We start from the raw sequence: 144,179 nt of genomic DNA on the forward strand, positions 1-144,179 counted from the left end.
GACTGTTATTCTTTAGACTGCAGATAAATTAACACATACGGCTATTATTTGCTGTCTCTGTTGATGTCTGACTCATTAAACATTTAATTAGATCATTTCCTAAAAATAAAATATGAATTAAAAATTCAATATAATGTAGTTTACAGCCTAGCATGAATTATTATGATTCGCATCCTAAAAATATATATTTTTAAGACCAATTTCCTTCGGTAATCTTTACTCTTAACGCTTTAATTAATAAAAACCATAATCATCAAAATAAACCTTATTACTCGTAGACTGTTTCACTATATATTTTGTCAAATTCTTTATACGCTGTAGAAGAGATCATTAATAAAGCTAAACAAAATGATGTTTTAAACGGGATTACCTGGTACTGGTAGTTGCGTACCTGGGCCAATTAATTATTTATAATGGGTTAAATCAAGTGGAAACGGCGTTGTTAGAAGGAAAAATCATGGCTTCGTAAGTTTTGGGAGTGGACAGGTAATCCGTACAAAAAAACAAAGAGTTGATCTTGAACAGGACAAGACGCACTTCACGAGACTGACGGCAAACCATCAGTAATAGAGAGGCACCAAAAGAGGAAGAAGAATAACAAGGAGTTACTTGTATTAGTTTTCCTATATTTGTACTTAATTTTTCGTATAGTTTATTATTGAACTTACTACTTAATGTTTCAAAACTGCTTGTTTTGAGGCCACTGGCGATTTCCGAACCAATTCGAGAGTACCAATTCTTAAAATGCCGGCAACGCATTTGCGACTCTTCTACCAGTGTGAGTGTCCATGAGTGTTTGCTTCCTGTTCTAAACACAAAAACTTTGCAAAGGATTGTTATTCAACAAAAATTCATAATGCTTTTAAAGATGGATTTTATGATTAAAATTTTTGAAAGGATTTCATGATAGTTTTATAATATCAAATTCAAAATAAATAATGATGTGTTTGTTTAATTCGATAAAGGTTTAAATATTTGTTATAATTTAATATGTTTGTTCGTTACTTAAAGACGTCATTAAATTTTGTTTGATTCTATCATGTGTTACCTATGTGTATCGTTGGACTGAAAACAGTGATAGATAAAAAGTCTGCAGTCATTTCATTTGTGTAATCGTAGTTAATTAAGTTTATTTGAATTTTTCGCAGACATTGTTTATTTTGTTACAGCATTTCCTGCTTTCTTTAATACGGTTAGCAAATTGGTGTAAGTTTTAGACAAACTGGAGAAACTCGAGACAACCTTCTTGATTAGGTACTGTTTGAAAAGATAAATCCTTGAAATCCTATCACATGACTTCCTTTGTTGGCGAATCCTAGAGGCTTATAAATTATTTTCTTTATGTTTAAGTTATTTAATATCTTACGCTCTTATTGCGCTCACCTTCATTAATTTTTTTTTAAATGGTTGCTCGGCTCGAAAGCGATCGGGCCGCCCGTTGCTCTTTATAATGTAATTATTATATTTTTACTGATTTTTGCAAATACGTGTTAAATAAATATATAAATTATTTCATAAAATATCTAAATTCAGTCATATTTGGTGTTAAATGTATTTGATATAAATTCACTCGCAGTTGTTGTTTTCCGAAACGATTTTTACCAACACAGTAATTTTTTATTCGAATTTAGAAATAAATAATTCTTATTTGTTTTTATACTAAATACGTTTTTGCATTGAATCTATATATATAAAAATGAAACCCGTTTTCCGTTGTCACGACATAACATGAAAACGGCTTGACCGATTTGGCCAATTCTTTTTTTATAATATTCTTTGAAGTACGAGAATGGTTCTTACGGAGAGAAATATTAAAAAAAATTAGTGAAAAAGTCTAAAAACAACACTTTTCTATCTAATAATACTTAAAAGTCAATTTGAACTTTAATACCATATCTTAAAGTTCAAGTGTTAATGGAGGGGTTCCGGGAAGGTAAATTTTTATTTTTTGACATAATGTATTTGTTGTATTATCAACTTTCTTTTTTTTTATCTTACTAGCTAGACCGGTGTCCCGAATAGCAGAATAAGTATTTAAAAAAAATAAAGAATCGACTGTTAGGCGGTACGATGTTCGCCAGGCCAGCTAGTAATAAATAAAAGACAAATATAGCGTTTGAAATACGAATTATCCATTATTATTTAAATTATTATAAATGTTTTGAACATGAAACAACGTTACTCATAAAACGATCAGGTTCAAACTTACCTATTCAACATATTAACTATGTAGTTTTAATGGTTAAAATAGAATATCATATCTTGTTTTGCGGTTAGTAGTTATTTTTTTATGGCACTGCCTGTACATGCACGAAGAAACTGAGTCATTAGATATTATCTTTGATAAGAGATGACATGATGTCATTATATACATGTACACCCCATCACGAACAAAAAGTGTGTCAGTTTTCCTACTGGATATATCTTTATCTCGATAAAGGTTTCGAAATTAAGAAAAATTATGTATGGTAAACCTTTACATAGCCGGTAGGCAAACTGGTGTATATGTTAACGTAAAATTGTAAAAACCGTTAGATTGTAATCTATCGGTTATCGGTTATCGGTATTCGGTAGATTGTACTACACTAACTTAGTTATCATTCAAACTTCTTTGGTCAATTACAGATTAATTTTACTTCCCAACAATTTCATATAACTACCGAATAATAATACGTTAAATTGCAAGCAGTATGTTGAGTTGACAATCTTTCGACAGTTTACAATCTCGCGACATAGATTACAATCTAACGGTTTTTACAATTTTACGGTGTTACAGTTACGAGAACTGGTAACCTGGCACAAAATCAAAGCGTGTAATGTCCTAATAAAAAAAACGTGTGTGTACTTATGTACATTGTACACGCCTTAGAAGTTATACTTCTTTGGCGTAACAAGATAAAAATCTTTTCAATCTTTCAAAGACTAAAATGTTGACTATAGCTAACTTTAGGGTATCATTTTTATTTGACGGTGAGCGCGCGCATCGTAAAAATTTACTCTCATCATTTTTCGCTAACGCTCCAAAAGAAGTATAACTTCAAAAGTAATTTGAATGTATGATACCCCTACAATGAAAAGAAAATATTACATATCTCATATTTTAGAAGCCAAATAAGCGATCAGTCTTATATGCCTTCAAATCGCAAATTCCCAATACCCATACTCGCCAGGAATCGAACCGCGCGCAGGTCTGATTAAACGAGGAGTTACTTAGCCAGACGACCTAAATTAATATAAAATAAAAAGATTAACAAATACGAAAAATATTTAAACAACTGTATTAAAATGAATTACCAATTATGAACGGATGTGTGAATCATTTTTGTGCATAAAGCATATAATTATAATTTTAAAATGGCAGCAATAAAAAATAATACGCTTTAAAATTATATTAAGTTGACGTGATTCTTTAATCTATGAATATGAAGAATGCGTCATCAGTTATGTTAGGTTCGGTAAAAGATTTATTTTTATTAAAGTAAAATACTTGAGTAAGTACTTTGATACCCGGAGTCGTGACTTAAAAATCACGACATTAACACCACCACTAACACATTCGACGCTACCTTAATCTTTAATCGTGATTTTATCGCGAGGAAACCACCAACAGCCAAATGTCGATGGCGTGAAAGATAATCAAACACATACGTCAAAATCAAAGACACTGGTTTCTTAAAATAATTCTGATAAATATTTCACATGTTCGGATAAGATTAACGAGTTAAAATATGTTCTGTGCGACACACAGACACATTTGTCTAGTATGTTGACTTTTTGAAGAAAAAATTTTAGAGGTGTCAAGGGACACCCGGATGGAACAAAATTCCTTTCGATTAATTTATATGTTAATTGGTATCATAACACTATGATAGATTTTCTCGACACCAATCTTACGACGAAAAAAAAAAGCCAACATCACGAGGTGTTCCCAGGCGGTCACCCATCCAAGTACTGACCTCGCCCGATGTTGCTTAACTTCGGTGATCGGACGAGAACCGGTGTATTACAATAGCAAATAGCAAAAAAGTGTCGTGACAACTTTTCGTAAGAATTTAATCCGTCTAGCCCCCTTTCACAACGCGCGATATAAGGAACTTCGTTCCAATACAATGTATCTATTAGACAATACAATAAGATTAGGGTTTTATTTGTCTCCTAACCCACTTGAATCACTCATTGAATTCTCATTTCAACTCTTTGGTTTTCGTAGAAAAAATATTTTATTTAATGCATTTTATTCACTAACCTAAAGCAAAGTGAATATGTTTACGATCTCTTATCTTAATAGGTGAAGGCCCAAATTCGTTAAGCTGTAAAAATATTGGCTTCTTTTTAAATTATATTAGATGTAATTAGTGTTTGGCGTCAATATTTGATTAAAGAGTCAAAGATTTGTAAAATTAGGTCTTGTTTATGAGTAAAATAAAGATTTTAACGCATTGCGTGGGCCTGAATTTCGTGGAGACAGTTTAGTTAAACACAAAAAGGCATGTCGAGTTGATTCTTCTATATTTGTCGAGTTTATAATTAAACAATTATTCTTTAATATATATATCTACTTAGAATTAATTCTACTATCTTTGAGTGTGTTGGAATTGCAATGGTGACCTCATTTTATTTAGTGAATTGCTATTTGCTTAATTCACTTTTACTAACAACATAAAATTAAATAAAACCTCTTCGGACTATCAGACTTTAAAATGAGTTTATCGGTTTTCAACAGGATCAACAATTTTATTATGCTTTAAAATTTTCCCATCATTGTCATTTTCAGAATAATGATCAACCCGTAACCAGTTTTACTGTATAGAATATTCTAATAGAGAATAGCGTATTTAATATTAATTTATTTTAATAATAAAACTAACCTTTTTTACGTTTATCCTTAATTATAAATGTTTTGTCAATATCACTTCACAGCTGTTTAAAATATTTTATAAAATGCGAATACACGATAAAAAACTTTAGCCTACTAAATACTCATTTGTAATATCAAATTTCAATAGATAATTATTTCTTGATTGTTACGCATTATTATGAGTTAATGTTATTACGATTTGGTTACAAAATTTGTTTGAATGATATATGATGTAAGTAATTGTATTTTAATCAAATTAGAAAAAATATAGAATTGGTCTAATCATTTTCAGTTTAAATATTAAAAGTGTGTTTCTTTTTAGATGTATGTAATGGTGAGTATCTTTTACATTAAGTGTATTCTCAGCAGTCGTACATTACCGATAAAAAATAAACTGTAAAAAACTCAAGGGATCATGAATATCTATTTGCCTACGTAATAATTACTTCTGGTACGCTAGCCATCTCCTTCAATGTCTTACATGTTACCATCAACGTCCGTCAATCCCGGCAATATCCGCAAAGCTTTATCATTCTCGGACATCTATAAATCGAGCGGGCATGATAGCATCCCCTAATTATGCTGCGTACTTGTGCACCTAAGTTGGCTTCGGTCTTAACGCACCTGTACTCGCTCGGCATTGTCCCTAAAGGCCGATTTACATTATCTTAGTGTTTAGGACAGTGCTTTAGGATAGTACTTTAGTTGAAACATGTAAACGCTACTTGCTTTAGTACGGTTCTACTTGACTTTCAAGTTGAATCAAAATAGAATCGCTTTTTATTTTTGTTTCAAGTGATACCCCTCCCGCGCCCGCGCGCACCCCCCGAGATCTTCCCTCGTTGTGTGTAAACACGTAATTTAGTCAAATCTTTAAGGTGATATCAGACGGTTCACTCGAATGATTGTTCACTCGAGTGAATGCTTCATTTTTTTTTCATTCTATGTTCACACGGCTTAGACGAAATGATACAGAAATGAACATTCATTGTTCTTTCCTTTAAATATGTCATCGAATGAAGTCGTACGTCTTGGAATTAGTTTAATTTGTGATCATTTAATCAAAGAGTTGACAAAAAAGAAGCAAAGAAAACGTCGACGGTGGTGGGTGCGACCATGGATTGAAAGAAGAAATTTATTAGGAGCTTCCAATACATTGTTGAGAGAACTAGCCGTTGAAGATCCTGATTCATATTGTAATCATCTTCGAATGGATGAAAGTAAATTTGAAGAACTTCTACTTCTTGTTGCTCCGTTAATAACGAAAGAAAACACTTTAATGAGAGATAGCATACCTACCCGGATAAAACTTCAAATTGTACTGATACCTGGCTACAGGTGATAGTTTTGGAAGTTTAGAGTTTTTGTACAGAGTTTTTCAAGAAGTATTTGAAGCCATTTGGACAGCCCTTGGAAAGGTTATTAAGGTCAGTTATATCTATTTAATAAAATATTAAGTTATTTTCTTGAAACATTTTAATTTAGACAATCAACATTTACACAATACTTTCTATAGCTTGTGAGAGTATCTTTTCTTGCTCTTGGGTGGATGTTTGGACAACTACTCCGGTGTTGTATTTTGGTATAGAGGCGACTGGTTGATAGTAAATGGGGATGGAGTGCTGGAGTCCGAGTAAATTACTTCAGGAAATGATTGTGACATCTGTGTTAACCGTTCCTTAGTCATCACAGATTGAAGTTTTTCCTGACATATCACAGCCCTGTTCAAGGGCATTTTCTTGAGTTGTACTGCCAAACTTTTGCAAAACAAATCAAACTCATCTTCAGTTTGGACTTTGGCTTGCTCGCTTATAGTTTTTAATTCTTTAATTGCTCTATCAATCGGTATATCAATCTTCCTTTTCTTGTTTGTTGGCTTTCGAGAATATGAAGGAGTCGTCAGTTCACTACTTCCATTCCTACTAACCTCAGAATTTGGCGTCTTCTGTTCCTCACTGCCAGCTTGAGTCTGCTCAGATTCAGTAGAGTCTTCATTTTGAGTCTGTGGTGCATCCTGTAATTAAAATATTGACACTTTTATTATTACAGGTTCCTGGAAGTCAACATGAATGGAATATCATAATGGAAGACTACTATAGATTATGGAACTTTGCAAACTGTTGTGGTGCAATGGATGGAAAATTGGTGAATATAAGATGCCCAGAAAGTTCAGGCTCTGAATATTTCGACTACAAAAAGAATTTTAGTATTCATCTATTTGCAGTAGTAGATGCGAATTATAATTTTATTTATATAGATGTTGGGACAAACGGAAGGGCAAATGATGCATCCGTCTTTAATAAATCAACACTGAATGAAGCTTTGTTGTCGAATCTTCTAAATTTCCCAAAGGAAGGCGTAATCGTCGCAGATGGTGCCTTTCCTTTGCGGACGGATGTTTTGGAACCATATAATACTAGAGGAGAGTTTGGCGATAAACAAAAAGTATTTAACTATCGGCTGTCAAGAGCTCGACGAGTGGTCGAAAACTCTTTTGGAACATTAGTATCAAAATTTCGAATCTATGAAAAGGCGATTCCATTGTCAGTGCAAAAAGTTGAACAACTTGTTAAAACGACGTGTGCATTACATAATTGGCTCAAACCACAGTGGACTACGTGCAACAACGATCACTGGAAACTGAGGATTGGGTCACAGGGTCCATTGTACCTGGAGAATGGTGAGAAATACCATCTTTAGCATTAAGCGATTTACCACAAACCAATGCAAGAAATCATAGTGAAAATGCCCGCCGCGTGCGTGACGTGTATGCAGAAAAGTTTGTCACTTCATGCACTGTACCTAGGCAATGGAACATGATAAGAAGAATATGATGTAATAATACTGAATAAACCTATACAATTCATATACGTTGTTTTTGTTTCAGTATAAGTATTAAGTAGGTACCTACCTAGCTTCTGTTCACGTAGTGGTCGCTTATCGAACAGATAGACAGAGTTACTAGGATATGGATTAATATTATGGATATGGATTAGTATGGATTGATAAAAGATTCTACTTACGAGACTTGATGTACTCTGCCGTGGGACGCATACACTGCTTAAAAATTCTGCATGTTTAAACCAGTACAGGGTCGGTACATAGACATCGTCAGAAGAGCAACCGCTTTTAGTAGACTGCTTTATTTTGGTTAATTCTGTTGTATACCGGGTCCTTATCGTTTTTATTTTACGTTTAATATCTTCTTCAGTAATTTCTAAGTTTAAATCACTGATTAGAGATTTTATAGAGTTTGCCCGCATTGTTCGGTCTTTGTATTCAACAATTTTGTGGTTCCAAAGGCATTGATAATTTTTAAAGTTCTCCAAAAAAAGTAATGTATTTTGATCGTTCCACTTGAACACCATTTTGCCGCATGAAAACAATATAATAACACACAGAAAAAAAAAGTTATAACTTCGTCGACAACGTGATGTCCGTCGGCTACAGGACTCGAAACAAAATGGCCGAATCCGAATGAACGTTCTCTCAGTGTTCAGACCGTTCATTTCTTGTTCATTCGGAGTGGGAATGAAAGATACTGGATGCCAATATCCAACACTGTTGGATCGGTTCACTAATGAATTCATTCGGCACTCGTGTTTCATTTTTTGTTCTGACATTTCATTTCGAGTGAAATGTAGGGGAGACCGGGTACAAAAGTAACGGCGGGTCGAAAGTAACAAATGATCTCTAGATTCATCCAATGGGCGAAAACAGCTTCGCCGCCGTCAGGCGATAGCTTAGAGCGCCCCCCTCACTTGTAGTTGGTCGCCGCGTACTCCACGCACTGTTAGGTTGTGTGAGAGGATACTACGTGTTTTTACAAACCAAAACTAAGTTTTTCGAAATTTTGTTATTTAATGTTTACATAGTCGTAAAAGGATGGTAGTAATCTGAATGTTTGCATATCTATTTATGATTAGATTGATTGTACATTGTTTAAATTTGTTTTTGTTTAGCACGTTCCGTTTTTAAGTTATATTTCATGTTTCAACAAAAATGAGGAAGGGTACAAAAGTAACATAGTCCTATGGGTACACAAGTAACAAACAAACCTAGCAAGATTGTTGCTCAAAAAGGAACTAAACAAGTAGGTGCAGTAACCTCAGAACGTGGAAGTAGTAGTAAGTAGTGAGTAACTGTTGCTGTTGCGATTAATGCTCAAGGAGGACACATACTTCCTTTTTCGTATTCCCATTGAAACAATTCCAAGACCACATGATTCTTGAGGGTCCTGTTGGTTGTGCCGGAGCTGGCAATGCTAGTGGATGGATGCAGAATGCAGAACTTTTACTTTTTAAAAAAATAATTGTTGATTAAACATATAATATTGTATTAATTACCAACCTCTTCGTCTTGTTACTTTCGACCTGCCTACGTGGTCGAAAGTAACAACTGATGATTTTTTTTAACTCTCTGTTATTCATATAAAACACACCATAGTAAAATAAATCGAGCTGCTAGTGTAAAGAACATAAACTGAATTTATATATGGTTATATTAATTTAATGACAATATTAAAACCTAGCCACAAATCATGTGTGAAGTACAAAGTGTTACTTTTGTACCCGGTCTCCCCTACCGATTGAAAGGTGAAAATGAACAAAAAATGAACCGTCTGATATCACCTTTAGGAGAGTGCATAAGTGCCGTGAAACGCGTGCGTGTTTTTTGATTTTTAAAGATGGCTAAATGGTCGGAAGATACAACTATCAAATTTGTGTCTGAATATGTTGTTCACGAATGTTTGTGGAACGTTAAAAACAATTTATACAAAAACAAACAGGCTAGGCATTCGGCATACACTGCCTCAAAAGAAGCTATTTTGTTTATTATTTATATTTAGTTTATTTATTTCGAATAAAATCTCGTCTTCTATTTGTTCCATAACTACAGTAAGTATTTTGCGTAGAATAGAGCGCATTTGCCGACGTCGTTGCGCGTTCATTGTGGCGCTGTAATGATACTCTACTGGAAGAAATGTAAACGTTCACTCGCAACGCACTAGAGCACTAAAGAACTTGCCTTTCAACTTGTACTAAAATACTCTCCTAAACACTAAGATAATGTAAATCAGCCTTAAGTGCTGGAATACCGCTTCTATACATCCGACCCCTAAAAAAGGCGATCGCTCTGATCCGTCCAACTATCGCCCAATAACTATAACCTGTGTTCTCCAAAAAAATAGAAACCATTATTAACGGCCAGCTCCTGAGGTATCTAGAGAGCCACTTCCAGGCTGATTAGCAATTATCAGTACGGCTTTAGTAGCTCAGCTGTTGACCTTCTTGTACCTTACATATAGGTCGGCAGAGGTAATTGAGTCCAAGGTGGAGGCACTGGCGGTATGTTTAGACATAGCGAAAGCCTTCGATCGGGTGTGGCACAGAGCATTGCTCTCGAAGCTTCCAGCATATGGGCTCTCCGAGAAATTATGCAACTGGATATCCAGCCTTCTTGCTGATCGGAGCATGTTTCGCGCTTAAACTCGTGAACGCTGGGGTCTCACAAGGTTGTGTCCTATACTCGACTCTGTTTATTCTGCATACCAATGATAGCTTAGCAACATTCATAGGACGACAGCAATGGTGATACTCTTTACACTGGCCGAACAGGTATTTATCGGGCAGTTGTCGATCACTACCGGATCAAAGTTGTGTCTCGGACTGGGGTAGACTAACTCTCGTAATATTTAACCCCAAGAAGACACAAGTTTGCGCGTTTTGCGCTAAAAAAACACCCTTTGACGCTACACCTCTCTTCGAAACCACTCTCCTTAAAACCTCAGCTAGCATCGGAATACTATTCGTTGTCATATCGAATTACGCTCAGTTTCGCAGTCATTTGGAAGAGAAGGCTAAATTAGCTTCTAAGAAGCTTTATGTGCTCGTTCGAGTACTGTTCTCACCTCTGGGCGGGAGCTCCCCAGTAGCAGCTCCTTCCGCTTGACCGTATTCAAGTAATTACCTGCAGCTAAAGGCCGATTTACATTATCTTAGTGTTTAAGAGAGTGCTTTAGTACAACTTGAAAGGCAAGTTCTTTAGCGTAGCGTTTACTAAACCAAGTAGCGTTTACATGTTTCAACTAAAGTACTATCCTAAAGCACTCTCCTAAACACTAAGATAATGTAAATCGGCCTTAAGTTTCATCATCGAACGTAAGGCAGATTACCATCCGTATCACCTCGACGTCCGTCGTTCCACAACTGAGCGTTTCTTAAGGCAGTTTTTGCCGCGCACCAGTTCCACTATTTGGAACCAGCTGCTCACTGAAGTATTTCCGAAGCAATTCAACTTCGAGGGTCCTTCAAGAAAAGAGCGTACCAATTCTTAAAAGGCCAGCAACGCGCTTACGAGCCTTCTGGCAATGTAAGCAACGCACGGTGGGCAATCGTACCTACTTTACTAGGCTTACTGGTTTGAATAGTAAAAAGATAAAATGAAAGTCAAACTCGATAATAATATTTATTACAAAATGTAACACTTAATCATATAAACATTGGATTTACAAGAGTATATTTCAATATTATTATGTATTAAACAATATCATCTACATCTAAAGTTTGCCACAAATTAAAACATTTTGTATGGAAGTACAATTATTTCAATTTCTTGAAAAAAAAAAAATACGTTATTTTTGTTGCCTTGTCACTTAGGTATACAAATTGTTCAAATCAATATAGAATTTTTACTAAATATTAAAGATTGTCCTATAGTTTGGAATAAACTTAGAACACTTTTGATTTAGAGGGCGGGGCTCCGATTCTATCAGACTTGCGTTGACAAAAAACGTCTAAGTATGATAAAGGTTTTTGTTTGAAATCACCTGGGGCAGATCATTTCTGTATCATTATAACCACGCAGGAATTCCAGTTGCAATAGTTTGTAACCCCTGATTTTGCGTACCACTATATAAACATAATTAACTTGAAGTCAACGTCTTCTCAAATATAACACTGCCTATATATAGTTGTTGTTAAACATACTTTAAGTGGAGTTTGCGGACAAAGAACTAAACTTTTTTGAACGTTTTTACGTCATTTTCTGTATAAATATACAATAGATTTACAATAAAAGTGTACAAAATTACATATTATAAACCCATTTCTGACAAATTCAAAGAATTACGTTAAAAATCTTTGGAGGTAGGATTTTCTCATAAGTTGAGTAAATTAAAAAAAAAATAACAGGACATAGACCGGAAATTTTGTAGTTATATAATAATATGTCCTGCTCTGCGCCGATACTCTGTAACTTCCAAAAGTGATAGCGATATTTTTGTATAGAATTTCGTCGTAGTTCTCTTAATATCCGTAGCGCTGTCTCAACAAAAAACACATATTGAAGCCGGAGAGAATTCACTATTCAGAGTTACAGAGTACAAGCACTGATTGTAGAATTTATTAAATTATTATCTAACTACTTCCTGTGGTATATCGTTTTATACCTTGAATATTTAACTTTTCAATTAACATTCTACTATATTGTTAATTAACAGTATAAATGTATGAAATTTTCTGCTATCTCATACAGACGCGTTTTATGCAGTGATCAAATCACGGACACGACATAAAAAATGCACCGTTTTTACTATAATATTTTGTCTCTTACTGTCAAATTGTGATTACGCTGTGATGAAAAGAGACAGGTGAGTATTTAATTAAACTGCAATTAGACTGAGGGGTTAGTTAACTTTTTTCTAATATTTTTTACGGTCACTTAACTACCACTGTATATTATTTTCCTTGAAATATAGTTGTTCTACATTTTGATTCACATACTAAACGATAATAAAATACATTTCTCTTACATTAGTTTTAATCTTAATCACCTTATACATCTGTTGCTCTTAAATAAACTCTATATTGTACAATATAAATTATTGATAACCTACCTATATATATGACACGGGTATATCGCTTTGGGAACATGGCATCAAAGTTTTAATATCACGATAATTTGCATTAGGTAAACTAACAAATCAGAGCTGACCGCGCTTTACCTATAGAAAACACATTTGCTTGTGAAAGAGTATACATTATCTTTGCATTTTGTTCATTTAATAGCTTACTACAAATAGTTATGAAGTTATAATATTCAATCATATTAGTCGTACACTATAGTATACATAAACATAAAGAGTTTTTGGAAGACATATTTTTAATTAAATTTTAAAGTAATTGTAAGAATTTAAACGTTATTAGCTAGGATATAAGGAAACGAAATAAAATTCAAGTTTTTGTATAGGAGTTGAAAATAAAAGTTATAAATGGAATGGAATGGTGGGATTAAAATGCAATTAATTATTCTTTGCATGAACTGTCTTGTTACCATGGTTACGTTGCTATTTCAAAATAAAAAGTTGGTTACCATGGTTACGTTGCTATTTCAAAATAAAAAGTTGGTTACCATGGTTACGTTGCTATTTCAAAATAAAAAGATGGTTACCATGGTTACGATGCTATTTTCATATAAAATGATCGTTCGGGGCCGTACAAGTATTACGTAAGCACTATAGGGGGGGAGGGGGGTCTTTATTATTTACTCTTTTACACATATTACCCACATATTGTTTACGCTTGAAAACGAAATGCATTTTCTAGGATTCCTACAAAAAATTAATTCGTTTATGTGTTATTATTTTTGAGAGCTTAGCATAATTTTGCTGACAAGAGGAAGGGAGGGGGGGAGGGCGTTTAAATTGCAGTAAATCTGCTTACGTAATACTTGAACAGCCCCTTACCATGGTTACGACGCCATTTCCATATAAAAGTTGGTAACCATGGTTACCAAATGATATATGAATAAATAAAAATATATGGATCACCCCATGATATGATATGAATATGATGCTATTTTCATATAAAAGGATGGTGGGTTACCATGGTAACAAACCTCGTTACTTTAGTCCACGTTTAAACCCTTTAAAGATCATATATTAACTGGACCGGAACTACAGATTATGCATTAGTTTGATTCCGTTTCTTTGGCGGCGGCGTCGGCGCTTTTTCATTGGTCGGTGGTAACTCTCTTCTCTTTGATTGGTACAAATATGAGTTGCGCGGTGACAGCACTAAATCGTAATTATACCTGGTGGGTAGGGGGTTCGTCTCCTGGTTATTGTTCTCTGTGTCTAGGTCTAGGCTTCTGTGTGACTGCTTGACTGGTAGCGGCGGCGGTTCCTCTTCGTCTTGGTTCGAGTCTGTAGTGCCTGTGGGGTATATTTTTAGATTTATTAACATGTGGGTACATTAAGATGATTATTTTAATTGCCTTCGTCGCGCAAATGGATTCAATTCCAAGCAATAATTAATGCTGTAGGTAGAGTATTTGCTCATTTACTTGCCAGTAATGAGCATATCCGAAAATATTTTACCCCACACCCCTTTAGGAGATTTAGGGGCGTAACCATAAGATTTTAATTGCACAACCAATTCATGCACATCCCAAAGACCTTGTATAAAGTTAAAAATTCCAAACCGGTGGGTTATTTAAACGCGTGCGTTAGAACATATACCTTTATGCAAGCCAAAACTATACTACTATAAAAAGCATTGCAAATTATAACAACTGTAACACATGCAAGCAAAAACCTTAAATAACTTATACAGAATCACACATCAAACATTTAGTTGTTAAAAGTCAAAATAATTCCAAGACCAGGCGACGTGCACAAAACACATATCGAAACATTTGCCGTCCTTGATTATCTCATTTTCCTTAGCTATTTATTTATTTCCTGCAGCTTACATAAATTATATATGTCACCGTAAAATTGTAAAAACCGTTAGATTGTAATCTATCTCGCGAGATTGTAAACTGTCGAAAGATTGTGAACCTCAACGAACTGCTTACAAATTAACGTATTATTATTCGGTAGTTATATGAAATTGTTGGGAAGTAAAATTAATCTGTAATTGACCAAAGAAGTTTGAATGATAACTAAGTTAGTGTAGTACAATCTACTGAGTAATAATACGTTAAATTGTAAGCAGTACGCTGAGGTTCACAATCTTTCGACAGTTTATAATCTCGCGAGATAGATTACAATCTAACGGTGTTTACAATTTTACGTTAACATATATTACAAAAATCAATTATACAAACGATAAAGCCAAATATGGAATACATAATATGATTAAACATTTACGAAAGGAAAAAAATAAATAAAAATGAATAAATACATTGTAATATCTAATTTGGCTCTGTTGTGTGATGGTGTGAAAGTGGTGTACGTGAGGATGTGATGGGTGTGCTCATGATGCAGGTGCTTTAGCGCTATGGATATCCTTAATACTCCTTTTAAGCGTGAGGAACGTGAAACAAAGCACGATTACGAGTCTAAGTAGGAAGTAGTAAATAATAAATTAAATAGAAAATTCAGTTACAAAAAAATATTTATAATCCTATAATTATTAAAAATTATAAACGCTCTAACTTAATTCAATCTAGATGAGTGAAAAATAGTGATGCAACGAATACAAATATGAATATTCGTATTCGCCGAATATATATTTCCCGAAGCTGAAAAAATTCCAATAAAGCGTTCTACTCTCGCCGCAAAGAGATTTTTAACCGGTATAAATGTACAGAGACAAGAAATCACCTAATTCCTGAACAAAATGCTGTGCTTTTTGAACAAAAATTTTGTCAGTAGTTTTAATTAATAAATATCGTAGTAAAAAAGATGTGTATTATTTATTTCCCTATTTGGTTTGATATTTGTATTCGTTAAAATAATATTCATTGCATCACTAGTGAAAATCCTATGAGTATTTTCATAAATTCTAGACCTAAAAATAAAAATAAATAAATCAGTGGCGCTACAACCTCTTTAGGTCTTGGCCTTAGATTTGAATCTGTTTCATGATCATTTTTAAATCTAATAGGCAAGTAGGTGATCAGCCTCCAGTGCCTGACACACGCCGTCGACTTTTTGGGTCTAAGACATGTCGGTTTCCTCATGATGTTTCCTTCACCATTCGAGCAAATGTTAAATGCGCACATAGAAAGAAAGTCCATTGGTGCACAGCCGGGGATCGAACCTACGACCTCAGGTATGATCACGCTGAAGCCACTAGGCCAACACTGCTCTAGACCTAGCTACCATTAAATACAAGCACCAAAGCCACCACTGTTTTTTTGCAATATCTGTACCTTAAGTTAATTAATATTAAAACAAAAAGTGTTTAACATTTGAATCGGTGATTTCTAAAACCCCACATGTGACACAGACCTAACTTTTCAGGAGACAATAAAAACTTATTATTAATTTATGTGGTGGTTATTTAGTAATTTTTTCAGTTTATATGTAAAATATATAACCTAACAAAGTATATGAAGGTACATTTCGTCTTTTAAAATATTCCAATAATGTATGAATACTAGATAAACTTGCGTCACATGTGGGGTTTTCGCAAAAACTAAGGTTTTGGTAAATAAAATAATAAATTTCTAGGAAATTATGCAACTGAAACAATAAAACACTACATGAACAATATGTCTATATATGAATTTTATCAAGGACGGCAATAGACCCATGCATAATTATCCGGTGCACGTGTACCTAACGAATCCCTGTTAGATGGTGGCTCTGAGGAAGTGACGTATGAAGCTCGCTGCGATAACCGCCGCTCGACGTCCGCCCGAAGAGGCCTTTCCGTCACCAACTAATATCAAACATAGTATGTACTTTTTGTACGGCTGTGAATTTGACTAAGACCTGGGACCATTCCTCTTCATAGTGTTTCTTTAATTGCAACATTTATGTATTTATGTCTAAAACTAGCTGACCTGGCAAACGTCGTTTTGCCATGTATATCATTTATTAAAAAAAATAGGGGTTGACCGTAGAAGGGTGAAAATTAGGGGTTGTATGTATTTTTTAATGATATATCATAAACAAAAAGGTTTTATCTAAAAATTAAAAATATAATAATTTAGGGGTGGACTACTATTATAATTTAGGGGGATGAAAAATAGATGCTGTCGGATTCTCAGACATACCCAATGTGCACACAAAATTTCATGAGAATCGGTCAAGACGTTTTGAAGGAGTTTAACTACAAACACCGCGACACGAGAATTTTATGCATTAGATTTACCACCGTGAATTTAGCAGCATAGTGTTCTAGTGGAAATCTTAATTCAAGAATTATATTACCAATAGAATTGATAATTTAAGTTTGTTTTGGACTAAGTTCAGAAGTCGAAAACAGTTTTGGTCTCTTTGGGTTTTTTTGTACATAGATTATAGTATATCTGTAAGCAAGCTAAGTATCTTACATAAAGCTTTTATAAAAGCATATTTAAAGCTTAAAAGCTGGATTTGTATACGTAGAATTGGAAATAACAATAAATTTCTCTCATATAGTCTGGCTTTAGCAACTGAAAAAGTATATCTCTTTTTCAGTATATAAACAGAATAAAAAATATTTCTGATATTATCAAAGTCTACGCCGGTACTCTGTAACTTCCATAACCATACCGACTTTAATGAGCTCTTATACTCACTTTTGATTCAGTTTTTCTACAGCTGATTGAGATTGCGTGGTATGTAAATTAAAGTGGAGGTTACAGAGTACCACTGCTGATTGCTGTGATATCGATTTAATTCAAGAATACTTACGTCCTGTCGCAGCTCTCGCAGTGGAGAAACTGCTGAATCGACAATATTCGGTGAGCTGACACTATTCAAGTTATTGTTGAAGGCACTTGCAATTGCTGATGTTATGGCACTATTGATAGAGTTGTTCACACCATTCGTTGTAGCAGAGGTGTACCACTGACTACCACTTGATTGAATGCTAACTTCACTCTGAAAGAATCCATACTTTGAATTTTAAACAATTGTGTAAGGAATAGTTTCATACAGCCTCCCCTCGACCAAACTAGAATAGTCTTACACGTGAAACCGTTACTTTAAAACAGCCCTGCGATTCTGTAACTCACTTTTCGAACTCACACAGCGGTTTTCGCATCGGCGGTCGCTCTGAAATCAGTCGTCAAGCAGTCATTTTATGATTTGGCATTCTAATAAACAATAAACTTCAAGCTCCCACCTTTTCAGAATGCCAAATCATAAAATGACTGCTTCACGACTGATTTGAGACCACTGCTGCGAAAACCGCTGTGCGAGTTCGAAAAGTGAGTTACAGAATCGCAGGGCTGATTATAACAAGTAACAGAAAAAAATATTTAAGAACTCTACTCTCTTTGAAGCAATGGCCTTATCTATTACGATGAGATATTAGTTAATATTTGCTTCATTTTTATTTGGCGATATATATAGCGTTCAAGTATTATATCACGCAATTTTTGGAGATTATTGACACCCCCCCCCCCCCCCCCCGTTTCTTACCTTTACACCTAAAAGTTACCATTATGTGGTGTAATAATATTAACAATAACGCGTAATTCAATCCCCGTATAGTAACGTTTTACAAAAGGACCCCCCCCCAAATTCGTTACGTAATACTTGAACGCTCCCTAAATGAATACTTTGAAAACATACCTTTCTACTTCTTTTTTTGTGCCTTGGTGTGAGTGTACCACTGCTACTTATTCTGTGAAATAAAGTGTACATTAAGTTTATTCTTAAAAACATAAGCACAGTTTTTGTTTGTTGGAACGAAGTTCCTTATCGCGCGTTGTGAAAGGGGGCTAGACGGAAAAAATTCTTACGAAAAGTTGTCACGACACTTTTGGGCTATTTGCTATTGTAATACACCGGTTCTCGTCCGATCACCGAAGTTAAGCAACGTCGGGCGAGGTCAGTACTTGGATGGGCGACCGCCTGGGAACACCTCGTGATGTTGGCTTTTTTTTTCGTCGTAAGATTGGTGTCGAGAAAATCTATCATACTGTTATGATACCAATTAACATATAAATTAATCGAAAGGAATTTCGTTCCATCCGGGTGTCCGTTGACACCTCTAGTTTTTTTTTATTTAGCCTTTATTCGAGTACTACACTACGTCCATGTCAATATGTTTCTAGTGCGCGTCCTCTCTTATTTCTTCCCACATTTACACTGTATGTGTTTAAAAAAATCTTGAATTAAATATCAACTAAAAATCCACCTTATTACATTTATTTCATTTTCTTAAATTTGGGGGAAAACCACGTTGCCATCGTTAAGTCGTGTTCGTATAATACGTACATCTTGGTTTCATTGGATTCACCCTTGACATCATATGATAATAAATAAGACAAAAAGAAATAATTTTAAAACTATTCTAATGATTATATTGGAAAAATGCACGTACCTTGTCCTATTAAAAGCGGAAATGAATTTTGACTTAGAAGTTGACCTGCAAATAAATTTATAAATCAGAGAGTATAAGATTCGAATCTTTATACATATAAATCTTCTGTTTGTAAGCTCCACCTAAACGACTGGACCGATTTTGATGAAGTTTTTTGTATTCAAGTGAATTCGATTTACAATGAGATGATTTTTATTGTTCAACATGTGTACAGGACATCTGACGGGTCCGTTAGTTTTAACTTTTAAATATATATTTATTTAATATGTTGATTATATTATTTTATTGTATACATTTTCTACTTCGGCTACTTTAACAATATGGGTACATACTATATGTATTAGCTTAGATTACGTAATAGTTATATAATGTCATAAAACTTACTCATTTCCGGTCGATATATCGGACATCCGGTTAGTCGCGAGGCTTCGTGAATCAATATCGCTGCTGTCTCTAAGATTTGCCCGCAACTGAACTTCTGATGACGCCTCGCTTAGAGTATCAAATTCACTTATCTGAAATCAAGCCAATTAAAATTATGTTTGGGTAATAAAGAATATTATTTTCATAAAATTAACTAGTAATAATCCTTGGCACGAATACGTTAAATCTATTTGAAGATTAAATATAGTAAAAATATATAATATAAAAATAAATATATATAAGATAAATCGTATACGTAAAAATACGTACCCGTCTACCGAAGTTCTGTTCAACCTTCTGTTGTATCTCGTGGAAACGTTTCACCAATAATGCGTGCATTTTCTTGTCCGGATCCCGAGAGGCGTGAACTTCTAAACCTGTAATTAAATATAAATAATTATAACCTCGTACATTAATAATAATAATAATATTTAAAACTATGACGGTATTATAGGTTCAACTCACTAAGGTAAATAATTTGTTTGAAATGCAATTATTTACATGAAAATATACTTTTACTTTTTATATTAATAAATAATACGGTGAAAAATTCGAGATATAAGGACAAAAAATATGCTATTAGTTCGAAATGTATAGATCTCATACTACAAGGGTTTATTTATTTGGGACGCGATGAGATTTGGGGCAGATACATTCCTACGCCTGTTACCTTTTTTGCAACCTATACACCGCCAACAAACCAATACCACTAGAATAAATAAAATATAAGAGAGACAATAGAAGAAATATGACTGCCATATGGGTTTAATACTTCGATTGAGGTTTCATAACATTCTTACCAAACTTCAGTAAAGGCACTTGATCAGCAATCAAATCTTTGAGCTGCTGCAGTAGGCCGCTATGTTCAGGATGCCGTGCCTCGTAGCTGGCCGTGAAGAATGCCAACTCGTAGTTAACTAGCCCTCCTTGTACTTGTGGGTCTAGGATACCTGAAATTAATTCAAGGGATAAAATCCATTAAAAACAGATATAAAATTATTGCGTACCGTACGTAAAGATTGTCGTATGTGTACGTAGCGATGTTTTCGGAGATTAAAATATTTCCTAATTAACAAAAATTCTGAAATCTTTTTTTTTTCCTTTATGGCACGGTTTGTGCTTATAATTCGCACTTGTAATTTGCCATCCTCGACCTAGAACGTATTGCTACGTTCAAAACCTTCACAGTCTCCTTTCTTAGGTAGCATACTCACTGCTTGCCTTAGAAATTCGACCGTGCCTTCCATGTACGGTCTAAGCACTCGCCCGGTACCGCACAACCCTCCCAAGGCCAAGAACAAATTTAAATTAAATAAAAACTTGACCTCGAACCGGGAATCGAACCCGATACCCCTCACCTAGCTGCCACTTAATAAGACCGCTAGGCTATGAGACCCTTTTTTCTGAAATCTTAAAAATATACTGTCAGAAAATATCGTATTTTATTCTACCTAAGGTTTGTGTTTAATAGGAAAAAAATGGCGTCCGGATTTAATTTAAAATCCAGTTTTGGGAGTAATAAGATTGATTTAAATAATTCATCAGACTTGTAGAGCCGTAAACTCACCTTGCAACCTCATAGTCAGCGGGTGTAATATCGCATTCGTGTTCTTAGTTTCCAGAATGACCCGTTTGAGTTGTCTGTTCGTATTTGACATAGTTTCCACCGCCACTTCCAAAGGAGACACCAAGTATGTACGAGAAGCTATTACAGGGAACCAACGAAGTATACCTGAAGGCAAAAAAGAATACTTGTGAAACAATAATCTAAATACACATGAAATAGACAATAAAGGCAGGAAAATTAGTGTTGGCACTGTAAGCGAGAAATATATTTAATAATAATAGCCTTCTTTATTTCAGATTATATACATATGTAGTTTTAGTTAGTTAGTAACAATTCAATCTTAGTTGTTATGTTAGTATTGGTTGTAAACATAACAAATTAAAAAATTCAATGGGGCATGGACGGCATACCAACGCTTAAAGATATGCGTGTTCTTTGTCAATCATTCATTAAGAATGCTTTAAATGAGTGTGCATTTAAAGCATTCTTAATGAAATTATAGGATTTAAAGCGGCAACACTGGTACTGGTGCAAGTCGATCTATATTATCTATATTTGGCCGTCTTTTACATTTGTATAGACATACCTTTACTTCTTTTTATCTCGAATGGCATAATATAAATATGTACTACAAAATATTATAATAAAAGCTTAATGTTATTTCATCATATTTTCTAAAGCCTTTATCAGAACAGTTTTTCGAAAAATTATGTTACATATAAAATACTAAATAAAGACATAATTCCAGTAAATGACTCTTGCGCAGAAAACCAATACTCACCAGGTAATTTATCACTAATCTCAACTTCCGTCCTTTCAATCCACCTCGAAGCGAACTCCTTTGCACCAGAAACATCTTTACCCGATATTAAATCTCCGTCGTCTGAAATATTTAAAAAATCCTATTCAGTCTTAGTGAATCTAACTATATTTTACGTAGGGGATAACAATAGAATGGCTCACAAAAATTTTCGTCGACTTAGTGCCTTAGTGCCTATACCCCTAAAACATCGATTACTTTGGAGATGCAAGATGTGATCACACGCATTCAAGTATTACGTAAAGAATTTTGGGGGTCCTTTTCTAAAACGTTACGATACGGGGCGGGGATGGGATTGAATTACGCGTTATTGTTAATATTATTTTCGACTTTCCAGTACTTTACACGACATAATGGTAAGTTTAGGTATAAAGAGTCACTAGGTGGTCACGAAACGTTTTACAATACTTGGGTACAGTACTGTAGTTGGATACAGAATTACGGCGCGTTACATTGGGGGGGTCAATAATCTCCAAAATTTGCGTGACGTAATACTTGAGCCCTCCCTAAGCACAGAAGCTATCAAGTGTAGACTACTAGTTATCATGATTTATCACTTTTAAAAGATAAGTAGTAGCAGTAAGCTTTCGAGGTTCGAGAAAAGTTTTTGGAGTTTATGTTCTAATAGTTTTTAACTTTTTTTTTTTTGTTAAAAACTACTCCTATACAAATGAGGTAAGGAAATGGTATTTTAAAAATCAGTCCTATATTAGGAAACGTAAAAGTTTTAAGAATACTAAAAATCTAAAATGCTTACCATTTTTATATACAGGCCTAGAAAAAATAAACTTATTAACATTATTGTGTTCATAATACTGAAGTATTCTCTCGTCTATTGGTTTGTTCACGAGATGCGCCCATTTCTCCGAGATCACTGGTGTAACCGCGTTTATTTGTAAATCTGATATATTTATAAGGAAATACAAGATCATTCAATTATCACTGTACATTAAGCAATATTAAAATTATTCCGAGTAAAAAATTACATCTCGGAACAAAATTTTTTTTTAAAGACCACGAAGGTCTCATTTTTCGTGCAAACGGTCAGGAGGCTCACCTAATTTTAAGTGATACCACCACCCATGGCCACTCTCAATGCCAGTGCGCGAGTGCGTTGCCGGCCTTTTAAGAATTGGTACGCTCTTTTCTTGAAGGACCCTAAATCGAATTGGTTCGGAAATACTTCAGTGGACAGCTGGTTCCACAAAGTGGTGGTGCGCGGCAAAAACTATCTTGAAAAGCGCTCAGTTGTGGAACGGCGGACGTCGAGGTGATACGGGTGGAATTTCGTATTCTACCTCGACGTCCGAGGATGAAACTCAGCTGATGATAACAGTATTGCATGGTTCAGTTAATAAGGTCTATAGGTGTTTCTTTTTCATTGTTCCACTTTAGGGTTGCCTAAAGGAAACGTAAAGTATAAATAAATAAACGTCAAAAATAATTAATTCAAGACAAAGTAATTTTTTGCATCAGAAAAAGGATACATTGTCCATCAGACTCTGTGATATCTTCTCCGGGTTCATCCAGTTTTAGTAGAACCTCAGCTTCAGGCCACTCATCTAGCATTCGCTCTTTGAAGTTGTGAAGCATATCGCACTCGTTACCGCGGTATACGAAACCCTAATACAATCAATATAAAAGATTATTAGATCTAGGATTATTATCCTGTAACTAGGTACCCCACAAATTAAAATTGAATACAAGTGTAAACTCATTGCATCTGTTATTGCTATCAATGGCGCTACAACAATTTTTAGGTCTGGGCCTCAGATTTCTATATCTGTTTCATGATCATTTGGCAATGTAATAGGCAAGTAGGTGATAAGCCGACTGTGCCCGACACACGCCGTCAAATTTTTGGGTCTAAGGCAAGCCGGTTTCCTCACGATGTTTTCCTTCACCGTTCGAGCGAATTTAAATGCCCGCATAGACAGAAAGTCCATTGGTGAACAGCCGGGGATCGAACCTACGACCTCAGGGGTGAGAATCGCACGCTGAAGCTAGGCCAACACTGCTCATTTCTAATATTTATTTAATTAAATTCTAAAATCTTCTTATATATATATATCGTGTCTAATACTTATTATGTGTGTTATAATTACATGTGAAAAAACGTCAAAAAAGTACTAGCTACGGAACAACTTATCATCAATGACCAAATCGACACCTTGAATATTTTTTTAACAATATGTACGGACAAATGATGCACATAATATGTTCTTATTATAATATTTAGGCTATGTTCACATGTAACGCGCGATCAAATTTGAAGAGAGTTCAGATGACGAGTGCTAATGCGCGTTGCGAGAGTACTCGTCAGTCTAGTTCGGTAGAACGTAGAAAATGGACGTGGAAGAGGCTATTATTTTGTGGTTATATTATAAAGAAAAATATAGAAAAAGAAAACGTACACATTGGGTTCATCCAATTTTGAAAAATAGACCCAGTTTGTTATAAATATAAATACGAAAATTAACAAAATTACATGCGATCGCGATGAAAGCGCGCGCTCAACTGAACAGCATACGGACATTACATTAATATCAAAGCGCGCGTCAACGCGCGATCACCTGTGTCTAGATACTTTTTCTCTGAGCGCCGCGTTGACGCGCGCTCATGTGAACAGTTGTATGAAAATACCACAATGTCTAGTCGCGCGATTTAAAAACGCGCGTCAAGTTTTTGCCATCTGAACAAAGCCTGAAGATATATTATGGAAAAATGACTCACCTTTGGTGTTAGCAAATGCGGTGGGAATCCTTTACCCAAATACCGCACCCGGAAGTACGAGTTGGGTAACCTCGTTTGATGTAAAGTGGCTCTGTATAGAGAAGCCAATAGTTCGTGTAAATCGGCCAATGCGGTATAATCTAGTGCATTTTGCTCATGCACTAGCACTAGTTCTTTGATAACTTCCACTGCTGCCTCCCACTGCCTACCCGACTCCAGTAGACGGGCCATTTCTTCGTATAGAAATATCTATAAAAAATTGAATGTTTTTTGAAGTTATACTTCTTTAGGCGCGTTATGAAAAATTTATGATAGTGAAATTTTACGATGCGCGCGCACCGTGACACAAAATTATCAGTATGAAGTTGCCCACTAACGAATTCTTTTTAAACCAGCCGGGCGCAGAGCGTGCGCGAGCGAGATGGGAATAAGACAATCTACAAGTAAAAAGAAATAGAATATGCGTGAAGTTAGCAGCTATGTAAAGAATTTTGAATGACCATAATGACCTTTGTAAAAGGTACTACACCTTTTAAACAAATAAAGGAGTTTTAATTATTTTTTCAAAGAAATTTAGCAATGTTTTTTCTCAAAGACCTATTGTTACTTAGTTAAAAGGTTATGAAACCTACCTAGTTATTAAATTACAAATTATAATATATATATTTACAAATATACTTTCATTCACCTTCAATTCGCCTTTTCGTTAATACAAAGTAATACAAACTGAGTGTGAAGAACCTCATACAAACTAAGTTAATTTTACTATTAAACTAACCTTGAGATCCAAATGCGTAAGATGCGAGTCAGGCGAGGCTGGATGTCTCAACCGCGGCGGCAATGCAGTATGACTCCACTCAAGTAGTTTTGCGTGTAGCTGCAAAGTGAGACCAGCTTCTGCCCAATGCTGGGAGGAACGATGCATGGCTGCTAACCGGTGGACATATCTGAAATGTACAAAATTTTTGCAACAATTTAAAAAGCCGTTTATTTGAAACTAACACAACAATACTTTGTAAGGAATTATATGATCCTGTTTTTTATTTACAAAAGCCTACCAATACTCGACGCATTGGATACATAAAGGAAAAAATATAAGTTTTATTGTGACAAGCACTTATAGCACAACACGAAGGGTAAGAAAACGATTCATAAATCGAAATCAATTTTCTATTGGTTCACAAAGGAAAATTGATTTCAAAGTGTGAGTGTGAGCAACTATGATCATAATCAACTTTGAATAACATGTCGAAGTATAGAGGCGGTTAACCCTATTGGTTAACGAGATAAAGAACACCTAGGTGATGTAGGACAATAAGAGTCAAGTATGTCACTATAAAACGAAATTCTTTTTTAAATTTAAAACACTATTAAATACATTTCTAAGCTATAATAGACTACACTGTAGACTTTTTAGTTGATTCTATGTAATTAATATCTTGATACTTAAAACTCGATCAGCTAAAGCTGAACTTGTTTTTTTTTTATAGTATACTTATCACTTATGTGACGTGTTACGTACAATAACAATCTCAATACCAGAGGACTCGCAAGTACGTTGCCAGTATTTTACGAATTGGTACGCTCTTTTCTTGAAGAACCATAAGTCACATTGGTTCGGAAATACATTGAGAGGCTGCTGGTTTCACATAGAGGTGGTGCGCGGCTAAATATGCCTTACAAATATCTATATGTCGGCGGTAGTTGATAGTTGGTACAAATGAGACAGCGCTATCGAGCGCTATCCACACGTGCACACGATCCTGCTCGCGCGCCTGTGCGTGCACGTGTGCTCGCATCTGGATCTGACGTCATTGCCCCACTACATCTCAGGTGTATAAAAACCCGCCTCGCCGCGCGCTGCAGCCCCCACCAAGAGATATAATCTCGACCCCGTACCGCCCTGGGAAGGGGGCATAGCCCCGAACGGGCTTAAACACACCCCTCTAGAGGGAGTGTGTAGTAATAGCTGAACGGAAAATCGGCGCGCATTGTTTCTGAATGCGTCGAGGTGCATGGACCGCAGTCTTAACCGACTGTCATCTCTTTCCCTCACTGCTATTGCGTTATATTGATTGAATTAATAATTGTATTTCATGGTTCACTTCTGATTTCTGGACCTATTCCTACATATATAATAAACGCTTGAACGACGGACGTCGAAGTATTTGGGAAGAAATTCATATTTTGCTTCGACGCTGAAGAAACACAGTTGCAGGTTTTAATCAGAACACTCTCAACATAATTTTTGATTTATATAAATACCTGATATACATATGCGGTCTTTCAATCTGTTCGTAGAACCGCAACACACTGGTGATCAAGTACATTCTATGGGACGTAGGAGCTGCCCTGTACTGTAACAGGGCATCCAGTTGCCGGGCGGCTGCGGCAACTAAAGTCGAGCCACAGTTGCGCAACTCTGTGCTTTGGTTGCACATAGCGCCACATAGGGATACGAAACGTGCACGCCATCCTGCATCGCCACGCCCTGCTTCGGCTAACACGTCTAACTTGTCGATTAACTCATTTTCGAATGTACGGAGGTTACCTTCACCTGTAAGAACGGTTATATACAATAAAAGTCTATTAATTAACTATTTTTAGCTAATCAAAAGTCTAATAATATTTTTTTCATAGCTCACTATATTTTCTAAAAAGACAAAACAATCAAAAACTTATATCGCTACTAGCTGACCCGGCAAACGTTTGTTTTGCCATATATATTATGTCTATTAATCATTTTTTTAGTTCAATAAAAATTGCTATCTACAATAATAAAAAATAGGGGTTGATCGTAGAGGGGTTAAAAGTATTTTTGTAAACAAAAAAAGGAGTCGAACCCCTTATTACTTAGGGAGTTAAAGATAGATAGTAGCCGATTCTCAGACCTACTGAATATGCATATAAAATTTGATAAAATCGGTCAAGCCGTTTCGGAGGAGTATGGTAACTAACATTGTGACACGAGAATTTTATAAGATAAGGACATACCGCTACCAAAAGTTCTCTTTCGGTAACATTTGTAAGAAAAATTAAGAGACTGGAAAAGTCAAGAAAAGTGTGAAAATGTTGATGTTGATGTTTTGATGTTACAAACCTAAGGAGGAGGTTATCAATTAGACTTTTTTGTAGTATAATTGAAGGTTGATGATTTTAATCAATATATATTGATTTTTGGCACTGGTTTCCAAAAAAAATTAAATTTTCAATCTCACCATAAATCTCCTGTGTCCGTCTAAAGTCAGTCTGCATCATGTCGAAAAAGAGCGGTATTATGGTGTTGCGTACTTCTTCATCGTTGAGGAAACTCACTTCAAGGAAGGGGCCTACTAGCTGAGGGATGAAATATCGCTTGTGGTCACCTGAAAGTGTTCATTCGATTAATTAGTCTGCAATTAGTCCTTGGATACGTCAAAAGATTGAATGTCTAAAATCACACGTTTTTTAAACTATACTGAAAGAGAATCATACTAATCCAAAAGTTTGCTTTCTAAAACCAAAACGACAGCCCGAAACACACTTTGCATATATTAATATAGTATTGTCTTTTAATATAACTTTTACACATTTAAAGAAAACAATTTTTTACCGGATTGAAGTTATGTATTAATATAAACTTATAATTAAAAATCTAAATCTAAAAATAAAAAATCGTTTAGTCGATATTAACTCCGGGGAAATAAATAAAGATAATACAACTTTTTCTACAGCTGTGATACTTTTTGACATTCAACACCTTTTGTCTTCAGTCACCGTGACCACCACTATAAAGCACGCGAAATGTTAAATAATTATAAGTGTATATTAATACATAACATCAATCCGGTAAAAAAGTGTTTTCTTTAAATATATTAGATAATTTATTTTTGTCACTAAATATCTATTCTGCTGCTAAGACTCAATTTTTTTTCTAATAAAAATACTAACTCATTGTGACGTTACTTAAGTCATACAAAAAGCCATACGAAACGTACCCAAGCTATACCACATTTCCGCGGCCAACGTCGCTGCAGACCTACGTATGTCGCCATACAACATCACCACCCGGTGTTTTCTCGTAGCTGGAACGCTCTCTAACTGCAGTGGCGAGGATGAGGCCACAAGACCCACAGTACTGAACCATTCAGCTAAGGTTGAATGGACTGCACTAACACTGTCAGTATCTGTCTCGTCCAGTGTGGAAAGGCTGTCTCTCAGCATTCTAGAGAGAAGCCTGAAATTGACATACGACATATTATAAATTGATGATTGATGACTAAGTTTTTTAATTGGATAGGGGTTGGTGGTCACGTAGGCCATAAACACTGCCGCAGTTATGACGCAATGGACACCAATGTTAGTGGGTTATTTTTAACACAGGAGTATTAAAAGTTTTGAGGTCTACCAAGAAAGACCTCCACTAGAAGTCGATTCCACAGCTCACCAATTTGCAAAAGGAAATACCTAGAGAAGCGGACTATGGAAGTAGAGAGTAGAAGTATTTTTATTTGGGGGAAAGAGATATAAACAAGTACAAATGTAATGGAAGTTTTACTCAAACTAACTATCTTTATTCATATATAGGTACAGTACTCCAAAATTAATAATGCGCATACAGATCTTCGCCAGATCGCCGTGTCCGCCCGATTGTTTTCAATTGTGTACACATGATATTGACTCTGATTTCTTTCGTACAAGGTGCAAAATGTAAGTGCATTGTTTAGGGCCCCTTACGATTCAATGATTCGGAATACGATCACTGGCGAAGATCTGTATGCGCATTATTAATTTTGGAGTACTGTAAACAACTGAACAATGAACGTAAAAAAAAAGTTAAATTAATTGTAAATTTACATTTACTACCAGTTCGCACGTCAAGGTCGTAGAGCGGGCAAGAAGAACTGGCAAGAAACTTTCCGCCACTCTTTTTAATCGCTAAGTTTTGAGTCATACAAATTGTTGGAACTAGAGCAAATCAATCCCAAGGATTAGGATCATTTAAGTGTTCGTCAAATTTATAAAAAGCTTTATTGATATTATTTTACGTACGTTTTACGTACTTTATTGAGATTAATTTACGTTTAACAAGGGCTTTGAATTGATTTAGTGATAATTCTCTAATTTCGCTTGAGAGTTTGTTGTAAAAACGATTACAATTTCCATATATAGTGGTTTATCTTCTGTAGCCTGGTTGGTCGTACACTCAAATTAGTTCTATTTTGCGTATAATACTGGTGAAAGTCACCATTAGTTTTTGACTATAATGTTGATGTAGATTAAGATTTGAATTATCCAAAATATAAACATACATTTGAACTTGCGTTTAAGATACAGGCTAGGCCTAGTTTAATCGCTAGTGCACATAGAATTATTTTATGTACGAGGTTGACCAAAATTAATAGTGAAAACACAACGATTCGTTGCATATTGTATGTTTATAACCTTTAGAATGTAAGTACAAAATGTTTTTTCGTCAAATAAAGTGTTTTTTTTTTTTTTTTTGGTTATGTAAATAATCATTTTGTAAATGTTAATAATAGTGTAATAATAATAAAATTACCTCAAAGCATGCATCATAATATAATGTTGTAGATGCAGCATATCGGCCCAATACGATCTGAACACCGGCCTTTGGAGAAGTGACGTCATCATCGCCAGTGCATCATGAGCTAAGGAATCAGATCGGCCTGTACCTTCTGCCTCTACTGTCTTCATTACAGTTGTGTATTGTTCCTCAGACATTTGTCGCACCATATCCAGCAGTACGCAAATCAGTTTACGCTGAAATATAAAAATTAACATATTTTCAATTTCAAAAGTGGTAATGTATGAAAAACTAAATGACAGTTCTTGTTGATTGGAAGGTAATGCTTAGGCAAGGCCCCTCGGCTTGATTTTTAAAAACATCGTTTAACAACCTTAAAGTAAGGAGTTTATTAATGAAATAACATTTTTATAATTTAATAATTTTCGAAGCATTAAACATTATTTTTTTAAATATCTGAACATGAGTTTTTATTTTTTGCAGTAACAACTTACAACCAGCTATATGTTTCCGTGTAAACAGTAGAATTAAGTAAAGTAAAATAGTTTTTTTTCATTATTACAGAGTCAAATGATTGATTCTTTAATATTTATTTTGAATTATTTAAGAATGAATTATATCGATGAACTCTATTTCAATAGTGTCTGGAACGAAACATGGACTAGTTAACTATAAGACAACAATACAAACTATTTACGTAACTCAGTCATGTATCGTGTACCCTCAGATTATAACAGATGCTACCAGCAAATATATATATTTAATGTAACAAAAAAATACTTAAAAATTATATAAAAAACTCTGGTATCTTTTATTAATGATGGCTTTGTCATTCTTCCTTTTTATTAAATATTTATAATAATGGTCAATGCACCTTACAATTTATTATAAATATACATATGTTTTAAAAAAAAATTCAACTGTGCTTTATGTGTATAATGTAATTGTTTGGACATTGTTTAATGAGTAGCTGTAGGAATACTGATGAGCAAATAAATAAAATAAGAGTAAGACTCGAACTATCCAATACTTTCTTGACATACCATTAGCACTTAGTCTCGACACTGAATCTTACCTTCTCTAGTACTTTAAATAGGTTTTTTTTAAATAAGTAAAGCTCCTCACCAGTAAAGGATCATCATTAGCGATGGTCTCATCTCTTCCTCTCTCCCTCATCATTGTGACGGCTATCTTTAATACTGTAGGAAGCAAGGCTCTGGCTAGGACACCTCTGTCAGCCTCTACAGGTCCCACATCATCCCTTGCTAGCAGTGTGACCACTTCTCCTAATGTGTCTACGCAAAGCTCCACCTAAACAGTCTTAATAACTTAGCAACACTGACTAAAGAGGACTATTATTAAGAAAATTGTGCATAAATTATACACATTTATCTTCAGGTTGGTTTTTTTCAAAAAAATATATACGAGGTTACCAAGAGGACAATGTAGGTACCTACATGACAAACATTGTTTGTGATAAGCATTTTTTATTCACGTACCGTAGCTTAGATATGCTTATTCTATGACAACCATATTTTACATTAATATTTTAGGGTTTTCTATCAAAAATTACCTGTGAATAAATATATAAATAGTGATAAATTCAAAATAGAAAAAAACATTTTTAAATTATACTATAACTAACTAACCTGCCTTCCAAATGTGTATATGGCGCTGCATAATCAAACAAAATTAATTAAGTGATATGAAATCTCGAAAAACCCACTATAGTAATAGGAAATGTATTTCTAGTAAGGGACCAATACTACGAAATATATACAAATACATTATCTCATATATATTCCTTTTTAACTGGGAAGTTTAGTAAATGAAATAAAGATTATTTGTAAGCAAAATATCAGTTTTAAATATAATGCGTACACACGTACGCAGACCAAATAAACGTATACGTACAAACTGTTGTTGCTGGCTGTTATCGACGAGTCGTGTGGTGTCGGCGCCGAGCAGCCGCGCCGCCTTGTTCACGGATCGTGACTTAATGGCTGCCTCGCGCTCCCACTGCACACCAGCCACTAACGCTCACCGACGACACACTACACCGACACTGATCATATTGGACTTGAACGCGGATTGTTAAACCGATCTAATACTTTCTGATACTACAATAATTGTTTTGTATTTGTTAACGTAAAATTGTAAACACCGTTAGATTGTAATCTATCTCGCGAGATTATAAACTGTCGAAAGATCGTGAAGCTCAGCGTACTGCTGACAATTTAACGTATTATTATTCGGTAGATTGTACTACACTAACTTAGTTATCATTCAAACTTCTTTGATCAATTACAGATTAATTTTACTTCCCAACAATTTCATATAACTACCGAATAATAATACCTTAAATTGTAAGCAGTTCGTTGAGGTTCACAATCTTTCGACAGTTTACAATCTCGCGAGATATATTACAATCTAACGGTGTTTACAATTTTACGGTGACATATTCATTACTAAGGATAGAAATTTACGTATATGATCAGTGTCCGTTCTTTGTTAGATATTCAGGTAACCACATATTAAAATACTTTTGTATAGTTATGAATTTATGCTTAAAAATTATCGAGCATTAAACATATGTGATAACCTAAACTGTGTCACATCGGATGTTCGTTACAAGCATACACCAATAAAATGAATAACCACAATGAATTAACATCATATTTTCAAGAGACAGGAAACGTAACCAAAATGATTTTTACTTTTTCCAACTACATATATCCGTAACTATTGAGCCTATAGGGAGCGTTCAAGTATTACGTCAAGAACTTAGGGGGAGGGGCGTCCCTTTTGTAAAACGTTACGATGCGGGGCGGGGATGACGCATTATTTTTAATATTAATTCCAACTTTCCAGTACTTTACACCACATAATGGTAACTTTTAGGTATAAAGAGTCACTAGGTGATCACGAAACGTTTAACTATACTTGGGTACAGAAAAACGTTACGGCGCGTCACATGGGGGGGGGGGTCAATAATCTCCAAAAATTGCGTTACGTAATACTTGAACGTTCCCTGAGGCATTCATTAGTGATAATATATCTTCGCATTGATACTCGAAGAAAGGACATTCAAAATGAGACTTGACTCCTAGATAACTTCAATTCAGAGTCAGTCACTTGAGGAACGTCAAAGTGGTAGTTTTAATTTTATTTGTTAATTCATTTTGGCCAAACATGAGCGTTACGCAGGAAACGCCAATAATTACGAATCTCCTGCGTTCATGCGTCACATCTTGAGTTTGCACACAATTCAGCAAGCGACATCAAAAGCTCGCTTGTTATTTTATTATGAAAAAAAAAAACAAAAACTTGTTAACCGTTAAAACATCTTTAGTTCGAAACTTAAATAAAATAAATAACAAAATAGAAATTCATGTATATAACGTGGTGTAAGTAATGTGTGGTGTAGAATGGTGTTGAAATGATTCATGTAAAGTGGAATATGGATTGGACGATACATATAGTTAGTAGTGAAAACACACGCACACAACACAACGTAGTACTGATTACAATATTGTATATTCTACAATAAAATATTTGGTATCAATGTACTAAAACCCAGTCACAGATCAATTTGCAAAGCAAAATTTTCCGTGTTTGACCGTGAAATATAAGAAAGGATTTTTAGTTTGAGTAATCAATTGGCAATTAAAAAAACAAGTAAATCAAGACTTTATAATACCATGTCAATTTTTATATTCGCATTGCAGTAATAGTAGTATTTAGTGTGTAAACAAAAAGTGCGCGCGTACAAAGTACACAATTACACATTTCAGAAGTGAAACGTCTTTGGCAAACTAATTTTTAAGTCTTGTTCATATTTATACAAATCTAAAACTTTAGATATCCGAGACTTAGAGGGAGGGAAAAAGGAAGATATGTTAGGAATTTAATTGTCATTAAAATATTAAAAGTGTCGAAAATTAATACAAATTATAAATTTAATTTATTTCATCGATAATAAAAACGCGTGGTATTTTAATTTACAATTCGTCATTTGAGATTTCAATAAATTATTTTGCATAAAATATAAAATACTAGATAATATTTCATAAATTCTCTTTAGGAAATTTTAAAAATAGAATTTCTATAAGGTAATTCGCCCCTCTCACTCTCCAATATTATTAGCGTTTCATCCATAAAAAAATTACCCTCATGCGCCTAAAAAAGTTTCACTTCAAAAATTTGTTTTAATATTGCAATCAGTATTATCTCACACACGTGATGTAACATGCCCACACACATATAGTGAACACAGTGACAGTTATTATTAAAAATAATGATAAGTTAATACATATAATACATTTTCTTATAAACTAAATTATAGGTCTTCGAGTCGTGTCGATGGAGGTTATGATTTGTGTGCATACCTCACGATGCGGGTGCGACAAGAAAGGTGTGGTCTTGCGTATGCAAGATTACGTTTAACCTAATACGCCAAAACCACATATTTTAAGACTAATTAGAAATATGTTAACACCTTTTAATAGAAGACATTTCAGAATTTTAGAAACTGCTCTATCTCTTTACAGAATGTGACCTTGTTAAGTAATTTAATCCGCGACAAAAGGTATGTTTCGGAATTCGTTTGAATCTTGAAACGTACGTTACGTATATTATATAAGCGAATGTTAGGCGCTAATAAATCTATAAAATGCATTAAGCAGCTGGTTACGTTACAGCTATTTGTAAGATTCAGATAAAGAGACAGAGATCAAAAGATACTCTACTCAAGATGCCCTCTTAAATTTACGTTTAATAAACTTTTAAAATATGAGGCTTTGTCTGAAGCCGTAAGTTAGTAAACAATACATGCTACACACCATGTAAACTAACCTTTTGTCTTCCAAATATAAATGACCAACGGAAATAGATAAAGCTTAGAATTGTACCTTTTTTGTTGGTACATACGATTATTAATATTTCAGGTTAAATCTATATTGAACGGTAAAAGCATTATAGACATTGAAATACAGTGAATCATGCGGCATGCATAGCGTGCGCTTACCTCGTGTACAGCGAAGGACAAATACTGCCAGCCGACTCTCGATCTTATTGCGTAGACATTATGACGAGTATTGCATAAAATCAACATTTGTCAAAGGCTTAGTAGGTTTACTTGTTTTTTATTTGCGAAAACTTAGATTAAAAAAAGAAGAAACTAAAAATCCGGATCGAAGGACCATTTAGAAAGTTGTTTAATTGATAACAGTTCTCGTCGTAATGTCATCGTCACCTGCATCCAGTGCCAAGTGCATACATACCATCACAACGTGGTGTTTAAACATGGACGAACACAACCATTCGCTGTCTATAACTAAATGCGATCTTATTACGAAGGACGTACGTAAATAAAAAAATATACTTCGTAAACAGATCGTAACTAACAACTATTCTCGACATAAATAACCTTAGGTGTATTGAAATACACCTTGAAATTTTCATGTGACTATTTGTGGAGCCCTCGTCTCGCGTTCAGCGAAAGACAATCAAATTTTTAATATTAACAAATTCGATGCAATAGGTCACATGAAAATAACGTAACTACTTTAAAAACCACATGAATTTTATGTACTTGTGTTTTACTTGTTAAAAATAAATGTGTGTCACGGAATATGTACCCACATTAATTATGACTCCCAACTTCCCAAGCAAAATTACCTTTTTTATACAATATTAAAATAAGCAATGATTTCGAAGGACCAAATTAATTTATTACTGAAATAATTAATTGTGAGTTTAGATTTCAGTCTTGTGAAAATGTATGAAACTGTGTTATCTCGTAAAGTTGTATGAGATAAAAAATATTTTGTTGTACTACAATATATTTTGTCTAAAGTGTATATTTAAAAATATAATTGGTATTGTATCGCGTTTGGGTCGGTCCCTAGTGAACTTAAACCGTGAATAAATATCTCAACATTTAACAAAATAATTGTAATTTTTGACACTGAGAAGTTCACGCCCTTAAAATAATCGACCGTTGGATGGACTTTATTCAAATGTTAAAAAAAAATTACTTGATACGTATTTATTTGTTCACGATTTTTTTGTATATTTAATAATTTAAAACATACCTCAGCTGGTGCTCGTAAAAGAGATCGCAACGTTTGGGCCAAATGAGGAAGTAGTTTGGCTCGTGATCCCGCATTAGTGCCTAGAGGTCCTTTGATTAGTTCTAATAAGGCGTGAAGTCGCTGGTTGGATAATCGACCGAGTGGTAAAGCTTCTAGTGCCCAGACTGTATATTCACTGAAAATTAAACATATTATTAAAAACATTAAAACTTGTAACTTCTTTATCTTCTAATTTATAAAATTCTCGTGTCGCGGTGTTGGTGGTTAAACTCCTCCGAAACGGCTCGACCGATTCTCATGAAATTTTGTGTGCATATTGGGTACGTCTGAGAATCGGACAACATCTATTTTTCATCCCCCTAAATGTTAAGGGTAGTCCACCCCTAAATATTTTTTTTTATTTTTTTCTGTTTTTATTTTTTTATGATACAGAATTAAAAAATACATACAACCACTAACTTTCACCCCTCTACGATCAACCCCTATTTTTTTATTATAAATGATATACATGGCAAAACGAAATACCGTATTTTATACCTGAGCTGTGTGTCCGGATATATCTTGATCATATGCGGTATGGCGTGCGGAAGGTACTTCAAAGCGGACCCTTGACATGTCAACGCGTGATCGCCACAACGCATTAACCACACTAACGCTTGTAGGAGACTCTGTAATATTTATTATTAATTAACAACACATTTTCGATACAGCATTCTCCTTTTAATGAAACTGTCCTCCCATAACACTACAATGGATGTTTTTCTGAATTCGTTTTTCGTAAAGAAAAAGCTCCACAAAAAAATCCTTGGTGATTTTTGATTATTAGGTCGTCAATGAAGAACTTTATAGCATCATTGACGACGCCGACATCGTCCAATTTATAAAATGCAACAGGCTCAATTGGTTGGGACATGTGCATCGAATGGCGGACGACAGAACGCAACGTATTTACTGATATCACAACCGGTGGCAAGAGAAAATCCGGAAGACCGAGGTTGCGTTGGTGGGATGGAGTTGGCGTGGACTTTGAAACTAGGTTAGGTAACTGGGTTCGAAGTTGGACACAAGAAGCACTAAATAGATTGCGATGGCAAAATATACTTGTGGTGGCTAAGGGTCACAAGCCCAAGCTTATGATGATTATTATACCTGTCGAGTTCGATACCTTTCACTGTGAAAATAAATATTCTTTGTTATATATAAAGGTAAAGTACAGTATAAACTCTTTATAACGTCCATCGTTATAATGGAAAACTCTATAATGTAAAAATTAAATGTATTTGTATTAACCCAATATCCATTACATTACATTAATTCTTCCCTCCCTATAAGGAACAAAAACGCTCGGACCCTTGAAATTCGTTATAAAGAGTTTACACTGTATTTGCAAACTATCGTCTATCTCTTACAGACATTCATAAAAATATGAAATAGAGCACCATTAAAATAAACATATATACCTCAAGTTGTGGACAGTAGGGGTCATTGTCCCTACTTGAACTATTTGTGGCTCGCGATCCCATAGCAGCTCGCAACTGACGAGAACGTACGAGTACGCGTACGAGACTCTCCAAACACTTCATACATTGTAAAAGTCGCTTCGACGCCACTTCCCCGTTTTCCGCTGATCGTATCGCCCAGACCATTATGGAAATTAATTTCCTGGGAAAAATGATTTTCATTTATATATAGTTCTTATAAGCAATAGATGCAAATATATACTTTTAAAAGAGACATTCACTTTAAAAAAAGGCTTTAGGGTAATGAGAATATTTATTTTTAAATGATCAGTCTTGTTATAATGTAAGAGATCTCTGCAATATAAAGATTACAGCTGAATTAACAGATTCCATTAAATACTTGTTAATTTGATATTTTCTTTCTCTTTCTTTTATAATGACATATTTATATAATATTTAATTTATTACTAAATGTATTTTTTATAAAATGTATCATTATTTTTAGTAACCAAATAACATGTACTTTTACTACGCAATATTTTTAATTTTTAATATTACTTTAAATAAAAAGTTATTTATAAATATTTGAAACTTTAATATACACTTACTCATAAGCCAGGGCGTCGCAAAAACTCTCTTCAATATAAACGTGTAGGACGGGCTGGAAGTGCTGGTACTTGTGGTCAGCTACTAGGGAGATCACAACCAACAAACAGTCAAGGACAAGCACTGCGTAACTTTGCTCTGAGAACGAACTGCTTTCTTCTTCCACCTAAAATAATAAATTAACAGCATATAAGGGGGCCTCATAGCCTAGCAGTCTTATTAGGTGGCAGCTAGGTGAGGGGTACCGGGTTCGATTCCCGGTTCGAGGGCAAGTTTTAATTTAATTTAAAATTTGTTCTCGGCCTTTGGGCGGTACCGGGCGAGTGCCTTAACCGTACACGGAGGACACGGTCGAAGTTCTAAGGCAAGCACGAATTATAAAAAATCTTATACTTGACGCTGGCTAATGCACAAACCGTGCCAGAGCCATAAAAAAAACAGCATATACAATCCGTGCAGTAGTAAAAATCTGGATGTACGAAATGCGTATAATAATACTTGATTACTCCTTTTAAACACACCACATTATCATTAATATTACGCAAAGTGAAAAAATTTAATTCGGCTCTGAGGTGGTATTAGTTAACCAACAAGAACAAATACTGTTCTTGTGCATTTTTTACTCGTACTTAGCAAAAATATTTATTTCTTAAAAAATTAAATAAAATCTTAATTACGCTTGTAAGAAAATAATTGTCTACCGGGCTTACCATGCACTAAAAAGTTTCGTTTCAGAGTTAATTTTTGGAGTTATACTTCTTTAGGCGCGGTATGAAAAATTGATGAGAGTGGAATTTTACGATGCGCTCGCACCGTTACACAAAATTAATAGAATGAAGTTGCCCACGAAAGATGCTACGGCATTGGACATAATTTAAAAACAACATTCGAATAATAATAGAATTTATGTTACACTTAATGTAAGAGAATAATAGTAAATATTTATCTATTTAATTTTTCAAATGTAAACTCAACATTATTGACTATAATGACTCCTTTTCCAGTCTTTGATTATTTAATTTTAATTAATTATTTGCATGCAATCAAAAACTATTTTTAATAACGCCAAAGAATTATAACTTCTTACGTGCGTACATAAGTACACGCACTCTTTTTTTTAACACTTAATAAATTAAGGAACAAAACAATAACCAAAATACATTATTCTAAAATTATTGACTACACATACCTGAGTTAGTATAGAGAAGAGAGCATCCAAAATGTCCTGAAGAAATTTAACTAATTCATCATTTGGTACTCGCAGTAGCTTCGTAAGTGCTGTACGTAATGTGCCTTCTGCGTGATGGGTACTCCATTTAAGCACGCCAAGGATTTCCTCTAAAATGTGTTCATAAAATCATTGTATCATAACCATAATTCAGCCATTACTAAAAAAGATTAATATTTTTTTCTTTTCAGTTTTGATATCCTTTCATGTGTTATAATAGCCCAAAGTTCACATTTTAGATAACGAAACTTAGTCGAAATATACTAAGGCATATTTTTTAACATTCGTAACATCCGATTCAAATAGCTCCCACGAATATAAAAACTGTTAGGGATATTATACGTTTGGACCATACAATGGTACAATACGTACGTTGCGCATAATATTTTGTTTAAAGTTTACTATTGCTTAATATATCATATATTATCGTAGAATTCTGACATTTCATAAGTGTTGCTACTAAAAAAGTTCTCCACCGAAAAAGGCACTGCTAAAATGCTACGTATTGTTGATTTACCTACAAAAAGGTAAATCTAAATATTAATTTAACTACTCAAGTGACCTAATACAAAAATACCAAATATTTCAATATCACGAACAATATATTAATTAACTTTAATTACTTTATTTTATTCTTTAGCTCGAATCACTGGCTACTAATTCCAGGTTTAGTTAACTTTTTTAATAAAATAAAATAAGTTATCTTAACTTGTGCGTTTTTTACTGTTTGTGATGAAAAGGGACGTAATTGTCATTCACCGTTACACCACTTTTAATGTGGAGCACCGCACTTATGGCTACATTCACTAACAAATAAAATGTTGTATAGACTTAGACGTTCAAACTCGTATTGAAATTGAAAAATGTGCCCGGCCAAAAAGGTTTGCCATCTCTGACATGTCAAAAAATGATAGCTGTCAGAATTCTAAATCAGAGTATAAGGTATTTAACTTTGATGTCTGAAGGGCTAAGCAGTACAAATTTTAAATTTCTTATAGCCATCTTGTTTATGTCTAAAGAATACAAACATTCCCGTCCCGAAGGACCAAAAACGTTTTATGAAGAACAAAACTCCAAAATATACATACCTCTCTGAGTGAGCTTGGTCGAGCATAATTTAGTGGCCACAGTTAATGTATCCCTATGAACCAGTGATAATGGACCCCTAGTCAGTCCTCGGTCAGAGCCAGCGGGGAGCTCATCACGTCTGGACGGCAAACCAAGACAGGCAGCCGCTGCTTCTGTTTCCACATCACTTGTTTGTGATCGCTTATGGTCGATCTGTAATAATAAGTTTTTAAGTATAAACAATCATATTCAATTATAACATACAAAAAACAGTATATTAAAAAATCTTTGTTTTAAACAAAATTTAATAACCATAAAATAAATAAAATTAAAATGATAGGGGGCCAAACGATTTATCGCAACCAATGGACACCTATTTTGTGGGTCGGGCTTTTTTGGGTGCCGGCCTTTGACGGAGGAATTCTCTCTTTATCAAGCAATTGGAGGAATCCGTATTCAACGATGAGCGATTCGAATCGTCGACGACCAGTAAAGTGACTGGCCCTTGGCGTTGCGTAGAGATGTGGAGTCTCTCTGTATCTTCTACCGGATTTACCATGGGAAGTTTTCAGAGGAGTTGTTCGGTCTAATACATGCAGCTGAGTTTCATTATTGAAAGTCAAGGCAGAATACAAAATACCATCCGTATCACCTCGACGGCCGAAGTTCCACAACTGAGCGTTTTCTAAGGCAGTTTTTGCCGTGCACCACCACTATGTGGAAACAGCTGCCCACTGAAGTATTTCCGAACCAATTCGACTTAGGGTCCTTCAAGAAAAGAGCGTACCATTTCTAAACGGGCCGGCAACGCACTTGCGAGCCTTCTGGCAATGTGAGTTTCCATGTATCACTATACATCAGATGAGCCTCCTGCCTGTTTGCCTTTTATTACAAAAACTAGCGACCCGCCCCGGCTTCGCACGGATGCAATGCTGATACTAAATTCAAAGTGCTATAGAGTATAGGGAGAACCGCGGCCTCCGACGCGCTGCGTCCCGCAATTATTAAATTTGTAATATCATCGAAAATATTCATTCAAATCATATGCTGTAAAGGGCCATATAAATCCATATTAAATCAACAATTTATTTAAGGTATTTAATTGGATAAGGATTTATGCTGTATTGGTTAAAATCGCTTCGAAAATTAGCCATTATTTGTCGTAAAAAGTAAATGACAAAAAAAAGTTATTGTGGGTTATCCATAAGAGATAGACATAAACCATCACGGACTTTTCTGTAGACCTTTTCAATGTGTACAATACTTAGTACATTATTTTGATAAAACTCGAAGGGTTCACTTGCAATTGGCCTGCGTTTGCAATTTAAGCGGAAAAAATGTAATTATTTACGACATCACATTAGAAACCTCAAAAATAACAGTACTTCTCCACTATTTAATGGGTGTTATAATACATATAAACCTTCCTCTTAAATTACTCTATCTATTTAAAAAAACCGCATCAAAATCCGTTGCGTAGTTTCAAAGATTTAAGCATACAAAGGGACATAGGGACAGAGAAAGCGACTTTGTTTTATACTATGTAGTGAAGAAGTATCTCCCAGGGAAAACCTCCACCGAGAATCGATTCCACAGTTCGCTAGTCAGTTATCTCTATCTATTGCCTCTTAACCAACTGAACTTAAATATCAATATTTTGGATACTTTCGAACAAATAACATTTAGAGATGAATTTGAGTTTTTTTTTAATACAATAATTAAGTTAATTGCAGATCGCTTTATGACACAAGATAAAGTAAATTAATTCGCCTCGTTTGAATCTGAAAAACTAATATTTATTTAAATAATATACCTTATAAACAGCAAGATGGTGTTGAGTATCTGATGTGGTAGTGCCCTCCTTCTGCATAAGTCGTAAATAGGCTAACGCGAAATGTCTTTCACTGCGATCTTTGGCCTCATTTGAACTTCGATGCCGACACAGGAACACTATGTGAGCCTCCTTGAACTCCTCAATATTAAGGCACACCTAAGAAAATAGTAAATTGTAAAATCATTTATAATAATAATAATAATAAATCGTTTATTTGCCAAGATAGTGGTACAAAATCCGCACAATCAGCCAACATATAAATAGGCATGCAAATGTCATATTATAATTTTTTTACAATGTCATATAATAAGAAAATTAACATAATGTCATAATAAGAAGTTAAGTCATTTATAATTTTTAAGTTCTTGAATTACAAAGACTTATGTATGGATATTTCCTCATTAGTCATATAATAACAATACAATATTATGGTTAGAAAATGATTAAAAAAATATATAATGTCTGTTAAGAAAGTTCAATTTTAATAAATATATAATCAACAATTTTACCGAATTCGCTTTTAATAAGAACCAATACTGAACGATTAAATAAAATTCTGTCATATCTGAATAAAAGTGTCACAATGTTAGTTACCATACTCCTCCGAAACGGCTTGACCGATTTTTATCAAATTTTATATGCATATTCAGTAGGTCTGAGAATCGGCTACTATCTATCTTTCAACCCCCTAAGTGATAAGGGGTGTCCAGTGTCCACCCCAATTTTTTTTTTATTCTTTAGATTTTTTTTTTGTTTTTATTTTTTTATGATACAGCAGCATACAAAAATACATAAAACCACTAATTTTCACCCCTCTACGATCAACCCCTATTATTTATTATTGTAGATGGCTATTTTTATTGAACTAAAAAATATTTCCTAGAAATAATATACATGGCAAAACAACGTTTGCCGGGTCAGCTAGTCATCTATAAAATTTTACTGACCAGTTTTTTTTATGAAATATACACATATCTTCACTTTTTATGAGACGTTTTTAAAGTACTTCTATAAGCTATCACCGCATGTAATTTAAATATACCACAGATTTTTGGATGCATAGATAATATACCTTAAATACTTCTTGCCACCGGGGTCTGTCTTCGTGGTAATAAACAATAGAAGTAAACTCGTTGACTAGCGCCACACCAGCGCCGATTGATATGACACCCTAAAAACAATTTAAGGCTCTTAAAATTATAACTCTATAACATATTACAAACTCCAAAGACTTTTATTCCTAGGTTTTAGTTACAGCATTATTAATGGGACAAGGTTATTACTCTATACGTCTTTTATAATCTCTCTGTATTAAATTATAATTTAGAACCTATATTCATCCATCCTTTTTTTTTTCGTGGGGAAATGCGATACGCATAACCTCTCCCGGCACGTTCGACCTGGTGGGGAAGGGTTATGTGGGACTCTCTGTTGTGCATACCCACTAAAACCGAACGGCGCCACCAGCAATCGCACGGTAACAGCGTAGCCTTGTCCGCATCCAGCCACGCGATCAGCCGTGAATATTACGGTCCTCTACGGCCACGAATGATGTGGAATGAACCTTGGCACAGCAAGGGCCTTTTACATCGGCCAATGTTTTTTTTTTTTTTAAAGACAATTCACACCAATTGACCTAGTCCCATGCTAAGCAGGTGAAGCTTGTGTTATGGGTACTAGGCAACGGATATACATACATATTATAGATAGATATACATATAAATACATATTTAAACACCCAAGACCTAAGAACAACACCAAATGCTCATCACATCGATGTTCGCCTCAGCCGGGGATCGAACCCGGGACCCATGGATTCGCAGTCAGGGGTACTAAGCACTAGACCAATGAGTCGTCAATTCACCCTGTTTTATAAAGCTAAAGGAGGCCGGGTACAATGCTATCTCAACCAATTAAAGATCACCATAAAACTGTCAACTATTTACAAACGGGTGCTTAGCTACTTTGGCAATGTTGCCAAGAGATAATCTCGACAAACTGGTGAAGAATAACATGAATAATGAGAAGGACGGACGGAGCTATCAAAAATTAATACAATTAAAAAGAAAGTGATAAATTAGAGGCATGTCACGGTATTGGAATTAATATAATGTATCTTGTTTTTTTTTTTTTGGAAAAATTTGAGAGATAGTAAAAGTCCCTAGACACAATGGCAGGGGAGTAGAGTATTATCAATAAAAAAAAAACAAAAAACATGTCATGGTTCACTTCTAACATATAACCATTCATTTTGCTAGTTCACACCGTATACACACCGGAATAATCTGTCCATTTTTATCCACAACTCTTGCAACCAGCTCTATATTTCTCTCAGAAGACTTCCCCCCGCCCCGGGAAAAGGAACCACCGCATAAAGTCACGTAGAGGTCATTCCTGGCGTCCCCCGGAAGAATCACCTCAGGAAAACCCATTTTACGAGCAAAAGCGCTGTTTCCGACCACTATATGTGGGTTTTCTTGGCGTATCTGAAAATTTATACGTTAATTTCGAGGTCCAAAGATACATAGAATTTTTTTTTCATGACTTTTTTTTATATAACAAAAAATACATACACTACTAAAGCAATACAATATTTTGTTTTATGTAACAGTAGGAAAATGGGCAGGAGGCTCATCTGATGTTAAGTGATACCGCCGCCCATGGATCACATTGCCAGAGGGCTCGCGAGTGAGTCGCCGGCCTGAACTTGAGCTTTATGTCACCTACACTACTTTATCTAAAGCAATGGTAGTACCATTAACGTAAACATAGCATTTGAACCCTAAGTCTACAGAAAAAATATTAAGTGAGCAATAGTTCTGCAATACTGTTTAGTTCTGCAATACTGTTTAGTTCTGCAATACTGTTTAGTTCTGCAATACTGTCTAGTTCTGCAATACCGTTTAGTTCTGCAATACTGTTTAGTTCTGCAATACTGTTTAGTTCTGCAATACTGTTTAGTTCTACAATACTGTTTAGTTCTGCAATACTGTTTAGTTCTGCAATACTGTTTAGTTCTGCAATACTGTTTAGTTTGAAAACCCTAACTTTTGGCATACCAAGGGCGCTGGAAAGTTATTTTAAAACAATTTAATAATTTTTCAAATTACAGAATTTTCTGAGTATATTTAAATAAGTCTTTCAAATTTAGTATGAGAGGCAAATACAATACATACTTGTTTTAAATCCCCCTCAAATATCTGAAGGTAAACCCATAACCCTTGCGCATGCTTCTGTTCTTTGTAATCTCTATTCGATATGACTTTCTTGAGAAGAGAGTCCATGTTGTCTTTCTCACACCTGGAAGAATTTTGATATAGAAACATACACAGCTAGTGATTGGGAATCTTTTAGAATGGGTAAAAAAATCGACGCTTAAAAAAGTCCAAGAAACAACTTAAAAAAATATCACAAAAATTATCATCATTATTATCATTTATAAAAATACTAGCTGACCTGGCAAACGTTGATTTGCCATGTATATTATTTTTAGGACAATTTTTTTAGTTCAATAAAAATAGTTATCTACAATAATAAAAAATAGGGGTTATATGGATTTTTGTATGCTGTGTCATAAAAAAATAAAAACAAAAAAAATCTAAATAATGAAAACATTTTTTTTGGGGTGGAACCCCTTATCACATAGGAGGTTGAAAGATAGATAGTAGCCGATTCTCAGACCTACTGAATATTCAGTATCGTATATAAAGTTTGATAAAAATCGGTCAAGCCGTTTCGGAGGAGTATGGTAACTAACATTGTGACACGAGAATTTTATATATAAGATTAATTAAATCTATAACTAAAATAAATATAGACATACGGATAAAATGGCAGCTGTATTTCCTTATCCACTTGTTGATGGGCCAAGTACATCGTGACGTCAGCGAGAGCAACGCCAAACGGACGACGCATGGTGCCAACACTAGTCAACGGTGCACCTGTGATTGTGCTGCGTCTGGGCACACACGAGATTCGATCGAAACTGAGATAAATAGATAGACATAGATATATAGAAAAGATAGAAGAAGAGATAGAAGTAGATATAGAAAATTATAAAGATAGAAAAAGGTAAGAAAATTAGGAATAGATAGTAGGATATCCAATATTTCAGAGGTATATATACAATTTCAAAAAAAATTTAAAAGAGATGAAATTATTTTTTTAATATGTTTTATTAACATATTGCCCCAACATTAAACATAGAAGAATAACTTTAGCGGTATGAAGAACAAAATTATTATAATAACAATTATTAAGTAATTTAATTACTTTAAGCTTTGAATCTAAGTTTTAACACAGTTTGCAGATCATATATCTTTATATATATATAATGAAAATGGTCTTCGTTTGAGGCTCAATCACGCCTAAACCACTGATCGTATCGACATGAAACTACCACCATTCGATGCGAAATTTTTCCTAGATGGTTTATGGCTATTATTTATTAATTTCCATTTATTTCTGTTTTACTTTTATGAAAATTTATCCATACGGACTTCACCGCGGAAACATTCGGGGAGGCTTCCTAGAACCTCTAAACGTCAACATCTGTTAAAAACTCGATTTTCGAAATATTTCAATTTTCTTAGCGGGAAGTTAAAAAGAAGAATAATAAAAATATGAAAAAAAATAAAATAATGAAACATAAAATTTATTTTAATTCGTCCAGCAAAGCGGGCGCGAAACGGCTAGTCATACATATAGTTAATTAAATTTGGGTAATTATATTTACCTGTGATCGACATTCTGTGCCTCCATAGATCCTATTCTCACAACGTGACAGACGAGGAAAATCTTCTCTTTCTTTATATCACTTCCAAGTTCCTGAAAATAGCTAAATACATATATACATATACAAAAATACTATACAATAGTTATAATACAGAGTACAATATAATACTGGAAACTTGAAAAAAAACTTAAATAAACGTAAATGTTATTTGACCACTCTTTTATACATTGTTGAAATGTATTTATTTACTTATCGTCGTTGCAAGAAATACAGCACAATCAAAATAGTTAAAAAAAAGGAGGGCAAATGGCGGCCTAATCGCTTTCGAGTGATCTCTTAAAGGCAACCACTGTGAGGAAGGAAAACAATTAAATTAAATAAGGTGGGTGCAAGAAGTGCAAAAATCGCATGCAACGAAACAAAAAAGTTAAAACATATGTAGACAACGAAAAGGAACTTTAAAAAAAAGAAAAGGACACATGAATCACGATAATTTCAGTAGTTAGTATAAGAGATACGGATACGATATGGACAGGATATGCTTGTATAGTAGATATTTAAAGAAATATATGTAGTAAAATAAATTATTTTCTAAATATATATCTGTAATATTTAGTGATCAGAGCAGTGTTGGCCTAGTGGCTTCAGCGTGCGACTCTCATAGCTGAGGTCGTAGGTTCGATCTGTGCACCAATGGACTTTCTTTCTATGTGCGCATTTAACATTAGCTCGAACGGTGATGGAAAACATCGTGAGGAAACCGACATATCTTAGACCCAAAAAGTCGTCGGCGTGTGTCAGGCACTGGAGGCTGATCACCTACTTGCCTATTAGATTTAAAAATGATCATGAAACAGATTCAAATCTGAGGCCAAGACCTTAAGAGGTTGTTGCCAATGATTTATTACACTCTTTATATTAGCTTCACCTTTATGTATGTATGTATGTATGCGTGTATGTATGTATGCATGTGTGTATGTATGTATGTAACCGACTCCTTAGGTCTCGATTTTGACTCACTTTTAACGGACATATTTAATTCAAACTTTGCGCACCTGTCAAAGATCGATGACAATGCAATCAATAATCCAAAAAAAAATGAAAAAAATATAAAAAATTTAACTAAAAAATAAATAATAGTTTAAAAAAACTAGAACACACGCTTTTAAAGCACAACAAACTAAAAAGTGAAAAATAATTCTTAATTTAGGCTGAAAATGGTAATGAACAAAAAATACTGGTATTATTGTGAAAAAGCGTGGGACGCTCTGTGTCATATTTTTCGTCGCAACCGATAGACGAAAAATAGCAGAGCAGATATTATTTATTTTAATATTTGGTGATCAATCTCAGTTAATATGCTTTAAATTACATATTTAATTCTGGGAACTTTAGCTAACAGGGAGCAGCATACCTCTCTTCTAAACAGAAGAGTTCTTATTTGCTTTTCAGTAATAAAAATATGATTATAAGCATGTACAAATATAATTTAAATATAATATTATTAGTAAACACAAAAGATTAGAACGTGTAGGTTCTTTACACTTTTAAAATTTACTGAGGGTAGGTTAGTAACACGTCCGTTCCGCACGAAGTCTCGGAATAAAAGCGAGTCAACGCCGGTATTGCTTCGCGTTATATAGGTTTCTGCTACAAGATGGCGTTAGTCCGCTAACAATATTGTACTCACGGTAAACACGAGAGGTTGTGCGGTAAACAAATCAACGACGAGATTTTGTGGAGGCCACCTTAATAGAACACTCTCAGTCAATTTCGCGCCACTTGAGTCGTGTAACGCGAGCGAAAGTTCCGCTACGTCACTCATACGGCAGACGAAGTTTTTTACGTTCACCACTATTGAGTACGTACGCGCGATCGGGTTTTGGCTCGTTGGACGACTCGAAGGGGTCGTTTCCTGAAAAATAATTTATATATTCCTTGAGTTACTGTCAAAAAGGGTGCGTGTACTTATGTACGCGCGTAAGAAGTTATACTTTTTTGGCATTATTAAAAATAGTTTTTGATTGCATGCAAATAATTAATTACAATTAAATAATCAAAGACTGGAAAAGGAGTCATTATAGTCAATAAAGTTCAGTTTACATTTGAAAAATTAAATAAATAGATTTTTATTATTATTCTTTTACATTAAGTGTAACATAAATTCTATTATTATTCGAATGTTGTTTTGACGTGATAACGTCTTTAAAATCGTTTTAGTCGGGTGACATGTTCAGAAAGTTGTGTCACACCTAGGGCATCGAGCCCGGGTTTACCCGGACCGAAAAAACCCGGGTTTTCCCGGTTCTGAGGATTACAAAAAAACCCGGGTTTAATTTTCAAAACTCGGGTTTTTCGGGTTTTTTTTAATACTTTTGTTATTGCTATTTATTAAGTTTAAGCCACTTCGAATGCAATAATAAGTAAATGGAATAAAAAGACGCTTTGATAAATTATTATTTATTACGTAAAAAGTAGCTTCGTTGCTACGTTCCTACCAATAAAACAAGCCTTGCAAGTTAAATTCGCGTTCCGCGCGTCCATCTCAAGACATGGATAGAGTGAAGTGTGAAGCAGTGAAGAGGGGAGGGTGTAGCGAAGCTCGTCGCGCGTTGTGCGGGGTGTTGCCGGTGATGATTTTTTTTTATTAAAAGCTTTAATTGATTTAAAAACAGGTATTGTATTTACTGATGACGACTGGAGAAATAAAGATGAGATCCAAAAAATATTGGATGTTATTAAAACTGTCGTCGAGGCGCTATGTCGACGCGATGCAACATTACTTAGAGCTGATGTTTCCCTAAAATTTGCATTGAAGAAAATGGATGAAATGAAGACACTACTAAGTAAAAAATTGCAACTGCATTGAGCAAACGACACGCAAAAAAAAACTAGCTCAAGCTGCAATACTACAGTACTTGATAAATCCGGGTAAATATTTTGAGAACATTCAAAATGAAGATAAAACTGTTTTTGTCGGCCTACAGGTAATGGAATGCTAAACGAAATTGTTAATCTGATTAAACGCACAACCAAAAAACAAAATATACGTCTTGAAAATTTGCTTGCAGACCAAGACCTGCGAGAAAAGACTTTGACAAATGAAGAGGAACTGAACAGACCGTTAAGTCAAGCTGTTGCTACTGATAATAATGCTCCTGAAACTGGATCAGCTTGTCCATCAGACGATTTGCTTACTACTGTGAGGGTAGAAATAGCACTCTTCGAAAATGGCGGTACGCGACAGCGAGAGCGTTCCTCTCTTTTTTTCTAAAGTGGTCAGATGGTCAGAGGTTATGTCTCAACTAAGTATGTTGTTTAAATAATGTGTCAAATGCATAACTACTTTTTACTTAGTATTTTAGTTAATAATATAAAGACCTAATTATTAAGCAAACGACTGCAATTTAAAAAAGACTAGATTACTTACTAAGTTTTAAGATATTCTGGAGAAAAAATAAATCTTTATCACTTTTTTAAACATTAAAACTGTTTTTGTAATTTGTAAAGTACTGTTTCATTTATTTAAATTCTTCCTCATCCTTTATATTTTGTATTCATAGTAGGAAATCGATATATAAACGCAGATTAGTGCATTAAAAAAAAAATCTATAAAAAGACCGAAATGCTCGAAAAAACCGGTCTACCCGGGTTTTGATTACTCTTCGACCCGAAAACCCGGGTTTTCAAAATTGGACCGAGTTTCGATGCCCTAGTCACACCAAAACCTCACGAGCGCGATCGCAGGTATAACGAGAGAGAGACGGACCGATCTCCCGTCTCATCTCGAGCGCTGCCAGTCATTCCGTGAATGTATGAAGAAAAATGTATATCATAGTCGAATAAGTAAACTTGTCATTTTACACCCGAAATTTATCATCAAAAGTGTGAATAAAACGATAGATGTAATTTAAAATTTGAAAAAATTATTATCTTCATCAATTCCTTACTTCCCAAAAACTTATATCACCAATAAGACGTTATCACGTAAACATCTCGATCGTAAACCTACTTTACAAACAACCAATATTTTTAAATTATGTCCAATGCCGTAGCATCTTCCGTGGGCAACTTCATTATGTTAATTTTGTGTCACGGTGCGCGCGCATCTTATAATTTCACCTTCATAAATTTTTCACAACGCGCCTAAGTATAACTTCAATAAACCTATAACTTTTGTTCTAAAATACACCTTAACACACAGTTATAAAGTCTCCATTACCAGAACTCAGGTCAGAGTGTCATAAAGTTTTATTGATGCATTTTTTTGTACTGTCAATCATTATAGTGCATTTTAGTAGGAACTTAAAGCTGTAATCTTGTCTTGATCGCTGTCAACAATGACAAAACTTCATAAAGAAAAAATGGTTTGACGAAGATTTAAATATATAAAGATAGATATATAAAGTTAAGTATATATAACCTTCTTAAAGTTAAAATGCCGTTAATGAGGCATGGTTTGTATTACAATTATGAGCACAATCAACAACAAGACCTTCAATTATAGTCAATCTTCTACTACTAAAAATCTATTCCCTTACCATGTTTTTATCAATCCGCGAATTTGCTTCGTCATGTAAAGCGTTCAATCTGAAGGTAGAAGTTGTCAGAGGGTCAACTAACTGACCACTTATTGTTCTTACAGCTAACTCCATGCCCAATATTCTGAAATATATTAGATCCATTATACTACCGGGGTGTCAATATTTTACTGTGCATCACTTTTTAATAGATTAATTTGATTGATTGGGATTGAGTCAATTATACAGATTTTAATACTTTGAATTTTTTGGCACATTGTTTGTCAATAATCGTGTACTAAATATTTTAAAGAAATTTAAATAATGTACACGCAAGGTTAAAAATATATTTTTTATTATATTTTTTTTTATTACTAGTAATTTATTACCTGTTTCCCTTATCGGTTGTAAACACAGCAGTCCTGGCGACTCGTCTTAGCTGATCCTGTGGTAAGGCTCCGGAGGCCGCCTGACCCCTCAATTCCAATAAAGCCCGCATACTCACTTCCATGAATTTAAAACGGCCATCATTTTTCTGAAATATTATATGAGAAGATAATATCAATATTCCACTGTTGTGGTTCGATATCGAATGAATCTATCAGTATATAGACCGATAAATTGTCAAAAATTAAAGCGCTCTTTGAATAAGTACATTGTTTCAACGGACATTTAAACCTATTTTAAAAGGCTCCAAAAATGTTTTTTTTTTAATGAGTGATTAGTATTTTTTTTTTTTTAATAAAATAAAAAATAAATCAGTGGCGCTACAACCTCTTTAGGTCTTGGCCTCAGGTTTCTGAATCTGTTTCATGATCATTTTTAAATCTAATAGGCAAGTAGGTGATCAGCCTCCAGTGCCTGACACACGCCGTCGACTTTTGGGTCTTAGACATGTCGGTTTCCTCACGATGTTTTCCTTCACCGTTCGAGCAAATGTTAAATGCGCACATAGAAAGAAAGTCCATTAGTGCACAGCCGGGGATCGAACCTACGACCTCAGGTATGAGAGTCGCACGCTGAAGCCACTAGGCCAACACTGCTCTGTGTTGCTCAAAAATGTTTTACTTATGATTTACATATGTTATTACTTACTGTATATAGATCCTTCCAATGCTGCAGCCATTCTCTTAAAGTGACCGCAATATCGTGTACCACACCACCACCACCCGCCGAAGCCACGACTGTCTCGCCACATCTGAAAATATAACGGTAATTAAACTATTTCATCCAGTGATGCTTAAATCTGTATTCATCATTTTAATTGGCTTTTCATAAGCATACAAAACTTAACAATGAAAATCTATGAGTCTTTTTCTTTACTAAGCCGCTATTGATTTACACGTGTTAAAACAGCATCGATAGTAAAAAGATTCTTCGACAGCTTTAATAATTAGATTTACATTCAATACGGGGCAAAATGTTGCTTCCCGAGATTTGTTACACACTATCAAATAGTGTTATAATACAGTAGATGAAATTTAATTTTAATCGCTACCCAGTTTTTCTTTTATAGGGGCCAGGCACCAATGTCAACTTTCCCGCTTGAAAAGTTCATCTGTTTCTTCATAATTACTATTTTAGATAGTAATACAAAACACGTACCTAACGAATTTTATAGTAATATCTTGGATGTCGCTGTTAATTACTATACTTTACCAGTAATGTATACCTCACATACATAAATAATACGCTATAACCGTTTAGGTCTGGACCTCAAACTTCTGTATCTGTTTCGTGCCTGACACACGTCTTCGACTTTTTTGGGTCTAAGGCATACCGGTTTCCTAACGATGTTTTTCTTCGCACAAGCGAGTGTTAAATGCGCACATAGAAAGTCCTTTGGTGCACAGCTGCGGATCGAACCTACGACCTTAAGGATAAAAGTCACACGCTGTAGCCACTAGGCAGACACTGCTCTATACAAGTATATCAGAAATACAATTGTCACAGGATTCATCACATTACAATACAATCAATTAAAATCCCATAATTTCAATTACGCAGGTCTGGGTCATGATTCATTATCGTAGGTTCATTGACCCCATTATCTGAATTCATTTGACCGGGCGGAATAACATTCTTTGTGAACTTTGGCCTAAATTTCATTGGCATACTTAAGGACAATTTGATGCTGGCGAGCGTTATAAAGTTTTTGATTGTACATGCATAATGAGCTAATGCGGTAGCATATTACCAAAAGTTCAATATTGGACGCTGCTAAAAAAATATGCGCCCTCGTGGCTACAGTACAAGCTAAACTAGAATTTATCATGTATTTAAACAGAAATACCTCTTAGATATAATATCAAACTTTGCCTGCGTAAGTTTAAAGTGATAATTAAAGTTAAATTGTATAGATAAGTTATTTATGGATGGTTGTTATTATGATTGATGTATTTGAATTTTTATCATAAAGTTAGTGGAAATTTCTCTCTTTACCAGATTTTTTTAAATTCGTTATAGTATCACTTCCGAAACCTTAAGGAAAAAGGTTTACAATTAACATTTCCTTTATTTAAATAATTTGAAATATCCCCCTTCTAACTAATTCTTTCTAGTTTAAGACAAGGCCAATTAATTGCAATTCCATTGGTCTCAATAAATGTGGGTTAGTTTTTATCTCAGTGTCGAGAGCAGTTCGACCTTTATCGGTTAAATATTATGTTCAAAGATCACTCTGGTGATATTGATTGCTTCTAAGTCTTGAAGAAATTTAAATAAAACTAATTTAATACTTTCCCCAAATCTATAAAAATAAAAAGAATCGCTAAATATGTTGATAAGCTCAAAACTCGAAGACGGCTGAACCAATAAGAATTTTCTTATATTCCTTGGATTCAGAGGAGTTTTTTATTGACAGAAAAATTGGGAAAAAATATAAAAACAAAGTTTTATATAGTACTTAGGTTTTTTTTCGGTAAAGTGAAATGTTCCATAATATGTTGCTATGAAGCTACTAAAAACGGTCAGTCGGCGAATCAGACTTTCGATCTAATACATTCATGTTTTAATGAAGTTTTATTTAAATTTAAAAAGAGAACAAAACAAAAGACAATCAGAAAATCTATTTTCAAAGAAAAAACTGGCTGGAATTTGCATAGAAATTTGCGTATTGTGTTCCAATAAGTACGCAAGTATAAAACTATATTATGTATTTTTACCCTCATTTCAGTCTACCTACTATAATACCCCAGAATAATATTCATTCTATATAGAATACCTGTCAACATGGCACTCTCGTATCACTACATAGTTTCTAGGGAAGACGCCTCTCCCCTCCCGTCGAAGACTTTGTCCCCAGTACCAGTCCTTAGTCTCTCCCTCGAGGTGTACCAGCTCACCCACTTCGAGCTGAAGGTGGTTTGGTGATGTGGCGTTGAAGTTGTATAGGGCTGAAAACAAATGTATTAAGATAATGAAAAAATCCATACAATATAGAATAATGATGAAATGTTACAATAGTCGAACAAGTTTGAGGGCGTTGTAGTTAGTAACTTATTATAGATTTTATTTATTTATAAAAACACAATCCTGTCCTAACTGGTGACCCTAACAAGTAATGAATGCACAACCAATGAAAAAAATTACACACGAAACAAAAAACAAACAAGAAATTCATAAGGAAAAACAAAATTGCATAATAAAAAATACAAAAAAATTAACTAACTACTATAGGCACTAACAAATAAGAGAACTTTTGTCAGGTCAACGGACAGTTAAAAAGGTCCGTTAACCCATGTAATTCGTACACTGAAATACACATATAAGTGATATGAAGATGGAAAAAGAGGCTTTCAACAGTTGTTTACACTTTTCCTTCCTTTCATATAAAAGCTGGGTGTTATTTAGTGTGAAATCTCTAAAGTTTATTATATTATTATTATTATTAAGCCTTTATTGCTGACACCCAGTACAGTATAATAACAATTATTTAAGTTACATAAAAAAAACACTTACTAATACATAAATAAAACTTAAACTAATACGTCACTTGACCCGTTTTAGGTAGTCACCGTGTCCTGTGACACATAGGCCTCTTCCAGCTGTTTCCATTATTTTCTGATATTAGCTCTTCTTGTCCAAGTTGTGCCTACTATTATCTTAGTTTATTATATAGTAAACATATATTCAAAACTTGTCTCTACTACCGTTTACGTAGAAACAAAAGCTCATCTTACAATCCTAATACAGGTAATGCATATTTTTTACAAATAAATTCAGCATTACTATAATGTTGACTTGATTAATTTACGTCATTTGAAACCTCTATATATTATAACTTATTTTTAGGTATATATATTTGGTAAAGTAGTGGAGCTGTCAATCAAACGTCATTACCATACTGCAAATTTACGCTGTGGGACTATTTGCATTAAATATTATATCCTTTCGGTAGCCAACTGTTTATTATTTGGCCTCATGATAAAAATTTTCTTTTTTGTCGACCTACGTTCGTACGTATACTATCCAAATATGCTAAAAATAACGGGTTACATTTGCAAAATAAAAAAAATCGCAATACATCACACCAAATAATAGGCCACTCGCTTACAAATCTTTCAAATAAAAAATAAAAACAAAAAAGAATCTTTTATAATATATACATTTTTTAAGTCATTAAGAGCCCTTTAAAGATTGTATCTCAGCCCTTTGACATCAAGAACACTCGCTCGGCTATTATTTAACCAACATATGGTACTTATGTTACCAAAACAAAAGAATTCCGTTTATTTTTCGTCTCATTATACGCATAAGCGAGAATAATCTAAATATGTATATCAGTTTTCTTTAATATCTTTAAAGCAAATATATTTTAAGTTTTCTTTTGGCCGTAAGAATGTCCCCATAAACTTGCATAGATGTTATCTATATATATAAAAATGAAACCCGTTTTCCGTTGTCACGACATCACATGAAAACGGCTCGACCGATTTGTCTGATTTTTTTTTGTTGTGTTTGTAATTGTCAGGAGAAGGTTCTTATAAAAGAAAAAAAGAATAAAATGGCGCGGAAAATTAGAAAATTGAAGAATACTTAACCACCATACAATTCGAACTTTTTGGTGTAACCATATGGCGTTTGACATAACACAACATTGACAGAATGCGTGCTGCAAATATCGTCAGAGGATGTAAGAAAAATGAATATCGTTCAAAATAAATGCTTCGATCGGAGTTATTATATTGATAATATAATAATATGCGAGCCAGAAAAACAAACAAAGAATAGTTGTATAACATAAAGCATTAGAATAATAAATACTTTGTTTCTGAAATATTTTTTAATTCATTATAGGTACCAATTTGAAATCAATATTCATAGTTAAGACAGGACAACCTCTGTCGGGTCCGCTAGTACATTATACATATATATATAGACTATAGAGGTATAGAATACGATGAAATACAGAATTCGATTAACTTGGGTCTAAATCCTTAGTTTGTTGTTTCGTTTATGCTTCCCGCAAGAATCACAGATCTTTTTGTACAGCATACAAAATGTAATCAAGAAGGAAATGCTACTTACAGAAGTCTTTATAAAGAAAGCCGCTTTCCTAATTCAGTATAACAATAACGAAGAGTACCCAAAAGAGCCTGAAGGGTTTCTAGTATGGCCTCAAAGCTAGCGAGTTAGAAAAGAATAATATGTAGTACTGAGATCGTAGTGGTGAGTTTTGTTTCGTATTTTTGTGGACATTTCCACGTTCTTCTTCTTCTTCTATCTAATATATAAAATTCTCGCACTCCTCCGAAACGGCTTAATCGATTCTTATGAAATTTTTATGCATATTCAGAAAGTCTGAGAATCGGCTGCCATAGCTATCTTTCAAACCCCTAAATGTTAAGTGGTCTACCCCTAAATTTTAATTTTTTAAATAAAATTTTATGATACAGAATTTAAAAATACATACAACCCTTAACTTTCACCTCTCTACGATCAACCCTATTTTTTATTTGTTAATTAAAATCTTATGATTTGAACTCTAGTAGTTATATAAAGATTTAATAAGACACAAAAATAAGTTTTTTCGTAGTAAATTTTAATTATAATATCTCTAGAGTCAAGATCGCATCTAGAGATTCCAAAAACATATTGGACATGTGGAAGTACATACTCTCGACACAGAGGTCCACATTCTAATTCGTATCAACTATCAAGTCACAATCTCGTCTTGATTACTGTAAAATATGTCAAACTTCATACAGAAAATATAGTTAACCCTTTAATATATAATTTTTGATTTACATTCTACAGTACAGGCTTAAATCTTACCCCTATAAGACATAAACTATCAGTTTTCCCGCCAAAACTGCGACCACACCCATTATATTGTTCCGAATTACAATAACGGTGATTGTGTAGCCTACAGAAGCCTCTTGGGAGTGGACATTAATAATAATCGTTAATATTGTTAACCGTAACGATATTATGTAGGAAACCACGTAACAAGTAATATTTTAGGAGAATGAAACGTCATACATATATTCATGACAATAAAGAAATCCCAATTTTATACCGAGCTAAAACATTAAATATTAATTTTACAACTCTTTGTTTGTTTGTTTTACTACACTTCTATTTAATTTAATTGTCAACTAACAGGAGTTACTTATAACTTAAACTCTTATTACAAAAACAAAGCGTATTTAGTTTAAATTTGCGTTTTTTTTATTCTGCCTATACTTATATTCCTTGCTTTTATGTGATTTTCCTTGCTTGTATGTAATTTTTATTTTCTAATATTATTTATGTGTGTGTGTAAAATTTGTGACGACATTCTTGAGCGATTTTCTTGTATTTTTTAAGTAAAGTACACTTTAAAAGCTAACACAACATACATTATAAACTACACTTAGATACAAAATATGAAATATAATATGTATATAATTTACTCATATGAATTAAATAATCATACAACTTTTCCTACGAACCTTGCTACTTGTTACTAATTCGATTTATGAAAATAAACGCCAACAATACACGAGAAGCCATGAGAAAATTCATTCACAATTCTTCATAACAAAAAGAGCAAAATCATATCCGTTCAAGAGCGCTTAAATATAAAAAACCACATCATGTCCAAGTTATTACATAGCGTCAACGCCAAGTTATTAATAACTTTCATTGCATGTGAATTGTCTTACATAGACTAAGAGCTAGACAAACGACGTTTACTTTTGAAGAATCTTTCAAAGGTTGACGATCATCATGGCTACTACTACTAATTTTTGATGCCGCGCTTCTGACCAATGACTTTGTGTTTTGACCAAAGCATTGCATTTAACTAAAACCAGCGGCGCGGTCTCCTTCTACCTGCCAATTTGCCTTGCTTATTCAGTTGAAGGAGCTCGACAGCTAACGACAGTTACAAGGACTGACAGCTTTTGGTCATACAGTTTTAAAAATAATATATAATAGTAAACAAAGAACAGAGGAGTTTTACAAAGTAGAGCGCTGGTATTTTGTAACGGAAGGGGGGGGGGGAAGCCACTGCCACCAATGTAGTCTAAACTTATGGTTCGACTCGCATATGGCACGACGCCATATAGTCATACCGTTGAGGTCCCAAAAGTAAACAAAAGCTATCGCAACTACCTCTTGGTCGTGTTGGTACTACCCGAGGTGGTTTTAGTGGGTTATCCCCCGGTTATCTGAGTATCGGTCGAGTCTCACATACTTCGTCGCTTTTAAAGCGGGGACGGCGTAAACGCATATCCATCTTGGTTTAAAAAAAATTACTTTGTAACTTCCAATAGCGATATCTCAACATTTAATCAATAACCGTAGAGTTGATGTCACCATTAGATGATGAGGTATACAAACCTAATATTAAAATCGGGAGTTATAGTAACGGAAATAAAAAATTTAATATGATAACTCAATTATAATCAATCCAGAATATAATCTTTGTCAGTAAGTTCCTTTGGCTATTACGTATTACATTCATAAAAAACATCTATATTTACTTACTTCAACTTGGTTATATATATAAACATTATCACTGAAGTAAAATATGGAACTAAAAATCGCTTAAGAATATTCAGAATTATTTAAGCAAAACTATTCTGGTGTCATAAAAAAATATTTACCCAAAAATAAAAATTAGCAGCTCTTACGCAATTTTAAATAATAAGCACAATGGGGCGGAATGCGTGAATCACGTTGACACTATGAGGCGCGCACCAAAAGCGATGTTATGCGCGCGCGGAATTACGAACAAACAAGACCTTAGTTTGTAAGTGGGACGAGTATTAAACATTAATTCATAATACCTAGAGTATACATCATTTAGGGTTTAGAGCGACAAACAAAAATGAAATGAAGTAGTAAATTTTAGTCACAACCATATTTCTGTCCTGAATAACGTTTTTATTTATTTATTCAAATTCAACTTATCAAAATAATGTAAAATTCTATGCATTTTAATTTAGCTAAGATTACTTTATAAGGGAGCGTTCAAGAGCGCAATTTTTGGAGATTATCGACCCCCCCTCCCCCATGTAACTCGCCGTAACGTTTTTCAGTACCCAAGTACAGTACTGTACCCAAGTATAGTAAAATATTTCGTGACCACCTAGTGACTCTACAATAGTGTAGTGAAATTAACAATGACTGAAGTCACTCACTCAAAAAAAGATTACAGACTTCTTTTTGAAATAAAAATTTGTGAATAATGGTTATATGTAATAATAATTGTTAATACATAATAAGAATATAGAAATAATAAGTAACAAATTTTGATCAAATTCTTATTTCCTTCAGTCGCCCCTCCCCCTCGTGCTTATTCAAACACTTGTTATTTTGAACTCTTGATAATTTGAAATTTATCTCTGGTCCCTTGAGTTTCAAATTATCGAGAGTCGACTGTACACGTAATATCAAAGGCGTTCCTGCAAATCGCCTGTAATAAGGGGAAATCGTTTCGTAGCAGGTGTCACCAATGACTTTTAGTTGTGAACACGCTCGAATTATTAATATTCTACTTATTATAACTTTTGTACTCGAAAAACTTGGATTGGTGCTATCAAAGCATGATTGCCAATTTATTATTGTACTTGACATATAAATAACATCAGTAATCATACAATATGTAATAAAAGTGAGAGAGTACGAAGTCTCGGACTCTAGTTTTATTATTATTTTAAAAATTCCTTGGGGCTCACATTGAGAGTGTTCATGGGCGGCAGTATCCTTTAACATCAGCCTTGCGATTCTGTAACTCACTTTTCGAACTCTCACTGCGGTTTTCGCATTCTGATAAGGAGGGAGCTTAAAGTTTACTGTTTATCAGAATGCCAAATCGTAAAATTACTGCTTCACGACTGATTTGAGCGCGACCGCCGCTGCGAAAACCGCAGTGAGAGTTCGAAAACTGAGTTACAGAATCGCAAGGCTGATGTTAAAGGATACTACAACAGGTAATGTTACCCGTTTGCCCCCTGTTCTATGAAAAAAAAAGTGTGTGTACTTACGTACACGTGTTAGAAGTTAAGCTTCTTATAACAAGATACAAAAATGTTATCTATCGCCTTATTCTACGTTTGTAGAAAAGACGACACTAACAATAGAAAAAATTTAGTCTCATAATTTTTCCCTAATGCGCCAAAAGAAGTATAACTTCAAAAAAACTAAAATTGACTATAGCTAACTTCAAGGTGTCGGTTTTTTGTGACGGTGTGCGCGCATCGTAAAAATTTACTCTCATAATTTTTCCCTTACGCGCCAAAAGAATTATAGCTTCAATAAATACAATACTCATACAAAGTCTTCCACAATTATCATACTTATAATTTCCATATATTATATACACCAGTTAAAATTTTATTATAATTAATATCTCCATATAAGTATGAGTATAAATAGTTTTCATAAAAGCAGTAACTACGTATCACTGGTGTAATATAATATTGAGATAGACTACCGTACGTGCCTAGATAACGTTAATTACATAGATTAATGTAATTTAACGCCATCTAGATGTCCTAAATTGAATTGATTAGTTTACATTGATGATTAGATGTTATTATGGGCCGATGAATGTTTAACTAAGCAATTAGGGCGCGAGTTTCTGAACCTTCGACACATGTTGATATCCTATTTAAAACGAGACATTATTCTATTTATAACTTCAAATGCTTTACACAGAATGTTTATAATTGATGAGGAATTTCTTTATTATTAGATTTTTTTTCTTAATTGAAAGCTAAAATGCCAATACTATATAACGGGCCGATAGACAAATCATTCATTATTCTTTTTTATTATAGTTATAAGGTAATAAGTTAATGTTTTTTTTAATAAGTATCAACCTACAAGCGAGAAAGGTCGCCTGCAGTAAAATTGCGTGTTATCTTTTGACATTTGTGCAATAAATTGAATAAAAAGTACATATTCTATATCTGATACGAGAAGCTTAACTTTTGTGCAATCCTCGATAAATATAGTCAACTTGAACCCGAACTAAATGTATGTAATTCTGTATACATCGTGATCAAGCGGTATTGTCCGTCCCACAAATCACAAGCCAAGTGACGTACTTGAGTTTTGACAGAACATAATTGAACTTCCTCAGGTGGGGCGGGACAACCTTCAACTCAATTGATTTGTTCGCATACAGTTTTATCCAGAGATTTTCTCAGCGAATCGAGTCCCTAATTTCGTTACTTATTTCTGAAAAATTCCACACCACTTAAGAGTATGGATATGGTAGTACACAGTCGTATTCTAATTCATGAAATAATTCTTCTCTTCTAATTCTTCACTGCACTATGTTTCGTTAATGAAACATTACCTAATCAAGCATTAAATTAGTAGCTACGCTTATAAACAGCTGATGGGACATGTGAAGAGTTCATGGCTTTGAGGTGAGTAATCCTAGGTTTGAGTCCTTGGATCGCTCGATGATAATAACATACATATGTATATGAGTTCCGCCTTACGCCATTCAAATTATTTCAATATTTTTAATTATGAATTCGATTTTATGTTAATTAACCTTCAAACTTTTAAAATGTCTTTTTTGTTGATTAAGATATTACGTACTTAGGACGTTCCCTAACTCTTTAAATTTAACTGCAACTTAAAATTCTCTAACCAAAATGAACTAGCACCTCTTGATGTAAAAGTGCTGCCAAATACCTTTTGGACTTGACCCATATCAAATTGAATCTAGTTATACCACTAGAATTTAACTTTAAGTAATTTAAGCTGAGTACTTATTATCGTATAAATTTTGACTTAGTTACTTTTAAAGACTAGCTGATGTCGCCATGACTTCATTGGCATGGGAACGGAAAACATGTTAATTGCAATCAAATTGCAAACTTATTATTACAGAATAGTAATGTAGCGTTACTGTTCAGTTACTCCAGAGAAGGAAGCAAGTTTCAATTAAACAAAATGTAACTATTAGATAGATTACAGTTTCCACCAATTTTTAACGAACTCTAACAGAGAAAGGTTTTAACAAAAATACCAATTGAAATGAAATCTCGTTGCGAAAATTCTCGACATTCCTTTATAAGTATCAAGGCACCTATCATAATACATATATACATCTTTTTTGCTGAGTTTAAACACCATACATCCGCCTAGGTTTGTAATAGATCTAAGAATACTCTAACATGCCGACATTCTAAATCGACTGATCCCTTTATCATCGTATCCTGTCTTATCAGCTTATCTCTTTGATTGGACCCCTGTATAAACTTTGGAGTATCTTGAAAGGGAAGGTTTATTTAACAAGACTCGAAAGTTTTAACGGTATATAGACAACTTTAGGATGGCTACATTTATCATTTTTCGTAATTGTATAGTTTATATGGAGAGAACTTGAAAATCCAGTCTAAATTTAAGTTTATTTAACTAATTTCACGTATTTAATGTGATTATTTCGTTAGTTCCATTTTAGATGGATGTAATGTTTCTTGATGTATGTTGTTATTGTAAAAAAATTGTAAATTAATATAATTAATACATAGTACAAAAAATATAATACAAAAGTACAAAACAAAGTCGCTTTCTCTTGCAAACGCAGGCTGAACCCTACGAGATTTATCAAAATAATTTACTAAGTATTGTACAAATTTAAAATGAAAACAGAAAACTCCGAGATGGTATAGGTATGTCTATCTCTTATGGGTATCCCACAAAAACATTTTTTCAGAAAAAAATTTCTTTGAAAACGTTCACAGCTTTTCTGTAGTGTATTTAGTATCAGCATTGCACCCGAGCGAAGCAGGGGCGGGTCGCCAGTATATTATAATTATGAAATAAAAATGTTCACTTAAAAAATTAATTAAGTCGAATTTGAAATTGTATAAAAAAATATTATTTACAAGATAATTAAACTATATCGGTACAAAAATTTATTCCAAATAGAATAGTAGCTATTAGCATAAAAGGAGACAATGTGAGTCTCATATAACACTATTGTGTACAAACAAGGAAGTGTAACAGGAAATAATATTGTTTGGCTTACATCCTTTAATATCACATACAATTTGATTATTATATTAATTGCAAGTAATTAATATGGGATTTCCCTTTACAATGTCTATTAATATACTACTTATGTGACGTTGATTTGTGATTGTCTGGTAAGATTATAGTGAGCAGGCATGCTTGAAAAATATATTTAATAAAAACTTAATCCGTTAGCCTTCACCTAACAACTAAGTAGTAAATCTATGATATAAATGAGCAAATTCGGATTCATATAAGTAAATACTAGTTTTGTTATTAAACTTTACAAAGTAACCTCAACTGTTACAACAGTATGCCAAGAATAAGTAAATTTAAATTTTTATTAACTGTTTATAGAAAATATGAAAATTGACTCTGAGTTAGTATGGTAACAAAATATAAATCAATTACGGTCTTGTGATGTAAAAACCATTTGTCTTAGTTAATTTTGGTATTAGCATAATAAGGAAAGTATTATTGTGTAATATATGCAAACGCATGTTGCATTCAGATTCAATAAGCACTAACCAGTCTCTGTTTATGTAACAAATGACCTGTGAAATTGCAACACTGGCTATAATTATTGACAGCCATAATTGGGGTGTGATTCCACATTATTTCATATTATCTTTATAATGATATTATTAGTAATATAGACTGCTATATATTTTTATATTATTTGTCTATTTTTAAGTTTCAGTAAAGTACAGCAGTAATTTAGTTAGATGGTACTGCAGGTTTCACATTTGGCGAGTTTAAATGCAGGCAGTTTTGTCCATGGTGGTGTTGTCTTTTTCTATATTAAATTGGCCAGACAAGGCCGTCCTGCTTTTATTATATTAAGGCAAAACTGTATGAATGCTTTATTCACAGCTTATTTATGGTCACCATGTAACATTTTCAAGACAGAAAAGTTTTACTACATCACATATTTACTATATTTTACACTAGGATTTATTTTACAAAACTTACTAATTGTGAAAAGTTTTTGATAACAAACAAAAGAAAAAACAGAGTGAAACATGATAGTAAAAAAATAAGATTAACAATATCATTAAGTGAGATGTTGTAATATACTAATATTATGATAAGGAAGATAAAAAAATGGTAAATTTCTCATTAGAACGTCATCAAACAAAATAGATTTAGAAAATCATTAAACTAAAGTTTACCAAGTTTTGAAAGCGTGAAGTTTTCTGACATTGCTAAATATATATGATATATTAGTATTTTTAAGAGTATAACGATAGCACTAATAAAGATCGCGTGAATATTGTGATACAATGTTTATATTTATCCTCCGTGGGAGAGGATTAAGCAGAACGCACCATATACTTGTACAGTCCAATTTTTTTGTGAAATTTAATAAAACTCACCAACAGCGTAAGTTTCTTCATTTTGTAGTTTTCGCCACACAGTCATATTTATAAAAAACTCAGTTTAATTTAACAAATTCTCTAAATAATTGTAGAGCTCGTCATTTTTATCACAATTGTAATCAAAACTTTTTTTCAACTTCCGAAGAGCTAGAGCAAGACAAAAACTTGTAGCACGAGTGTCAGTTGTCATGTGTGACGTTCGTGCGTAATGCCATAGACTACAGTTGACATTTGTAATGATAAAATTTAAAAATATGATCTGTGAATACGATTTTATGAGTTATCTAATACTTTACTTATCCAAAATGGCATTATTTTATTCTGAATGAACAGCTATGTCGACCTGTTTCAGAATTTACGCACATTTAAAACTTGTTAATTTTTGCACGGCATTTATGACAAAATATATATATCATGCTATATTCTCTTCCCGCTACTTCCTTTCAAATACCTTTCTTAGAGATTGAAATTGAAAAGCAAGTGTGTGAATTCTGTGGAAATCTGGTCGCTGACAGAGAACTCTCCACAGATTCACTGAAAATAAACAACATAGATATCAATTATTACATATTAATCCATTAATTGATGTACCACGCAATATTAATAAATAAATATGTATAATTAAGTAAGAAATATACAATTTGTCAAGGTAATAACAATTTAATTAATAACAATTATATAGATTGAAAAAAAAAAAAAAAAATAAACTTAACATAAACTAAAATATATCATTAAAAGGAGTCCCTTTAGGCAACGTTCCGAAGATACTGGCAGCGTTCCCCCTTTGAATTGCTAGACTAATTCTTTGTACGAGGTAGCTGCCAGATCAACTTGCAGTTCTTGAATCAGCTAATTATGATATAAGTAATGTGAAGGAAAGGGCTGCTGGATATTAACCTCCAATTTTTTTTAGGCACTGCTTGCCCCCACCGTTCTAAAATTGTCTTTAGTATTCCCAAATGCGTACAACTTTATATATGTTGAAGAGACTGGGGCTGCGTTTGCCAAATAACCACACTTGGCGTGGTAAGATCGCACTAGCTGGCAGTGCCTCGGGCTCGTACGAATTTACTCAGAGAAGCACCATTTACGCGTGTCTTTACGCTCACCCTTAACACTATTGCTTGTGAGACGGATATATATTTAGTTGCACACTGGCTGATTTCACAATAATTGCATTATTTATGATTAGTTATGAAAAGGTTTTAAGTTTTTACTTGTTTTATTTATATTATGTTTTTAGTATAGTTTTATATTGTATTAGTATAGTTACTGTAAAAATGGGAAATAAGGAAAATAAATATTATATTTCAATAAAAGTGTATTACTTTTTTAAAAGCCGACACAATATCAGGGATACGTGAACTGCTTACTTTCGTCCTATCTTATGCATAGTTTATTAGTCTTCCTTGGATTTTTAAATTTTCTAAAGAATTTAGAAACAAAATTCAGTTTGAATATTTAACGACTTAAGACGGAGCTCGCTGTTTTAGTACTCGAACAAGTTTAATATTTATGAATTATTAAGTAATAATTTTGTTTATGGCACTGAAGATATCTCTTAAGCGGCAATAAATTTTAGGCTTTAACGCCGTGAATATTTATTATATAATAATACATTTTATGGTACGATATATTTTAAACAGATTGACTCATAGTACAGAGAGTGAGAACCATGAACATAATTTTATTATTTTTTACTCCAATAGGCAGACCAGTATTACGAGACCATGTGTAGGGTGGTGAATACTGCATGTTCTGAACCGAGAGCATTGTTAAACAAAAGACGAAACAATGACGCAGTCCAAACGCAGATATTACACGACATACCGTCTTACGATAAAATGAAATGAACCGTTTTCTCCTTTATTTTACAATTACACTCACCCGTTTCATTTAAAATTTATTGGATTGGTGCATTTTGACAATGTATTAAACAAAAGCTATCATGATATGTAAGACTATAAATTTGACAATAAGAAACCTTTAATTTCCTACTAAAATGAACAATATGATTATACAAACATTTTGTTATATTTATACATATATATGTGTTTAAAAGTTACTATTATCTGGAGAATACTGGAGTCTGCAGTTTTGAAAAGTTCGTCCTCCGTTAGCCATTTGAAAATATTTGTGGGAAAAATCTTACATCTACCACTTAATGGCTATTTACAAGCTATTAAAACACATTTCATATTTTTTATTAGTGACTATAACCTATAGTAATTGTTTGTAGGACAAAAACTGTTAAATAAATAAAACTAATATATTTTATCTGTGGTATCAAATTAAGCTATGCAAATGAGACCTAACCGCGGGTGCTACATTAACAAATAGCTTTACATTTGAACACGATATTTAATCGAAATCGAATTTCATTACTGTTACGCTTGCTATATTGTTACACAGTTATCTAATCAATTATTTCTACATCCTAATTTAAATACCACTGATGATTAATAAAATTCTCTAAGGCGATTGTGCCAAGCCTTACCTCTGAGACTTGCACAGAAGATATTAAAAAAAAAATGTACTTCTCCGACCTAAAGGCATCTTTGAACAACCTAGCAAATAATTGGCCAGCCCGCCAATAAAAGCCCCAGTGGGTAAAGTCGAATTGTTGTATATGTCACCGTAAAATTGTAAATACCGTTAGGTTGTAATCTAAACTTTCGAAAGATTGTGAACCTCAACGTACTGCTTACAATTTAACGTATTATTATTCGGTGTAATCTATCGAAGTGATACCGTCAAATTGTGAAACGGAACGAACCTCACCGGATGTTTTAAGTCGGTTCGATTTAAAAAAGACTAGAATTTTTAAAATTTTATGTAGCTTAGTTTCAGATATACTCAGTATATGAAGGCAAAAAATATAGACTCCTTGTCCTAATTACTGACAAAGGATTATTTATATAATATAATTATTGGCTGTAATTCCACTTTTAAGCAGTTTGCTAAAGGACAGGGATGGTTGAGCTTTCGATGAAACTGGTATAAAAGCTTTATCTGTGGATGCAAGACATGAAGTAAGTTATTTGATAGTTATAATATATTTGCTATTATTTTATGCAACTGTAGATTGTTAATAAGATCAGAAGAACAATGGTGAAACTATCACAGCGCAACCAGCGTATAGTTTTGTCAATACCTAGAATAATGTAAATTAAAACTAATGTGAACTAAATCAACTCATAAAGAATTTTTATTTGCAAAAAAGACAACCCCTAAAGCACGCTTCGAACTCGTTACAAAATAGTAGTGGTAAACCAACTCTGTTACAAAACACTATTCCCTAGAAAGATACTTGGCAGATATCTTACAAAATAATTAAAATTAGGCGGATGTTTTCAAGAAGGCTCCGATGGCAGGCGGCCAGGAGGTGCGCGATGCCAAACTCGAAATTCGTGCCTTAAATATTTAAGTGTGGTCAAAAAACCTTTATTAACATAAATTTGAATTCTAATTTTGTGAATTCTCGGGGTGGCGTTAAATACGGATAAAGGGAAAACATAAATTAAGCCGTCTTGCCATTGAATTGCGGAAAACTTTTCGTACTAAGTTACCATACACAATATAAATTAAGACTTTGTAAATTAGTTATCGATTTATATGAAAAGCTTAATTTTGCAGCTTTGTCCGAGTAAATAATCGTTATATTTCAAACTACAATCATTTACCCATATATTAACCGAATCAGGGGAAACCGCAGGAAGTAACTGCCATCTTTACTAATTCATTTTTAAGTCTTGTTCATATTTATACAAATCTTAAACTTTAGATTTCCGAGACCTAGAGGGAGGGAAAAAGGAAGATATATTAGGAACTTAATTAATTTAAGTGTCATTAAAATATTTAAAAAAGTGTCGAAAATTAATACGAATTATAGTTTCAATTTTTTAAATTTATTTCTTCGATAATAAAAACACGTGATATTTAAATATACAATTCGTCATTTGAGATTTCATAAATTATTTTGCATAAAATATTCATATAATAATATATAGAATTTCTTTAAGGTAATTCACCCTTCTCACTCTCTCTCAATCGGTCTCAATCGCTCTCTCCCTTTACTTCGACAAAAATGCTGCACATCTTCGTGACGTTTTCGTAAAAATTTACCCTCATGCGCCTAAAGAAGTTTCACCTCAACAAGGAGCCTGAATTTACAGTATCGTATGAAAATACAATATATCACCAGTAATACATGTTATATTAAATTTTTTAGTGCGATTGCCAAGTCCAGCTATTTATTGAAAACATAAAAAAAAATCATAATTTATAATAGATTCATTATAAGATGTTAGGTTAGCTAATTAAGTCATAAGTTAAGACCGAAGATCGATAAGGGACCAAATAAATTAACCAACTCGGTATATGGATGTCACAAATGTTCACGGCAGAAAGACTGAGTCGCAAGACTTGACAAGTTTTTGATGACATTTATTCTAGATAAAACCATACATTTTATTTTAATTATCTCTTATAATAACTATACAATACTTATAATATAGAATTTTAACTGTCGTTGTAAAAGTCTACTACCTCTAAATACTTATAAATTCTCACGAAATAGCAGTAAAGATATATTAACGTATAAAAATTCGTGCCCACTGGTCGACGTACGTGCATAATTCTGCCTCTAGAGATATAGGTATAGTAGAATCAGTATTTTATTTATAAAAACGCTACTTTTTCTCACCGAGTGCCTCTAATATTTTTAGGTATAAAATTAGATATATACTTATGGTGCCTAATAATATATAAACAACTATGATACTATCATGAAACGGAAAATATTCTTAGAAATTATTTTCAAGGAAATATTTCAAAAGAGAGTGGCTGACCACGACATAGGGAATCTTATTGTGGGGGCTAGTGCACATTATTTTTACCTAAATATCTTTTTACTATGTATTATACAGTTTTTCAATTTTGTTTCTGGTGCTTATTTTATATAGAAATAATAATAACAAAGATGGGTTGAGTTGTAACACTGTCTTACACTGTATAACATGATTATCAAAATTGTCCCGGGAGAGGGAAGGAGAGCAGCCTTGCGAATCTGTAACTCACTTTGAAGAGTGAGTTACAGAATAGCAAGGTAGCTTTTTTGAGTGTTACCTACTATCCATTTACACTGTGCACATGGTGTTCAATTTGGCACGTCGCCAACGTGTCAGGTGCCACGCTACACTGCCTATTATAACGGTTTTATCACAGGAGATAATTGCGAATTCATATATTTATTGCAACGGTATACATTGTAGTAATAAATTAAAATTTAACATTGTTATTCAATCATTACGTAGATTAAATATTAATAATTCATTGAGATAACACACTAATATAAAACAAAGGGAATTATAAATACATCAAACTAGTGTTGTAGATAGGAGGAAATGTGCTACAATACCGATTAAAATACTTTCGCTTCCGGTAGAACCTTTAAGTCGAGGAAAAAGATGCGCTTCGCTGAGTCGCAGCTCAGAGCTAAAACTTAGTCAATAGCTTCACCCGTGAAGATTTAAAATCTGCCATAGCAATACAGGACCAAGGATATATATACCAAAGAAAAAGTTCACACTCAACAAATCGATACGTCGAAGTAAAAAGTGCGCTTTGTTGTTGTTTGTTTTATCCGGTTGTTAAATATTAATCCGAATCTGATTTCAATCCTATTCCGAACGCTAATTCTAATCTGAATCCTTATCCGAAACTTAACCTTTTTCGTACTTCTTTTCCTAATCTTAAAGACGTTGGGGTGACAGCCCATCCAGGCCAGTAGTTGAACCTGGTTTAAAAGTATTTATGGCGTTTAGAACTTCTTCCCTTGACTGAATTAGATGACAGGCCTGGACATCTGTGGGAAGGTCTAAAGGAAAAGATGTCTCTGGAGCTAGGATGTTTTGACGAAAGAGCTTTAAGGCACTTGAACATCATTTGATAAAAGAAGTCTTGTGGGCCCCCTTTAGATCTCTATTGTAAATGTTTTATTCTACTATTCGTTCAGCGTTTTGGTCGTTTTCGAATTGTTTTATTGGCCGAAATCAAAAATGTATTTAGACTCGTGAGATCATTACAATTATTATTGAGTTGTTGAGATAGCGATATTATTGGATTGAGCATAAAAGAAACGATGGAGTTCCGGGTACCCTGTGGTATTCATCTTGCGATGGAATTTTAATTTGAAATAAAAGTTTGAACTTTGAAGTTTGATGTGGTCTGGTGTCGCCTACCTATATTTGTTGTTATCAAAGGAAAGTTGAGATTTGTTTTAAATGTATTTGTGTATCTTTGTTTCCTGTATTTTTAAACCCACAAGTCAATTCATGCATATATGCACTCCGCGGTTATGAATAATGCCAAATAAAAATACCAAGGAATAATAAATAATAACAAAGAAACTATGGAAAACGCAGGCGCAAAGCGTTTTAGTTTTAAAATAAATTAATCCTATTTTTTTAATTTCGCACATAGAAGAATCCCTTTAAACTCATCGGGGAATCAAGCACACTCACTCAAGATTAGTAATAGCACGTTTAACCAATAGGGAAGTGTTGAAATACAAAACTCGTGGACGGACTGCCACCACATGCCTTAATTCTATTACTATGATACTATGATGAATATAAATTCGATTTATTATTTAGAGCACAAATTATTGCCTTCGATAAATTTTCAGCAACGTGTCCCCGCATTTTCTCAGCTAATTAGCGGCTTAGTGCAGCGGAAAAAACGCCGACCGTAATTTTTCATTTAAGCCGTGAATAAACAACGCAAAAAAAATTGAGGAAAATTAATTAAATTATATGTATTGAAACTGAAATCTTGTTACCCTCCAGTCTAGTAGTAGTTATACTTATAGTAGTTATCTTTCGTACAAATTTAATTAATATTTAGTTTGATGAAGTCAGCTACAATTTTTCACAGACACACACCCATACACATACACATAATTTACACATACACACATACCCCATGTGGTTTCCTCTATATATTGTAATGTATTGTATTGTATTGTATGTTCTATCGATCCGAAGTGGTGGAGGCCTGATGACCTGTAACACAGGTACTCTTAAACAAAACTTCTTTATTATTTAAATAACCTGATTATTTTGAACCTAATGTAATATATTAAATTAATTAAGTAAAACGTATACTATATATACACAAAGTTTTTTTCCCGCGGTTATTTGCAATCAGCCCTAAGGCTATGAGCGAATCTGTTCCGTGTCATGTGGAGTGGCTTTCCATTGGAAGCATCTACTCATCTGCTGCCTAGAGCTACTGCCGATCTTCTAGCTCTAGAATATGGTGACGTTTTAGTCGTCTCACATACCGTTCTATGGTGAGTCGGCGAGCCCGTTCGTTCGGGCGACAGATTACACAAAATAAAGTGTTTTTATGTACAGTATATTATATATATTTGAATTTAAAGAATTTATTGTTACTCTTTCCAAGTTATAACGGCAATATAATATTATTAATATTTAGAAGCTTGCTGGAGCATATTTTGCGGATTTTCACAGGACATCCTTAGGGGATGCACGGCGTAGGCTATCTACTGACTTCGCAACTTTAATGCATATTCGACATTCATGAATATTCAATACAATTGGCAAAATATTATGAAAATCATATTTTATGTAAGTCATACTAAAACACAGGAACACTAGAAACAAGCATACAAGAATAAGTAATGAAGTGAAAACAGTTTTCCTGTGAATCATCCGCACATATCTTGACCAGGCTTTGTGTGGTGGCGAAAATCTACTTATGCGCATCTATTGACACTGATCAACTTATTTGTAACGAAGTAAGTATATCAGGGTCCTAAATTTGAATTAATAGTTGCCTGTATTGATCTATCTTAGTGTAGACTACGAACTGTAGATGCTTAAATCACTTAACACTTAACAATTTTGCATCTGTTCGTAATCTGTAACTTGTATAACACCAAGTTATTTCCCGCTGTCATTAGATATTTTAACTACAATTTCCAAGCTGTCTCTTTATTATCAATGAATTTATTTCTTTATTTATTTATTTGCTCAACGGTATTCCTAGAGCTACTTACTAAACAATATTCAAACAATTACACTGAACACAAAAGCCAAAAACGGAATACACATTTAAACATACACAAAGCACAGTTTCACCTATACAAAAGCAAAAAATATACAAAGACTGTATTTATAATAAATTCTAAATTCATTTTTCATTATAATATATATTTAATATAAAGGAAGAATAACAAAGCCATTATTAATAAAATATACCAGAGTTTTTTAAATTATTTAAAAAAAAAAATTGAGTTACATTAAATATTTGCTGGTAATTTGTGTTATAGTCTGAAGGTAAACGTAAATAGTTTGTATTAGACCGAGGAATTTTAAATAGTTGGGTTTGCCTTGTATTGTATGAAGAAGGGGTGTGAAATAGTAAAAGCGACAATAAGTCAGGACAATCAATGAAATAATAATCATATCGTTATCCAAACAATATAAAAATCCATATGTTTTCACACATTAATAAAGTATTACGACGTTCCTAATAATGTATGTCTCATTTCCTTCAATACGAGCTTCAAAGCTCCCATCATACCGGAAAAGGATTATCGTTATTATTAAAGACCCTACTGAATTCGTTCTGAATTACAATTACTTTGAATAACGTTTAAGAAAGGATTACTAGGAGATTTCCACGTAAATATTGTACTACACTCATCAAAGCTCGCTGAACTTTTAAATGTTACATTTATGTGAAGTTAGAAAGATTCATTTTAATGTTGGGTATGCTGAAGGCTGAATAAAATTAAGCACTTAAGAATATCACAATAGCTATATAATATATAATTTAATAAAGGTATTTAATTTAGAAAACAAATCAATAAAACATGATCTATCACGACCGTCACGTCCAAGAACCCGAATGGAAACGAAAAACAAGAGAAGGTTTTCAGCACGCAATATCCCATCGTGTCAAAAGACTTCGCGCGATGTATTCTGCACACCATAGTCCCTTCACATCAAAAGTGACATCAGCCTTGGTATTCTGTAACTCAAAATAAACAAAACAATAAACTACAAGCTCCCTCCTTATCAGAATGCCAAATCATAAAATGACTGCTTCACGACTGATTTGAGTGCGACCGCCGCTGTGAAAACCGCTGTGTGAGTTCGAAAAGTGAGTTACAGAATCGCAAGGCAGGTGGTAGTCAGCATGCAAAACCTTTATTGTAGACTAGCGGACCCGACAGACGTTGTCCTGTCTTAACTATTAATATTGATTTCAAATTGGTATAATGAATTAAAAAATATTTCAGAAACAAAGTGTTTATTATTCTAATGCTTTATGTTATACAACATTCTTTGTTTGTTTTTCTGGCTCGCATATTATTATATTATCAATATAATAACTCCGATCGAAGCATTTATTTTGAACGATATTAATTTTTCTTACATCCTCTGACGATATTTGCAGCACGCATTCTGTCAATGTTGTGTTATGTCAAACGCCATAAGGTTACACCAAAAAGATCGAATTGTATGGTGGTTAAGTATTCTTGAATTTTCTAATTTTCCGCGAAATTTTTTTCTTTTTTTCTTTTATAAGAACCTTCTCCTGACAATTACAAACACAACAAAAAATAAATCAGACAAATCGGTCGAGCCGTTTTCATGTGATGTCGTGACAACGGAAAACGCGTTTCATTTTTATATATATAGATATTAATCAGGAAAGGGAGGTCATAGGACTTAAGAAGCACAATACTATCGAGACAGACAATAATTTAATTCGGGATAGAAGTAGGAGCTACACCGCGAAACACGCCATAATTCAAAAACCTCAATCTGTGTTCATCATCATTTTAACTTAAGTCCTCTCATGTCTGTATCCGTCAAATTGTATTTACGCAATGATGAACATAACAATTTCATTGACATTGTAGACCAGCCCTGCGATTCTGTAACTCACTTTTCAAACTCACACAGCGGTTTTCGCATCGGCGGTCGCTCTCAAATCAGTCGTGAAGCAGTCATTTTATTATTTGGCATTCTGAAAAGGTGGGAGCTTGTAGTTTATTATTAATCAGATTGCCAAATCATAAAATGACTGCTTCACGACTGATTTGAGAGCGACCGTCGATGCGAAAACCGCTGTGTGAGTTCGAAAAGTGAGTTACAGAATCGCAGGGCAGTATTATGTAGTGGAATAGTTTATGGTGTCTATATTATAGTCAGAAATACATAATAACACAAATAAATAATAATTAAATTTTAGATTGTGATAATAAACTCTTTGCCTCAAGCGTACTTCTTAATCCGTCATTCGTTTGTTTTCTGTAAAAAATATTATTTAAAGTATCCAAAATGTTAAGTTGTTCAGATCGTCAACAGCCTAAGTGCTTGTTGTGTAATCAAAAGTTTTCAACTAGCCTCATTATGCAGTCTCCCAAAAGCGTAATGGCAAGAATAAATTAAAGCAACTTATGCTACGACATCTTTTATTGTCGTATGGAGACTACTTTTTATATGCCTTTAAAATACTCATCAGCTATAGTTTTTCCTACAATTAATTTGTTATTATAAAACTCAGGAAATAAAAACGTACATGTAACAACACACACATATGAAGCAATACTGGGAGGAGTGGCTGATGATGCTTTGCCAGTAACGGGCTTCGCCCAATATCTCTGTCGGCTTATCGACGTCGACCACAATACGTAATAACAAAGAAAAAGCTTTACAGAAATAGAGCTTATATTATGTTTCGACATTATGAAGCAAGAGATTATAAAGCAATAGACTGACGCCGTATGCCGTAGGTTGAAATCAAGATTATTAAAGTATAAAATAAGTGAAACTATACAATTTAAAGAAATATAAATGGCGTACCTACTACTACTGGCGTGGCAGACTACTTTATCACTAATAAGCGATCTCTTATAAATAAATTACTTTTTTTATTATCTGTATAATATAAAATCGCGTAAGATCTACAATTCTGTCGATTAAGGTTTACATTCTATAACTAAATATAAAGAAAAAATTATCAAGGATCACAATCCTATCTTAGATGAATGATCTGCCTGCTTGTTGGCCTGCTGTCTATAATAAAAAAATGTCGCTTTTTAAACTTATGTCCCTGTTAAGTGAGCATATTTGCATGTGTACTTTAAACACGTAATGAAGATATGTATTTGGTATATAAACTTTCAAATAAAGTATTAGATGGCGTAAAAATAACAAGCGTCTTCATTATATGTTGCTCGAAGGAGATGCGATTATTTTTGTAGTTATAAAAACATTGAACACTTATAATGAGGCCAGCAAACTTTCTGTATCCGAGAATCGTAGTGTTTTTAATACTTCTGGATAACAAGTGCAATTTTATTTTAAAAATACCTACAGTGATATTAAACCATATGTTTTTAATTTCTTTCGGCTCATATAAATTAATAATTCAGTTCTTACAATCAATAAATAAATAGACGGAAAAAATATACCATATGAAGAGAACGATACAGAATATTTAATTGTAACATGTATTACGAGTGAAATTTGTTCGCAAAGCCAAATATTGAATACATTCATGACTGTTAATTTAAATTTATTTCCACTTTTTGCCACTCTCAAACTCGAAACGAAACTCCTCAAACTGTCAATATGGCGTCGGCAAACCACAACTTTGATGGTGCTTTCCAAAGTTTCATGAAAAACAATAAGTACAATGGAAGAGTGTAATGACAATAATAATGTGATTTGACTCAAGCAATTGAATTTTTATGTGATATGTTTCATCTTATTATTTCTGACAAATAATGAGTCTATGGTACGAAATACGAATGGCCTAAGCATTAGCCAGCCAGTTTATTAAATGTCGTAACAAACGCTACGGCTGAATATCTTTCAGGCCGCTAGTTAAACGGCGCCGTTTAGTTAAAAGGCTAGGCTGTTAATTGAACGGCTAATTAAGCTAGTTGGCTGCGACATATATATGCAAGGCTGTCCAAATTCAATGAAGATGTCAAGTAACTGCATTTAGGATGAAATTCAGTAGTTTGTGTATATAAAACTATAAGAAATACTACATTTTACAATATTTTTTTTTTTGCAGAACCGTAAGTTAAGTTGATAAATGAGACTGCCCGTAGACAACGGCAGTTATATTATTTAGTTTTATTTATTATTTAATAGATGACCCGGTGAACTTCGTATCGCCTACATACATTTGTGTCAAAACTTAATAAAAAAAAATCTAGAAAGATTAGATTTCATACTACAGCTATGAAAAAAAATTTTTGAAAGCTATAAATGTATGACAACCAAGTGCCGATTTTTTATTTCTAAAGCCAAAAGATATCAAATAATCTTTACATATTATATAAGTTTAAACCTTCCATGTACTTCCACAAATATTTCAAGATCATAATTAGCCAATTCGGTCTAGCCATTTCTGAGTTTTAGCGAGTACAGCAATAAGTTTTATACAATTATATATATGTTATAAGTCTTCGGAAGTGTACGGAATGGCTTTGAGGAGTGCCGCCAACGCAACGGTCGTCATTTAAACAATGTAGTGTTTAAAAAGTAAAATTTGTTTTTTTATCATTCAATTCATCTTTTCAATTCACCTATAAATAATAATAATAATAAGTTTAATGTTGTTTTATTTTCAACAACAAAGTAGTTGGGTCGTTTTGAGACACCCTTTATAGTTTTTTCTCCCTACAATAATTTAAAACGTGGGGAGCATGGGTAGCCTTTGAAATGTCAAAATTATGTGTTATCAAATACCCACATGTATTAACAACCTTAATCGCAAAGGAGTCATTGCTGAGATTTTTCACTGGTAATTTTTATGATATTTATGATTAACACCGTTATTTTTTAAGTGTAAAACATGCATGATGCTTTTCACCGTATGAATGAGTAAAAAATCGAACGCAGAATTATTATCACAACCTTATCAACAGACTTAATCACGAGGTTAAAACTGTGGTCGAGCTACGGTGTCTTGTCAAGCTATTGAATTTAATTCAACGTAGCCGTGTATATGAAATATGAAAAAAGTATAAATAGAAATCATTTTGGGGTGCGATGAATCAAGCTTATGATTAGTGCTATCTCCAATGTAATACGTGACGTTGCAGATGTATGAGATGTTGAGAACCTTGTTATTTTCTGTAAGGAGAGTGTGTTTGAAATTTATGCTTTAATAATTTAATAGCCACCTCTATTAATAACCCACGTTTTATTAGAAAAAGGACGGAGATACCTTTATCTGTTGTGAAAAATGGTCTGTGAATCAAAAAAACGCGTCATTCATTCTTTTTAATACACGTCCAGAAAGTTAAACAAAATACAATACTAAGTTATAGTAAACACAGATTTCACATCATTTTTAAACCAATTCATTGCGAATGACACAAAAACAAATTTAGAAAACTGATCTCCTTTATTTAATTAATTATATGTCTTACTAACTATTATAAATTAAAAACTCCTTTTATCAAAATGTTAAGTTCATAATCATTACTGAGAGTCCCACCTGCAAACTGTATAGTGGAGGTTCCATTTGTCGAATTAGAGCGAGGTATTTTACCGGAAACGGACAGCCTCAAAGCCTTTCAATGAGCCTGTGCTGAAATGGACTTTTGTCTGTTTTATTTCGTAAGCTAAAATTTTTGTGAGGAAATTAGAATATTCGCCTAAGACAAAATTACGGTTATACGTATTCATTGCTAAAGATTATATACGTAACAAAATACCCATATTTACACCTTTCTATATATTTCTTTAACAATTAAATTATTAATTATTCCTACCATGTATTTCTATAATAAATTATCCATCTGTGACAGTCTTCTAAAAAAAACTCGATGTCTGTAAAGTCGGTTTACGGACAATATTTTCCGTGACCACGTCACAACAAAACATTGATGAAATGATTGTATACTTTTTATGAATAAAATTGAATTATCACTATTTTATATGGATACAATGAAGGAGTGAAATTAAATCTACAATTTAATAAATTTCCTTTTATTTGCACGTACAATGAGCGTAACGGGACAATGAGTCATGTTTTTTCGTGCGTACAGCCGGCGTTCAACTATTTATTAGACGTTGTCTCGTCAATAAGCATTTTGGATCCTGCCACATACATACGATAAGAGTTATATTAGAGAATAATAGATGTAACTTTAATAAAAATGCCTTTTGTCAGTCACCAAAACTGTACAAAGCTAGAAAACTGCATTTCGTCAATGAAACGAACTCCCAACTTGTATCCGGAATGTTAGTAGCCATTTTTGTGCTTTTAAACTTCTACGCAGTTTCCGTGGAACTCTGAGAGTTAACTTTTTTAATGTGTTAAATAGTTCTTTGTTAGGCCGAAGGCAGTTATTTTTTTATTACATTTTACAATGAACAGGTTTCGTGATTTTTATGGTACTTTTTAACTTGTATTTGAAGCTGGATCTTATTAGTGGTCATTTAAATAACCATCATGTCTCTGAGTGAGGCTGTCAACTCTTCAAGTTTTGGTTTTAGCACACATTCATCGCAATTATGATTTCTTATAAAGTATATTTCAATATTATAAAACAGTCAAAATATTTAGGTCATATCTTTTAAAGGTCGGTAACGTACTTGCGAATGTGTCCATGGGCATATCACAGGTGAGCGTCTTGCCAATTGGCCTACTGTTCTACATAAAAATCAATTATCTGAGGTGCGCCCCCTCACATTTATTTTGTGACATTATACAACCATATTTTTTCTTCATTACGTATATATGTCAATTTAATTGATTTAATAAAAAACAACGGTCTTATTATCCCTATATTCATATAATATTTTAAAGTGTTACAAAAAAATGTAAACAGAATACTGAAATAATATTACTATTTAATTAAAACGAGTGAATGGTGTTGATATGAATAGCTGAAGTCCAAACAACTGATTTCCATAATACTACTTTGAGGGTTTCTATATGAGTAGGCTGTTTAAGCACGAGCGTTATATAATTATAAAATTTATTTTTGTCACATATATGTGTAAGTATAAAAACAAATAATATTTTTTTTAGACAAACCTAAGTAAGGCTATAAGAAAACGTTAAAGTTCAGACAATTTATTTAAATTAAACATACTATACGTCTAAGTTAATTATTTACGATATCCAATCTTTTCATATTTTTTAATATACGGGGGGCAAACGGGCAGGAACACACACATTGCCAGAAGACACGCAAGCAATTGGTACGATCTTGAAGGACCCTAAGTCGAATTGCTTCGAAAAACTTCAATGGGCAGCTGGTTCCACATAGTGGTGGTGCGCGGAAAAAACTGCCTTAAGAAACGCTCTGTTGTGCAACGACGGACGTCTGCCTCGTCGTCCGATGAAGAAACTCAAGTGCAGGTATTAATCCGAACAACTACTCTTAACACTCTCCGTGGTAAATGCGGTAGAGAGTGACACCATATCTCAACGCAACGCGAGATTGACATCCGATTATGAATAATCAAATCTATTTTCTAGTCGTGTGATAAAAATACAGTTTTAACGATTACAGATTATATTTGCCTCCCATTAGGTGACAGATAACCTGGTGATGGTGGAGTGAAGGCAGATGACCTGGAAGACGGTGGATGGTAAACGCGGGGAACCGGTCGTACTGGAAATTTAGAGGAGAGTCCATCAGTGGACCTCAACAGGCTGAAAAGTAGATTGTATTTTATTTTTATAGGCGTTAAAATTGTAATAGCCGCTTTATATAACGAAACAGCAAGATAGTTCGCAAAATGTTTGAGTTTTGAGCTAAGACTAATATTAATGAAAGAATTTTGTCACAATATTTACTCAGAAAACTACGAGTATATTTAGTAATATATAACCAAGTCTTAATTAACGTACATTCTATAAGTAACATTTGTATGAATTCTAATTGATATCCACTAAAAGCTCTGTTTATATTCAACCTAAGTATTATTTTAGTCTATACGAAGTGTTGAGGCTTAACACGAGACGTAATGAATCCCATCACCAGACACTGAGATTCATTACAAACTTCAAGCGAAATTAATGAAGGTAGAATATAATTTATATATTCACATTTTTTTGTAGATAATTCTATTACGTTGGCCGTGTTGGCCTAGTGGCTTCAGCGTGCGACTTTCATCCCTGAGGTCGTAGGTTCGATCCCCGGCTGTGCACCAATGGACTTTCTTTCTATGTGCGCATTTAACATTCGCTCGAACGGACCCTTTTTAGACCTAAAAAGTCAAGGGAGTGCGTCAGGCACAGAAGGCTGATCACCTACTTGCCTATTAGATTACCAAATGATCTTGAAACAGATACAGAAATCTGAGGCCCAGACCTAAAAAGGTTGTAGCGCCATTGATTTACTTTTTTTATTTTAATTCTTACGTTGCTTAAATAATTGATTTATGATTGAGACATCTTTACCAATAATTTAAAACAAAGAGGGCATTATTGTGTATAATATCTTAATTTGTGGCTCCCGTGCGACGCGAGGAACATCGCGAAGAAATCTGAAATACTTGATGTCTTGAATTGATATCAAAATAATTAAATAAGTTATTTTTCAAATCAAATTTAACACTCAATTTGTGACATTACAATACAAAAAAGCGGTATATTTAATTGATTGACTAGAGCGGACGGAGGTCCGTTTGTCTATGAAGAACCATCTAGAATAGAGCGCATGATATATTATTCTAGCATAATTAATATAGTTTAAGCCGCATATAAATAATTGTTAATTACATTACGCTCAGTAATAACACCTGTGTACTAACCAAATAACTATCTAATACCAGCCAACTCGATCTGGATATAATATCTATCTATAGTTATATTCCAAAGCTCTTAGTTTTGTCTTAGGAATCAGAATGTACACATCCCGCTTCGATTGATTTAATGCGGGACACAGCTATAATCATAATTACAACCCTGTTCGTACCAAAAATAAATATTTCAGGAGAAAATTATTCAAAACCAACTAGTACTTGTCATTTGTCATTAAGTCTGGGCCTCACATTTCTGAATCTGTTTCAATCTAATAGGTAAGTAGGTAGCCTCCTGTGGCTGACGCACGCCGTCGAATTTTTGGGTATAAGGCCAGCCTGATTCCAGCGCACAAATGCGCACATAGAATGAAAGTCCACAGCTGGGGATCAAATCTACGACCTCAGGGATGGAAGTCCCACGCTATCCACTAAGCCAACACTACTCTCATTTGTCACTTATAATATAAAATAAAAATAGAAAATAAAATATCCTTTATTTGAGTACTCTATAACTACAGTAAGTCCATCTCTTTTAAGTTTTACACTAGTACTCGACCTCCGACGGAGAGAAGGCCTCCTTCAGATTCTTCCATTTGTCCCTCTTTGTTGCGACAATTTTCCAGTTTTTTCCCGCTATCTCTTTTATTTCATCTTCCCAAATCTTTGGTGGGCATCCTCTCTTTATTTTTCCCACTGGGCCCTTCCAAGTAAGGGTCTTTTTGACCCTTCTGCTATCACAAATGCGGCCAATGTGACCGGCCCATTTCCATTTTAACGTTTTTTGTATATGTTACAACGTCTTTTATTTTTGTACGGCTTCGTATCACCTCGTTTTTTACTTTGTCTTTTAGTTTCAATTGAATAAAAAAATCGAGCGCTCCATAGCCGTTTGGCATACTCCAATCTTTTTGGATTTGGTCACTAATATGACATTGAAAATAATATTCATAGAATCACCGCTACTATGGGATTATCTTTATGCTCGTATAATAGGTGCGCAGTTAACACTTGCTTATACAGTGAAGTTAGACCTAATAAAAATCGGCAGCCTGTGTCACGCACGAGAAGGTTGTTTATAACGAAAAAGATCACGAAACAAAGAAATGGTACAGAATAACTCAGTAAGTAAGCTTCATAACGTCCCCTAGTGATTACTACGGGAATCTAGTACTATACTAGTACTAATATTTAAACAATACTTTATTGTTATAAATTATCAATAGATAAGGCTTAAATTATTTATAAAATATCAAAACCATTCCCATATGAAGCTTTATCATCTTTCCTTATCAGAATCCATCTAGCTTAGTGTTTTCATAATCGCAGCTTCGTTCTATTTGCTTTATAGTTAGCACTCTCAGGTCATGTTATAGTTTAATTATACTTTTAATGTTTCTCTAATCTATCTATTGTCATGCGTGTATTAATATATGTATGAGTACATACATAACACCTCCTGACATGATGCAGTCAGTGGTAAGACTGCCTTTATCACGCATCACTTACATCTTACTCCCAACTTGCGATGCTCCCAGTCCCCACTCGGGGGCCTGATTTGAAATTAAACATAAGCATCCCTTGCTAGAATAGAATCCGTGTAGACTAATGTATACGTATGAGAGCTGTCAGATGCAGACAGCTCAACATTCAGTAATGTATGACTGTAAACGAATACTTGACCAAACTATCGAAATTTTTGTAGTACATATAGTAAAACTGAATTAGTTATTCTGAATAAGGGGGTAAGTTTTGTAAGGCCTTTCGTTTAACGTCTACGTTAATGGATCTGTCGAAGACAATCCTAATAATATCTTTGAAGTCGTATATGTTTCATAAATTTTATTAATTTTATCGAGACGTTTGCCCAGGATTTAAATCCAAGACCAATTGACTAAGAAAAAAATGTGGCTGTTTGATAAAGGAAAAGTTTCAAGTTAAACTGTAACATAAGTGCTTTCGGTATTTCTGTACTATTGTATACTTTGCACTCACAGTTGTGATAGAAAGGATTTTATACTCCTCGACTTTTGAAAATGCTGTTCTGAATTATTCAGGTGTAAATGCCAAAGTCCCGCTATTGGCTTTCCTCGCTTGCTTGGTGCCAAAGCCGCGCGAAATATAACTGAAATGGCAAGAAAAGAAGAAAACCTAACGTATTAAAGCGAGTTCTTAGGGAGCCTTCAAGTATTACGTAACGAATTTTGGGGGGGGGGGGGGTTCTGTTTGTATAAAGTTACGATGCGGGTTGGGGATTGAATTACGCGTTATTGTTAATATTATTTTCTACTTACACCACATAATAGTAACTAAAGAGTCACTAGGTGGTCACGAAACGTTTTACTAGACTTGGATACAGTACTGTACTGAAAAACGTTACGGTGAATTCATGGGGGGGGGGGGGTGTGATTAATCTCCAAAATTTGCGTTACTTGAACGCTCCCTTAGTGCTGTGAAGAGATTTAAATATTAAATTAATATTATTAAGGTCTATTTTCTTTTATCTCCAAGATATGTTTTTTAACTTCTAAGCTGTTTATTTACGTATTATAACACCACTGCATTTGCAGCGAAAGCAATTTGAATAAGAAATGATTGACGATTTTTTGTTAGTCTCACCTTGGATAGCGTTTATCAGGTCAAATTAGTCTTTATTACATAGACGTAAGGTTGATACTCCTATCAATTTCTATCTCTTTATATTCCATGATAAATGACGAATAATGTTGGCAAAAAATGTTCTTATAGAGATTTATTGTGTGCGAAAATAAGGGTTCGTTTCAGTTCTATTTTGTAGTAAATGTATCGAGTTCTTAACGTTCGAGCCCACTGATACCCGCCCTCGAGCCACTCTTAACAGCGGATTAATAAAATAAAGCTTATAATTTTTTTACTAAAATTATTGTAATTATGAAAAAATAAATGATTGATCTAACATCTTTTCAACTCTGCTTGTACGGTTCATAGTTTCAATAAAATCACAAATATATATTTTTATGAATAGCAAACATAATAATATTTAGTGGATGTTACTGCATGTAGTGGAAGTGTAAATGTGTTGCTGTTCGATTTGGCTCGCTAAAAATCCTGAATGATTGGACCGATTTAGGTAATTATGATCTTGAAATATTTGTGGAAGTTCGGGGAAGGTTTAATCGGGAAACATAAATGATAAGTAAAGAAAAATATAACGACAATTGAATTTAAGCTAATTCTAATGGCGCGTCTAAACGGGCCATGTTTTGCTGCAATTGATGGCTGCAACACTGTGGCCGGCAACATTGCAAACAATAGCAGCCACACTATGCAATATTGCAGTAATGTCCCGGCCATATAGCCAAACATGTTTTGTATAGCCACATATGGCCGATGTTGCCCCGATGGGTGGCCGGACGATCGCTAGGCTATCGAATTCAACTGCAATATTGCACAGCCAGTTCTCTTGTTGTTTCAGTCACTCTCTTTGTTATGGCATAGTGTATCCTTTTCTACGCGACATGACGTTTGCTTTGAGTGAAGTGTGCCTGTTGCTTTATTCTGTGTTTCGCGATCAGCTGTATTTTGACGTTAAATTAAGTATTAATTAAAATTCAAGACTCAAATTGTCTACAGTTTCACGCCTATTTAAGTAAGGTCGAATCCACAATCTCTTCTTTTTCTGTTTCTTTTTTAAGACAATATAAGCTGCTGCGATCAGTGTGATTTCGTCAGCCATTGTTGCCGGTTTGTGTGGCCCGTTTAGGAGTCTGCATCATGGGCCATACTATTGCAGACATATTGCAACACATTGCCCAGCCATAGATTGTTCGGCCATCAGCTGCATTAAAATATTTTTGTAATGGCCGGGCAATTAGTGGCCAACAGTGCAGCCATCAATTGCAGCAAAACATGGCCCGTTTAGACGCCGGTTAGACTCCTAAACGGGCTATACAAACCGGCAACAATGGCTGACGAAATCACACTTGTCGCAGCAGCTTATATTGTTTTAAAAAAGAAACAGAAAAAGAAGAGATTGTGGATTCGACCTTACTTAAATAGGCGTGAAACTGTAGACAATTTGAGTCTAGATATAAGCCTTGATAATAAATAATTCAAGAACTAGAATGTCAAAAGCAGTCATTTTTACGTAGTAATCTAACGTCAAATACAGCTGATCGCAAAACACAGAATATAGCAACAGGCACACTTCACTCATAGCAAACGTCATGTCGCGTAGAAAAGGATACACTGTCCAATAACAAAGAGAGTGACTGAAACAACAAGAGAACTGGCTGTGCAATTTTGCAGTTGAATTCGATAGCCTAGCGATCGTCCGGCCACCCATCGGGGCAACATCGGCCATATGTGGCTATACAAAACATGTTTGGCTATATGTCCGGGACTATTACTGCAATATTGCATAGTGTGGCTGCTATTGTTTGCAACGTTGCCGGCCACAGTGTTGCAGCCATCAATTGCAGCAAAACATGGCCCGTTTAGAAGCGCCATAATATGAGGAACGAACACTTTGGTCTATTTTAAAATTTTGTATTGAGTTTTGATACAATTAATGTAGGTGATACGAAGTAGGCAATAGAGTCTAAAATATTTGTTCTCAGAATGGCATCTGTATTCGATTCTAACCTGCTGTCCACATCAGTGTGTTTTTTGACAGGCAAACTTTCTGTTAAAGGCAGTGGTAGCTTCAATAATCGTGTAGACTGTAGAGTAATAATTCAGCTCTATCCCTAGTAAACCAAATAGCTTATGAATTAATAAGACGGAAGGCGGAGGGTCTCTTGTAAGTTCGTTTTAATTTAAAAAGTGGTAGTAATTATATGAATAAATCATGTTTTGATTTTCACTCAAGCATCATATTTTTTTCCCTTACAAAAACTTAGGTATTCTAAAGGTGTGTTGTAAAGATCACAAGTCGAGTCAAATAAATCGAGTTTCTACTTAGCAAAATGATATATACTAATTTAGCCGTACGAAATATGAAAAAGCACCGGCGGTTTTTATATATTACATATGCATTGCAAAAGCGAATGTGTATATTTCAAATAAAACTTTTTCGTGGAGCGGCAAAACATAAAGCTTTGTTTGTCATTTTTTATTCCCCAATACGCCTCAATATTTTTTTGTTTTCATTTTACACAGACGACTGATTGACAAAGATTTAAATTGCTTTCTATTTTTTGTAAATTTTTAATATTTGAAATGTGTAACTTGTTTCATTTTTCATAACGGTATAAGGGCTATAAAATATTCAGAACCAAATCAAGTCAAAGACAACAGAAGAGGGAATTAAATACTTTTTTGTAAATTCAACCACTTATACAAAAATGGACCTTTTGGTAGTATTTAAACGGTTTTATTTAGCTCACCCCGTTTGTTTTATTCTTGGGTCAAATTTAGTAATTCAAATTTCACCCTCTTCCTGTCAACCGATTAATCTGAAATTTTGTATACACTTTGGATTTTGGTGACAATACAATAAACTAAATAAATAAAATAAAAATAACTAAATATTATATAATTTATAAATATATATTATAGATATATATATATATAACATTATATTAAAAAACTGTATCTATTTTATTAATTAAATATATATTATATTTATATTATAGAATTGATTTATTTATATAAACTAACGGGCAAGGAACCTTGCAATAATGAAGCACTAAATGAATTAAACAGAATGCGAAATAAAAACTAAAAACTAGAAAATAAAAATAGGTAAAAAAACTTTTTAAGTTAAACGGTTTTATGTTAAACATACATTGCAATGTTTAAGATAAATGTACTAAAAACCAAAAAATAATAAAATAGATACAGTCGTGGGAATTATAAACATATGCATAGACTAGACTTAAATAAAACCGTAGGGCACGTCAATTGTCTACAATCGTTGATTAAAATGTTTGTTTTGTAATGTTACACTATAATTAGGCAGTTGTTCAACCGACAACGATGGACGTGTGATAAGTAGGGCTAGAATGTGGAAACAAGCTAGCAAGCTCGATTATAAGCGAGTTTTATGGTAGCTGTACACACTCGGCGAGACACCCCGAGACAGGCCGAGGGCGAGAGTGTACAGTAGAGCTCTCGTCTCGCCTCGCTTCCTCGCAGTCGGTCTCGCATCTCTCGGTCGCCTGACGGTTTTTTGCGCACGAGTCAAAGGGTCTCGCGAGTAAAACGAGAGCGACCTGTACACACTCGTTCAATCACTTGCTCGATGACTGTGGTTGTGACAGGACGTATCGCACAATGTGGTCTAACGAACGCGAATTAGAGTTAGAGTTAAAGTACAAAATAAATGAATGACATACAAAAGGTAAAACATACATACAAGTAGCAATTTACAATTTTGGATAATATTAAAACTTTATGAACCTAATTACCTATTTCTGTTGCGGTGCATAGTAACCATCCACCATCTTCTTCTTCGCCATGGCTTCGTAATTTTTTTTTAATGGTAAACGTGAAGAAAATTATAATAACTTATTGCACAAAGACAAACAGCAGCAGCGGTTTCCACGTCCATTATTAACGGTGTTTTAAATACAAATAACGTAACGAGTGTGTACAGGCTGCGCTCTTCTCTCGGTCCTCTCGGTCGAGACTCTCGGCGAGAGGCTCTCGCCGAGTGTGTACAGCTACCATTAGGGTTTCATAGTGGTACTTTTATCATATGTTTTGTCAATTAAAGACAAACTACGAGCAGTGAAACGATTCCTCGCCAGCCAGCAGTGTGAATGTCCAACGATAAACTAGTTGAAACATCTCTTTTATTTACATGGAGTGTATAACTATTGGAATTTCCATGAGCAAGAAAATAGTAAGTAATTTCCTGACCGTCTGCGGGCCAACTGCCTATTTTAACGACGAATTAAACGATTCTTCTATCGCACATTAAGTCGATCATTTGTAGACAATTGACGTGCCCCACGGTTTTATTTTAGTCTAGTCTATGCATATGTTTATAATTCCCACGACTGTATCTATTTTATTATTTTTTGGTTTTTAGTACATTTATCTTAAACATTGCAATGTATGTTTAACATAAAACCGTTTAACTTAAAAAGTTTTTTTACCTATTTTTTTTACATATTTTGTTTACGATCTTGGCTACTGACATCTAATCAAGTAAAGCCGTTTTTATATATTTTCCGAGCTTGTGAAAATTCATACACAATTTTTCGGAAGATGAATATTTTACTCGCGGGAAATCTGTTATTATACCTGTTCATATTAGATTAATGATCAACCTAGTCTAGCCAGTTCTTCTCTTCCGTTCTACGCCCTTGATTTGAGAACTGGCAGTAAATGTAAAATTAGAAGCATTAATATGTATTTCTTTACTGACTAGTCATAAGTGTACATTATGTTACCTATATGATTAAATGATTTTTTTACTTTTACTTTTACCTAGTTTAGTTACCTAAAATAATAACGTATATATCACGTTTGTATAAGACGGTTAATATACGTACCAAAAGTGATTTTTTTGTCACTTGAACAATCAGCACTTTCACTTTTACTTGACGCCTGTGATAAAGACAATTTACTATCTATTTGATGTTTATTACGCTCTTATAAATGGCTATTAATTGGATTTACGGACTTGCGTCTTTATCATCATTATTTTTTATTACAATTATAATTCCTTAAAGGCCGCCATTATTTTCCTATTAACTTGCAAATTCCTGTCGCAGCATGTAACCACTAACCATATAATCATAAGCGGCGAAAAGCGCTTGTGTGCCCAAATAAAAATAAGGAATATACTCTAAAATAAATAATTTCAATATCTTCAATATCACAAGAGTTGTTCAGTTAATTAATATTATGTCATTAAGTACTATCCCCTCACATAACTTTCAGAATACGTAATCTGTTATTCACTTTGTTAATAGCATTCACTTCGGAAACAAACAATTCATTGTTACGTAAGATATTATTGTTAGAAAAAAGTAAACTTGTTCTCCATAAAAACCTATACCTATCCTAGTTTAAAACTGCTTTTCTTTCAACTTCTAACGTTAATCGATAAAAGAAAAAAACATTATAATAGGTAATAAAAAAGGATTCCCTATATCGTGGGCAGCTGGTCTCTTCCTTTTGAGATGGTAACGGTAATTGACAATAATTTCTGCGTAACATTTACCTTTTATAATGAAACTATTTGATCTATTAGAACGTTTTCCGTTTCGTTTGTTTAAGAAGTGTATGTACAAAGTTTTGAATCTTAGTAAAAATGTTGTTTTTAATAAAGTGGTTAAAAACGAACTGGCATCTGAAGGAGATAGATACAAAGATTAAAACAATTACATTGTTCAGTCGTCAGTCGTAAATATCACTAATTCCAGTAAACTAAAAGTGGGTGTCGTATCACATTTTCTTACATTTGAAAGCTTCAGATCGGTGTCAGGTGCATTACAATAATGATTATTAAAGATAATTAAACACTTTAATTAATATAGATGTAAATTGATTGCATCATTTTAAATGCTTTATAAGAGATAATTTAATAAATGACACATGTTTTCCTGAACATGAATTAATGCGAAAATAATTTATTTATGACCGCTAGAATCAAGCATATTTGTTTCTCGTCCAAGATTTCTTCATTATTTATTAAGAAAACAAATACTCCATAACTTAGATAGTAAAAGGTAAAATTAAAATTAAATGTAAGGTTTTTAAATTCAATGCATACTAAACAAAGAACGATCGGGGGAATCAAATAAGTCTTCGTCGTTTAAAACGAATAATTAGGTATCTTGCAATAGCACCAAATAAATAAATCAGGTTACTGTATCCGTTTCACTATTACTTGTCTATCTAATAGGCAATTTGGTTGCGCCGGATTGTTATTTTTATAATAATTTTTGATTTTTAAATAATGGTTGCTCAATACATATACCCATCCTAATAGTTCCTAGACGCATCTCTCATCACCCACCTATTTTGTCCCAATCCTATGACGGTACTAGTTCCGGAACGGGCTATAGGTGGCGCGCACGTCGATGAGTCTCTAATAAGAATTAATTAGTGACAATTTTGATGACCCGCGTTATGGTTGATTTTTCGCCGCACGCTCGCAACGCTTCCTTTTTCTTTTAAACATTTAATTTTTTATTATAAACTTTAACTATACTTAAATTCAATTAACTTTAACTTGATTAAGTATAATTTGTGAAAGTGATTGTTCATTGGTGTACAACAAAGGAAAGAAGCCACTAGAAGAAGCCACGAGGTTGAAGGTACTGTGCCGACATCCTTTCTTTCTTTTTCCATTGTCCATTATTGAGCAATCATATTAGGTATCAATAAGAAAAAATACAGTCCACTATATAACCACTTCAAATATTTAGCTTATAGGTATAAAGTTTTATTTAGTAACATCCCGCGCCTCCATTAAAAGTTGGTCCAAACGAGCCGAGATATATTTCTTAGCTTATAGTTTTACCTACGCTCCGCTTATTTTCGCTTAGTATAATAATTTAGCTAAGCAATTTTAATGTTATGCTTATAACATTTCGATCATTACTTGCATCGCTTTGTTAAACGTACGCGTGACCTTGGCATAGTTTGTCGGTCACTGCAACATATTTGCACTTCAGTAAACTTTATACCTAATTATTCTTAATTGCTTTTCTATTCTATTATATTGAATAACTATAATTTTACCGCTATTTTAAATTAAAAATGCCGAAGAGTGATAAGCTTTCGGAATCTACAGATCTAGCTATAGATATACAACTCGTATTATTAGAACAAAAACGGAATACAATATTCATTTATTTACAAGAGGTATTTGACCTATCTAAAGATGCGGATTGTGACCCTTTGATGAGGGAAAACTTTCTCGACGCGAGTAGTAATATTGAAACGTTACGCTCAGACTTTATTAAAATCTTAGATGATTATAATAATCGCTTGTTATTTTTAAATCCTAAGGCGACTCCGGAATTTAAAAGTTTAATTGCATTCGAGCGGCTTTACGACTGCGTCACGCGCTTAGTTTCACTGTACAGCTGTAGTACAAATAAAACTGATAAAGATACGACAAGTAAAATTTCAAAACCAACGCATACATACCTAAATACCGCGACTGCACCTATGCAGCCGGTGTGCTCCCTATGTAATACGCGACACGAACATTTGTATACATGCTCAACTTTTCATAACATGACCGCTAACGATCGTTTTAAATTTGTTAAGGCGAATAATCTGTGCGTGAACTGCTTAGGGAAGCACCGATTAACTGCCTGTAACTCTTCTTCACGCTGCCGCCGGTGTAATAATTTACACCACACCATGCTACACTTTGATAATAATAACAGCGCCGCGGCCACGGGCACCACGTCTGGCGACAGTACTTCACGCACTTTACCTGCTGCCACGCTGCGCAATGCCGCTTCCACTGTGCGCCTTGCCACTGCCAGCACTTCGGTTGACAGTAGTACCGCTAATAAAGGGCGAACTTCGGTGATACCCACGCAACCCCATGACGTCACATTGTGTTCCTTATCTAATTGTAATGCTTCCCGCACACCTACTACGGTGTTACTCGCTACCGCACGTGTTGTTGTTTTCGATACGCAAGGTAGGGAACACAACGTGCGCGCTTTATTGGACAGTGCCTCGCAAAGTAATTTCGCCAGTCGCAGCTTATGCCAGCGGTTGGGTTTAGAGACAAACCAGAAACCCTCATGTTCAGTGGTTAAAGGGATTGGAGGCACTACTAAGCCAATTCTAAGTTCGGTTTCGGTGAAATTCTTTTCCCGCTTTGATCTCAGTGTGTGTTTTAGCATGGACTCGCTCGTAGTCGACAAGGTCACGAAGCGCTTGCCTACTGTGTCTGTGGACATTTCGTCGTTGATCAATTTTAATAATTTACCTTTAGCTGACGATACCTACGCTGCCCCTGGAGATATTGATTTGTTGATTGGAGCATCAATCTTTCCTCACCTTCTCTTATCTCGTAAAGTTCAAGGTCAGTCTGATTGTCTCTCACCGCTCGCTTTAGAGACCGTGTTAGGTTATGTTATTGTCGGCTCTGCTCCTGCTCTAGTTGATAATCACGCGTCTGTCTCATATTGTTGTGCTACAGACCCGCTTGACGCTGCTGTACGTAAATTCTGGCAGATAGAAGAAGTAAGCGCCCCGAAACTATTGAGTCCAGATGATAAGGCGTGTGAAGATATCTATAGCAGCACGACTACCCGTGATACGGATGGTCGATACATGGTCGCGCTTCCATTTAAAGGGGATGTATTTTCATTAGGTGATTCGTTTAAGAAATCTAAAAATCGCTTTCTTTGTTTAGAACGTAAAATGCAGGCATCACCTAAATTAAAGGAGGCGTATGATAACGTGATTAGTGAATATTTAAATAAGGGTTATATTTCTCCCGCTCCTCTAGACACTGAAGAAACTCGGAATTTACCCTCATATACAATACCTCACCATGGTATAATAAGAGAAGATAAACTTACTTCTAAATTACGCATCGTCCTGGACGGTAGTTCAAAGTCCAGTTCCCAAATCTCGCTTAATGACATTTTATATAATGGGCAAAATCTGCAAGGAAACTTATTTCATATTATTGTTAATTTTCGCTTATTTCGTATCGCTCTCTCCGCTGACATTCGTCAAATGTTTCTTTGCATTGGAGTTCGGCCATGTGACCGAAGGTTCCAACGCATTCTGTATCGCTTTTCGCCGCAAGAACCCTTGAAGGTTTATGAATTTAACCGCGTTTGTTTCGGACTGAAGTCTAGCCCGTTTCACGCTCTTCGTACCATAAAGCAACTAGTTTTGGATGAAGGTGCTTCTTATCCGCGAGCACAGCAAACAGTCAACACTGGTTTGTATATGGACGATTTTGTCTACAGCATTGACAACGAAGATGAGGCTATTTCCACCGCTGCGGAAGTAATCGCTTTGATGAAAGCCGGACAATTTGATCTTGTTAAATGGACAAGCAATTCACAAAGAGTCTTGGATTCTATTACGCCGTCGCATCGTCTCTCTGCTGTAAAGGAGTTTGATGACTCTGATTCGCATAAGGTACTAGGACTATGCTGGTCACCCGCAACAGATAATTTTAGTCTTAAAATCTGTACAACCGCTGAATCATGTACAAAGCGTACTATTCTGTCGTGTGTCGCTAGGATATGGGACGTCATGGGATTTGTTGCACCAGTGGTCTTATACGCAAAACTTCTCATAAAACAACTTTGGTTGTGTGAATGTGATTGGGATGATATACCACCCGACCACATCATTCAACAGTGGTCCCGTTTTAAGGAGGAACTTCCTCTTCTTGGAAAAATTAAAATTCCACGACATGTTGGCATCGCGTCCGGTGATGTTGTAACCGTTGTGGGCTTCGCGGACGCAAGTGAAAGGGCCTACGGAGGAGTTGTGTACTTTCATGTAAGAGACAGTCAAGGTCTTCGCAAAAACTCATTTAGTCTGATAAGCGCTAAATCTAAAGTGTCACCTCGTAAGGTGGTTTCGCTAGCACGTCTCGAGCTTTGTGCAATATTAGTCTTAAGCAACTTAATTGCTAATGTAATTAATGCTTGTAACAATCGCATTAATATAGATCGTGTTTTCGCATTCTCAGACTCGACTGTAGCTCTTTGTTGGGTGCATTCTTCGCCCCATCGTTGGGATACTTTCGTTGCTAATAGAGTCTCTAAGATTCAGAATGAATTTCCACCGCAAACATTTTATCACATCGCTGGCCATGAAAACCCGCTGATTGTTTATCTCGTGGCCTTAGTCCCGCACAAATCATTGATCATTCGCTTTGGTTCTGCGGTCCTCAATGGATTCTATCAGATCCAAGTTTTTGGCCTGTTACGGATTTTAATCCATCTACTGTGTCTCAGCCTCCAGAAGTAAAGAAGCATGTAACTCTTTTCACTGCTGAAGACTGTGAAAAGGTTGAGAAAAGTTTTTTAATTACGCTTGCAAATCGTTTTTCATCGTGGTCAAAGCTTTTACGCATTGTCGTTTATATCTGTCGTTTTGTTAAATTATTGCCTCGGCGTAGTACTATAATCGCAGCGGATTTAGATTACGCTGAGAATTTAATACTGAGTGACCTTCAACGGTTCCACTTCTTCAACGAAATCGCTAGCTTACGTACAGGCAAGCGATGTACCCCTGCTTTTCAGCGCCTCAAGCCATTCCTTCAGAACAAACTTCTTAGAGTCGGAGGACGGTTGAGTAACGCCGATATAAAATTTGATAGTAAGCATCCACTCATACTTCCTCGGAAAGGTCATATTTTGAATCTTATAGTGGATTACTATCACAAATTGAATTGCCATGCAGGTCCGGAGCTATTGATGTCCATACTGCGTCAAAAATATTGGATTTTGTCCGCTCGAAATTTAATTCGAAGCCGGGTTCACAAATGTTTACCCTGTTTTCGACTCCGCGCTAAACCAAATTTTCCTGAAATGGCCGATCATCGCTCCTGCCGAGTTACACCAGTCGCTAAACCCTTCGTACATACTGGCACTGATTACGCGGGTCCCTTTAAAGTGAGTAGTTCGCGTGGACGCGGAATTCGATCGTTCAAGGCATACGTATGTTTTTTTGTGTGCTTAACTACCCGCGCTGTTCACATAGAAGTTGCAGGTGATTTGAGCACAGCTAGCTTCCTTGGAGCTTTTAAGCGTTTTCTATCACGCCGTGGTCCCGTGGCTCGCGTGTGCTCAGATAACGGCACTAATTACGTAGGCGCAAAGCGCACGCTTTCGGAGTTACACGACTTCTTAGTTTCAAAACACTTTAACTCTGAGTTTGGTCACGTATTAGCTGAAACTCGCATTGATTGGTCATTAAATACTCCAGCTGCTAGTCATTTTGGTGGCAATTGGGAGACCAATATTAAGAGCCTTAAAACTCATTTATACCGGGTGATAGGTGATCAAATTCTAACTTTCGAGGAGTTCAGCACTGTACTTGCACAGATCGAGGCAGTGATGAACTCGCGGCCACTGTGTCGCACGCTATCCAATGATCCATCGGAACCTCTAGCGTTAACACCCGCACACTTTTTAAACTTAACACCGCTAAAGTATCTACCAGCTAGAGAAATCGAAGAAGATAGATTACATTTGCTTACGCGTCATGAGTTAGTTGACAAGCTAGTGCAGTCCTTCTGGAAGCGCTGGAAGTCTGATTACCTTCATACATTGCAAATGCGGAACAAGTGGAACACGCCAGCTAAGCCAATTTCTAACGGCGATGTTGTAATAGTTATTGTTGACAATGCACCGCCGCTCCACTGGCCGTTAGGAATAGTGGAGGAAGTTTTCCCTGGTTCAAACGGTGTTACACGTGTGGTCCGCGTTCGCACGGCGTCAGGAACCTATCTACGTCCTGTAGTACGTCTCTGTCCCCTACCTAGCGAATAGTTACATTTGTATAGGTCATTGGTTAGGTTAGTTAGTTTACATTTGTATTAGTCGTTAGTTAAGTTAGTTACTTTAATAAACTTTTCTTTAGATCGCTTTTCATATCGCTATTCATTTACTTTCTAGTTTTTCTTGAAGGCAACCCTTCAAACCCGGGGGAATGGTTGCGCCGGATTGTTATTTTTATAATAATTTTTGATTTTTAAATAATGGTTGCTCAATACATATACCCATCCTAATAGTTCCTAGACGCATCTCTCATCACCCACCTATTTTGTCCCAATCCTATGACGGTACTAGTTCCGGAACGGGCTATAGGTGGCGCGCACGTCGATGAGTCTCTAATAAGAATTAATTAGTGACAATTTTGATGACCCGCGTTATGGTTGATTTTTCGCCGCACGCTCGCAACGCTTCCTTTTTCTTTTAAACATTTAATTTTTTATTATAAACTTTAACTATACTTAAATTCAATTAACTTTAACTTGATTAAGTATAATTTGTGAAAGTGATTGTTCATTGGTGTACAACAAAGGAAAGAAGCCACTAGAAGAAGCCACGAGGTTGAAGGTACTGTGCCGACATCCTTTCTTTCTTTTTCCATTGTCCATTATTGAGCAATCATATTAGGTATCAATAAGAAAAAATACAGTCCACTATATAACCACTTCAAATATTTAGCTTATAGGTATAAAGTTTTATTTAGTAACATCCCGCGCCTCCACAATTGAACAGCCTCCCTGACACACGCCTTTTTTGGGACCAAGGCAAACCGGCAAAATAAAGCAAAGTCAATATCACCTTTACAATAAATCAATTTCACTCAATAAAATGCATAATGCATTAAACAAGATAATATTTACTGAACCGGTGGCTTAACTATATTTGTTTAACCTAGATCCAAGCGGCTTATATGCAACGTCAGCGAGGGTTGATAGGACTTATGTAAATGAACTATTGTACTCATGTTAATATAAATCCAAGCCTAGGTTTATCATGGGATTTGACTAGACCATCCTACGGTATCTATTTTTAGTTTAGTTTTATAAAAAAATGTTATTTGTAACAAATAAACTGAAAAGTTTCTTTCACCATTATATGTGTGAGTAACATGTGCTTATTTCGAAGTAATATAAAAACAATTGTCAGAAGAGCCCTTACTCTGTTACTTCCTTAATGAGTTGCGAATCTTGGAATCGCATGGTACACAACATCAGTACTACGGCTTTTGAGAGGACTACATGGAACCTGTATACAAAAACGTCTGGTATTGCTGTCGCTATCGGCATAGCTGTTTTTGCTGATACAGCCCGAGCTGAGCTGTCAAGGACCTTCAGATAGCGAGATTCCATTTTTAAAAAACGTTACTGGAAGTTACAGAGTAAGGGCGCAGGACGCTAGTGTGGACCACTACCTGTCTACTTGGGTAGTACTATTTTTATATATATTTACTGTATTCTATAATCGAAAAATTGGCATTGGTAACTGTCAGTGGTAGCTATGTTACAAACAATACATAAAATTGAAGAGTTAAGCAATAAAATTGTCACAATAGATTTTCGTAAGCAATACTTGAGCTACAACTTCTTCAAGTAATTTAATACATAATGGATGCGTCCAAGCTATCAAAAACTGACAGTATTAAGTTACGTATAGTCAACTAAAAGTGTTTACTTGAGTATAATAGACTACTTAAGTATAGTTTTTATTCTTTAGTAGAAAATAGGTAGGAAGAAAAATATAAATTGTAGAATATCAAAACGACAACTAATCATACAAGGCAAAGTGGCAAGTAGGAGACCTGGCTGGCGGCGCACGTTTTGGTTGAAAAACCTTAGACAGTGGTTTGGCCAAAGTGCAAGTCATTGTTTAGAAGCGCGGTGTCCAAATTTAATTTAGCCCTGATGATCGCCAACCTTCACAAAGAGATGGCACCATAAGAAGAAGAATATTAAAAAGTATGGATTAAGTGATGAAATTAACATAATGATAATAAACAATAATTTTTGAAAGCGCCTATAGAAGTTTCATTATGACAATTTAGAGCGCACGAGTTTTAATTTTCACAATATTCATGAATGTATTATTTTTAAGATAAATCTTTGAATGAGTTTAACACTTTACATGTGCTACACTTAAATAATTATTACAAAAAAGTTAATTTGTTAAACAGTATTAAAGTGGATTTTTTTTTTCAAACTCATTGTATTATTTATCTCTTCTATATCAATCTTTTTTAACCGAATGTAATGTAATCTTTTTAAGCGGATTTTTTTTATGGCTCTGGCATGATTTGTGCATTAGCCAGCGTCAAGTATAGGATGTTTTTTTTATAATTCGTGCTTGTCTTTAGAAATTCGACTGTGTCCTCCATGTACAGTTTAAGCACTCACCCGGTACCACACAAACCTCCCAAACGCCGAGAAAAAATTTAAATTAAATTAAAACTAGCCCTCGAACCAGGAATCGAACCCTGTACGCCTCACCTGGCTGCCAATTTAAGCGGATTAAAAAGATATCTAATCTATTACACCTTGTCTAACTTTATTACCTCTCAAACTCCATTGAGGATACAAGGAAAAGGATTACTGACATAAAACAAATGGAGACCCCGAAAGGTTCAATCTCTCAAACCCTCAGGGGTAAAAGAATCCTTTTAAATTAATTCTTTAATCTGCTCAAGCCTATGTTTTGATTACCTAAATAAAATATGATATTTTATAGTAGCAAGCTGATTGCTTATAAAAAATATTTATTATTATTTATTTATACTATATTACCTTAATCAAAAACATAAACATGAAATTAGATATTATTAATATAGATAGCTTGCGAGCGTTTAAGTATATGATTTGCTCATATTTTTTTAGTTTAAATTTTCATATTGAATTAGGGTCGTATATTGCTGCGTTGTTTAAGCTACAGGGGTTTAAATATATAAAAAACTCTAAACTAAATCATTTACTCGTGTCTGCCCCTGGGGTTAATGGTCAATACCATTTAGATAACGAAGAAAATTTATAAGGCAGATCTGCATAATCACAGTAGGTAGTGTAAAAATTTAAAAAAAAACTCTACTAATCATTTGCTGTAATTGGGTCCATTCGATTTATTCGAACTCCCTGAATACAACAAAATTGGCAGACATTTTACTTACTGTATTTAAGCATTACAGTTCGTTGGAGTCCGCGGATCTAAGGAATTATGGCTAATGGCTAATTGACCCAAGCGTCATAAAAAAATCCAAATGGTCTGCTTTCGGAATATCAGTGGCCTGGATGTCTGCCTCATTTACGTCGTAACCAATATAAACAATAGTCAAAGACGCAGACACTAGCAAATGATGACGCACGCTTTATTTTGTCGACACTTAATAGAAAACGCAGCGCTACGATGGTGGAGGACTATTTTTCTGCTGTCGTTCACAGCGTTTTTATATGCAGACTGCAGGTCTGCCAAGCGTGCATTTCATATATATTAAAAAAAAACTTGATAAGTCTAGGTGCCTTTTTGTTTTTTTTTTCATTTGACAAGGTTTCTTAACATCAGCCTTAAAGACAGTGCAATGAGCAAATTATATAGTATACCTACTTTTTTTACATTTTAAGGGGCTGTCAATTGACAGCGCTGCGCTCCCATGGTGGTAGACGTGGTCCTTAATATTCCTTATCGTATAATTATCGCTATTAAAAATGTCTGCCACATAAGCATATAGTATAGATATTTTGCTCATCAGCTCCCTAGCTGTTATAGTCTAGTCGACAAGTTGAAAATGGTACAAAATAGAGATTAGAGATACTGCTCTTAAAATTATGTGCGATACCTCATTGGATCCGGAATGACGTCTAGAAAAATGTGCTAAAAGCGTGTATTAGCACATAAAAAATTGCAAAAGTTATACACAATTAAAGATGAAAAAAAAAATGGCATTTAGTTTTTTGCCAATATTTAATAAACTATTTATATTTAAGAAATTTCAATTTTCATCATGATTTTTAGTGAAGTATACTTTGTTTATATTATAACAAATTGGTAAGTTAATAAACAATAGAATTGTTGATCAAAAATTTTGTTTCTGTTACTTTATAGAGGACTGTAAATTATGAACAAAATTTTTTAACTAATTATTTAAACAATAGAAAATTAAAAAAAAAACGATTATAAACAGTCAGACGACTCATTGGTCTAGTGGTTAGTACCCCTGACTGCGAATCCATGGGTCCCGGGTTCGATCCCCGGCTGAGGCGAACATCGATGTGATGAGCATTTGGTGTTGTTCTTAGGTCTTGGGTGTTTAAATATGTATTTATATGTATATCTATCTATAATATGTATGTATAACCATTGCCTAGTACCCATAACACAAGCTTCACCAGCTTAGCATGGGACTAGGTCAATTGGTGTGAATTGTCTTTAAAAAAAAAAAAAAAAAACAATTAAAAATTGTTATTAAGGAAAAAAATTTTTTTTAAAAATCATAATATTTTTAATGTAATAAAGTTGTGAAATTTTTTTTTTTAACTATTGATTTAATCAATTTGTTTAAAAAATTTATCAACAAATGGCGGGAAATTTTTTTTTGCAAATCAATAAATATCTTGTATTAATAAAAAAACGATTATATGATGATTTAGAAAAAAAAAATTTTTTTAACAACATTACATGGATTTTTAAGTTTTTGTTTAAGTAAAAAAATTGTTATAAACAAAGTATAAATATTTCTTTAACTTTTATGGCACAATCTTGTTAAGTATGTATGTAAGAAAGGCTCTAAGAAGCGAAATATTTTTACGACCATTATTAAAAAAAAAAATTTCACTTACAGTTAAGACGGTCGTTCGAGAAAATTTCATTGGTTAACAATTGTTTAACTTGTTGAAAAATTAACTTTAAGTAAAATTTCCAACGGGAATAAATATTCAATACCTTAAATAAATTAATTAATGTGCCGTAGTCGCTTTTGACGCCACGCGCGAATCCTAAAAATGTCACGCGCAGACCTATTTTCAGCGTTAAATTAAAATTATAAATAATGGAGATAGAGTTCCGGGAGTGTATTTTTTATTGGAAATTTCCTCTTCTTTTAGAATCTTTTTTTGAAATTTCTTAAATATAAATAGTTGATTAAATATTTGCAAAAAACTAAATGACATTTTTTTTTCATCTTTAATTGTGTATAACTTTTCAATTTTTTATGTGCTAATACACGCTTTTAGCACATTTTTCTAGACGTCATTCCGGATCCAATGAGGTATCGCACATAATTTTAAGAGCAGTATCTCTATTTTGTACCATTTTCAACTGGTCGACTAGACTATTATAGTTACAGCGGTCATTCGACTTATTGTATAGGAATTCTAAATTCAAATTGTCGTAAGTTTTCAAATTTATTATCGTCTCCCGAAGTCCACAGATAACCTTAACAACACTCTAACATCAATTTATTAACTATTAACAGAAATCGTTTCCTGTCTATCATACTTGTAAGTGCATTTTATGTTAGTTTTTTTTTTCAATGATCTTCCATTACGTAATCTAAGTCCAAGAAGTAATCATCATCATAGGGATATACTGTAAAAAATAAACTTATAAAAAACTAATTTATATTTAAATTATATTAATTAAGTTGAGAATCTTACATAAATATTCTGTTAGGGGTGTAATATTGAAACATGGTCCCATGTGAACAACTTGCCATACTGTAAAAAATATAAATTTCATATTTAGTAAAGATAATAAATGATATGTTCGGCATGTTTAAGCAGAAAATCAATAACGTTGGATATAGAAGGTTGCCTATAAAAATAAATGAAGCAGGTAAATAAATCTGAGCCCGACTTTTGTATGTTAGAATATTTTATTTAGACAAGACGACATTGAGTAGACTGAAACCTTAGGGTCGAAGCACCTTATTCAGTGGTACCATGGTAAAAAACGACCACTTTCAAGAATTTTTTTTTATTTTTTTTTATTTACACTTCGTTGCAAATAAAAGTAAAACAATACATACAAATTATAAGGGATGCAACGGGCGGCCTTATCGCTAATAAGCGATCTCTTCCAGGCAACCCTAGTTAAAAGAAAAGACACATGATGCGTGCGAGAAGTGCAGAATATTTAATCTAAAGTAATACAAAAAAAATATTAATAACAAACTTAAAAAATTAAAAACTAATCTTACAAATACATGAACAGCGAATAGTGATGTAAAAGGAATCATAAGAATTATACAAGTCACGATTGATGAGGATAGGATAAGGTTAAGAGATGATTATACAGAAGAGTTTTTAAAGATGACAGAGAGGTAGCCAATCGTACGGAGTCAGGCAGCGTATTCCACAACTTAATGGCAATATGGCTACTATATTATAATTAAAACAAAAAATAACTCCATTTATCTTCGTATTAAGAAAATTATTAATAATTAGCTTAGCTAATAATAATTAGTTAGCTTTTATTTTATTTAATACGACGCGAATTTTTTAATGTGAATATATTAGTTTACCCATTTCCTTGCTTTTAATTCTTGGCGAAAGAAACAAAAACCTCCCAAAACAATAAGTATATCGGGATGGAAGACACAGAAAGCTTTATAATATCCTTTTTATCTAAAAAATCTAGGCCACGGAGATGTGCCTTATTCCTTCAAATCCTCACAAGCAATGCTCCTAAAGGGATGTTAGAACTTTAGCTACATTTAAATTAAATAATGTTTAATAACCTTCATAACGCTCCATGCAATTAACAAAATCCATAAGACAATAGTTTTTAAATGTATAGTATGTATAGAATAATGTCCGTGCGCATAATTCTCCGGTCCTGTGGGTTACAAATTTAATTACAATACAAATTCTTACTCAATACACATATATTTACCTATAATTAACTAGCTGGCCTGGCTGGCGAACATCGTACCGCCTAACAGTCGATTCTTTATTTTTTTTAAATACTTATTCTGCTATTCGGGACACCGGTCTAGCTAGTAAGATAAAAAAAAGAAAGTTGATAATACAACAAATACATTATGTCAAAAAATAAAAATTTACCTTCCCGGAACCCCTCCACTAACACTTGAACTTTATGATATGGTATTAATGTTCAAATTGCCTTTAAATATTATTACGAATATTTTGTATGGGAATATAGAAAAGTGTTGTTTTTAGTCTTTTTCACTCATTTATTTTAATTTTTCTCTCCGTAAGAACCATCCTTGTACTTCAAGGAATATTATAAAAAAAGAATCAGACAAATCGGTCAAGCCGTTTTCATGTTATGTCGTGACAACGGAAAACGGGTTTCATTTTTATATATATAGATTTATAATTAAACTGATCTATGTCGCATCAAAGATTAATATTTTATTCCAGTTCTCTTTATATATACCTACTGATCTATAGTATCAGTATATAGACTGATACGATATAACAGTAGTTCTTAGGGTAATATGAGGCTATTTCACTACCCCCATAACTGCAAAAGAATTTGACTTAAACTTCAGATTATTATTACTTCCTTATATTGGACGCGGATGGATCAAATTAGGCTGTAATACAAATATCTTATTTATTAGCTACATAAAATAGTGATTAACTTGATGGTAAACAAATTTTAAAAAAATATATAAATTTCATGAGAGTGCGTGCATACATACGAATATGCTCTGAGACAGTAGTGTACGAGATAATCACAGTCTTCTGCGAATGACACACGGTATGGCGTAGTCCGTAAGAGCCTCTTTGTAGACGTAGACGGTAGGGTAAATCTGTAAATATCGAATATAATGTGAAAATAAAATAACCTATTTGATACACGTAAATAAATAAGTATTTGTAGAACTCGTAGAACCTAGATTCAAAGCTAATCTACGCGATCGTGCCTTACTAAACTATTAATGAAACAGTCATTGGTACTTCTTCTGCATCATAAGTTATAAACAGTGCATGTAATTTTAATGTATTATGAAATAAGTTATATATTACTATTGCTATTGTATATCTAATATATAAAATTCTCGTGTCACAGTTTTTGTTGCCATACTCCTCTAAAACGGCTTGACCGATTTTGATGAAATTTTTTGTGCTTATCCGGTATCTATGAGAATCGGCCAACGTCTATTTTTCATCCCCCTAAATGTTAGGGGTAGTCCACCCCTAAATTTTTATTTTTATTTTTTAGACATAATTTTTAATTTCTATTTTTTTATGATACAACCTACAAAAATACATATAATCCTCAATTTTCACCCTTCTACGATGAACCCCTTTTTTGTATTAACTAACTATCTACTAAGATAGTTATTTTTATTGAACTAAAAAATGTTTCAGAAATATATATATGGCACAACGACGTTTGCCGGGTCAGCTAGTTATATATTATATTATATTGTTCTTATTATTGATAAGGGTTTTTAGTATTTTTTTTAAAGGTTTTTGAGACGTATAGTCAGAAACACTGATTTAATTGTACACATAGCAAGATAAAGTGTCAGCTTTTAATATGTATTCTGTACAAGTTTATATATATTTCTTGTCCTTGATGTACAGTCTAGACTTTATTACAGAATTCTTCATAGATCTATCAATGATGGCCTATACCTGTTAGCAGCAATATCTCGAGCATCTGCCCCCTGTGTTACCAACGTATTGAGGCCCTCATCTTTGAACTCATCGCCGACATGTTGCCGTCTCATTTTGTGACACATCGTTACACATATTATACTGAATAGTATGGGTACTGGAATAATTAATATTTTCATAATTTAGCCGCTGCCACAGGCAGACTCGTAGTTGCACATTCGGTTCCATTTCAAGAATCATTTGTAATAACAGAAACAATACAATCATAAAGTCATAACTATTCTCATAATATTAAAAAAAAAAAACAATACAATTAATTTACTTGACCATATAGAAAAATAGTAGTAAAAAAAACTTGATGGAACGAAATTCCTTTCGATTAATTTATATGTTAATTGGTATCATAACAGTATGATAGATTTTCTCGACACCAATCCTACGACGAAAAAAAAAAGCCAACATCACGAGGTGTTCCCAGGCGGTCACCCATCCAAGTACTGACCTCGCCCGACGTTGCTTAACTTCGGTGATTGGACGAGAACCGGTGTATTACAATCGCAAATAGCAAAAAAGTGTCGTGACAACTTTTCGTAAGAATTTTTTCCGTCTAGCCCCCTTTCACAACGCGCGATAAGGAACTGCGTTCCAAAAATTGCATTGCCGGTTTTTAGATATTAAAATTACTATTACTATTAATATTATATTAATAATATTAGATGTGTAATAATTATTAGAACATTTAAAGAATTACTTGCAGTATTTAAATATATTCTTTATATCGCGTTTGTGAACCCAAACATTTATTTTCCATTCAATTGGACGGTAATTTTAGTTTGTTTATTTTCATTCAATATCATCAACCTTAAATTCCAATTTTCTTAACATATAAAATATCCTAACATACCTGAAAATCGCGATAGATTGATTGCCTGTATTTTATCGTCCATGTTATTAACTTTGGGAAATAACTGAATGCAATATTCGTTTGCATGCGAATTCATTTGTTTCATAGATATTTAATTCACAGCCTACATTCGACATTTCAATTTGAATTTAATGTAACAGAAGTTTTTGAAGTTATACTTCTTTAGGCGCGTTATGAAAAATTTATGAGAGTGAAATTTTACGATGCGCGCGCACCTGAGACACAAAGTTGTCAGTGATTATAGCGTGCGCGAGCGAGATGGGAATAAGACAATCTACAAGTACAAAGAAATAGAATATGCGTGAAGTTAGCAGCTATGGCAAGAATTTTGAATGAACATAATGACATTTACCTTTTAAACAAATAAAGGAGTTTTAATTATTTTTTCAAATAAATTTAGCAATTCTTTTTCACAAAGACCTATTGTTACTTAGTTAAAAGGTTATGAAACATACGTAAAGGTCATAAATTGAATGAATAATATAATAAAATAATAAATAATAATAATAATTATTATTAATATTAATTAATAATTGAATAATATACTAAATATTAAATATTATTAAATTATTAACGTTAAATATTTGTTATTAATTGTTTAATATTTTTTAAAAATTAAGAAAGCCAAAGAAGTATAACTTCTTACGCGCGTACATAAGTACACGCACCCTTTTTTTAAAACATATACCTATGCTATTGAGGAAACATTTGTGTTTCTGTGTCGAATTTGTTCTAACGAAATAATTCTTCAGCTGTGGAGGAAGGATGGAGTACTTTTCCTCGGAGCTACAAGATCTCTAATTACTGACTGGCCCGGAGTCCCTATGGACTAGCGGTTAGAGTAACTTTGTTAGCACGTTTCAGGGTAGGTACTGATGTGTAGCCGAATATTGTAGGTGTCGCTACACAATTGCTAAATGCACTAATACATAGGATCATTTGATATCATTTTTTATTGGACTAAAGCGCGCCATAGACGGACCGCATGTTGCATCCGATACCGACTGCTTTAAACGGTCGCCGCACGGCGATCTGCAGTTTCCATACTAAATTCATATTCGCAATACACGGACCGCTCGAGCAGTTCCCTAGCAAACCGCATATTGCAGTCGGTATCGGATGCAACATGCGGTTTAGGCTTCTTATGAAACAAAGTTTCTGGCTGGAACTGTTACAAAACAATTATTAAGGCACATCTATCTTAGGATGTACGGTGTGTACCCGTTTTAACCCCTCATATATCAGACCTGATTTATTCTTACTACTATGGGATTCAATGAGCTCAGACTACTCTGAGAGAAGTTGCCCTTGCCACATATTTAAAAACATTGTTACGTGGCAAAGTCAGAAATTTGACAATACTACAGTGTGCCTGGATCTTAGGAAACGCCATAGGTCGCTGTTACTATATGTACCCACGCCTAGAACTATTCTTTTAAAAAGGGCATATATTATACGGTGCATTACGATAACTAACTAAACAGGTTAACGAACCTTTTCATTGTCCGTTGAGATTTAACGTTCTACTATTTGCCAGCGTGTTAGTTATTTTTTATTTAATATTCTTTGTTATTTCTAATTTATTGTATATGTGTAATTAACAATTTTTGCTGATTTTTGACTTGATATCACTTTTTAAGATGATTAAGAAATTGCAAATAATGTTTTTTTCTTGTTTCCTACTACGTACCAGTTTGTTGTATTGCGTATCAAGACACGTCAAATCCCAGTCTTGTAATCTTAAGTAATAATTTTAACAGATAAATAAAATTGTTCCGACCAAGAATTCTTGAAATATTTTCTAAGAGCGTTTTGACCAAAAATAGTTGAAATTTTCAAAGGCAAGCGTGGACTATATCATCCAAGACGTTTTAAGCTAGATTACACTTCTATTCCGTTCCAATATAGCTCACAGTAACCATATTTCGGCCAAAAATCTGTCGTGTGATAAAGTATTTTAAACCTTAAGTCGTAACGATAGAGTATACTTTTAAACAGAGTTAATATTTTCTGTATGTAAGCCAACAATGTACACAACAAAGACTTAAAGGCGAATATAAAAATATCTTGGATAAATATTTATTTTTTAATTTATTATTTTTTGTATAGCTTTATTGATGCCTAACTTTTACCTAGATAACGTAAAACTATAAACATATAGTATGTAATGAGTACAAATGTACTAGGTAATAAAATAATGTGAGCTTCCTGCCCGTTTGTCCCCGAGTGAGTTTTATTGATATAATAATATAGTATATTATACTTATGAGAAAAAAAGTAATATAACATTTCGGAAAAATGTACTAAAATAAGTCTTGCTTTCATTCAATGAAAATTGGACCCGTATATTAGATTTGAAAGTTTAGTAAAATCGCTAGGCATTTTGTTAAGCTGTGTGTTTTCCTAATAAATAAATAAATAAATATTTTTATATTCGCCGAGGTAAAATGGAGGATACATCTATCTTCCAAATTACACAACCTAAGAGTACAGTGTTCGGTATATTCTGTATTATGTGACTATGGTGCATCTTATTTATTACAAAAGATTCACAATTAAACATTAACCGTTTTTATAATCAATAAAACGAACGTTGAAGAAGGTTTTTTTTTTACCAAATTTGACGTTATATTATATCAAACTGGATATTGTAATAATATATTTTAAAGCTACACTAGCATTCTATGTAATACATAATATACGATACTTTCATAATAAGTAGACTATTTAACACACTTCATAACCAACAAGCTAATAAAATGAATGGTTTATTTAAAATTCCATCCACTTATGGATAACGTAATCTCATTGATAACAGAAATTGACAATAGTGAGGTGGCTAATTCTAGCTTATGTGATGTTCATGACATATGTAACCAATCCCCTAAATTTCATAAAAATGATTTAAAAATAATTTCTCAGAATATTGTGTCGGTATACAGCAAGTTAGATGATTTCCAACTCACCCTTGCCCAGCTTAATTTTGAAGCAGATTTGATAATTTTAACTGAATGTAGAATAGATAGTGATAAACCAATACCCCAAATGGAGAACTACACTTCTTATTCGACTACAAACCATATAAACCAATGTGATGGTGTTGTTATCTATGTTTCTAGAAAACACAGTGTCAATGTCAAAGAAATTATTCTAACACATGCATCCTGCCTCCAAATTTTATTTTGTGGAGTTACCGTGCTAGGAATATACCGGTCCCCTTCACATACTAATTCCGAGCCCTTCACGGACTCATTAGACCGACATTTAACATCTTTGAAAAATTGTATTAATTTAATTATAACCGGGGATATTAACATTAACCTGATTGACAGAAATGATGCTCCGCAGCAGGAGCGTAATAACCGGCTTTACTATTTAAACATGCTGGCTATGCACGGCTTGCTACCTGGCCATGTACTACCTACACGGTATGGTAATTGTCTGGATCACTTTATGCTGAGACTAGACAAAAATAAACATTCCGCAAATATAAATGTAATAAATACTTCTGTCACTGATCACTCCACCATATTCTTAAGGCTCTCCAATATACCAAAGTCAGGTGCTTCCACTAAGACAAAAACATTCATTGATTACGATAAGGCGATAGCTACTCTAAGAGATAGCACATTGGTGGCTGACTTAACTTCATTAAACAACCCCAACATGATTATAGAGCTCTTACTAAGTAAAATAAGACAAACCTTAGATTTACATACAGTCACTAAGATCATTACATGCAAATATCGTGTAGTTAAGCCATGGATGACTTTGGGCATTCTACGATGTGTCAGAAATAGGAATAACATGCAGAAAAAGCTAAAATTAGACCCTGATAATGAAATTTTAAAAATAACTTACCGTAGATATCGAAATTATTGTAATAAATTAATCAGAAACCTAAAAAGAAATTATAATAAACAGCAACTAATTCTAAATAAAAACAACTCAAAAAAATTATGGCAAACTGTCAACAATATTACAAATCGGAATAAAAATAAAAGCGACAATTACGAACTGCTCCACTGTAAAGAAACAGCACAAGAGTCTATAGATCATTGTAATCAATATTTTACCCAAGTTGGCAAATCACTAGCAGAAGGTATCCTTGCACAACAACCCGCATACAATTGTTCTGACAAAACTACTTCGAATTATCCTCACTTAACTTCATTTGTATTAAGAGATACTGACAATGATGAGGTTCTTAATGTCCTGATGGGGTTAAAATCAAATAGTGCTCCAGGCTGGGATGGCATTCCTACCCAATTCTTAAAGCTAACTGCTGATATAATTGTCCCTATTATTGTTCATTTGATCAATCTATGCTTTGCTCAAGGTGTCTTTCCAGATGCACTGAAAATCGCTGTAGTTACCCCAGTGTACAAAGGAGATGATAAAACGGATATAAGCAATTACAGGCCTATTTCTGTTTTACCACCTATTGCCAAAATACTGGAGAAAATAATTAATAAACGTTTAATGAACTACCTTAATACATTTAATATCCTCTCCCCAAGTCAATATGGCTTTAGACGGGATTTATCGACAGAAGATGCCGTGTTGGATCTCACATCGCTTATTACTAATGCTGTGGATAAAAACAAAAAATGTGCTGCAGTGTTTTTGGATATGAAAAAGGCATTTGACTCAGTATCAATTACAGACCTTATCGACAAGTTGGAGAAAATAGGCATAAGAGGAATTCCCTTGAAATTATTCAAAGACTATTTATGCAATCGAAAACAGAGTGTAAAAATAGGAAAACACCAAAGTGAACAATGTGAAATCACCTTCGGAGTTCCGCAAGGAAGTGTATTGGGGCCCACTCTATTCCTTGTATATATTAATAATTTATGTAACATGGATATAGAAGAGGGAACAATGTTCACTTATGCTGACGACACTGCTGTCGTTTTTGTAGCTGACACCTGGGAGGCTGTTAAAAATAATTCCCAAAAGGGCCTTGCAAGAATAGCTAAGTGGCTCAGCGATAACCTTTTGACCCTCAATACCTCTAAAACTAACTATGTATGCTTCTCCAATTATAACTCCTCTCAACCACCTCCGACGTTTGCTATTCAAATACATACTTGTGGCTCACCTCATTCTATAATATGCTCATGCGATTTTATTAAGCGGCAAAACTGCGTAAGATACCTGGGTACTATGGTAGACCAACGCCTATCATGGCGCGATCATATAGAGCTAGTTATGGCTAGAGTAAGAAAACTCATATGGTTATTTAAAAATCTAAGACACGTAGCTGACTCGGCCCTCCTAAAACAAATTTATACTGCTCTTGCGCAGTCAATATTAATATACTGCATTCCGGCCTGGGGTGGTGCCATTAAAACAAAATTCCTGGAACTGGAGAGAGCACAAAGGTCACTACTCAAAGTTATCCATTTTAAGCCATACAGATTCCCTACGGAAATGTTATATGCGGTTAGCGATCTTCTGTCAGTACGTAAGTTGTATGTACTGCAAACTACTCTTAGAACCCATCGACATATTGGATATGATCCTAGTATTTTGAACAGACGTAGAAGGCATAATGTGGCACCTTTACCAACTTTTAAAACTAAATATGCTCATAGACAGTACTGCTACCAGTCTGCTAACTTATATAATAAATTAAACAAGGAATTAAATCTATATAATATGAATAAATATAAATGTAAAATAACTATAAATTGTTGGTTAAAAACTCAAACCTATGAAGAAGTTGAATCTATTATCTAAGAATTACTATTCTAAAGTCTACTTTTATCTTACACTCTAAAAGAACACACACACTCAAACATATGATACAGACATATACACACATACCTCATACACACTCACTCACACACACTTACACTCTCACACATCAACATACACTTAACTGAATACAACGAACACCCCTCAATTTATCACTCATACACGATGCATCTTTTAACTTGTATAAATATTGTTTTGTTTTTGTAATATTATTCCCTTTTGTCTAAACTTACATACCTAATTAAGTGTACCTAGGAAGAGCGGATACTCCAAACACAAGTATATTATACATACTTAAATGGAGGCTCCAGCCACATGTTGTTATCATTGTAAGTGATTGAATAAATATTTTTTTCATTTTCATTTTTTTCATATACTTTACGTTTCCATACTTTTATACCTGCCTACAATGTCATACAAATGAGTAAGCGACAAATGCCTCATCATGCATTATTCAAGGACTTTCGTGAAAACTTCAAGTAATGAGAATACTAACTAAAATGTACTAGCTTGGAAAATGAGGGAATGTTTAGAATAAAGCTTGCTTCTTAAGGTTCAAAAATATAAAACTATATATTTTTTATATTAGTTTATATAAAAATATAAAAGTGTCAAATATTCTAATAGAAAAAAAATATTTGGCTACTTTGTCCTCTTTACAGACTATAGCATCATAAATAACACCAAAGTCTAAGACTTCGATTAAAATATAGTTAATATATAATAGTATAAACAGTATTGATAGTTCGTTATTTTTATTATATTAAAAAGTAGGGTATTTTTTTTGCAATCTATATATAATTCATAAATTGATCAGCCTTAATCTTAAAATACTTTTACTGGGTTGACGCCTGTTGTGTTAAAATTGTGTAACTTAATAACATTTTATTCATTTCCACTGATTCCCTCGATTGTAAAGAAAGAACAGCCTTGCGATTCTGTAATTCACTTTTCGAACTCACACAGCGGTTTTCGCATCGATAAACAATAAACTACAAGCTCCCACCTTTTCAGAATGCCAAATCATAAAATGACTGCTTCACGACTGATTTGAGAGCGACCGCCGCGCCGATGCGAAAACTGCTGTATGAGTTCGAAAAGTGAGTTACAGAATCGCAGGGCAGTTTACCAATTTTCTGTGCCTGTTGCTCAGTTACGCTAAGCTGGTTTAATTCCCTGGAGACAAAATAGTTTCATTTTAAAAGTCATAAAACCCCATCTGGTTACTAAATTATGTTATATTTTTCCTGGAGCATGGGACAAAGAGACGTCCCGAGAAAAGACACATAACATTTCTGATGTTTTTATTGATCTTTTCTTAAGGCAAGTTGATTAGCTATCTGTACCAACCTGAAACATTTGTTTTATTATTATAATCAAAACCAGTACCATCAACTTACAAGGCTACACTATACCACCGAAGTGTAGAATATTTATATATGGCTTGCTTGTGATTGAGAGACACAAGCGATAAAATTCCTCGTTTTTCAAAAAAGAATTCTAACCAGGTAAATTTAAACCAACTTTCACAACCTCCTAGGAGACCAACAGTCGGCCTAGTCTAAGGGTCTCTTAGATGTAAACCTTAGAAGAAGAACAGACGTTTTAAAGCTGCTATTACTAGGCCATCGAATGAATTTATTATTATTATAATATGTTTTTTGTTTTTTTTTTATTGGACAATTCACACCAATTGACCTAGTCCCATGCTAAGCTGGTGAAGCTTGTGTTATGGGTACTAGGCAACGGATATACATACATATTATAGATATATAGACATATAAATACATAACACCCAAGACCTAAGCACAACACCAAATGCTCATCTCATCGATGTTTGTCTCAGCCGGGGATCGAACCCGGAACCCATGGAACCGCAGTCAGGGGTACTAACCACTAGACCAATGAGCCGTCAAATAGTTTAAAGAAATTATTGTTAAACATAAACAATCAATCTGATTTGTAGTTCAATGAATTTATATGCAATCCTGTAGAGCCTCTACAGATTATTTAAATATTGTCACTGCAAGTCTAATCTCTGTGAAAGCAATATCGGTGCTAGCGTCAATAAAATGCAAATGACTGCATAATCTGTGCGGTTTTTGGTGAATTGCATCTATTCGATTAAATCACTGTTCACTAAAAGTTAAATGGTTTTCAGAGAGCCTGAATGTTTCACTATATTAAGACCTAAAAGTATTTTATTCGTATGATTGGGCTGACTTTTTGAATATATATGGAATGTGTATATTCAACCTATAGATCAGTGTTGGCCTCGTGGAGATAATAGGTGGAAGATTATGTCATGTAGTCACTCAAAAATACAACGGTATATAAATAATTGTTGAATGACATAACTAATAATATTTATTGTTATGAAAGTGCATGACACGTTTTATTATTTATAATTTAGACATATAACCATTAATTAATAAGACTGTTTCATAATTAGTTCTGGCACCTTACTTTGCTAGAATTTACGTGGCACTACGCGCATGTATTCTTAGTAGGAAAATGACAAAAATCAAATGTTGCACATTTATTTAATTTTGTCAATATATTGCAGGACACGATAATTATAATATGTGTTTATAAACAACTAATAAATACTACCAACTTCTTTTTTTCTAGAAGATAGGCAAGCGCCAAGAAAAGAATCTGTTCGTTTTGTTAGCACTTAAGCGAGTGACGACAAAGCGTACCGATTCTAATACTGGAATTCTTTAACTATCTTGTTTCTTCTTAAATTTAGAGCTTCTTCTTAATCTTTCTTTTCTCCTACCTTTTGCTTGAACTGATGTCTATGAGAATACTTGATCTATCTTTCACGTCCAGGATTAGTTTGTCAGGATTCAAAATAGTTTTTTTGAGCGTCATAAACTAAATCTTGAGGTTGATAAACTAGTCAACCAACAACACATTCCATGTTTGAATATCTCTATATTAAATATGAAATCACTCATTGTATCAAGAATATTTCGTGATTGTAATCTATAGCAGTTGAGCTGCTGATGATGAGAATTATATAAACACTTGTTTCCTGGGAGTCAAATTTGTTTTTTTGCTAGATTATACACCATCAGTTCATCATCATTCAGGACAAAATCTCGTCATATCTAGATAAAATAATCATTCTCCTTCTATATTTGAATCTTCACAAAGAAGTAAATAAAATCCCAAAGAACACTCAGGTTTGTGTGAGTGTTAGATAGTCAAAAAAATACCTATTCCGTATTCGGCAATCCAAATTTTAAAATTCACTGCGGAGTTACGCTGGCCTACATTTCAATTTGCTTGTTTTAATCCTAGTATGCACAGAATTTTTTTTTTCTGTGGGTATTTGCAATCAGCTCTAAAGCTATGAGCGAATCTGTTCTGTGGTGTTGTCATGTGGAGCGACTTCCCATTGGAAGCATCTACTCATCTTCTGTCTACAGCTACTGCCGGTCTAGCTCTAGAATATGGTGACGTTTTAGTCGGTTCACATACTGTGAGTGTGGTAAGTTGGCATACTGTGGTAAGTTGGCTAGCAAGTTCATTCGGGTGACAGGTCAATCGCTCTTTGTATTTAGCTGCCAGTCTCCAGATTTTCTCTTTAATAGTTCACATTTTGAGGTGTTCTTAAACTTCGATGTTGGTTATGTTCCATGGTACTTTTGCATTTGCTCTTAGGATCTCGTTCGGTGGTCGCTGGAGTATATTTATGTTGGTATTACTAACGCTCCTCCACAGTTGGAAGCCATGTGCCCAAATGGACTGAGACAGAGAATTTGACATAACACTTTTATGTGTAAAGTAAGAAATACATTATGGTACTTCAAAACCTTGTTAAATTTTGATGATATCAAACTTAAAATATGTTTTTCTTTTATCTATATACCTATTCCAATTTTTATTAAGATTTGTATGTTTTCAGACATAATACAAAAATGCTTGTTGTACAGCAGTGTTTCAATGCTTGTTTTTTGCCCCACGTTCAACATTCGATTGTTAAGAGGCTAGTTGAAAATTACTTTTTTTAAATAATTATTTAGAATTTAGTTCTTCATTATATGTTTTAAAATCACTTACTGTGTTTTGTTAACAATTTCCAAGTAATTTCTTCCTAAAACAAATAATTTAATTTTCTTAAGTGAGCAATTCAGGTTTAGAAAATAAAAATTATGTATGTTGAGAGAATCATAAGAATTTTAGGAAGGCTAAGGTGGGGCAGGACCCAAAATAGGTTGGGAAACATTGTTGTACAGCCTTTTAGCGTCATCGGCTTCTGAAAGTACTTTAGTTTAATTATAAATAATAACAATCTAGGCCTACCGAGTAATTACTTTATTGTATGAGCCTGTAATTATATTTTTGTTTCATAAGCAAATACAATTTTCTCGTAAATTCTATGACATCACTCTATATAAGAATTTACTAAGGAATTTTATTAAGAGTCGGCTTATATCGTAGCTACAAGGTTTTAGTACCAGCATCATAATAATCTTGAAATATATTTTCATGCATTTGATAGTATAAAAGCCGTCATATACATTTTTCATTTCCACAAAGACAACAGCACTGATCTAAAATGCATCGTTGCCAAACGGGTACAATTTAGATCAAATAATACATTTGTCATTCCGATGTATCACCATTTTATATCTCGGTCAAACGACGTGTCGTAGAGATTTACGATCATTTTGGTTTGACCTACTCTGACAGTTGATCGAAGAATCTTGAAACCATTATTTAACCAGATACTATATTGGTATAGAAAATAGCGTTAGATACAGTTAAAAAGAAGGGGTTATTAGTAATCTGGGCACTTAAATTCGAGAATATTCTTTTAGTAAGTAATGGACGACTACTGCGCATCTATTGATACTAGCAACTAACTTCCGGGCTCTTTTATAAGAAAATAAAATAAAACGAAGTATGGCTTGATTAGTCATTTCGTTTTTTAAAAAGTATATTCTAAATTATTTAAATAAAATTAAATTTGGTAATTTTTTTAGTAACTGGGATAATTTAAAGCTATATTTAAAAAAGGCAAATGTTCGATTGATAAATTGGTCTTTATTTTGCTAGGAACAAAATCTAAAATAGCATATCTATATAAGGTCTATAGCACTATTTATAATAGAAAATAATTTATTACAAAAGCATGTGCTTATATTATAAAAAAAGACAATAAAGTTATGACTAGAGTTTTATGTACACAAATTATTTGTAAACAATTAAAATGGTATTAACAAAAACATACAGTATTGAGGCTTTTCCATTATATTTCTGTACCCTTAACAATTAAGCACTTTTCGATACGACAATGTCAGACTAAGGCAGGTCGTACCCGTAAATTTTTCATACAATATGATTCAGAGACGACACTTCGCGCTAACTTGGTTTCCATATGTCAAAATCATACTAGAGTCACACTTAACGCTAAGTATGACATTCGTATGGCGAATCCAATATGATAATCGAGTGAATCTAAGGGAAGAGTACACGAAAAGTGCCAAATTGACCATGCTTAATCAAGTGTTCCATTCATTGTATTTTGTAGTATTACTTTAATTATTTAAGTGGTGTGTGGTAAGGGTGCAGAGATAAAACTTTATTCAGAAACGATATCAAGATTTAAGGTAAGTAACGGAATTATAAAATTATGTCTTATTTAAAATTAATTTACGAACATAGCTGAGATTTAATTTCGCTTGTAAATTTGTGAACTAAAACCTTAAATTGACAAAAATAAATGACTTATTTCAAATATATTACCAAGACATTCATGATGATTTAAACATTAAATATTTTGAATTAGAAAATATAAAATGGTTTCAATTTAACCAGCTTTAAATTTACAAACTTCATAGTTTATTATTTAAAGCTGTTTATTATAAAGTTAAATGACATATGAGTTTTAATTAGGTATTCACGCGGAACTTGAATGATTAAATTCGACTTGCAACGAATGTTCGAACAGCAATAACAAAGGTCTATTCTAATCTACGTTTACATAATTTATGATATATTAAAATTTAATAAAAGAATATCACGGGAAAACTTACTAAAGATCTTGTACCTACATTTTAGAACATTAAATTTCCTTATGTACTAGGTGACTTAAATTATCTATCAAATAGATTATTATTATAATTTAGAATTATTCAGTTTTGATGTTTACGTGGTACTATAAAGCGTCTTTATGTATTTCTATTTCAAAGCAATATATCTTACTTAAGATAAGCGCACACCACTTAAGTTATAAGAAGTGTACATTTACCTTAACTCTTAATCTACTTAGGGATATTACTTATTGGCTATTGTGAATTATTACATAATTTTATTAAGAGCCGCTTTGTGTTGCCGACTCCTAACATTTCTAGCTTCGACATAATATTATGAATTATGACTGAGCAAGGCTCGCGACAAATACTCGTACTCGTACTAGCCACGCGGTGACCCAACTGCCGCGCCCGGCATGTTGTGCCTATTAAATAGGAAATGTTTAATTACGTAAAGCTTTTACTGGCACTTACACTATACTGGCTGCATAGCGCTGACTCAATAAAATAAATTTAAATAATTAAAAAAACCCTGCTATGTTTGTTTCCAAATAGGTTAGAATTTCTATCCCTTATATAGTGAATATGTTGCGCCTGAACAAATCGAATATAATAATGTATAATGTGACGAGATGTAGTCTAAAATACAATAGTTTTAAATAACAGCTGTTATTTTTTAATAAAAGTATTTATTTACTCTTTGGGATTTATCGTACCACTTTGACTCGAAGGTTGTTTCCAATCTTGTTCACAAAAACCATTAAGTTGAATCACTATTTTATCGCTGATCTAATAAAGGTTCAAACTCTCTGAGTGGAAATATATAGGTATAAATACAGAAGTTTCTAAAAGAAAATAATCAATTCCTTTAGAATTCGTGCGGAACAGATTTTCGAATATTTCAACTATGTTACTTCAATTATCATCATGAATTTAAAATTATACATTAGTGATACCTATTAACAATGTTTTATTTGACACTTTAAATACATATATTGAAAAATAAATCTTTATATATTATAATTATATAATTAAAATAATTTACTTAAACTGTAAAACCATTAACAGTTCTTCACTTACACATCGAAATTTTTACTCGAAACTTCTGTTAACGTTTTAACTTAGCTAAAAGTCTGTTTTAATTGCTTTTGAATCAGCATTTTCTTTTGAAGAGAAATGGAACTAATTGAGTTAAAACTTTTATGAGTGGCTTCACTTCTTTTTTCGATGAAACTGTTAATTGTTTTATTTTTTAATACCAAAGCTTATTATTTATATAATAATAAATATATTAACAATATATTATGAAATAAAGATACAGAATTATTAAGCGCTTTTGTTTATACCAATTTATAACTTAAAATATTAACCTCTTATAGGAATAATGAAAATGTTTGATAATATGCATACTATTTATTATACGGAAATTTGAAATAGTCTTTAATAAGAAAAAAAATAAAAAGGAACCGAGTATCGACCAGCTTTGCTGTTATATTCACGATCTTTGCCTATGCTCACATAGTATATAAGATAGGGATGTTAGCAATTTAGCTTACATACTAAGGGTATACCAGTATACCACGTTAGTACCATCTTTTCATAATGAAATTTAATACAAATCCTTTACATAACAAATTAATTAGGGATTGCATACTTTTTTCAAATTATTTAATATTACACAAATTGTAAATTATTAGAAAAACTGTAAAAGGAATTTTCCAAGAACGTTTTAATAATCTACATATGCACTCTCTATTTTGAATGCTTTTAAAAACAAAAAAAATATAACGCCTCGTGGACAAAGCCAAAGATAATAGGGTAATGTTTCAATGGGCACATTATTTTACGGCTCATTGTTGCCAGAAGTAAAATAATTTTCGCTTTCAAATAAATGTGACCATCGCGAATGGTTCTAACTGCGGTTTACGGGACGACTAAATAGCGAAACGTGTTTAATGCGAATAACAATACAAATTACATTTTTAAATAATAATAAAAAAAATTAATGTTAGTACTAGTTTGTTGGAAACGCCGGTATTATGTAACTTCTAATATGGAGAGCGATTGGTACTTATAATATAATAGCTACACTATTGAGTTTTTGTACCGCGTGATCTCAAAGCGGATGTTAAGAAAAGTATATCCAAATTGCATCGAAAAGCGTTTGGATCGGTATTGCTATTGGTTAGAGAAAACTTTCAATAGAGGGCGCTTCCCTATGCAAATTTTACTTAAACGAGAATCTATTGAACAAAACTACGTACCGAAAACCTCCACTCATTCCTGGAGCTTGGAGCAAAATCACTTTTCGATAGGCGTGACCCTCTAACGCTAAACGAATTTTTACGGGAATGACATTAGCTCACTTTGTGTCGTGACAATTTTCATAAAAATTCGTTTGGCATTTAGTCTCAAGCCCCTGATCAACTAATCTAACAGCTTTATAAGAGCGAGAGATTATAAATTCAATTAATAATTCGTTATAATATAATAATTTAGTTTTTTTACCTAACAATAAATATAAATGGCATCTACAGAGTACGACTGTAACATATTTAATAAAAAGCAACAATTATGGTATGTCATAAATGTAAATTGTCATAATAACTCACAAATGATTTAAGAATATATTTATATTTAAGGCGTTTAAATTCTAGAACGTTATACAATAAATTGACGAATTCACTACATACATCTTCAGGGGAACATTATAGATGTCATCTAGAATGATCTCAAGTGACGTAAGAATAAAAAAGCAACGTAACGTTGTGGCGTACTGACCTTGTTAAAATCATTTTAATTTTTTTAATTATGATTTAACCGCAAACATTAATTAACATTTACACTTCAAATATGATTTTGGCTTGTTTAAATTTATTTCTACTTGATTTTATAGGTAGCCTTGTACTATTAAACTAAATTTCATAAAAAAAGGTCTGAAATATTTTAAGCAAATAAATATACCTACTGATAATTAAAAAAAATACGTTTAATAATTGGTTGAAGATAATATAATAATAGCTTATTTGAATTTGAGTTTGTAAAGATTACAAGTTCTCTAAATTATTATTCGAACATTTATGTGCAGGGAAAAATTCAGTTTTTAATGTAAACTGTACGTACAGTTTGTGAGTAAGTTTTTTAAGATAAGGTTTTAGTTAAATAAGACCAAAGGACATAACTAAAACCGCATTATACAGTTCTTATAGAAACAAAGGAAACAGTCAGTGAAGGAAAAACGCTGCAATGGTGACCATGATTAAAGCAAATGTTGGGTTCGTTGAAAAGGCTCCATTACACTCGTCCGATTCACAGCAGAACGTGCGGGCACCCCACCATTCTGTAAATAAATATTTTTTATTAATACCACAAATAAAGACTTCATGATGCAGAATATATGTATAGTGCTTTTCATGAAAGAAGTCCCGCGGTGATTTTTGGAACTAAATTTGACAGGTCGGCAATGTTGTCATTAGTCGATGTTATCAAGTTCGTTTGTTGTGGTAGATTTTTGTGAATTTTTAACTAGCTTAGTGCATTTTGAAGATTGATTACAATGCCAAAAGTTGTAAAATGTTCGGCTCGAGAAATTACATTAAAGGTGAAAGAGTTCTGTGAAGCGGAACATAAGAATCAAGGTGTTTTAATACCACTAAACAATGTTCGGAAAAGAGTTGCCGCCATAACAGGTACTTTTAAGAGTTGCCATTTAATTTTTTTTTCGCTGTATTGATGGGACTTTTATTATATAAATTCGTTTTTGCGACAAAATTGAATTAATACATAACGTGATGAAACTAGGTAACTGAAATTAAAACACATACATATTACATAAGCATTATAAACTTAAAGTTACTACTATTTTTAAATGTTCATAATTTAATTGCAGGTGTGTCAGAGAAAACTGTAACAAGAATTACAAACAAACGAAGGTATAACAGCGGCGTGTATTTCGCAAAAAATTGTAACTCAACAATTATGCATTAAAACTCTGAATAAAATTTTTTATTGTTTTTCTTTACCCTATTTTCTCATCTTTTCCCTGTAAGTAGGTAGAACACCGCTAAAATAAGTAAATAAAAATATACTTTTTACATAACAGAAATATTGTTTCATCGAAGTATGCAAATAGTATTATTTGATAAATTACATCTGCTAAATGTAAATAAAGTAGGTAAATTTTTTACTCATAAATGGCAACATTACGTCATGCGATTGCAGCGCCGCGTCTGGGGGACTTCTTTCATGAAAAGGACTATACATTGTTTTTAAAATCTCTGCGGAGAAGTGTTTCTAATTTCAAATATAGAACAAGCATTTTTATGTTAGCTTAGCGAAATTGTGTGTGACGCAGAAACTGAAGTCTATCTGCTGCGATGTTTTTTTGTTTAATTTAAGTACATTAGGTTTTACAATTTAATATGTAATATAGTTTTAACGTAATATTTCCACAATTGTGTTAGGAAATATTACAACAACAGACCTGTGTTATGCTATTTTAATCTACACAAATAAAAATGAAAAATATATAGCTAAGTGCAAATCTCGAAGACGGCTGGACCAATGCGAGTATTTTTGTTTATTAAATCCTTGAAGTTTTTATGGGGTAGCATAGTAAAATGTTCCATATGTTGGTATGTTACTAAAAACTACAACTAGGAATTATATTCTATCTATATCTGTCTTAGGATAAAAAATCAGTGGCGCTACAACCTTTTTAGGTCTGGGCCTCAGATTTCTGTATCTGTTTCATGATCATTTGTTAATATAATAGGCAAGTACGTGATCAGCCTCCTGTGCCCGACGCCGTAGACTTTTTGGTTCTACGGTATGCCGGTTTCCCCACGATGTTTTCTTTTACCGTTCGAGCGAATGTTAAATACGCACATAGGAAGTACATTGATCAGCCGTTGATCGAACCTACGACCTCTGGGATGAGTCGCACGCTGAAGCCACTAGGACACCACTTCACTTATATTCCGATAGCAGGAACATTTTTAAGTAATACTACAATTACGACTCAACCCACACGCAAACACTGCTAGATAATAAATATAGTTAAAAAAACTATAAAACACGCTTTTAAAGCACATCAAACTAAAAAGTGAAAAATAATTCCTAATTTAGGCTGAAAATGGTAATGAACAAAAAATACTGGTATTATTGTGAAAAAGCGTGGGTTGCTCTATAGACGAAAAATATGGCACAGAGCGTGTTTTTTAGTTTTTTTTAACTATTATTTATTTTAAACTATATTTATTTTCCACTTTTTAATCCTAGCAGCAATACGTGTTGTCTCAATTTAATCGTATTGCTTTGTGGACTTAAAAAAAATTTCATTGTTTTTTCGAGATAAACCTATGAAATTATTATATTGTCGCTGATTCTTTATAAGTGTACAAAGTTTGAATTAAATCTGTCCGTTTAAAGTGGGTCAAAATCGAGTCCGAAGGAGTCGGTTACATACATACATACATACATACATACAGGTGAAGCTAATATAAAGCGTGTAAAATCGAGTAACGCATTTGTTATATTTTAACATTTATATGAACGAGACGCTGGGGACAGTTTAATAGGCGACTCGAAGTACGGCTATTGTGGATTCTGTTGCATTTAATTTTTATTAGTCTTGTCTCCCACTAATTTTATAAATGCGAAAGTTGTTTGCACATAATCAACTTTTAAGTCCTTGATTTTTCATTGTCTATGCTACCATAGACAATGGTATCATACCCTCTCCCACTATCACACATACACACACACTCACCTACACATACACAACACTCACATACACACACTCGCATTCGCCCATATAACTTTATTTGTGCTAACTTCTAATTAGTTGACTGTTTTTTCTTTCTTTATTTAAAACGTTAAATTTGTTTGCCTACCCATATATGTATGTTCTTTTTGTAACCACTCAATATGACTTTGCTGTGGAATGGAAGCCTGGTTATCCATATCACAGGTTGTTGCCTAGTTTGGAAACCAGTCTCCCAATGCCTTCTCAACTGTAATCTCATTGTTTGTTGTAAATGGGAGAAAATATATTATGATTATTATATAGAACAGTTGTTTATTGTTACAAATAAACTCAAAAATATATCGATTTCAAAACTTCTTTAGAGTGTTACATTACCCTGTATAAAAACATATTACAAGCCGTGACACGCTGGATTAATTACATTACATACTATAAATGAAATGTTTTTCACAAACAATTCGCCTTGTAAACCCTAAACGAATTCCACAAAATTGCTCTTTTATGGCTAATCCAGTAATCAAACGTAAAGGTCTATAAAACAAGAATTACTATCGGTCAGCGATCAAAGCGAGTTTTCCACGCTTCTTACATTGATTTACAGCCTTTGTAAACCATAGCTTTGTTAATCGCTAAACGAATTTATAATTAAATCTTTAGATTTGGATTTAGTTGTATTTACTTTTATTTATCCACCAACTAACTCAACTAAAACATTGCATATTACCCTTACTTAAAATAAGACTAAGAAATTCAGAGTTTTTATTTAAACAAAAAGTTCGTCGCTTTGGACATTATTCGAGACGAACTTCAAGATACATTTGCATATAGTTGCACCCTTGTTGTTGTACTCTTTGGCCTAAATGGGTTTACAAAGTTCAATAGTGCAACTATTACTATTACAAAAATCATTGTAGCAGTAATATATACGAGTACAAAAAAGATCCTTTGCAATTTTATTCAACTTCTTGCTATCCAGTGCACTCTTGACAGAGCGGTCGTGATCACTACCGGTAAGTAGTAGTAATAGAAGGGGCAGATGTGATGCGCTTCCCGACGTTTCGCCATCGTTGCCTATTAGTGGTCATCCTGCTGCACTGATTGAGAGAGTCTCCTATGGCAGATTTGATTTGGTCAGTCCAACGCGTAGGTGACCTTCCGCGCGGTCTAGTGCCTTCCACCTTCCCTTGGACGACAATGAGAAGGAACTATGAGAAGGAAATTTTCTATAGGTATTATAAGATTTGCCAGATGAGAAACTATTTATTATGTATCAGCGATGAGGCAAGAAGCTTGCTGTAATTTTTAGGTCTTAGACGAGAGATTAATTGAACTAACATTTAAAGTTAAAGTTGGTGCACGCCGGGATATATAGTCATGGCCACAGCCTAGACAGTAATCTAATATATAAAATTCTCGTGTCACAATGTTTGTTCCCATACTCCGCTCGGCTCGACCGATTCTTATGAAATTTTTAATGCATATTCAGTAAGTCTGAGAATCGGCTACTATCTTTCAAACCCCTAAGTGATAAGAGATGGCCACCGAATTTTTTTTTTTTTTTTATGATACAGCATACAAAAAAAATACATACAACCCCTAATTTGCGCCCCTTTACGATCAACCCCTATTTTTTATTATTATTAGTTATTTTATTGAATTACAAAAATGATTCCTAGAAATATTTAATATACATAACAAAACAACGTTTCCCGGGTCAGCTAGTATTAGTTAAAAAACGGTTTCTTGATACCAATGAAATCAGTATATGGTCCAAGATCCCAGGGCCGCCAGACGTCACGTATTTTCTGACGGATGAAATGTGGACGATTGGGTAGTGTTAGTATGTACTATGATCGTATACCTACCTGCTAGCTTGGTCAAACGGCCAATTTCCAGGTATCAGGTAATCAAGGTACACAAAAACATTACTTACTTCACGTAAATTCTCATGGCTGATTTTTATATATGTTTTAACAGCGCAGTCTGTCTCACTCAGTCTCATGCGCGTAGATAATGCTCTCCCACTCATAGAGATATTAAAATTTAGTTTAGGGGATGATTGGCCCCTTGGATCGGTCTGTCTTCTTGTCAAAGCTTTTAAAATAGTTGTCGGATGAACATATATAAAAATGGAGCGTCAGAATTTACGTGAAGTTGACTAATTATTTTGAGACCCTTAAAGCGTCTGTTAAGCAATATGGCCGACGGAAAGTGTCTGGGAGTATTGACAATTTATTTTTAACTATACACTCGAAAACATATATAAAAATCAGCCATGAGAATTTACGTGAAGTAAGTAATGTTTTTGTGTACCTTGATTACCTGATACCTGGAAATTGGCCGTTTGACCAAGCTAGCAGGTAGGTATACGATCATAGTACATACTAACACTACCCAATCGTCCACATTTCATCCGTCAGAAAATACGTGACGTCTGGCGGCCCTGGGATCTTGCTCTAATACCATCTGTGGAAATAATTCCAGCGAAGGCGTGACACGGCTTGTAAGTGGGGATATAAAATTTTTAAGATATTTGAATATTCTGAGGGTGCGTGACATACATGTTCATTGATATGATAAGTTATTCCTACCGCTAGGTTTGGAGCATACGAAAACTGGTCCCCTTATGAGAGAACATATATATCTAAAAGAGATGTAGACTAGTAAATATACAGTTTTTAAGTAATTTATGGTCAAACGAATTGTTTAGATTTTTTACATATTAGTTTTTTTTTTATAGAGCGCATCGTGCAATCGGTCTTCTGACTATGAGCAGATGAGTTGTAGGATGATTTGCGGGTGGAGATATTCCTCATTAGGATTATCTACCATAATAATATTAGCTCAATCAATGCTGCTGAGCTCCTGGGTTCGTCGTCTTTTGAGTCAGTTTATATACTCCGGTAGGGTGAGTTGAACTGCTTGAACAGCTCGATGGTTAGGATGATTTTCCAGCCTAGTCTTGTACTTCTGTGCGTATACATTTATTTCCTCATTGACTGTAGGTATGCCCAGGTGTTAATGTACTTTGGCGTTTCTTATGAACCAAGGCGAGTTGCTTATTTATTTGAGGATGTAGTTTTGTGTTCTTTGAATTTTAGTTTTGTTAGAGTTACATGCAACTCAATTGCTCCCTACAATTGTATCCCGTAGGTCCACACGGGTTTTATGACAGAATTGTAGATAAGGAGTTTGTTGTCGATGGACTATTAGTACTTGTTATTAACATTTAATTTGTGAACTACAAACGACAAATTATTTTTGAAGGAAATTTAAAAACTCTAATTTATGTCATTTTTATCCATTTTGGAAACTTAGATGAGATAACTAAACTGATACCAATCTTAAAGGTGAGGTTAGGTGTCTTCCAGGCGGAAATACTAACAAAATTATTTTCGTTTTACAATAACTGTTTCACAATTGATATAAAATCAATTTATTATTATTATTATTTATTTATTTATTCAGATAAAATAATCCATCATTATGTTAGTATAAACTTACGGACTAGTGTTAGTATATTATTATTAAAAAGCTAAACATAAAAACATATAAACCCATGAATCATTCTATGCATACACTCGTCGATCTGAACCGACAAGTGTACGCACAAAATGCTTCATGATAGGCGAAGATAGGTTATCTACCACAGTCTTCAAGATGCTATTCCGACAGCCCCGCACCCGACTCAAAAGAGATCTTGTTTTAATTCTAATAATAGCCCAGAAGTCATTTGTACGGGCTTGGGCGAACATCTCCGAAGCACTGCAGAAACGAGGCAGTCCCAAGAGCATCCTAAACGCATTATTGTATTGAACACGCATGGCAGTTAGCGACCTGACAGTACAGTCGACCCATAGACTATTCATGTAAAAGTTTTGACAAAACGCCTTGAAAAGATATATATATATAGATATATTGTCTTATCAAAATCCATTCAAATAACGCCTTTACGCTTGAACGACGCTAAAGGATTTGTGGTCATAGTCTGAGATGGCAATAAATCGTAGCCGACAATATTGCATTTTTAAAAGGCCAATATTTTACTTAGTTCATATAGCGTAATCTTGACATAGATATAACGTTAAATATAAAATACAGTTATTATATAAAGACTTCGTACTATAATAGCAAATAAGAATTACGCTCGCATATTTCTCAATTGTTTATTTAAACATTATTTAACGAATTATTCCGTCACCGCTAAGCAGATATTTAATGAAAAATTAATCAATCAACAATAAGTTCGAAATGTATGAAAAATATGTTTATATTTTATTCTTTCATTTATACCCCCACCAAATATAATTGTATAAATGTATTTTTCTTTGTTACATTTTAAAGCGCTTTGGAATATTTGTTCAATTTATATAACTATCGACCGTCGCTCAAATAGTCAATCTGAAATCTTTCAAACAATTCTCAACCTTCTAAAATACATTTCCTATGTATTATATATTGGAATCGGTAAATATTCAGTGTCGAATCTTGTGGCGAGATGCCAATGCTGAGCGGGCAATTCACATTTGCCAATACTGCAGATATGAATAAAACAAAAAGGAATAGATCATCATTACATTTCTTAATGTATATTTAATAAATAGAGATTCGCTAAAACTTTATATGGACCAGTGAGAGAATACTTTCAAATTTAAATTAAGTTGTTTTTTTCTATTTTATTTTATAATGTTACACGGTTTAATTTGTATATGTATTATCTACCGAGGCATTGTGACTAATCTACGCATTCTTTATCATCCACTACGTTGTGTATATAAAAACCAATGGTAATTGCTACGTGGCGTATACCTACAACTAGAGTGACGAGCATTTTATCTACGACTAATTCACAAAGCTTACTCAAATTCAAACTTACAATAGCAAATTCAAGTTAAACAGAAAATAGCAGATAGACAGAACAAACCAAAAAGCCGTTTGGATTGACGCGTTTCTTCCGTAAAATATCTTGTCTCTTGCGATCGATTCCAAATATCATAGAAGGTAACTTTTGTATACTTATGAACGTCAAAAACTATGTTAATTTTACAATTCCTCAAATCAAGATCAATCTTATGGCAAGAAACTCTCCGCCACTCATTTTAATCGCTAAGTATTTGTCTTCCTTTACACAAACACGAAAGAATTTTATTCATAATATCATTATACCAAACGGAAATTATCCTTTCAAAAACAATTTTCACCAAAAATACCCCAACTATTTCGTGTTAGTAAATGGACTATATCATACGGTTTAATGCCAATAGATAAAAGTACGTGTTACTTTATTAGTTTTGCTTTATACTGACCGCAACTTGTAGAATACACATTTGTACCATATTCGTTTATATAAGGATTCTTTATTCTATGTAACATGTGTCACGCTCGTATAAGCCAGCTCCTATAGTAATTTTCATCAATGCAACATTTTATGTTAAGAGCAAATGAATAGTTGAAAAATATGTAAAACAAGATCTTTAATGTAGTGATTAAATATATGGCTATCCCTCCCAAAACATTCTAAATTAATAACGACAGGTTATTTACCTACAAGGAGATAATGAGGCCAGATTAAAATAATCATCAAAATGCAGTTAATCTTGTTAAAACACCTTTTATTATTATAATTTTACATAAACCTATCTCCGAAGCGTTATAATTACTTAAACTTGTTATTGCAAAAAATTAAAAAGCTTATGAAGGTAAGAGTGAAGAAGAGAAGAAGAACTATTATTTTAATGTTTACTATTCCTAATAACGTAACAAGCGTAAGTTTGCGCCAACAAAAAAGAAGATTTATGTCAAATAAAAAGCACATTAACAAAGTTGCGCTTTAACACCATAGAACTGGGTTAAAATGTCGCCAACAAAGGCAATTTTGTTGAAGTATGTGATAATTATATCATTATACACTGGCGTGCACATAATGAGAGGCGATATTCGACTCTATTGTAATTTTTTTCTGGAATATTTTTTTTTATATAGGTACATGTGTTCTCACTGCGGCAATAAGAAAAAAAGAGGCAAAAAATCTACAGGGCAGGTAACAAATGGCCAATCCTAGTTTTTTTTTAAGTTTAACATTATACTGTTAGCGTTCTCTAAAGATTAATCGTGTTTGTTTGATAAGAATAATAATAATAATAAGTAACATTTATGTTCTATAGGAATTCAACGTTTTATTAATCATAATACAATTTTATAGTTACTAGGGTCATCTGCCCCGGAATTACCCTAATAGAAAATAAAATTCCATCATCTCATTAAATCCTCACGCTCGTTTATTCCAAGATTCTAACATTACGGTGTCATCTTATCCTTTGAACTTTGGCGATGTATTAGAGTTACATTACTATGTTTTATATTCATACTTCTGTATTTATATACAGTAGAAAGAATATAAAAAAATGAAACAATTTAAATTAATTCATGATTATTTAAGTAAATATAAATACAACTAGTTGGGTACTGTAGTCACTGCAACATGCATGTATGTGCCTTGTGATTAAATAATCATACCTCAAAGATTTTGCATAAAAAATGGTAACATTATTGATAACTAAATGACCCGGTGAACATCGTATCACCTACATATATTGGTGTCTTAACTTTAACACAACATTTTCAAAACTCAACAAAGACATCGGAGTAGATGTAGTATGGAGGTACTACAGCTTTAAAACACCAATTTCTGAAGGCATCTACAAATACATAGCAAAGAAGTGTCAATTTTTTGTTTTCCAGAGTTATATAACATTATTTAAGGTTACATAACATTATATATATTAAGTTAATAATTAGAAGCTCAACCAAATGTTTACAATTATCCCACACTTGAAGCCCTTAAGTTTTTCCCACACACATAAATTGTTTCCGATAATGTCCAAAAGGTCGACTACACTATATTAAGTGTCACTTAGATTTAAGAACCCTTAAATAAGCCATGTTAGTTTTTTGGTAGCGTCGCAACCCTAATTTTATGTTACTTATAAGCTCATATTTTAAACGACTAAAGCTTCAAACAAAGAGTTTCATTTAACATATATTAACATCCCTACAACAACCGCCTCCGGACTTGACTTTTATTGGAAAATTCAATTGTTGTTACTAGTATTTTTCTTTATTTCTTATTTATGTTTCCCACTGTTAAAACCTTCCACCGTTTTATATTGTTTTTATAAGAATCAAATGCGTTTACGGAAAATATTCGTAAGAAAAATTGTAAGAAGTTTTAAAGATTTTTGGTGATATTCGAGTTTGTATACTAGTTCATAATTTAACATTATTATTTAATATTATGATATTATGAAACGGAAATATCTATTTTAATGGATATTTTATATAATTCAATACTTTCCAACACATAAACCAATGGCGTTATAACCTTTTAGGTATGGACATCAGAATTCTGTGTCTTATTTATGAATATTCGTTTTTTTATAGACGAGTAGGCGATCAGCCATCTACGCCTTTTCCCTCACGATAGTTTCCTTCACCGAGCTAGCGAATGTCAAATACGCACAAAGTCCATTGGTGCACACTGCACAGGACAACGTCTCTTAATCTTTCTATATATAATTCTTCTGTGAGTGTGTATGTCACTGAACTTCTCTCAAACGACTGGACCGATTTTGATGAAATTTGGGGATCTGGGAATGGTTTAGATTCACAAATCAGCCCGCCAGATGGCGCTGCAGTCGGTACTTTCATACTTTGCTTTACTAATTGCTTGAAAAATCATGCAGGACAACGTCTGTCGGGTCCACTAGTATATATATATAAATGAATTGCTGTTCGTTAGTCTCGCTAAAACTCGCCAACGGCTGGACCAATTTGGCTAATTATGATCTTAAAATATTTGTGGAAGATCAGGGAAGGTTTAAACGATGGGAAACGTAAATAATAATTAAAGAAAAATACTAAAAACGACAATTGAATTTCCCAATACAAACGGATCTTAGATGGGAAATTGGACGTCTTTTTAGAAATAAAAAATTGTCACTTGGTTGTCATTTCCATATTTGTAGATTCTTTCAAAAATATGTGTTTCATAGTATTAGTATGTAGTCTCCTATATGAAGGCCTCTTTGGTCTGTTTCAAAAGTTTTGACACAAATATATGTTGGTGAAACAAAGTTCACGGGGTCATCTAGTTTTAAATAATAATTATACTATTCCCAATTATTCGCAAAGAACGAAAAATGTGGTTATTTAATAACAATGTATATACGTAGAAGTACTGATATGATGAACATAATTACCTTTCTCGTCGCACGTCTCCACACAATCTCGAACCACGGTCAATTCGCTGACATATTTCTGAAACAAAAGAATTGTTCTTATTTTAAATATTTACGAGCTTTGAGCCTTGTAAAGTGTTTCCGTAGCAAAACTAAACGTTACTTCCTTTTAGAATGTTGCCCTTATCTTTAAAACTTACGTACTAAGTTACGATCATTGTGTAGTTGTTTCTTTATAAACGTACTTCAAATCTAGTCTAGGCAGTCGTATACAATAGAAAAAATAAATGGCAGTAATCGCTAGGCCCCAATGAAGAGTACATGAAACAAGGTAATATTACACGCTTCCAAAAATATACCTTCTAGGGGAACCGACGTGCCTTTTGATCTTATTATAATGCTTAATAGCGCATGCGCAATAACAAGTACAGGTATGTTTCTAGAATTAGAGTATTTCACTATTTAATCAGTTGCTAATGTTTGAAGTAGACCATAGACAAAAAAATTAACTTATCGGAGCTTTGAAACTTCGTTCCGAGCACATTCCATTGAATAAGAATATCATAAGAATAATAATTAACATCTTTTCTGCTGACGTTCATAAGTAACCAAGTATGGTTACCATGAATATAGTTAGTTTGTGTTTGAGTCTATGGTTAGACAATGTACTCTTAATGTTCACATGTTGTCACTCGTTACGGAGTGTACTCTATGGCTATTAAAAAATAGTTGATTTTGAGTTTGGATCAAACATGGTGTTCCAATACTTTTAAAGTTAGTTATTTCTCTTTAATAACTCGTACATACTTACATCTTATATGAACCAACAATACATTTAAAATAGAAACGGTCTACATTGGGTAACACAGGAAAAATATTAAACTGTAAACATTAAAGAAATACAGAAAAATATTGTCATTCTCACCCACGGCCGGCCCTCATTGAGTAACACACAACAATAATTAATATTTGGTTGGTCCGTTGGTCCACAGCTTTCTCAAGAAGGTTTTTTGGTTTTATGGGCTGTCACCTATATAACAAGATAAACAGGTTGATCAACATATATCCGCTTACTAAATATGAGTGTAAAAAAGCTACAGTCAAATGGCTTAAAAATCTAGACTACGAGGGGACTGAGAAGTTGTTAGTAGTCCTCAGCTAATACCTAACACTAACACGTTATGTATACGAGTACATAGGTACACTATCACCCAGGCTCATATATGCTTCACTAAGACATATATACACTAAGTCATAAATTCACTAACACATACATACATTAACACTTACATACACTAAACCATACATGCACCATCACATACACCCACTTAAATGTGAGTATATTTGTAATATTTGTAATAGTTTCTCGATCAAATTGATGTACCTACTTAAATTCCATTCGGTCCGGATGCGGAGGGACTGGCAATCTGTAATACAGGTATCCTAGTACAGTCGCCAGTCTCTCACACAGATTTTGCCTGTTAATGCTGAAATTTGTATTTTGTGTCTGTATTTTTTTTTTTTTTTTTTTTGTGTGAGAGAAAACAAATAAATATTTTATTATTATTATTATTATATATAATTAAAGAAATACTTTGTAAAATATTATGTCCTTGTGTATGAGGTTGTGTAAGGAAAAAAATGTGGAGCTTTTAAGCCTGGGCTACAGATTTTTCTGTGTCGTCATCATTTGTTTTTTCTCATAACTGATCACTGATTAGTAGATTTCTTTACCGTACGAGGGGATCTTAAATGCGCACAAAGACAGTAAGTGCATGTGTGCACGGCCGGAGTTCAAACCTACGACTTCAGGGATGAGAGTCGCAAGCTGGTATTATGTATTTTTTTCCGTTTAAAAATAGTTAGTGGTAGGAGATACAATATACATACCGATACAAATCCATACTCATATAATCATAGTTAAAGTGCAAATATACCTAAAGTATAGTAGATACAGGTGTTGTGGAAATATTTCTAGAATAATTACAATAGGATATCATAAACGAGGCTAGAGCAGTGACTTTCAACCCTGAGGTCGTGCGTTCGAATCTTAGCTGTGCACCAATGGATTTTTCTTTCTATGTGTGAAAATTACACTTGCTTCGGTGAAGACAAATATCGTGACGAAACCAGCATGTCTAAAATACCTAAACTCTAGAACGTGCCTGGCACAGATGGCGAATCACCTACTTACAAGAATAGAATTAATTAAAAAAACTATTGTAATTTGCTGTCAAGACCCGCAAAGGTTGTAGCGCCACTGGAATATAATATATTCTAGGCTAATTAAGTTAAGTATCAAAATCCTGAAATAAGTCAAGAACTTAAAGTGTAGGGTAGCCATGTGTTCTATTTTCACCGAATAATTGGGAAACTTTAGCTAGCTAACTTAGCTCGTTTAGACGAGAGCCCTTCACTGGTAACTTAAAGCACATTCTAAATCCATCAAACCTTGTTGTACTGAGGTTTATTTAAGAGCCTTCTGGTTGACTGTTTTGTATCACACTGTGATACTTTTTGACATTCAACACCTTTTGTCTTCAGTCACCGTGATAGCGCACGCTGTAAAGCACGCGAAACGTCTGATTTTTTATATATAATAATACATAACTTCAATCCGGTAAATAAGTGTTTTCTTTAAATGTGTAAAAGTTATATTAATAAAAGACAATACTATTTAAGAATTTATTCTCACTAAAGTTCATTTGAAAATCCGACCTCTTAAAGGGAAATTTAGGGAAGAGGGTCATTGAAAACGTTAAAGAATAAACTTACCAGGCCAGGACTCGTAAATAGATAACCTCAAGGATTACTCAATTTAATAAGCTTCCTTTTTCAGGGTCCTTTGTAATGTATGCAAATGAGAAGGTATACTTAATTATTTCATGGTAGGGTCGCGGCGTGTTTAGAATTAATTTATAAATTAACTACAGTGTTACACTTTATTGTGAGAAAGTGAAAAGATTATTAATATACTTTCCTTTGATATTCGTATTCGACGGGGCTAAGTTTTATCAACAAAGTACACAAAAACACGTTCAATTGTTTCTCGGCTATTTGAAGTCAACTAAAAATATAATAATGTCTAAGTCTTAGTTACAAGATAACTAACATCCACAATAAATTATTTTGTGGGAAGAAAATATAAATCCTGACAAAGTAGTAGCACCTCAAATTATTAAATTTGTGACATTCGTTGCTTTGATGTTATCTAAATAAAATACTATTAATGAGTTACGTACGTAGAGGCTCCACGATAGATTTATGAGATTTTTTAAACATTTTATTTTTATTTTTAAGATAAAAACAGTTGTTATTTCTGTTATCTAAAACTACAATACTGACAAATTTCACAAATAACAAAGTTCTTCGCTTTAGCAAATTTTTTTTAACAAGTACTGCTTAAACAAAAATAAACAATGATAACAAAACTAAGGTGTTTAATCTTGGTGCCTCAAAGACATATTATTGTTTCATTTGTATTTTATAAGTGTGATATCCCGTAGGGACCAGAATATGGCCAGATTAAGACAAAAACAGCTTAATGCACTCCCAGGAACGGAATGAATTATGAAGATACCTATCAAAATTTAGTTTTTATGTCTGAGTTGAAATAATGTCAATTGCGCAGTGGCTGTCATAGACTCGCTTTATGCCACGTGAAGTTGCATTACCAGAGTAATTTATTACCAAATTACAAGGTTACTTAACAGTAAAAGCTTTTATTTTCGGTTCACGTTGTTCAACAAATTTTCACCTACATTGAAAGTTCGAAAGTTCGTGTTTTCAAGTTGAAAACATGTTTAGCTGTTTCGAAAGTTGTTTTCATAAGCATGTTTGATTTTACAAACTTCTATATGAGTAAGATATTGGAACATATAACTGAAAATCTGAATTGGTTAATTATGTAAATAAATAATTACGAGGAAGGAAGACGCTGGCGTGAGGATGAAAAACAAAAGACGAAATGCCCCGGTTTCAGTGAAACCGTATGATAGATCATGTCGCCTGTCTTTAATTGGACCAGATATGTTCTTGACTTATAATGCGTACCAAAAAATCAATTCACAAACGGCTATAATATTATAATACCTACGCTTCAGCATTAATACGCTTGTCGCAATGTAATTTGGGCGAGGGCCTAGTATATCAGACCAAACAGAATCAGGGTATCGAAATATTATTGCAGATTTGTATCTTAGCGGCCTTTAAATTTTCAATATAATTATTTATATGATACTTAAATCCATTCGAGATTGCTGGTCATCTCTTAAGATTAACTGTAAGAAACAACTTGAAAAACCCCTGAAAGTATTGTTTTGTGCGAAATAGAAATCAATGGCTATCGTGAAGTGGGTTAGGCTAGAGTGGTCACGAAGTTTTTCAATTATAACTTTTAGAATCAGCCTACTATCCGGATTGGAAGATTTATTTCTGAATACGCTTGGTATTGATTACCAATTATTATTGCATAATCATTACTACATAAAACATCCTATTCGTAACTTCAAAACAAAATAAATTTAAGTAAAATTTTAAAGTTATTTACGTATATGTGTGTGATATTACTAACTAGAAATATAAAATATTTTCATAACTTTTTAGGACCAAATATTGCTATTCAAAACCTAGCAGTAGGTAGGTTTGCAAGTTTTGCAAATAATAATCTATTGTTACTACTATAGGAGCATAACACAGTCATTTGTTTCTGTTATAGACACAAAATGGCCGATCTCAGACTCCTACGAGAAGTCATCACTTATATTGTTCTATGGTGAAGTTTTGCTGTGTTTTATTACACTGTATTATGGAAGATAAGATGAAGAAATATAATATCTTATACATAATACTTTTTATATTATTATTGTGGTATGTGCGTTATGATTGTGCTTATAAATGCGTTTCCTTTTTAAGTGTTTTCCGTTTTTCGTGAGAAGAAACTTTACAGGTATTGTTACGTCAATATATAAAATATATTAAAACTATATTAAAGTTAAAATATATACTTATATTTATCCGCATTAATTAAGTAAATCGACCTGCCCACTTGCCGTCTGTTGGAGGAAGACATTCTTCAAGTCTAAAATAAAGTATTTTTTTTATTTATTTATACAGATATACCTAGATTTATTTTATTTCGCACAGTTAATTTGTGTTTAAAAATAACTATGGTTTTTTCACATAAGTACATAGCGGAAAAAGGAATCATATTTAGATAAAGTATACTATAAAACACAAGTTTAACATACTACAATCAAGGAAAATAATGAATTCTTATCTGAAAAGTGAAAAATATCACATCTTTGACGAAACTACATCGGTAAAAAAAATTATATATAAATTATTGTCTGTACTGATAAAAATATGACGGGTTCGTGTTTAAGAAAAGAATGTAACACACAATCGCAGACACAAACTAAATATATCTAAACTAAAAAGCATACATCATACAAAAGCCAGCAAGATCGTTTGTTCCTGTCTATGACACAAAGTGGCTGAAGGCGTTTGAGAGATTTGATATATAGGTGTCTCTGAGTTTTATTGCTCTATAGACGACTTATACTAGTTCCTAGTAATACTACGAAATATTTGTTTAAATTTAAAATAGATAAAGCTATGAGTATATAATATATATATATGAGAGGTATACATTTCACTTTACCCGTTTCTTATTATTTAATTTATTGATACTCTTGATATCAATTTTCGTTCAGAATATAATATGTCACCGTAAAATTGTAAACACCGTTAGATTGTAATCTATCTCGCGAGATTGTGAACTGTCGAAAGATTGTGAACTCAACGTACTGCTTACAATTTAACGTATTATTATTCGGTAGATTGTAATCTATCGAAGTGAAACCCAAAGAGATGTTTGAAAAGGCCTGTCCCTTGTACAGAGGCTGTTTCAGCGGAGAAGAATCAGTCACTCACGTAGTCCATGCGTGACTGTGTGCTGTCCCCAACGAGCAGAACTCTACGGAGCAGTGAGGTCGCTCCGTGAAACCTGCGCAGTGCCCACGAAACTACGAAACTTCTGAGCTTTAGGCTGGCTAAATTAATCAGGACTATACGCACCACGGATCAAATGGGCGTCTAAGTGCGGAAACTGAGTCCACACTACTTTACAATAATACAATATTTTTTTAGAAACCGACCAGCTACTACTGTACATTTTTAGGCCTGTTCTTGTTTAACAAAAAAATTGAAAACACGAAAGTATCATTTTTGTATGTAAATCAATAGTTTAACATCTCTTAAATAGTATACTATTATTACTATTATATTGTAGGCATGATCTTAAGTAGTTCGGTATTATAACGATTTAAATGTTACCTAACTAATACGTAAACCCAACAGAAATTTCAAGACTCTCCGATCATAAATGTGTTACTTTATAAGGATTTATTTAAAAGATGAAAATTTCATGACAAATTCCACAAAGCGCTCATAATCATAGCATCGTAATTAGGGCTTTGAAGCTTTCGCATGTCTAGACATATAATTAAATTATTTATTGACCATAAGACTTTGCGTGGAACCCGGAAAGCGTAGTTTAAAATATAGCGTACCTAGATAAAGACACGTACGGGAAATAACTTAATTACTATATATATAAGATAAATAATTTTGATGGTGTAATTTAAGAAATCACTAACCCAAGGCACTATTTATTACTATTTCCAAACATTTTGTCTGTTTGTGCATACTAGATAGCCATTTTAATTTAACCTTTTTGCTTTTCATAGATATTGATATATATACGAATCAGATTTGGAATTTGTGAGCATGATTATATCAATATAACTTCACATTGAAATTCTTGAAACTCAAGTGCGAAAAAGATCATATTTTGAATGAGATGTCATTATTACCATTTTGTTTGAGAGTAATCAGTCAGTCAATACAACGAAATTAAAAAAGAAAATGTTTAAATTTATACAACAGTGTATGTTAATTTAAGCCCATTGACTAAGTTTATTTATATTAAGTGTACTTTAAATTAAAACTCCAAGTTAAACACATTCATAATTTTATAGGAAATTAGGATATTATAACGCTCGGTAAAAATCTTTACAAAAAAATCCAAGTACATACACGAAACTTTCTCAATTGGCATACTGAATCTTAAATTTTCTTAATTAGCATTAATTTACGGTTGAAGAAAAAATTCTCTATACGTTGGAGTTAATATATAAAGATTTCCGTCGTGAAATATTCTCGTGTTTTATATAAATAGGGGTCGGTTTACCGCTTAAGTGCTGGGTCAAGGGTTTTGCAGATCTAATTTGTGCTTGTGAGATTTACTAGACTTAGCTGTTACGTACTTATGTATAATAGCTGCCCGCGTCTTCGTTCGATAAAACATAACATTTTCTGTATAATAATAATAATCTTTATTCATTTCTCACAAAAAATTAGTACATAAACAAGTGACAGTTATATACTATTATGAATAAACAACTGTCCTTCCTCTATCTAGGGAAAATGCTAGTTTGAATGAGACTGATGCCTGCTAAAGGTAAGAGTACCTGTGTTGCCTCCACCACTTCGGATCTACAGAAGGTCTTATATAGTAGAGAAAAATCTAGAAAGAATAAACAACTGTATCTTACAAATTTGAAAAATGGTTAACTAATATTGTTTTTAAGTTAATTTTCAACATTTCGTAAATGTAAGAAACCAAATTTTAATTTTACCCATGATTTAAACAAAGTTAGGAATAAAACAGAACCATTAGTGCCACAACATTTAAGGTCTGAGCCGTATTCATTAGGTTTTATAATAGGCAAGTAGGTTAGTTTGTGTGAATGACACGCCGTCGACTTATTTAAGAACTTGCTTCAGTCAAGTAAACGGAAATAATTTCGTTTTCAAATTAAGAATACTAAAAGTCTTTAGTACTAATACATACATTGTTAGTGCAAATGGAAGAAGGAACGGACATAGTGTCTACAGCTTAATAATATTTTAGTAAAGAATTCCTTCCTTATATTAAGTAAATAATATTATTTTTATCCAATTAAGCTAGATATAAAGTACACCATCTTAAATTTTGCGTGTTGTTCCCACGAGAAAGTAAGTGCGTGCTACTATTTCACCATGCCTCCTGCTGATAGAGGACAAATCTTTGTTTTTAATTTATTTTGTTATTATTTATTACTTAAGATGTCATGTGGAACATAGTGTAATGGTTGCAACTCCTTACAAGCATTGAGTAAAACAAAAAGAGTGGCGGCGAGTTTATTGCCAGTTCTTCTCTTCCGTTGTTCGCCCTTGATTTGAGAACTGCCCTGCGATTCTGTAACTCACTTCACGAACTCACACAGCGGTTTTCGCATCGGCGGTCGCTCTCAAATCAGTCGTGAAGCAGTCATTTTAGGGCTGGCAGTAAATGTAAAATTAGAAGCATTTAATGTATATTTCTTTTTTAACGTTCGTACGTGTACATTGTGTTACCTATATGAATAAATGATTTTTGACTTTTGATTTAGGCTTTTTCTTAATTTATTTTGTAAAAAATGTTTATTGAATTGAGGATTAAAATTACTATAAAACTTTGTTACATGAAAAGTAAAGAAGTTTGCATAGTTCATTTCAACTGTGTTAAAACATCTTGCCATTCTTTTGAGCCGCAATTAATTAAAAATCTAAACTTTTCTTTACTTTTCTCAGGTCAGCCTGTCTACTATAAAAGGAATCCTTAAAAAGTATTTATATACTGTACACCTGAATGCCTTTGATGTAGCAGCGTGATTAATTGTATGTTTGGCAAACAAAAGCGCTGTCGGGGCTCTAGCGAAATGGATTAACTCTACCGAAATCACGAATAGGGCTGTCATTTACTATTTGACGACGAAATTGAATACAAAATATTGAAATACACTTAGAAATGGTAAGAGGGTCATACGCAGAGTTGTCGGTATATTTGAACTTGTTTTTTTTTAAAGTAATTCTGTTCTGCGGAGCAATTGTCGCCGGGATGGAACCCAAGATTTGTGATAAAATACCGCGTGCATAAACGCATTTAAATACTACCTTACTATATATATATATAATACCTTCTGCAAATACGTTCTAGAACACTTATTTTTTAATGGTCTATATAATATTTATACTATGTAGTATAATATTTGAGGAATTAGAAACATAAAAAGCGAAGTAGTTGTTATGTCATTACACAACAATCCTTGTCGCCGTCATAGCGTTTTATTTATTTATTTAAAACTAGCTGACCTGGCTAACTTCGTTCCGCCCTACAACCTTATAATATCGTTATTACTTTAATTTAACTTATTTTAGGATTTCATTAATTCATTAATGTTAAGTATTACATTAATACAACTTTTTTGCTAATACAGAAATGTTTTATTGCTTGCCATTGCAAAAGAAGAATGGCAGTTTTACACATTAGGCATCTTCTCTCTAGCGTCAATATGGCGATACTGCATGTTAAGCACTTTCTGATATCCAACATCTTTTGATCAGGATCAAAGCATGGTTATGCATCTCCTCATTCACCTCAAGATCGGAATTTCTTGAACTGACACGAATTCGACGTAAAATGATGCGTAGTTTTGTCAACAGATGGCACCATATGGTTTTTGCATTCGTAAAATTGATTAATTTATTTATTGTTATTCGATAACTTATCCGATATTTTATTGCTTATTCTGCTATTCGGGACGGAAACAAATCCAACAAATCAAAAACCATGGCAATTGGTCCAGCCGTTCTCGAGTTATAAGTGTTGTAACAAACACGACTTTCTTTTATATATATAGATTATTACTGCTAGAAATTATTTTTTAAAGTATTTTAAGTACTTTTAAAGTAAAGGGGAAGTAGTGTTGAGAAACGTTTTTATAAAAAAGTTATTATGCCGTAGTAAGACTTAATAGTACTGATTTCTTTTTATAACTTAGTGAAAGCCTTTAAAATGTTTTTCATAGTAAAGCTCGTTGCAGTGAATAACTTTTTTATAGAATGACGCATACCACTGACATGACTTAGCAATTACCTTTTATTAACGCAAGGTTTTGGGTTCGTTTACCGGCAAGACAATAGGTTGGTTAACTTTCGGCTTCAATATTTGCTCATACAACGTCGATTTCATTTTATTGACGCCATTATATGGCCCCACACGAAGCTGCTACTATTCGCACCGACGGCACTTATGTCGTAAGAACTAATTATTATTAAGACGCGGAAGTAATAGATTTTTAATGTGACAACCCTAATATCCCTGTTGAGAATGAATCGGCCCCTAATGAATTGAGGTCGTCATGGTGAATGGTCGGTTTAAAGTGAAATTATGTGCACTGTACAAACATATTGCAAGTCCTTTTTTTAACTTTACAAATTCAGCCAACTGTGGGGCTGTACTAGTAATAGCCACATCCAAATAATCCAACGATTCCAAACCAATGTGCTCAGGAGAATGGTCAATGCTCCCTGGTACATTCGCAATAACAACCTCCATCGGGACCTTAATGTAGAGGAAAATCGGCAAAAAAAAAGTCTGCTGGATCCCACGAACAAAGGCTCTACCATCACGTGAATGTCGAGGCTATTCAACTCCTTGTCACCACAGGTCTAGAGCCTGAGAAGACTGCAAAGGACAGAACCATTTGAACTAGTGAATTAGTGTTAGTGCTTGCTAGTATTAAGTCCCAAACAGTGCGTGAAAAAATAGATAGACACATAAAACAGAGTGTCTTTCCTTTTCCTTTAATAGACACTGTAAGTAGTGTTATTGGACTCTCTTATTTTAAATATACTAGTTACTAAATTAGGTTAGATTTAAATTACTTATTAGTCTTGAGTTAGCATAGATCGTAATGTTTCATGATGTCTTAGTAAAGACTAAAGTATACAGTAATAAAAAAATAATTATTTAAAATATATTTTAATTTAACCAATTTGTACCAGTGACCCCAGAGCTGGTGCTTTCTCGCTCTACAAATAAGTATAGCAATACAGCGAGGAAATGCTGCCAGTATTAAAGTTACACCGCCACAGGTACCAAACTATATAAATTTATTTTAGTTCTCTATAAAAAAATATTCATGTAGGTAAGTAACGTAACTTTGTACGTCAGTAAAAAAATTACATTTACTGTCAGTTCTCAAATCACGGGCGTAGAACGAACAAGAAGAACTGGAAATATTCTCTGCATCACTCTTTTAAACTGTCAAGGCTCTTATTACAAAGTTTTTGCAACTATTAGTAAATAACATGGAACCATTCTAAGCCTACTTTTTAAAATCTATTAAATTATTATATCTCATATTAATCGAAAAAGGTAATTTCCCAGTTTAATTTAAAATTAGATTTTATTTGTCCCAGTTCAACTCTAACTTTGTAAGATGAAAGATAATAAATGGAAATTATAAAAAGACAATAGCTTCGAACATAAAAGACATCTCGTAATAACTAATTACTTAAGCTATATTGTGAGAGAATTATTGTTATCGGCGCCGCACTGCAGTATTGAAAAAATTAATGGTAGCGGGCTGTCTTGGAACAATGTGCATTTATAAGTAATCTGTCCTGGATGATATGGCATCGACGGAATGATTTGCTTTAAAAAAATTCATGTAAAATTATATATACAGATACAAACAAGAAACAAAATTAACTCTAGACACATAGTAATCTTAAAATAGGATAGCATAGAGATTTATTGAAAGAAATAGTCATACGATATAGAATTTGATTCACTTTGCTCTAAAAACCTTATTTCATATCGAACTGAGAAACTTGGTCACTGCAACTTCAAATAATATCTCCAATTTTGTTTGCTTTTTATTTGCTCAATCATTCTTCACAGGAATTGTAACAAAGATTTCCTATTTCGGTAATAGTATTAAATGTATTAATTACGACAATTGTGTTGTTAATCTTGAATAATAATAATAATTTATTGCAAGGTGGTACCATCGTACCAAAACGTAGTAGACAACGTGTCTATAAAGGAATTTAACATTTTACATTATTAGATAGTATATGAAT

General features: G+C 33.5%; 3 protein-coding genes and 1 long non-coding RNA gene across 8 annotated transcripts; 1 reads left to right on the forward strand and 3 right to left on the reverse strand.

The window, feature by feature from the left end:
* Positions 1 to 6,376: 6,376 nt before the first annotated feature.
* On the reverse strand, positions 6,377 to 8,335 carry LOC125054938. Its single transcript, XM_047657089.1, has 2 exons — positions 7,882 to 8,335; positions 6,377 to 6,872 (listed from the first exon to the last, which is right to left on the reverse strand). The coding sequence occupies exons 1-2, from the start codon at positions 8,224 to 8,226 to the stop codon at positions 6,420 to 6,422; spliced, it is 798 nt and encodes a 265-aa protein (XP_047513045.1). The 5' UTR covers positions 8,227 to 8,335; the 3' UTR covers positions 6,377 to 6,419.
* A 5,372-nt stretch (positions 8,336 to 13,707) lies between these two features.
* On the reverse strand, positions 13,708 to 65,750 carry LOC125054454 (dedicator of cytokinesis protein 1). 5 transcript variants are annotated; one of them, XM_047656367.1, is made up of 38 exons: positions 65,589 to 65,749; positions 54,968 to 55,139; positions 52,840 to 52,942; positions 52,134 to 52,279; positions 51,766 to 51,889; positions 48,915 to 49,139; positions 47,225 to 47,316; positions 46,313 to 46,447; positions 45,666 to 45,789; positions 44,766 to 44,975; positions 43,562 to 43,660; positions 42,469 to 42,645; positions 40,676 to 40,868; positions 39,549 to 39,697; positions 38,362 to 38,525; positions 37,754 to 37,955; positions 36,831 to 36,961; positions 36,294 to 36,468; positions 32,113 to 32,217; positions 31,324 to 31,509; positions 30,214 to 30,434; positions 28,649 to 28,887; positions 27,890 to 28,036; positions 26,937 to 27,228; positions 25,450 to 25,618; positions 24,672 to 24,920; positions 23,426 to 23,561; positions 22,696 to 22,839; positions 21,900 to 22,001; positions 21,119 to 21,283; positions 20,352 to 20,501; positions 19,822 to 19,928; positions 19,513 to 19,643; positions 19,129 to 19,173; positions 18,375 to 18,426; positions 17,490 to 17,678; positions 16,428 to 16,530; positions 13,708 to 14,072 (listed from the first exon to the last, which is right to left on the reverse strand). In XM_047656367.1, the coding sequence occupies exons 1-38, from the start codon at positions 65,632 to 65,634 to the stop codon at positions 13,822 to 13,824; spliced, it is 5,850 nt and encodes a 1,949-aa protein (XP_047512323.1). In that variant the 5' UTR covers positions 65,635 to 65,749; the 3' UTR covers positions 13,708 to 13,821. The 5 variants fall into 5 exon arrangements, with proteins under 5 accessions (XP_047512323.1, XP_047512322.1, XP_047512327.1 ...); XM_047656366.1 differs by having other exon boundaries at positions 46,313 to 46,474; XM_047656371.1 differs by lacking the exon at positions 32,113 to 32,217.
* Positions 65,751 to 91,497: 25,747 nt separating this feature from the next.
* Positions 91,498 to 95,323, forward strand: LOC125054647. The gene has a single exon (XM_047656657.1). The coding sequence runs from the start codon at positions 92,114 to 92,116 to the stop codon at positions 95,321 to 95,323; it is 3,210 nt and encodes a 1,069-aa protein (XP_047512613.1). The 5' UTR covers positions 91,498 to 92,113.
* A 6,911-nt stretch (positions 95,324 to 102,234) lies between these two features.
* LOC125054918 lies at positions 102,235 to 106,440 on the reverse strand. The gene is made up of 6 exons (XR_007117793.1): positions 106,330 to 106,440; positions 105,444 to 105,582; positions 104,501 to 104,611; positions 103,571 to 103,668; positions 102,489 to 102,548; positions 102,235 to 102,420 (listed from the first exon to the last, which is right to left on the reverse strand). It is a non-coding gene; the product is annotated as an uncharacterized LOC125054918 (long non-coding RNA).
* Positions 106,441 to 144,179: the final 37,739 nt, after the last annotated feature.

The sequence above is a fragment of the Pieris napi genome, chromosome 12 (genome assembly GCF_905475465.1).
Source record: "Pieris napi chromosome 12, ilPieNapi1.2, whole genome shotgun sequence".
NCBI classification, from domain to species: Eukaryota; Metazoa; Arthropoda; class Insecta; order Lepidoptera; family Pieridae; genus Pieris; species Pieris napi.

Excerpts from the sequence above, each read along its gene's own strand:
- LOC125054938 (XM_047657089.1), bottom strand. The coding sequence starts at position 8,226 with ATGGTGTTCAAGTGGAACGATCAAAATACATTACTTTTTTTGGAGAAC. Across the intron at positions 6,873-7,881 it reads GGCAGAGTACATCAAGTCTC|GATGCACCACAGACTCAAAA; the intron begins GTAAGTAGAATC and ends TTTTAATTACAG.
- LOC125054454 (XM_047656366.1), bottom strand. The coding sequence starts at position 65,634 with ATGACTGTGTGGCGAAAACTACAAAATGAAGAAACTTACGCTGTTG. Across the intron at positions 36,962-37,753 it reads CCTACTGTCCACAACTTGAG|AGTCTCCTACAAGCGTTAGT; the intron begins GTATATATGTTT and ends TAAATATTACAG. Across the intron at positions 21,284-21,899 it reads GATTAGTGATAAATTACCTG|GTATACTTCGTTGGTTCCCT; the intron begins GTGAGTATTGGT and ends TTTTGCCTTCAG.
- LOC125054647 (XM_047656657.1), top strand. The coding sequence starts at position 92,114 with ATGCCGAAGAGTGATAAGCTTTCGGAATCTACAGATCTAGCTATAGAT.